Raw genomic sequence first — 144,179 nt, 5'->3', positions numbered from 1 at the left:
TTCCACGTAACTGAACAAGGTACCACATGAGTAAGAGCGAGAGAATTGAAGAATGAAATTATCTGTGATTTCCGGCGTGTAAGAAGTGATGCTACAGAAGAAAGATGTTCTACATATTCAGAGTGCACAAAGAAGCACTGTAAAATGCCAGCGGTCCCCAGTGTGTATCTACAGGTTCTTAAAGAAATGACTCTCAAGACTCTGATCACTTCCATTTGAGTTTTTGTTTAAAGAATATTACTCTTTTCACATAGCCACATCTGAGTTAAAAAGGCAAAAATGTGTCCAATTACATTTACATATAATGGAAGGTCAGATTATCTTCCAGTTTCCAGTACAGTGTGATTTCCCATTCGAATACTTAAGGGAACTGTTTTCTTCAATTGTTAGTTAACAGAAGGAAGATTCCTTTCAGGACCTAAGAGTGACCTGTGATGGTTTGAATATGCCCAGACCAGGGAATAGCACAATTAGTAGGTGTGGCCCTGTTGGAGTGGGTGTGTCACTGTGGACATGGGCTTTAAGACCCTCATTGTAGCTTCCTGGAAGCCAGTATTCTGAGAGCAGCCTTCAGATGAAGATGTAGAACTTTAAGCTCCTCCTGCACTATGCCTGCCTGGATGCTGCTACAATCCTGCCTTGATGATAATGGACTGAACCTCTGAAACTGTAAGCCAGCCACAAATAAATGGTGTCCTTATAAGAGTTGTCCTGGTCATGATGCGTGTTGACAGCAGTAAAACCCTAACTGAGACATGACCCAACTCTGACATGGAGCATCCTATTTACTCTCTATTATGTGGCCACAGAGCTTTCTCTTCTAACTTCAGAACTCTTTCATTGTTTCCTTTGGGCCGACAATGAAGGATAACGTGCTAACTTTACTTGAGCTTTTAAGGTTTAAAGTGTTCAAATCGTATTGGATGATTAAAGGGACAGTGGCCTTCCTTATTCTTTTCCTCCTTCCTTTCAGTTTTTATTGTCAGCGCATCTTTTCACAGGCAGGGCGCATGGTTAGCAGTGAGCAAACAAAAGCACATGAAACATACCCTTTGACTTGACCCATTGATTTAATAGCCTAACCGAAGAGACAGAGGAAGGACACAACAAACACAGTGCAGAGTAATAAGTGCGGTGGAGGCAAGGCATGCTGGGTGCAGTGGAGGAATCCGATTGGAACTCAATAATGTCTCATTGAGCGCAGGCTCCGCCTACTAAAGACACAAGTGGGCTCACTGAATACGAGGAATTCGTATTATAAAGTGAGGTGGGGATTAAAGTGTAATTCATTATGATAAGCAGAATCATAAGGAAATGCACAGGCTATTCTGAATCTGAAAGCACGGATGATCCTGGGAGTAAGGAAAAACCAGATAGTTTCCTGGGAAAAGAAGCAACAGAAATGGATCATGAGTGATGAGATATCCAAACAAAAAAGGTCAAAGGTGCAAGGTACAGGAAAAGTTTAAGAAGTAGAAGAAGCATAAAACTTTGGGAGAACTGAGCCCCCGACAGAGGCTGGGGACAGTTCTGAGTGGAGAAGATCATGGATGAGTAGGAGAACAGTAGAGACAGAACTCTAGGTCATCAGGCAAGGTGAGGGGTGGGGGAGAGTGTGTGTGTCTGTGCATGAGTCTAAAGCAAACAGCTGATGCACTTGCTTTGGTTGTTGTACACATAATAACATTCGTCTGAAGAGCAGTGTAGAAGAGAAAGATAAAAGAAGATAAATCAAGGATGAAGGGAAAGAGATGAAGAGAGAAGGCAGAGTCTTAGCGTGGGTCGCTAGACTGGTAGATGGTGCTTGTAACTGGGAATGTGGGGTCAGGAAGGAATGAGGTGGTAAGCATATTTCAGATTCATTGAATGTGAAGTGCCTATGTCACTCCTAGGAGAAACTCGTCACAGTCCATTAGAAAGTTGGACATGCAAAGGGGTCTAGGAAAGTTATTAGATTTGATAGTCTCAAGACTAGAGAACATCAGGGAAAAAAAGACTCTGATGAATTCATGAGTCATTAGGATATGCGAGTATAGTCATAGACCCCAGACATAAAATTCAATGAGATGTGTGCTTGTGAGACTAGAAATCTATATGTGGATAGAATTTCTCTCAGATTATGAGTTATGATTAATAACACGCTTAAATCTACCCAGGTGCTCAAGAAATATGCAAAAGAATGAAGGAGGCACAGGAGAAAGATTAATAGAGAGCTGAACATCCATTTATTAGACTTTGAGAAAGTGGCTAAGGAAATGGCCAAGAATCCTAGGGAACATGAACTCAGGATATGGTTTCCGAAATGGCTATGTGTCTAATTACCACTTTTCTGGGGCTGCCAAGCAATGGTTTGCACTGGTTGAGGGGTCCTCAGTGGCTTGTGTTCTTGGATCCACGTTGTGAAGTTAGGAGAAGGACAGAACTCTTTGAGCCAAGAATGTTATACTGGTTGCAGTGCTTGAGTCTGTCGCTTTACAATGTACCAGCAGGGACCTTTTTGTACTAGTTCATGTGTAAATTGAAACAGTGGGAAACTGAGTGAGCAAGTGGCTGGAGAGGAACCTAGGTGGATTCAGACTTGAACTGTGGCTACTGACCAGAATCATGTCACCTGAGAGTCCCTAGAAGAGTGTATGAGGGAGGCCCACCCTTAAGACATTATAACATAAATTGCTGTAACTGGGGCCCAGGCTCGGCTCTGTTTTAAGAGCCTCTTGGGTGCCTTTTATTGTGCAGACAAAATTGAGATCCTGGTTAAAAAGCAAGGGAATGTCCATTTTGCCAAAGCCAAGTCACGTAGAGGAAATTAAACAAAAGAGGAATGTGTTCACCATGCGGTCACATGCTGAGGGGCCAACAGGGGATGAAGGAGCAAAGTCCTGGGAAAGCAGCAAAAAAAAAAAAAAAAAAAAAAAAAAAAAAAACCAAACAAAAAAAAAAAAAAAAAAAAACCCAGCAGTTCTCTTTTGAGACCATAATTACAATTCTCCCTTCCCTTTCATCCCTCGAAACACTTCTGATATATCCCCCTCCTCTTTTTAACATTCATGGTCTCTTCTATATCAATTGTTATATTGCATGCGTATTATTATGTCTATATATGTGTGGACAGTATATATAGATATGTACATGTATATGTACGTATATATGTGTGTGTGCATATATATTTTTCTTAATATAACCTAAATATAATGGTATAATGTGAACTGAATGTATGTTTTCAGGGATGATTGTTTGGCACTAGACACCAGTAGGTGTGCTCCCCCCCTGAAGAAGAACACTTGTCCTGTTCCCAGCTTTTCTTGGTTGCTACAGTTCTTTGTATAGGCCTAGTAAACTGTTGCTGTTACCCCTGTTCAGATCACCTTGGCAGGCATGTTGTTGAGACTTTATGGTAAGACCTCTGGTTCTCAAGCTGCTGTAATCTTTCTGCCCCTTCTTCTCAGACTGTTTTGTTGATGTAGTCACTGGAACTGAGCCCCATAGCAATGTACTTTGATTACTCATGGTTTTCTGGAGTTGTCTCCTTTGAAGACTACTCTTATTTGTGGGCATAGAACAAGTATTTGTAGATTTTAAAAAAGTGATTATGCTGGTTTAGTAAATTAGTGGTTGCAGATTATCTTCTAATAATCATGATTTCACTAGCACTGAGGAATTAATGAGGTTGCCAGTACCAAGCATGGCTTCCCTCTTAAGTCCAATTAGAGAGATTTTGTTTACAAGGTATGTGTGCTGTACTGCACGCACCGCTTACAGTTGTTAATGAAATTCGTAGACAGCAGTGCTGGGTAGAACTGTTGGATGCTTTTCTTTGCATGGCGCCTTCTGGTGCTGTGAAGCTAGTTTAGGGACCGGGCATTCCGGACAGTTCCAGCTCAGGGGTTTCAGGGTCTTGTTTTCTTTGTTGTATTTTGTCATTAAAGAAGCCTGTGGCAGAGTAAACAACTGAGTGAACAAATAGGCAGTGTAAGAATCCATCAGTCTTCAGGCAGCAAGATGGGGACATCCTGGGACTAGAGCAGAGGCAGTCTGGAGCCCTCACCCCAACTCCACAGGCTACCTTTCACCTACCTTGGGGTTTCTGTCTCTTGTCTGTTTTCTGTGTCTCTACTTGGCTTTTTATCTTTCTACACACTCTCAAGACTCAAATTTCTATGCACCCCAAGACTTCTAAGCACTTATCCTTACTAAATATTCTACTTTGGGCATATTATTATAATTCCTCTAGTTTCTCTTCCTCATCATCTGTGTGTATGTTTGTAGTGAGACTTAAGTTAGATACTGTACCTAAGATATTTATCCTAGTGTTAATAAGTCATTGGAAAGATTAGCATTATGTTTTAGGGTACCAGGAAGTGAAAGGGAACCTAGGATTTTGTGCATGTTTGGCAAGGGTTCTACCACTGACTATATATTATTTTGAGATTCAATTCAATACTTCAAATAAATTCATTGATTATTCAGCATTTATTTTACATAGATTTGTACCTGATAAAAATATGCCTGTTAAGGTATCATAGTGTATCCGATGATTTAATATAATGAAGAGATTTTAAAAGGACATAAAATAGTGCTTTGTTTTAGCTGATTCTTCGAAACTTACATAGAGTTTATTTCAATACAAACTTATTCCACTTACTCATATCTATCACTTTTACTATTTTGTAAATGAGTTATTAATTAACTACTTTGTTATTAATTCAGAATACTCCCCCACAAGCACATATACCTGATGCTGAGAAAGAGTTGTTCCAGCAGATCTGATGCTCTTGTCATGTGTCTTCTTGGTTCCAGAGAACCATGAGCTATAGTAGCCATGTGATGGAATTATTGCCAACAGCTCCATGAAGAATTGACTCTGCAGTCAGAGAAAAGGCTGAAAATGGGGCACCTTCCACACAGAGTACATCAATCAGCCAGCCCTTTGCAAGTGTTTGTTTACCTCCGTAATACATAGTAAATACATATTTTAGGAATGAGTGTGTGTGTGTGTGTGTGTGTGTGTGTGTGTGTGTGTGTGTGTGTGAATCAGTTGGTAGGGTGATTGTCTGAATGCACAAAGCCCTGGTTTTGGACCTCAGCACTGTGTAAACCTGAAGTCTTGGTGAACAGATAGGCTATAACTTACCTCTGGGAGGTGGATGCAGAAGAATTGGAAGTTCAAGGTCATCCTCAAGTGTATGACAGTATTTAAGGCCAGCGGGAATGAAGGAGACCTCATCTCACAATAAAAATCCAAACGTGTTTTGAAACTGGTTGAATTGGCTCACGCTTAGAATCCTAATACATTAGAAGCTGTGGCAGGAGGATTGCTCAGAGTTCAAGGCTACATAGTGAGTTTGAGATCAACCTAGGCTACCATGTAACTCTATCTCCAAAATAAAGCAAAGAAACAAATTGCTTGAAGCTTTCACCGAAAGGGAGACTTTGTATTCAGATCTGGCACCATGCTATATGATTGATTTATAAAAATTCATATTTCCTTCCTTCAGTGATAATAGAATCTATACAATTGTAAACCATGTTCAGAGATAAGTAGGCAGTTTCCCATTCAGGCTTCTTGGCATTTAACCTTCTCAGAGCTAAGGGGACTATAACACAGGACAGATGAGTGGACTGTCAGGCTGAACAGTGAATGCCTTACTCTGCAAATCTGTTATCGGGATGTTCAATCCGTTCTACCATTAGTTTGAACAGTAAACAGGCTAGCTGCATCAAAGGCTCTATCAACCTGTCAACTGGAGGAGAAAAAGTTTACTTCATTCTTTTTCTGTTTACAAATGACAAAGGAAAAAAAACCAACAATAACAACAACAAAAAGACAGGACAAGGGTAGAGTCTAGTGACTGTGCACTGATGAATGATTGTCATCAATTCTCTGTCACCGTTGTCAAACAAATTCTTATAGGAATATAATATGAAACCACAATAATGATACTCAACATTGGTGCTAATGTGTCCAAGGCCCTAGGGGCAAGCAGGAGGCTGGATGTTTTGTGGTTTACTGGCCATTCATTGGCTTTGTGTTTCATGTCCTGCTCAGGCCTTGATACCCCACTGACAGGAGACAGAGGCGTCATCAAACTTCAAAAAGGTTTGTGTAAATTTAAAAGCATATATTAAAGCATAGCCTGAGCACCGCTCTCTGACATCTCATTTTTAAAAGAGGTAAAACAACAAGAAATGCTCTTCTGATTTCAAGCATGTTGTGTTCTCCCTGTGAGAACAGCTGATGCTTCCACACTGCAGTTGGTCCATAAACCAGGTCTGAGTCACACTGTGACAATTCTCCAACAAACTACAAGTGTCTCGCTCATGCTAAGGTGTGACACGGTGCTCTGCAGCTTGTCTAGTGAGAGAGAAGTGAATAGAAAGATAACTAGAAATGCTGGGTAACGTGCACATCAAAGTGGTAGGAGAGAAAATGAGTGTTATTTTATTCATTACAGGAAGATTTAATTACCTCCTACTTATAAGTTAGTCTCCCAGACACTGGAAGATAATCTCTGCTGATACAGATATGGCCCTTTAACTACACACTAGTCAAATGGCCAAGCACACTGTACATTTCAGGCTGAGATACATGTTAAAAAAAAAAAAAAAAAAAACACATACTATGGCATCACAAAGGTAAACAATCATGGTATGTGATGTAGACTGATGGACCTGAAATTTGAACTAAGATGTGATGGCTAAAGGATGTGAAACTAGAACGCTTACTTCAGACCAAGGTTGTAGGTGGCAATATAGGTACAGGAGAGCCAGATGAGAAGAAATAGCTTCTGTTTCGGGTGGAGGTGGGGTGTTGGGTTTTAGTAGGAACCTCAAATTTTGTAATGAGATAGAAAGCCACAGAAAGAGTCTATGTAAGGAATAGGATGATTTATTGTATACTTTGGGAGTAAGAATCTGGTTCTCATATGGAGAATAGATGGCAAAGTTTAAAAACTATATAAACAGGGAGGCCAGTTAGGAGGCTCCTTTGTCTTTGCAGGCATGATGGGCTGAAACTTAGACATGACAGGGCTAGAAACAAAGGAAGGAGGAAAACATGGTGTATCACTGTGTAGCAAAATATAAAGAGTAAAACTTAAGCCAGAACCTAAAGGGAAAACATGACCAGGAAGGAAGAGCAGTTCTGAGGATGCCATGGCTGATAGGACTCTTTGAGACTTTAACTGAAAGGCTACACTCATCCTATAAGGAAGTGCAAGTAGAAGATTTTGATGAGAGGAATTGAATACCAACCCAAAGAAAGGAAGGGCAGTCCTTAGACAATATATAACAAGACCCACTTGAATGGGCAGCGATGGTCCAGGGAGATGCTATTTGCAGTGGGAGGCATTTTTTCTTTATTATTATACACTGAGTATCAAGAGCTGTGCTTGGGAATCTGATGTCCTACTGGGTATATTTTATAATATTTTATTTTCTTCATTCTTCCTGCAAGTAGTATCTCCTGAGAATTCTAATTTGGGGAGTAAATAGAAATTTCTGCCTAAACTGTTACCAAAGCATTCAGAAGCTCAGTTTGCACCTAGCTATTCTCTTTTAGCTAAGCTTGACACCTAAGGCTGTTTAAGATTCAGGCTTTTGTTTTCCTGCTTAGAGAGGTGAGATCAATTTGGTTCTCTAAAGAGAAATATTTTCACTCAAATTTAGATGCTGTGAATTTGAAACTGTTGTTCTGCTCTTAGAATTTTTGTGGGAAATATGACAAGTTTATCTGTTCTGGTTATACAAATACATTTCTAGTATCAGAATACTTATTTTTAAATTTTTGCTCTATTTGAGTTACAACAGCGAATTTACTAAGCCATAGACATTCTGTCAAAAAATGACTTCTTTAGAATTTTATAGTGTATTATAATAATTTCACTCCTCCCCTAATGTCTCCCAGATCCATTCTCCCCACCCTCACCTCCCTATGCACTCAATGTATTGGGTTTTCTACCTATAATTCGTTGTAGTGCTGGGTTTGTAGTCATATATTATGTAAATTTAATTTTGTCCTGGACTATCTTGGTCTCTCCATCTATGGTGTTTGAGAGTTTTGCTGGTTATAGCAGCTTGGGCTGACATTTGTGTTCTCTTAGGGTCTGCATGATGTCTGTCCAGAATCTTCTAGCTTTCACAGTCTCTGTTGAGAAGTCAGGTGTGATTCTGATTGGTCTGCCTTTATATGTTACATGACCGTTTTTCCTTACTGCTTTTAGTATTCTTAATTTGCTTTGGGCACTTGGCGATTTGGCTCTTATGTGTTGGGAGGAATTTCTTTTCTGGTCCACTCTATTTGGAGTTCTGTAGTCTTCTTTTATGCTCATGGTCATCTCATTCTTAAGGGTAGGAAAGTTTTCTACAATTTTCTTGAAGATATTTCCTGTACCTCTTAGTTGATATTCTTTGCCCTCTTCTATTATCCTTAGGTTTGATCTTCTCATTGTGTCCTGGATCTCCTGAATATTTTGGTTAGGAGCTTTTTGGCTTTTGCATCTTCTCTGACTGTTTTGTCTATGTTTTCCATGTTGTCTTTGGCCCCTAAGATTCCCTCTTCCATCTCTTGTAGTCTGTTGGTGATGCTTGCATCTGTGACTACTGATTTATTTTTTTAGGTTTTCTACCTCTAGGGTTGCCTCTTTTAGTGTTTTCTTTATTGTTTCCATTTCCATTTTAAATTCCTTCTTCAATTCCTTTATCTCTTTGGTTCTGTTTTCCTCTAGTTCTTTAATTTCTTTGAGTGTTTTTCTTGTTTCCTCTTTAAAAGCTTCTATTTCTTTATGCCTTTCCTCCTGTTCTAGTTTAAGGATCTCTATCACCATCTTGAGGTATGATTTTGAGTCTGAGTCTTCTTTTTCTGGAGTGTTTGGCATTCTGCTGTTTGCTGTGACAGGAGAGCTGGGTTCTGATGTTGCCAGGTTGTCTTGGTTTCCATTGGCTAAGTTTTTTCGCTTTCCTCTTGCCACTTGTCTGTGATTATCTGTGGTCTTGTTGTCAGTAATTGGTTCCTGTCTCTCCAGTGTACCTTGCCTGTGTCCCTGGATCTCTGCTGTTCCTGGTGGCAGATTGCCTGAGAGTTTGGTCCATATGCACGGGCCCTTCGGGAAGAAACCAAGTCCCTATGGCAGAGTTCCTGTTCCCCTGAACCTATGGGGGGCACTTTTCGAGCACTTGGCCCAGACCTCTTTGTGCCCTGGCTACTCGCAGCGCAGTCTCACCAGGCCTGTGTGTCTCCCTATAACATATTTAGCCACAAGTTCTTGACTCATTAATAGTGCCAGATATGTGCTGTGTCTTATGGGTCAGTTTTTTGATCCACACAAAAAATGGTTAGTACTCTTCTAACATTTGTCATAGCTAATCATAGACAACAAGAATAGGACCTCTACTTCCTGTGCCTATATACGACAAATGTAAACCATCACCTCTGCTCTATCCTCTGCCTATAGCCAATTCAGTAGACAATAGCATCTGCTGGGTTGCCATACATCAGGCAACACAAAGTTACTAATCCAATGTTTCCTGAATCTAACTCTTTTAAAGCTAGATCTAAAGTAGGAATTTACTTCTTATCACCTAAATATGCTCCCAATTCAAGCCTTCACAGTCTCTCTGTTGATAACTGACATTTGTACAATACCCTAACTGCTATGATTATTTCTTTCTCTTTACAGTGGATCAAAGGGTACTCTCTAAGGTTCAAAGCCACTCTGAAGCTCAAAGTGTGATCCATTTGTAATTGTAATTAGAGTAATCATTAAGATAAGATACTTCTGGAAAGGGATAGTTCCTAAATATACCATGAAAATCTGTATAAGAGACATAAAGAGGCTGGAAAGATGGGTCAGCAATTAAGGGCTTTGACTTCTCCGGAGGACCATTTCCAGCACCTACATTGTGGTCATAACAGTCTATGGCCTATACCTCCAGTCCCGTGGAATCTGATGCCCTCTTCTGGCCTCTGAAGGCACCAGTCATACATGTGGCATACATGCAGGCAAACACATCCATAACACATAAAATAAACAAATATTTAGAAAGAGAAACAGAAAAGACATCCATGCACTGAGGATTTCTAATAATGGAGATAGACATTGGAGGGAGGCAGCTTCAAGGTAGTAGGCTAAACCCTGCCAATAAGAGGTGAGTCTCCACACCCCCCCCCGCAACACACACACATAAACCCCTGCAAGGATCTTCAGAATATACCAGCACTGTCCATAGCCCAATGCCAGATTTCAGATGAACGTTTGTACTTTGAAACTACTTGACTTATGACAATGGTCGAAGGAAGTTGAGAAGAGTTCCACAGTCATTATGGTCCATTCTCATTTTCTTCTGTTCCCCTCTCTGTTCCCTTAGCTTTGTCCCCACTGGCCTGTTTCCTGTTCCTTGAACAATCAGACTGGATTCCTCTCTCACTTTGCACTAAAATTTCTCTCGTGATCCTATTTTCTCATCAGACGTGCCTGTGGCGCACTGCTTTCCTCAGAGATGCTCCATGCTTCTGCTTTTCCCTAATAACTCCTTTCAAATTGCACACTTTCCAATTCCTACTCAACCATGCCACTTTTTCAGGACTTGCTACTGCTCTCCTCGGGACTTAGCACTCTCAAGAAAGTATTTTACTTTGTCTATGTTTATGTGGCTTCTTCGATATTTTGCAATAGCACATGCATAAAGAGTTTACTGTTTTGTTCACAATATCATCCCCAGTACCTGCAACAATATGTGTCACTCTTTGCACAGGCATAGATGAATAAGTGTGTTAGCTAAAGAATTTTCTTCTACTTCAAATATATGTTCCTTTTAGTATCTTTACTTGCTTAATCATGTGTCTGTGTGTGTGTGTTGGAGGAGGTGAGTGTAGGCTTGCATATGGTGGAGACCAGTTGTCTAGGAGTCCAGAAGGTCAGACGATACCCAAGAGCCAGAGTTGCTGGCTTTTCTGAGCCACCATAACTGAGTGATATGGGTGCTGGGAACTGAACTTGGGTTCTTTGCAAAAACATTAAGTGCTCTTAACTGCTAAGCCATCTCTCCAGATCCTAAATGTATATTTTCTGATTAATGCATTCATCCATTCATGAAATATTTACAAAGTGACTAACCTCAGTGTTTTGTTGAATATCACACAACTGAAAATGTGGTACTTACTTCCTGGGAATTTACAAGGCTAAATGATATAGTCGAAGACAGTAAGTGAGATGATGGAGAGGACTCAGAAGTGAGGCTCCCACAGTTCTCATTCTACGTGATTTTTAAATTATGTTAACACCTAAAAATAAATTTGTGATGTTTGACCAGTATTTACAATCTCCTTATAAAACTAAGAGGAGAGAAGCCACTTGAGGGTAAACGTGTTCAGGAAAGATTCCTTAAGGAGGTGTTATGCAATGTCTTCTACAAAGAGCTTTTGCTGTTTTGGCCATGCTGCTTGCAAGATGTACTGTCTGTGCAAAGCTTAGTGCTGGGGGCGGGGTATCAGTTTTGGGTTGCTGGAGATTATCAGCACATATTCCACAGAAAGCAAACAATATCACTGACCAGGCTGGTGTTCTCTGTCCAGCCTTAGGGGAACACTAAAGTATCCTGACCACTCTGCTGAGCTTACGTTCCCAGGAAATGCCAGGAAGAAATATGAGAAGTATCCATGTGATGCTGAAATATTTGAATGACTGCACATTTTAGTTTTTCTCTGAAAAATTCAATACATTGTTTGTTTCTTAACTATGTAAGTATTTTTAGCATAAGCTTGACGTTCAGCCCAGGACTCCAGCAAGGATCTCATCTTAGGTGTCAATTGACAGAATGGATGGATAACAAGAATAATAGAAACTAGTTTGCCCTTTTGGTTTGCATCAAGGTAACAGTTGGCTCTCTCTCTTGAGTTCTGTATGCAAATATAAAAGCAATCACATCTGTACTGAACCTGTACAGATGTCCTTTCTCCTTCACACAGTTCCCTAAACAACAAAGGATAACAACTATTTAAATAGTGTTTACAACTCACTAGTCCATTTAAAGTACACCTGTAGATGTGTGAAGTTTTTATGTCATGGACATTTGAAAGGGCAGAGTTGGGTGTCTGTTGCGAATAGATTGGGGATCCTGCAACTAATTTGCCAAAGATCCTGAAGAACAGCTGTACCAAGTAGGAAAGACTTATATGTTCTCATTTCCTGCTTGTTTGTGGCATTTTTCTTCTCTAATAAGACATCCATTTGTTATCTCATGTCTCATGTGAATTCTTCCTTCCCATCACCCCTTTCTTATCAGTAGGTTACCCACAGAGCAGTAGATAGAGGTTTATTTGGGATGGAGCCTTATTGTTGAATTATTTTTTTTCCTGTGCCCTCTGCCCATCAGTTACTGAGCTTGGCCTTAGTGTTCCTTGATGTTTCATTAAATCACAGACCCCAGGAAAGGACAGGCACAAGATCAGCACGTGATTATTGAGTATGAAATCAGCATGAAGCTTTAAACTTTCACCATGCGCTAAACTGCATGGGTCTGTGACTATTTGTCCATGCGTGTTTGTTCTGTATGTTCATATGTCTATATGTGTGCCTGTTGTGTAAGAGCATATTTGTGTGTATGCCCATGTATGTTTTGTGTGTGTATGTGTATACATCTGTGTACATGTGTTTGTATATTTGTTTGTATGTGTAATATGTATGTATGCATCCATGTAGGGGAATGCATACATGTGTGCATGCATGTGTGTGTGTGTGTGTGTATGTGTGTGTGTGTGTGTGTGTGTGTGTGTGTGTGTGTGTATGTTTAAAGCAAACATCTAGTGTTCCTGGTACTCACATTTCTCCCTTATCAGATGAGAGTGATATTTACCATATCCACAACACATTTAGAAAACGCTGAGTTAGCTATGTAGGATTTAAAAGCATCCCTGCTCTCCCTGTGTCACTACCCTGGGGGACAGAATACTCCCACTGGGAGTCTACCATTACACCTCAATACCGAATCTCACTGCAAAACCCACTCCCTCTCAGAACCTTTTTGTGGATGGTGCTTTACTCAACCTCCTCATTCATCTTGTTTTTCGTGCTCTTCTTTTCATTGTTTTCCTCACCCAGCCATGCCCAGGCTTACTGACTGCTCCTTCAAAACATATTTCATATTTGTCCACCTAAAAGGGAGGGCTTATTTCAACCTTACACCTCGTCTTCTAAGTGGAATGTCCTGTCAGTGTCCTTTACAACTCCAAGGCATCACCAAGCTGATTAGAAACAAAAACCGTATATTTGTTCTCTGCTGTGCCTCTTGTATGCATAACCGTTCCTTCGATTTGGTAATAAACCACCTTAAAATGCCTGTTTCCTGCTCAGGTTGTGTACAGGATTCTAGGCATGAGCAGAGAGAAACGCAATGCCAAGGGAGCTCTGAAGCTGCCATTGGATTTCTATGTTCTTTGTCTATCCTGCATGGCAAAGCTTATTTTTTGCACCCCTATAGCACAATGCCACTCTAGTCCCTGCTGGAGTTCTGGCTTCCACGAACAGCATATTACTCTCGTTTTAACTTTAAACTATTATTGTCCATTCTTTTCCCCAGCCCAGAGTGTCTTTCATCTGTTAAAGAATCATACTGACCACCTTGTGCAGGACACTATTATCTATGTCCTTCATTGTCTAATGACCAACATACCTGTACCAGTTATTTCAGCCTGAATCCCTAATGCCTTCCTGGGAACCACAGGGAAAGATGGGGTGGGGAACTGAGTTACTTATTGCTTGTGGCTTTGGTTGGTAGTGGTGGATCTTACATTATGACTGTAAACTCCAGAAGTGAAGTGTCATTGCCAATTGCCTATCTACTTCATTCCCCTTCCTACCACATGACAACTCCAGGAAACACATTGTGGATTCTTTTAAAATAAAGTGGAGAATTGGAGAACCAGATACTAGCCCAAAGCCCTTCGTTCACCATGATAAAATAACCTACTGATGTGTGTTCTGCTAAAGATTAGTTTTGTCAGAAACTTGTGTCCTCCCCCCCACCCCAAAAAAAGAGTTTCTGGATTCAAATACATTTGAAAAAAATAATATATCAAATTGAGCCAATTTGAGTGCAGAATAATTTTTTAGTTCCCCTGTATTTAATATACTAAAAACACTGATTTCCCCCCCCCCAAAGGGAACAATGATTTTCTGAAGCTATTAACTTAGAAACTCAACATTCATCTTGTGTCACTTTCTAAAATGCAGTGGTCAATAATCACACCTCTGTAACTGCAAATAGAAGCACAAAGTCTGCCTGTAGGTCAGTTTCTGATTTGTCGTGTACTCAGTGTGACATATGGCTTCGTTCCATTTTAGTCCTTCATTATTTTTATGGCAGACCCTTCAGGCATTCTCAAGAACAAAAACAATAGAAAGACAAAAATATCATTATCAATGCATTATAAATAAGTTCACTTATCACTTGGAAGGGACAATGATGGTTCCATATATTTAAGTTGTGGAGTCTGCCTCATAGATTGGGTAAAAACTAACAGGCTAAGCAAAGCTGATGCGCAGAGAATTTAGGATACCTTAGTCTCATGCCTGGATTTTCCCTAAATGCCCTAAGACTTGAATGGGGAAATTAATGTGTCTGGATTGTTGGTCTAGTCCTTACCCATATATAAAATAAAATACCTATCAGGTATGCTGTTTTTAATACAGATTCTTTACATTTTAAGAAATCCATGAAATATGCCTAAGGGTATAAGCACAGTAAGTGCTTAGCAATCAATGGAAAGGTGTGTGTGGATGACTGGTTCCTGTCTGTCTTCTCTATGTGTGCTTGTTCCCCAGAGCTAACAAGCTCAGCCTATTGGTTTTAACTGTCATTTTAATTACTCCTTCTGAAATAAAGAAGTCAGAACTATTTAGGGAGTTTTAATATGAAGTGTGGAAGTGAATCATCACTAACATGTCATAATGTGACTTTTTTAATGTTTTTTTTCCCCCTGCATTTATGACCAGCTCATTTTGGGCCTTCCCTGTAGTCGTGCCAAATCACAAGAATAAATGTGTTTCCCCACAGCTGACTAGGAAATTTTGAATATGCTCTAATTCACCTAATTTGTGAATTAACACAATTTTCAACTCTCCAACGGAGAAAAGTGAGGAAAAGTTTGTCTATTACAAAGATAAAAAGTTAATAATAAAACAGGCAAGGTACTAAATATGTTTTCAAGTTCTGACTTGCATTGGTAACATGCTGCTTACAGGAGGCGAAACACTAGACCATGTTCTGCCTTTACTGTCTGGCATGTTTGTTTTAATACTCCCCAAGCTGGTTTCTTCTTGGGTAAATACCTTGGAAGGTCAAGTAACTCCACACAATCAAGGTTTACTCAGTGGCTTGTACACATATGTGAAGGGCATATTGATTTTTCAGGAGTGACCCAGTTATTCCAGATGGAGTGATTGTGAGTCACAGTAGAGCCTTCTGGTGGGGCTACAGTTTCTATAATCCAACTCTATATTTTATGAAGAACCATCAATAGGTGGTAGCTATTTATTGACTCTTAGCAACAACTACAAGTAAAATACCACAGCAAGGGGTATTTCTTGTACCAACATATTCATAAACAAAATGCAACTATCATTATATAGTTTAGGTGATATTTGACAATAATGCAAAGTGTATCAAGCTTGTTTAATACCATTTTAACCTTAGTGAAGTATCACATATTTTTTTATATTTAACATAATTCTGGTTTCTCTACAAAACTGGACACAGAACTTGCTTCTTTTGCTTGTTTCTCAGCTCATTCAAGAATATATAAAGTGCCACTCCCTCCTGGGGGGTTGGGTATTATGGCATGACCTAACTTTGTGGATATGATGAAATCAGTGGTGTCTCCAAGAAGTAATTAGACTGCAAAGGAATCTTTGCTCTATAGAAGTGAGCTAAAGTCAGGTCAGGGAACATGCGTGGGGGTTGGGAGCTAGCGGAAGAATGATGATAAGGATATCAGGTCAGATGAGGTATTCTCTTTTTCAAGAACCTCGAGCAGTAGAAATGTGAAGGGAAAAAAAGATGCAGCAAATGACATGGCAGCAGCATCTGGCAGGCCACTGCAGAGTAGAGAGACTGGGCAATGCCGTGAAGGAGAGCAGACTTGAGCTCATACCGCAGGGGTAAACAGGGGTGGATCAGGTCATTACGGGGAACAAATGCATCAGTAAATGCGCATCCAGGAAAAATGTAATCAGAGAGTGGAGAGTGTAATGCAAGTGGAAACTTGTTCCCTATGAAGTGTTTGTAAAGCTATAGCTGGAGTGACAGGCCACAGGGTGGAGAGCCTCCCCTCGCCCGTGCCTGTATCTCGAAGTGTTTCGCCTACATTTTCTTCTTGCTGTTTCACATCTCCCATTAAGGTTTCTGATCCGTTTTGAACTAATTCTTGCTGAGAGTAAGAGCTATGGATCTACCCTATTTTTATGCCAGGAGACATCCAGTTTTTCTGATGTCATGTATCAAAATGTTGGATGTTTCCAATGTATTTTGTCACCTCTGTTTAAACAAAACAAATAAACAAAAAAACAAACAAAAAAATTAAAAAAGCAAATAGGTATGAGTTTATGTTTGACTATATTTTACATGCTACAGTCAAGTCTCTAAATCACATGGTCTTTATTCCTTTGTAAGTCAGATTCTATTTCAGTTTCTTCTAGTTAAATAGTGGGTTGGGCAACACTGTTGATTAAATAAGCCACCCTCTGAAAACTGAACACACCTTTATCAAAGGCTATGTTCTGGATTCTGGGCTCAGTCTGTGGATTCTCAGCTGTGTTTGTTTGATCAGTTTTACTTTCCCGTGGCGTCTTGTTTTATTAGTGGCTTTTCACTATCTAATATGTGAGGCTCCTCCCTTTACAGTCTTATCTAACTTTTCTCTATGTCTTATTTTATATGAATGCCAGCACCATTTGGTCCAAATAAAAGTTTTTTAGTTGATTTCTAATTAGAATTAAGTTACTTAATATATAAAGTAACTTTGAGATCAATGATACCTTTCTCATGTTTCCTGTCTTATTAACCTGAATGATCTTTAGGTGTAGCTAGAGAGAAGATCAGAGACTTAGAAGGTTTAGTGAGTGCTTCAAGGTGCTGAGGCATGGATTAGAGTAAGTTACAGCTTAATAACAAAGACCAGTGCATGGACTCAAAGGAAATGCTTTGACAGGCTGGACAGATACTGGATTCAAGTCTGTGACATGAGAGAAATGGGACATAGTAAACGTGTTCAAATGCAGGGAGAAGGAGCCCAGGATTGGCCACATTGCCATCTGAAGTACCTAATGAGTGGACTGAACTCAGAGCTTGAAAGAGAATTCTGCTCTAAGCATAATACAGAAATCAGAACATTGTCACAGAGATCACAGAGGTGAGAGCAAAGTGGTGTGTGTTCCTGTATCTGTTTGTGTGTGAAGGAGACCAGGGAAGGCACACACTCATAGAGGGGGGGGAGACAGCGAAAGAGACAGAGAGACAAAGTGAGACAGTGAGACAGAGAGGCAAAGATAGGGGGAGGAAGTAAGGAGGGGAGGGAGAGGCTGATATTCCCAAGAAGACCTTATGAAACAAAAGATAAATATTCATCAAATCAACAGTCTCAAGTCCTTTTTAAAACACCCCATTCAATGCTCAACAAAGAGGCAATAGCTATTTCTATTAGTAAAGAGGCCAGGTGGAAGGCAAATCTTCACTTTGTTCTACCAAAATAGCTAGAAAAGGCAGAGCCCAGTTAGCCCTAAAAATTATTCTGCTCGATGCTGGCAAGAATAAATACTTGTTTTGTTCATGAAGTTGAGAAAGACTCATCTTTAGGTTTGGCAGTTAAGAGAAAATGCGTACCGTCTCTATTGCTTGATGGAAAGGAGACTTTGTGCAGCATGCACATTCATTCACGTGCACACAAACGCACACAGACACTTTGAAGAGGCTCCCTTTGATTTCTTCATGTTGTTTATGCTTTCTGGTGGGCTGCCATGTTTGTTTCTAATGATGAGTTTCCTTGGGGAATGTGTCTCTTCACCTCCAGTGATAATATTATCAGTACAGTCACATAGAGGTCCTGGATGGGGACCACTTTGTTAAATGACATTTGGCAACTGAATGGTAAGGTTTAGCCAACTGCCATGCCAGATATTTAGTGACATAATGTATCATGGGTTAGATGCCAATGGTTCTTGGACCATTTCCCCTCTCTGATTACGTGTGATGGACCCAGGGGGTGACTAACAAAGTGGCACACTCTATTCATCTGTGAATAACGGCATGTGCAAATGAAGCCTGGGAATTAGAGCACTCCTCCTCTGCTGGAGAAGAGAGAATGTTCTGGTGGCTCAGCCTCAATTCTTCCTTGGCTTCTAGGCTTTATCCATATTGATGACCCCCACATTTCCATACAGCTATTTGAATCAAAATGTGAAATCTCTCATTTTAATAGTTACAGGCATCCAAATTTTAAACAATTCAGGATGAGCATAAGAAAGCAGTTGCTTTCAATTAATTACACTGAATCGAGAAAATGAAAATCCTTTCTCCAAATTTAGTCATTTAAAAAATTATTACAAAACAACAACCACAACAAAACAATTGCTGTGCTTTATTCTCAGTATACTACATATTTTATTGTATGTGGCATACTTCTTATTTCCGAATTTGCCTAGTAAAACTTCGCTGGGGGCGTGTTTTGTATGTTGCACTCACTGTCTGCAATGTCTTTCTCTGCTGCTCTCATCAGTGTCCCTTTTCCATCATACAACTTTTCCTCTACTCTCTGGAAGAGTGACATCACTTCTCTTTCAATATTAACTCTATGTTCTTTTCATGAACTTGTCGTAAATTATTTCATTCATGAGCAACCTCAAGTCAGTGTAGTTTTGGAGTTTTTAGGCTGTTTAGCATTTATCGTTATTTCTGTATCAGCTTTTTAATCGTCACCGGTTCTCCTTGGCTCATCCACCTCTGACTTCTTTTCTAGACTTAAGTGAATGAAGCAAACGTTGGTTATCAATTTTCATTTTAGAGAACAGGAAAGAAAACAATCAGCATTTTAATGAGTCAGGTTAACAGAGATTCTTCTTTTGCGTTTGTTATTCATATCCATGTTCTCCAAGGATGTTTTGGGATCTAAGTGTGAAATCAAAGCTCAGTTTCACTACTGGCTTGCCAAATGACTGAAGTGGCTGTAGACGCAGAAGAAGTAACTGGATGAAGATTACAGGTAACTTTAGTCTAACTATCCAAAATGAATCCATCCACTGAAGCTTAATGGCATAGGAAGAGATTTTTTTCTATGGGATTGAGTCCAGTCTTTTTCTATGATGTAGCAAGGTAACTTGTGTTGTTCTCATGGTAATATTTGATAAACAGTTTCTCATCCAGGCAACTGGGATTCCCTGCAATCTTATCTTCCAAACATATGATGATGTATTACTAAAACACATAGGTATGGAACTTCTTTCTCATAATGAATCATACTCTCTAGACAAATGACATATTGTACATTCTTCTTCTCAAAGGTAGACAGTGTTTACTAATTTAACATTTAAATCATAGGAAAACACAGTTTCTTGTTCTTTTCCTGTTGTGTTTTTTGCCATTACATAACACACAGTAACCAGAGATGCCACTGAGAGTCCGGATGCCAGTGAATAGCTACACTAAGCATGGCATCCCTGCCAATTTGTAACCTCCCCCGCCATCCTATCCTGTCGCCATCCAAGGCTAATACTACAGGGAAAAATTCAAAATAATGTGACTTCTTAGAAGTAGTTATGATCTCAGAAAGCTTTGGTTTTATGCTAGGAAATATTTTCAAAGACAGATTAAAATGGATTCAAGATAAATACATGAACTGGCCTCTATTCAGTGTGCCAGAAAGTAAATCAGACCCCGAGTCTACACTATTCCATTTATTCTCCTAACAGTCTAACATGGAAATAATATTATTATTTCTTTTCACAAGTAGGGAAATAGAGTCAGAAACATTAACAAACTGTCTGGCTATTGGAATCTGAACAATAATTGGAAGTATTAAATCGAAATCTAAACACAGGAAGCTTGACAGAGTATGAAGCTAACTCTCCTAGTTAGTGTTCAATAAGGCCAACTTCTAACAATCATCCTTACCTTGTTAAAACATGTCACCAGCAGCCTGAAATGCTGACTATGTCTACTTACTGACCTTTAGACAATCAGCTAGGTCTCATAGTTACAACTGAAGAGAGACAACACTCATTTCTGGTTGTTCCATATGGACGATAAGTAATTCAGTTCCTTAAGACCCCAAGGAATGTGGCCATCTTTCTTTTCCTTTTCTGGTCTCTTGTTTGTCATCTCTCCTCATGGAACTTTGCTCCATCTGAAGGAGCTGATACTGATACTGTCAACCTCTCATTTCATCAGTCTCTGTTCTATTCTGATCTCCATCCTTAGAGTTTAGAACTGTACCTCAGAAATGTGGACACGTAACAAGTTGCTGTTCTGTGGTTGATGGAAAACACACAGAAGCAGCGAGTAGCTTTCATGAACTTTCCATCTCTGCTCTTGTATCTTGTAGGGACAATGACATTTGTATTTGTATTATTTCTTCTGACAACTTGAGCTTTGAGCGGGGCATTCTGTTTCACACCTGTATGTACCTTGGAAGAATTTTCTCCAGTTTTGTTTTTGCCTGAGCCCTGCCTAGAAGAGGCAGTGATCACAGTTCAGAAGTAAGGTAGCTCTGAAATCCTGTCTGTGAAGTCCTCTCCACCCTCTTTCCCATTAGCTGAGTGACAGAAAGAAGTCCTTGCCGTTGAGACTTACAACTTAGATCTGGAATTGGTGCCAAGTTAACAATATTCCATCAATTTCCCTTCCAGGACACAGGTTGAGTTTCTTGGCTTAATTTTCATCCTCAGCATTGTATTGCCAGTGAAAACGTGTCCAGGGAACTTTAACTGCCCCAGGCAACAGTATTGCCCTTTCCTTACTCCACCACTCTCCCTAGTGTGGCCGAATTCTGAATTCTGGCCTTCAGCGTCACTAATCTATATTACCAAATTGATTTTGACCCCATAATTATTTGTTATGATTAAATTGAATGTCTTATGCAGTGCTTCCTGAAATTGAATCCTTAAGTATTGCTTCATCTTCGTCTTTGTGGCCCAGTGGAACTATCTGTAATTCCTCCGTGCCAACTATCCTGCCTCGACTCCCACCTCTTATTCAGGGTGTTTACCATGCCTGAAGTGTTCACAGAACCTCTCCTGGATACCTAATCAATGCCTCAGCTTCCTTGTCATCTTCATCAACACTCTACTGCTCTTCTTCAGTGTGTGGTCCATTTTTAGGGCACCTCATACTTGTAGTTTATCAACAAAGTGCTTGCAGTGCCATACATGGAGAAACAGGTTTGTTATGAGGGATGTTCTGACATCTCTGTAAATGAGCTTTCATGAAAACGATGCTAAAGTTAATATTTTAACTTAAGTAAATTACTCAAAGATTTATGAGTTGCTTAATCAGGAAATAGGCAATATATTACAGCAGAAAAAATATGAAGTATCTGTTCATTTCTTGATATAAACCTCATTCATTTGCAAATTGAAATTGTTTAACTGTAGTCTTTATAGGAAACAGAGAGAATAGAAAGAACTGAGTATTCAACATCTTTATTGCAAAGGAAGTTACTGCTAATGTTACCAGAAAAGAAAGTTTAGTAACCAAGTGCTCCCTACAACTCCCATCACCACCAGCATCAAAGCAAGTTCTGGGCTAAAAGCATGGACCTGTCCTTTCCTACACTCACTTCTGTATCCCACCCCAAAGAAACCCATTACACATACTCTGAGGCCTCACCTTGAGCCATGACTATAGGTAGACTGAGGGTGGCCTGAGCCACATGCGACTATTCTCACGACATGGGTTTTTGAATTAACAGAGACAAATAACTCCTCCCTAGTGGGTTTCTTACATTGTTCCCTGGTAATTCCATCCATTGTTGTTACAAGAATCCAGAAGGATTCATGGATATTTGGGGAAGAAATATCTGATGAGCATTGCCAAGGTACCATGTACAGATATTTCTATTGGTCACTTAACTTTTGTTTCATGATTGTCAAAATATACCTCTGTTGCTTGGACAATTACCATCTTTGAGTGTTTATTCATCTTCCTATCCTCAATACCTAAATTTCTCTTTAGCTTCAATTCAGTCATGCAAAAGCAGCATGAAGCCTAAACTCATCTGATCACAATAACAAATAGCATTCACAGAACTAGGGTGCTTAGATGCATTCTTTATTTTTATGGATTTAGAGAAAAATAGAATAAATCTCCCCATTTACCGTAATTTTACCATGTGAGTTAAATCATTACAGCACTGAAGAATGTACACTTTGTCGAGGAAGACAAGAATGGTACGATGAGATGAGAAAGGAAAAGAGGGTCCATGCATTCAGAATCCAACAGCATGCTGGTCACCTGGGTACCAGGATGCAACCGGTGATAAATGAGACCTTGTTTCTAGAAATCATTGACAGGAAAACTGGCTCTTCTATAAGAAACAAAGGCAGAACCTCTGCAGTCTAGTGTACTGACTGAGCACCCTGAGCCTGTGGAGACTTGAATTCTGTGGAAGGTTTGCACATAAAATCTGGAAGGGTTTGGAAGAGATGCGTGATGCAGAATGGGGACGAGCTATCCTCGTTGGAAGTCACTGGACAAAAGAAAAGAGCATGCAGTTTGTCTATTCAGGAAATCTACTATATGTTCTCTTGACTGCAGTTAAGGGTCACTACATTTAACCGTAGGTATTAACTTCTGTTTGCTGTTTATTTTAATGTCTTAAACTTCTTAAAACATAGATTCATATTGTCAAGTGTACTTTCTCAATTTTTTGTGATATAATCAAAACCTAGCTCTTCCACAAATTTCATTAAGAAGAAAATGTGTTTTTTTAGTATTTTCTTGATATGATGGACTAGCATCCCCCTACTCCAGTCTCTCTCGTTTGGTACTCTGTGTAGCTCTTATTGTTGCTTGTTGACTCTAGTTTATAAAAAGAACAAAACATACGTAAATATGAATCACATCAGACAAGGAAAATTTCTACAGAGTAAAATTTCTACAGAGGTCACTGTGATGTGTGAAGTCCCCAGAGCTGTCTATGTACTATACAATTTTTAGAATGAGTGTTTATATAATTTTTTTTAACTTACAAACCAATTTAAGGTTGAGGAGATTCCATGGTGTTGGTAAGCAATGTCTTTTAATTATACGTGTCATGACTGTAATTGTATTTCTCCTTCTGCTTCCTTCTAGGATTAGCATTTAGGCATCTTGTGGTCCACAATACCCAACCCTAACCTCCACCTCTCACCTCTTTAACACGTTTAAAGAGAATTTTTCCCCCTCCAAAGTAAACCATCTTGCTTGTGGTAACTAGTTTTGATTAGTGTTATATAGAGTTGCCTGGGAAGAGAGACTCAATGTAGTCTCATCTAGATTAGATTGGCCGGTGAGCATGCTCGCATGAGAACTTTTTAGTCTGGTTAACTGAGGTAGGAGAGGCACCATTTCATAGAGAGATCCTGGTCTGACTGAAAAGAAGAAATGAGCTGATCACTAGCATGCATGGATTAACTTATTTTTCTGCTCTTGACTAGGAGTGTAATATGACTAGTCTCTTCAAGTTCCTGCTACATTGACTCTCCTGCAATGACAGACTACAGCCCGGGACTGTGAGCCAAATACTTTCTCCCTTAACTTGCTTTTGTCAGGGTGCTTTCTCACATCAACTAGAAAGGAAATTAAGACAAGCCGGGATCTAGATTCTAACCCAGTTCAAATTTTCTATTCCCATTTCTCTTCTATACTTACTTTCTGAAAACAAAAATAATTGAGGACCACGTGCTCTCAATACTTTCCAAGCTAGAATTTAAAACCAAGCAAACACAGTTTCCCTTTAAGTTTTCTCTGTCGGGGCACTGAATCACAGCAACAAGAATGGAAATGAAGGCACATATCTGTACCCGTACATGGGACCAGTGCTGTGGCAAAGTGACCATGGGAATGTTAGGCCTTTGAAAGTGTGTTATAGAGGACAGATGGGTGAGTTTGTATCTTTGAGCTAGAGAAGCTATCAGATACTGTAAGCAAAGCATCATGAGCTACTCCAATTGAGCCTTAGGAGTCAAGAATTCTGAGAGAAATGTGACAGACAGAAATCTAGGTCATTTGGGTTCAGGTGAGAACAGGAAACTACCAGCACCTGGGCTAAAGACCATTTCTGTCATACATTGTCCTGCATTTTTTCCATGTGTTGGGAACTTTAGTAAAAAGTAAATTTAAAAATAATAGACTAACTTGTTTGTTGTGGCTGGGAAGATGTGTGTGCAAGGCTAAGGTTTTGGACAAAGAAAATAAGAGCAGTAAAACAGCTGTAATGCTTAAAGAGATTAAAGAGAAACCTAGCACTCCCACCGGGACAACAGGGAAGTATCTCCTAAAAGTCACTACACAGAAGCTGGTTCCAAGGGACCTGGGCTGCATCACTAGCTACTGGAAGAACTTGACAGTGACATCCACGCTGTACAACTTTTGAAGGAAAAGAAAAAAGCAAGGTTAAGGGGGTTGAGAGAGGGGGAGGGGAGAAGAGGGGGAGCAAGGAGGAAGAGAAAGGGGGAGGGGGAGAGAGGGAAGGAAGAAAGGGAGGCTGGGAGGGAGGGAGGGAGGGAAAGGAGAGAATGGTAGAACTGGTGTACTGTGGAAAGTCCCTGAAAGGCCACTGTGTGAGGCTTTGAAGGTGAGTCCTAGCTGCATTAGAGATCCCACAATAGTAGAGATGTCAGGACCATGGAACTTCATCAAGGAGTGGGAACGAAGAGGAGGGAGAAGCCTTATCCCATGAGAAACGTTGTCTCTGCTACACTTGGCAGATGGAAACGTGGGGGTTACTCAAGTACTTTAGACCTCATCTGATTTCAATCTGAACCCCCCCTACGCTGGGCATAAATCAGCAGGATTTCCTGTTTTTAGAGTTGAAACTGGGATTTTAGTCAGTTACTCATTGCTGTGCCTGAGTCTTTTTTTTTGATATGACTATATAACTCAGTTTTAAAATTTAATTTTATAGAAAATTGCAACGAAAAGTTTTGGGACTTTTAAAGTGTTGCAATTTATAGACTATGAGGTCTTTTACATTGGTCCATATTTTACATTATGAGGTGAACAGGAGACTGAAGGCACAAAGGATTACAGCTTAAAGTAAGGTATACGTGTGTGTGTGTGTGTGTGTGTGTGTGTGTGTGTGTGTCTGTGTGAAGTTGACAAGAGGTGTGGTTGTAATGTTTAGTTTTGATAGTTGCTTTGACAGGATGTAAAATTATCTTAGAAGGGAGGCGTCGTCTGGAACAGGCTGACTTGTGGACATACAGGTGAGGGACTGACTGTCTTAATGACTCACCCTGAACAGAGGTGGCATTATTCCACAGGCAGGGTTCTGGAAGGAATAAAAGGGAGAGAGGAAACTGAACACTAGCCTGCCTCCTTAACACATTGCCCTCTGTTTTTCACTGAGTGTGCAAATTGACAGCTGCTTCCAGTTGCTGCTGCTGAGACTATACTGCAAGATGGACCATAATCTGGAATTATCAGCCAAGTAAACCCTTTCTCCCTTAAGATATTTTGCTGGGATATTTTATCACAGGACCAGGAAATAAAGCTAAGACTTTAGCCAACTTGCAAGTTTTCTTTCTTAGCTCCCTTACTGTTCCTCAACTTCCTACAGCGTATGAACTTCACTCTTCCAGGAAGAGCGTGGCAGCATAGAGAGAGGCGATGCATTAGTCTTTGTATCTTGGCGTTCTAGGTTCAGATTTGACTCTGACACTCGGGCAATTCGATGAACACTGTGAAGCTATAAAGAAGACAGTGCTGGCAGAAGCCAACTGGGTCACACAAGGCTTTGCATTGTCTCCCACTACTCTTAAGCAGCTTCTGTTTTGTTCCAGGCAACATGCTTATTCCTGGGGAAAAGAAATCCCATGTGTAGTTTTAGTAAATGAAGAACCTTAAAGCTACAAATAATTATGATCTTACACCTCAAGCCGTGTCAATCCCATCTAGCACAGGCTCTTATTTTTTCTTTGGTTCATTGTCCTTCAAATAAAGTTGATCTTCACAAGGTTCCTACATGCTCACATACATGCTCATCTTTCTACTTTGTCCACTGTGGTTCGATTATTCTAGAAAGTCTTTCTCTTTCTCTTTTGTTTCTTGTCAAGTGTTTGCTGGTTCCCTTGAAGTCACTATATATACATCACCTTAGACAAGAATTCTTTTCCTCTGAAATCTTGTACTTGTAGTCATCAATACAGAGGAAGGCAAAAACTATGGAGGGGTTCTTTTCAAATGGTGTCCTGGGCTTCATTCTACAAACTAAGCTATACCTCTGTACTGGTGGTTTTCAACCTTCCTAATGCTAAGACCCTTTAATTCTGACACCTCCTTTTGTGGTAACCCTCAATCATAGAATCATTTTGTTGCTATTACATAACTGCAATTTTGGTACTATTAAGAAGCTTAATGTAACTATTTGATATGCAGAATATCTGAACCCTGTGAAAGGGTGGTTCAACCAGGGTTGAAATCTGTCGCTCTGTTCTGTATAACCTTGAGGTCAAAGTTCAGAGTTTGAAAAAACACTGCATGTTTTGATGAACACTGAATTTAAATGCCTCTAGAAAATGTTTATCTGTTTATTGGGAATGGTATATTTGGTGACTGGTTGATATTAGAACACAACCTAATATCCCTAAACACGGTAACAATTATACTACAGCTTACAAGATTGGGAGAAAGTTCCCAAGTCACTGGGGTCGTACTGTGCATCCATGGGGTGAAATTCTTCTATAAACACAGTGGGTAGAAGTTGATTTCAACATCACTACCTGTCAAGACCTCTGACATCTAAGGTGCAGCAGGAGACCAAGCACCTGCCACTCCTGTATCCTTAACAGGAAGCTAAAAATACTGCAACAACTGGTTCCAGCTGCCTGCCTGTTTGGACATTTGACAATGCAGTCTTTGTTTCTGGCAGTAGCATCTAAGGCTAAAAGCACCTCCCCAGTGGCCTTTTGCTTGATTTCTAAGTGTCGGTTTTGTTGATAACTGGGTGAGGACAGAAGGCAGTGGAAGGGAAAAAATGAAATCTACCCTTGTCTACAATTGGCTCAGCTAGCCATTGTTCTTGGCAAAACTCTGAATTTGACATCCTCTATCCTTTGTGAATCAGGAGCCAAGGTCTATTTATTTTGCTTAACGTAGTATGCCCTTCACCCAGGCCTTCACAGTACACCCAATCCTGCCCCACCATTAGGACCCTCGCCTGAATTGGGCTTGAATTCATGTTTAAAGGTTAGAAATGGTGATGCTAGGTTTGGATATTGACCTTTCCCCATTTTGATCCATTTGTAATCTGGCTCCTTCCCATGGGCCTCTCCCTGCAGGACCGGCCATACGGCTCACAGAATTACAATAGCTCATAATTGAAATAGCTGGTAAGCTTCTTATTGTTAGGCAGTTGCTCTACAGCAAACTATAATCAGGTCATTGGATATTGTCCTAGTCAATGTTTCTATTCCTGCACAAAACATTATGACCAAGAAGCAAGTTGGGGAGAAAAGGGTTTACTCAGCTTATACGTCCACATTGCTGTTCATCACCAGAGGAAGTCAGGACTGGAACCCAAGCAGGTCAGGAAGCAGGAGTGATGCAGAGGCCATAGAGGAATGTCACTTACTGGCTTGCTTCCCCAGGTTTTACCAGCCTGCTTTCTTATAGAACCCAAGACTACCAATCCAGGAATGGTACCACCCACAATGGGCTGGGCCCTCCCACCTTGATCACTAATTAAAAAAATGCCTTACAGCTGGTTTTCATGGAGGCATTTCTCTGTGATAACTTCAGCTTGTGTCAAGTTGACACACAAAACCACCAATATAGATGTATATTTGTTTATTCAAAAATAAAAAAGGGGTTATTGGAAGGATTGCCCTGTCATGGTTTATATTTCCAAGACAGTTTCTGTTAAATCACAAAGCTAAATATTACAGTCACGAAAAGAACCCAAAAAACTACCAATTTTCAGAACTATGTGTCACTAAGATTTTAAAGGGAACCTTAATGAATTAAAAAATAATGCGTTTAAAATATAAAATGCTGGGAAATTATTAATTATAGTGACATTTGGTACTGAAGTACAAGAGGTAGGTTTTAGAAAGTTAATGAGAAAAATTATTTGCTCTTGACTAACATACATATCAAAACTTATCATTCCATTATGCCAATTTACCATCCATTATGTAAATGTGTTACTGTTGGAATATTCATCATTCTAAAAATAGTAATGCCCAGGGTGTAGTTATTATTTTGATGTAAAGATTATGAGAATATAATAATTATGAAGCCAACCAGGCGTGCCATTTTCATGTTTTGTTTGACAAAGAATATTGAAACGTGACTTAGAACAGGTACTTAGCATGTTATTATACAGATGAAAAGGGTTATTAGTGTAGCCATAAAACAGAAAACTTGAAAGGGGAGTTCATCAGTCTCCAAGAGACTTAAGTGGAGAAACAATTCAAATTAGTCACTACCCAGAAAAGATGCTCTTTTGTAACAGTTCACTGTGAAACAAATTCCTAGAACTTTCTCTTCCTCTGTTGCTTCTTTATTTCTCTTGTGGTGTAAAGCAACACAGCTGTGATCTCATGGTATCCTGACACATAATTTGTTATTAATTGTCATAAAATATAATTAAAAATCCATAAATAGCTCTCTAGTAATTTTCAACCTTGTTACTAAAATTGCAATTCTTTTTTAAACGTGTTTGTATGGCTGTGCCTACACAGCCTGAAACTTGAGTGCAAACAATGCTTACTTACTCTTGCACAGCTTTAGAAATCCATGAGAGTAAATAGTGACTCACAGACGAAGCAACATTGTGAACAGGAGAAATATGAAGCATTCGCTTTGGAGAGGAGTAGAGGAGACATAGGCTGTACATCCTCCATGCCAGCCATTTTGGTTTTCTTGGGTTCATCGAACCACATGATAGCTTTTTATTTTCCTTGGGAATTCACCAAGTGGATCTCATGAATATCATCTTTTCAACTCTTTCTGAGTATAAAGTATGCATTTTATCTCCTCCCCTGCTGTGATTTTTGTAGTCTCATTAGACGTTTCTTTATATATATATATGTATGTATATGGTTTAAACTTTGTGAATGTTTTAATAAATAATCTTTTGAGCTCTAAAATTATATAACCTCCATATGCAGTAATCATTTTACATTTGGACCCCTGGTTGTCATGTCACTTACATTGAAGAACATCTGATTGTACTTACCTCCAAACCAGCTGAGCTCTTGGGAAGCAAGATCCAATTGATTTTTAAGAGTACGATGGTGCCTAGTGAAAATCAAGGAAACTGGGTGAGAGAAATACCTGGGAAACAAGTCTGTTGGCCCCTTCTCTCTTATCGTGATTCCCTTCTGTATACAGACCACATTTTGCCACAAGCCTCTCTGGCAAAGCACAGATGCTGAAATATGTCTGGAGATGACATTCGCATGCCTCAAGAATCTAGACCAACTGTGTTTGAAGCCAAGTTACAAACACCATTGTGGAGCTTCCCACGAAGTCAGCTTGGATTATGCCTCACTTGGAACCAGTACAAGGGTCGTGGTTATCCAAAGTACCTATGTGTGAATAAAAGAGAGAGGGAAGAAAAGGCAGGTTCCAGGGACAAGGAGTCAGAGAGGCAGACCATAAAAGGTCTACTACAGTAGATCAAGTTTATCGTATTTCAGAAATAAAATTGCTATGCTTGGGAACTCATGATTTGTTGAGGCAAAGAACAAAGAAGCCAGAGTGTGGTTAGAATTGAGGTATAAAGTCCTGTTCTGATTCAGGTTTGTAACTGAGGCAAGAAACCAAATAGCTTCCAAATCTCAAATTCTCTTTATTGAATTTCGCCTCTTTTTGTTTTTCACATTTTCAATAAATTTTTCACTGGATCATTATTGGTTGATGTTGGTCATAGGTACCACAGTAGAGAGAAAGCTCACCAGGATGCTAAGCCTTCGTTTCCAGAAAAAGCAGAAGGGTTCAGCTTTCTCAGAAAAGATTGACGCCACACGGCTAGCTCACTCCAGTTATTTTATTCGATTATCACACACGGTTAATTGGGGCTTAGAAAGGTTTTTACTACCAAGGTTATCTTACTTTTGCTGCCTGAGTGAGCAGACAACACAGACAAATCTCAGTCCCTTCTGACCATGGTTAGCTATAATCAAAAGGACTCTGGGTTTTCCAGGAATGTCTTAGGAGGAAGGTTTGTGTGCTATAATCTCTCAAGTTGCCCCAAGTGCAGACTTTCCAGGAAGACGTTTCTTCAGGGTTCAAACAGGCTCAAAACAATTTGTCAGCATCTACTGATTAACACAAGCATTTCACTGGAATCCAGAACCAAAGGCGTCACTATAAATATCAGTCCACACCATCTTGAGACACACGTCATATTACGCCATGGTCATCCTCCATGGGAAAGCATCAGAGGCCTCCCTGAGCCCTGAAGGCGTTCTTTCCTCTCTCTCTTTGCACATGCTTCCAGACACAGTGGCCTCCCATGTTACCTCAGGGCTATTGCACCTGCTCTTCTGACTAAAGCAATCTTTGCTTCCTCGGATCTTTTTTAAATGCAACGTTGATGATGACATCTGGCTTAATCACTTCTTTAAATTCTTTGTTTTTCAAAGGTAGAGTATTTGTCTATCCTTTTTAAGTTTCTGGATTTAATGTTTAAATAAAAGGGACACCCTTGAATAATTGCCCTTCTCCCATTTTAATTTCCTTTGGTAAATTCCGCTTATAAATAGTGTGGGAGTATAATTTTTGCTCATGACTTTCTTCTGCCATCAGAGTAGGGATCCTTGAAGATTAGGGGCTTTATTTTCCTTTGTTTTCTACTATACATAGGTATATATGTTTTATATATATACCTATGGCATTGCCAGGAACAAGAAAGGGTTTCAGTAAACACAAGTTGTTTAAACAACTATCTAAGATCAAGCCACTAAAAATGATTTTACTATATCTCCCAGTTACAAACATGGAGGCCCTTCCCCCCCCAAAAAAATTAGTTTTCTATGCACTTGGAACCAAATCCACTATGAGTGATCAAGTTCTAGCTTCCATTTCTGCCTAATATGAAGATTATAACTGGACTGGATAAGACCTTCCAATACTTCACTGCATCTGATTCTATACACACACCCCAAATCTATACCACATATAGTAGATATAAGAATAGAGATTGAATAATCACACAAATTTCCAATAAATTATTATATGAAATGTGAGTGTGACAAAAGTTCCAAAAATCTAAAAGCCATGGTGAGACCTACTTTCTCAGTCAGCTGGTTTTTGTTTTTTAATAATCTCTGAAACATTTGTGTCTACAAATAAAATAATCAAGGTTTATTAAACATAAATGGAGAAAGTGTATTTATAAGTAAATTAAATTAAATAAGCTCTTAGTCTATAATTAAGTGGCTTTATAATTTATCACAAAGTATTTTTATCCTGCATGACACTATTTAAGCACATATCTGTATCAACAGCAATTAATAATGTCCTGTTGTGCTTAAATACATTCATTAGCAAGAAGTTGAGTCAAATTCACTTACTTTGCTCGATATATCCTTCCTAACATAGCTTAACACTTTAAGACAGAGTGGAAATAATGAACTGTGAAACCCCAGAATCTGGCCTGAATGTTGAAGATGGACCAAAAAGGATGTAAAATAAATATTTAGGATCAAAGTAGACAGAAATGATCCAAAACTCTTTTGTACCATGTTAGTTTCTGACACACATCACTCTCTCTTTTTTTTTTTTTATTAATTTTGCATTTTGAAGGTAAAGATAAGAATTGTCTATTTTAGGGACTAGAGAGATGGATCAGTGATTAATACTACTTTCTGTTCTTTCAGAGAATCCAAGTTCAGTTACTACCACAATCATGTTGGGTGGCTCACAATGGTCTATAATTCCTGGTCCAGAGAGGCCTTCTCTTGTTTGCTGTGAGTATCGATGCTTATACACACACATACACAGAGAGAGGGGGGTGAGGAAGGGAGTAAGGGAGAGAGGAATATATATATATATACTTTCTCTAGGAGGCATCAATAACTTTGTTTTGAAAGGTTAATGTGTTTAACAAATGCAGGAGGCTGGAGAGCTTTAAACAGAGCTTTCTGCAAAAAGACTATTTATCAGTCATAATATGCCTGTCTCAGTCACTATCCAGCTGATATCAATTGATTCCAGTGATAATCATTTTCCTGCTTTGCAGTCACAAGATATTCCCCAGGGCTTTCGTGTTCCTCTCCTGTTTGGGAGAGTCCAAGATATTCTAGAGCTGTGCTTTATTGAGGTTAAGCCTTGTTGCACCAGATCTTGAGTGTTCAGAGTGTGTTTTGTTAATTACTATAGCAGTGTTTTAGTTTCCAGAAAGGTCTGTGGGTCTGGTTTAATAATAACCAGGAACAGCTATCTTCCAGTCTCATTTGGAACATCTAAGTTGTGCTTGAACATGAAGAAAGGGGAAGGATCACATTGCCTCCTGTTCAGGGCGAAGGCCTCATTTATTGATTAACAGACATAAATTTTGATGTACCACTTGCAAATATAAAGAGGCAGATACAACCTAAACAATAGTAATGGAAACATTAACTTCAGGGAACAAAATAAAACATAGAGAATTCCATAGAGATCTGTATAAGACATCACAAAAACAAAACAAAAACCATTAATGGCCAAAAAAAAAAAAAAAAAAATGGAAAAAAAAAAAACAAATCCTCTTACCAGTTGTTAAGTCTGTGGTGAGACAGTCATAATGAGGTTGGTATCTAATTAATGGCCTGATCCCCATATATGATTCTCTAGTTCTATAAATAACTCATGCCACATGACCTGTTTATAATGACACTTTCCAAAAACAGTTGAAATTTGCTTAAATTTTCAATAAAACAGTCAGTTAAAGCAATGTCAGTCCATCAATATCTGAAGCTGCCCAATCCTCAACTGCCACTCAGAAGTATCTATTCTTGGCTCTAAGATAAGACAAGCTGAAGCCTATGCTCCTGGAGTGTATGAGCATCTATGTTTTAGAAAGAGCTTTGCCCATGATCTTCCTTGATTATTTTTCCCAGATGGTCCAGGAAAATAATTCAATGACAGGAATCACCCCTGATACAAATGTAAAAGGCACATTTAACAAGGTCAAACTAGAGAAGTTTCCTTGGAGGAAAAACAAGTTTAGAGATATCTGAAGACTCCCAGGATTAGACTGGGCAGATGCTGATTATACCAGATACTGATGCAGTAATGATTCAGTTGATATTTAAGAGCTCTGAGATTCTGACAGGTGTTGAATGTCTTATTTGACCTTTGACCCACTTTTTCAGTAGTGAGACAAAATCAGGAGGCAGGGAGTAAAAGAAATAAAAGAACCATTCATTATTTTCTGACCTCAAATCATGACTCCTCTGTTCTTTAAACAGTGGGGCTGTCTACATATTCTTCCAATTCTAGTCTTTAATGTTCAAGAAATGCAAAATTCTAATCTATTTCCTTCTTTAAATTGCCATAGGATGAACAGAAGTTGAGAAGGAAGTAAAAATAAAATAAAATAAACTTTACAAGACATCTTACATTTGTGAGTGTCAAAACTCTGACTTTCCCCCTGGTGTCAGCAGGCAAGGAGTTGTTCTTTCTTGTGACAGGGTCTCACTGTGTATCCCAGACTGGCATTAAGCTTGGAGTGATTCTTTGGATTTATCCTTCTGAGTGTTGAGATTAGGTAATCCGGTCACTGAACCCACTAAGGAGGGCTAGTCCCTAGAAACTCGGCATAGCAAGCTGTAGCATAGAATGCTGTGTAACACTGGACTCCGGGCTTGCATGTCATCGAACAGAGAGCTAAAGAAAGAGTGTCTTGGGTAAATGATGTGTACTGTTTCATCAGTGAATAAGACACACACTGTAAACAGTGAAGTAGGAAATTTGTGGCTTCTGTTTAATTCATAATTCTGATTACGTGTGGTTCCCCCATCCATATCCAAACAATATTTTTTTCCTCAATATTGGAACCAATGATCTTCCCCAAAAGGAAGATTTTAACCATTTGAAAACAGTGATGTTTATTTTAATATTGAATTTAAAGAAATGTAAAGTAATTGAGTTAGCACTCTGAAAATGTCTAATTAAAAATATTTGTTTCTATTATCCGTGTTTGGGAAATTTGCCTGCATGAATATCTATGAATCATGCACATGCATTGCCTTCAGAAATTAAAAGAGGGTGTCAGATTGCCCATATTAACTATTTTTTACCAAGCCACACAATGAGGCACAGCGTGACTGGCTTAAAAAAGTGATCAATATCTTCTAAATTAATATGTAGATTGCTTAAGTAACAATGCCTTCCTCTCAAAGTACAGGTAGTAATAAAAATCAACCTAATTAATACATACAGAGTCATTACTACAGCTGAAAATCTAGAGAATATCACAGGCTTTAGTTACCAGTGCACATACAGCCACTTTAAGAACGCTCTACAAACTTTCAGCCCCAAATAAACACATTTTGCATATATTTTCTGAGTGCCATTACCAATGACATTTCGGTAAGAGTATGTTTTCATTAAATATAAAGTTGAGAATGATCAAAGTAAGGTTCAGGAACTGTACTAAAAGGTATGACTTTTACACATGATTAAGTAGGTACAGGGAAATGCCAGCCACTTTGGTACAAGCTCTTCCAGAGAAAAAATTCTTTAGCATCCCCCCAAAACATGTACTTTGAGCCTTACATGTAGAAAAGCTGCCAATCTGAAGGTAAAGAGGTTATTCATAGAAGTTCTGTCTTTGATCCCCACAGTACTGGAAAACCATTGGAATAATGTCACTACTCTTTCTAGTGAGAGTTCACACACAAAAAATAATCTACTTCCAAGCTTCTTTATACAGAACAAAGTCTTGGAAACTATCCCTTATGACAATGAGAAGTTCCAGTTAGACAATGGGAGAACCCCCTTTGGAGTCCAAGGAGCCATGGCTAGGATTTCATATTCCCCAACTATAATTGTCTAGGGTTCCTTATTCTCTGTGCAACAGTGAAAACTGTAATGAGAAGCAAGTATGCCCATCATATGGTACACATTATGCAAGCTTCTGGATGACATGGCTGACTTCTATTCATACGTGTTGCTGTTTGCACCCCTTTGGTTTATAGCAAGTACAAGAATTATTTTTCCAAAATGAGGGTTTTTCTCCCTCATACCTGTGCGTCAGCCTGGTTTTCTCTTTGTTATTAACTTAACAACTTTCCAATCATAACAGTAGAGTGGAAGTTAGCCTTGGAGTGATCTGGAAGAGAGAAAACATGAACATGTGATACTTATAATAGCTATGATAAGAAATAGTTAATCTTTTAACAGGATGGGAACAAAAATGATTCACTAAGAGGGCAGAAAGCAAGAGTAATTGTAGTCTTGGTCCCTCTTCAGAATCTGGAATGTAGACTTTCTACCCTATTGACTTATAATGTAACAAAGGCCTCTAACTCTTTCTACACTGAGAAAACACATTGCCAGACTTATTAAAGCATATGAAAATGAGTTGTACACAAGAAAGGCATTTTACTTTACAAGTTTATGCAGACTTTTAAAAGTTTGAAATTGTTCATAGAGGTTCTATAGCTTTATGAAAATGTCAAAACATTATAGAAATGCTTTCTCCAAAATAGCTGCACCAGAGTTCACATTTTCCCCATTTATGAAGACAGACTAAACAAATAACTCTATAAATAGATTTACCAATGACCTATGTCTGAAATCTAATAAGGATCAGATATTAAAGCATTGCACAATAATTTTTAGCCCTGTGATTCAAAGGCCTGGCTTTTCAGTGGATTCAGCTGAGTAGTAGTTTCTGTTTTCATGTAAGCCAAGAGCAAGTAACACTGCTAATTTTTGTATATTTTGAAAAACATCTTATTTGCATAATGATAGTTTTAGATTAATTTAGTATTTTCAGTTCCTCAAATGTCCCCTATGTCATTCTGTCTTGACGATCTCAACACTGGTTGCACAATGAAAATACCCAGGAGACTTATTATTTTAATTCTTGCTTACTTAGTGTCAAGACTCCCCTGGAAAATCCTAATTTAGCTGGCAGGGATGAATCTGAACATTGATAGCAACCGCCTCATCTTAGTGGTATTGCTCTGTTCTACAGTCTAACAACTGGCTGTTCTTTGTGTCTCTATTTTCTCTTAATATTACCCATTGAGCTCATTCTCTTTCCCCATAGCATAGTGCTTACTTCCTATTTCCTGAGAACTCCAGGCATACAAATAAATATTCATCTCAGACACACCTAAATAAGGGAGCTACCCTCATCAAAGGCTGTGAGACAGGAGGAAAAAAAACCTTCAGGGATCGGATGTTAAAGTGTGGTGCTTGGATTGTGCTATGAAATTGTAAGGCCTTGTGTCTGGAGGGATGTTAGCTTCTGTGTTGTTTATTTCTTCCATTTTCCCCATAATAAAATAAAAGTGTGAAGACGTAGGAGGCCAGAATTAGTCATTGTAGAGCTCAGATGAGAACCAAGCCTGTGGTTCTTCCAGAAATTCTCTATCTATTACCATCAGAGAAAAGATGAGTCCAGATAGAGAAAATTCATTGAATTCAGTATAGGTAGGTCTGCCTCCACACATGCCTTTCAAACGCAATAGGTTTATCAGGCGTCATTTTAACTATCAACTTGACACAACCTAGTCATCTGGGAAGAAAAAAATATCTCAGTTGAAAGATACCCTGTATCAGATTTACCTATGTCCATGTTGATGAAGGATTGACTTGATTGGTGGTTGGAGAGTCCAGCTGATTGTGTTTTGGTACCGTTCCTAGGCATGCGATTTGGGGCTGTATAAGAAAGCTGGAAGGGAGAAAGCCAGCAAACAGCATTCCTTCATGATTTCTTCTTCAAGTTCCTTCCCTGCTTGAATTCCTACCTAGACTTCCATCAGTGATGGACTGCCACTATCAGAGAATGTGTGAGTGTCTTCTATTCAGAATAGGGGATTCATTTGTGGTCTTTAATCACAATACCATGCCTGACAAGTATAGGCAAAATAAATCCTCTTGTTTAAGATACTTTTAGTCACTGTTGCTTTTAACACAGAAAGAGAAAGTGAACTAGATTAAAACCAAGCATCTTTCTTTAAATTTTTTATTGAATATTCTCTGTACTTACATTTCAGATGTTATCCTCTTTCTCCCAATCCCATCCTCCCTCCCCTTACCTCCATGAAGGAGCTCCCTCTCCTAACCACCCTCTTCCATCTCAGTACCTTGGCATTCCCCTACACTGGGAAAGCAAACCTTCACTGAACCAAAGGATTCTCCTCCCATTGATGCCAGAGAATGCTATCCTATGCTGCATATGCACCTGGAGCCATGGGTCTCTCTGTGTGAACTCATTGATTGGTGTTTTAGTCCCTGGGAGCTATGGAAAGTTTGGTTGCTTGATAATGTTGTTCTTCCCATGGGGTTGCAGACCCTTTCAGATCCTTCAGTCCTTTCTCCAGCTCCTTCATTGGGGTCCCCGTGTTCAATCCAATGGTTAGGTGCAAGCATCCCTATCTGTATCAGTAAGACTCTGGAAGAGCCTCTGAGGAGGCATCCATATCATATTCCTGCCAGTAAGCACTACTTGTAATCAGCAATAGTGCTTGGGTTTAGTGGCTGCATATGGGATTGATCCCCAGATGAGGCAGACTCTAGATGATCTTTTCTCCAGTCCCTGCTTCTCTATTTGTCCCTTTATTTCCTCCCATGAGTGTTTTGTTTTCCCTTCTAAGAAAAACTGAGGCATCTACCTTTTGGCCTTTTTTCTCTTTAAGCTTTATAAGTACTGTGAATTGTTTCTTGGGTATTCCGAGCTTTCGGGGCTAGTATCTGTTTATCAGTGAGTATATATTGTGAGTGTTTTTCCATGACTGGGTTACATCACTTAGGATGATAGCTTCAAGTTTTATCCATTTGCCTAGAAATTTCATGAACTCATTGCTTTTAATAGCTGTATAGTACTCCATTATGTAAATGTACTACAATTTCTGTATCCATTCCTCTGTTGAAGGACATCTGGGTTCTTTCCAGCTTCTGGCTATTATAAATAAGGATGCTATGAATGTAGTGGAGCATGTGTCCTTGTTAGATGTAGGAGCTTCTTTTGGGTATATGCCCAGGAGTGGTATAGCTGGGTCCTCAGGTAGTATTATGTACAGTTTTCTGAGTAACTGCCAGACTGATTTGCAGTGCAGTTGTACCAGCTTACAATCCCACCAACAATGGAGGAATGTTCCTCTTTCTCCACATCCTTGACAGCATCTGCTGTCACCTGAGTGTTTGATATTAACCATTCCAACTGGTGTGAGGTAAAATCTCAGGGTCATTTTGATTTGCATTTCTCTGATGACTACAGATGTTGAGCATTTCTTTAGGTGCTTCTTAGCCATTCAATATTTCTCACTTGAGAATTTTTTGTTTAGCTCTTTACCCCATTTTTAATAGGATGATTTGATTCTCTAGAGTCTAACTTCTTGAGTTCTTTGTATATATTGGATATTAGCCTTCTATAGGATGTAGGATTAGTAAAAATCCTTTCCCATTCTGTTGGTTGCCCTTTTATCCTTTTGACAGTGTCCTTTGCCTTACAGAAGCTTTGCAATTTCATTACATTTGTTGATTCTTGATCTTAGAGCATAAGCCATTAGTGTTCTGTTCAGGAAAATTTCTCCTGTGCCTATGTGTTTTAAGCTCTTCCCCACTTTCTATCTATTAGTTTCAGTGTACCTGAAAACCAAACATTTTTATCAGAAGCAATAATCCAGACTATGAATTTTCATCATTTTGAGACAAGCTTTTATCCCATAGAAGATAAGAAATATTCTAATAAATTATGGTTACTTTGTCCTAAGAACATAGATTCTTGTTACCCCAAATTCCACATTCCAATGTCATATCAATTCTATTGATTTTTATAGAAACAGAAAAGAAAGCTATAAATCAAGACCTTTTTTAAAAACACTGAACTCTCAGGCAGGTCACAGCCTTCAGAGAATGTTTTTGCTTTCACTTAAGATCCTGTTTGATGACATTCTTAGATTTTGGGTTGGTAAAAGTTGAGAGAGTTGGTTTGCACATTCCAAAATAGATTTTGCCAGATAATCAGTAAGGATATTATATTAAACACAGACAAAACATGGGGCAGTACATGTGTATTTAGGAAGCTAAAGGTAGCCCAAGATAATTGGCTCTGCACTTGCAATATTCCAGCTCTCAGAATCACAGAGCTTATGGTCAGCCCTTGGTAAGGACAGAAAGAGAGAAGGCATCCCATTCAGCATAAGTGGCTCAACTTGCATGTATGCTGTTCAAATAAAATAGAACATGAATGGCAGCAGTAGTAACTTTCCAGAGAAAAAATTAGAAGGAGAATGGGCCTCACCCAGGCTCAAGGCTTCCAAGCTGCAAGCTCTCAGGCTAATTGCTATTGCTTATTTATAATTTTATCATTTAAAAATTATGCCATTCAGTATTAATATAGTTTAGCCCAAGCTTTATCAATTCCAACAATATGTATTTATTGAGTTAATTATTTAACTTTAAAGGATTATAAAAATATTAAAATCACTGGTGGGATAGAGATGAAGGCAAAGATCAATTTCTTCATTTATCAGAGCTTCATTTTAATCATGACTGGGTCATTTTTGAGAAGAATATTTGCTACTGTATTTTTTCAGGACTTTTAACCTATAAGTAAAAAAAAATTGCCATTATTGGGTAGCTTTTACCTGATGCAATTTCTTATTTTAGACTGTGAACAGATTTGATAATGGAAAGGAAACATTCTAGAGACTGGAACTATGGCTCAGTGGTTAAGAGTGCTTGCTTGGCCATCATGATCCCAGCAACCATGTAACAAGCTATACACAATACTCTTAAATTACATGTTATTAAAGTTTTAAAAATTACAATTTATCTGTGGTTTCGTGTTTTTCAATGTGTGTGCAAGTGTGTATGTGGCAAGGACGTGTGTATGTCTGTCTTTGTGTGTGGTATGTGGGGGGCAGAAGGAAGGACTAGCTCAGAAGAAAACATGTAGGAATTAGTTACTTCTTCCCACCAGAGATTGTACTAAAGTTGTCTAACAAAAATTGTTCACCAGCCGAGCCATCTCACTAGCACTAGACTAAGGACTATTTAAAGATAAAATAATGATTCATTCACTTTTGGATGCGTATCTGTTGATGGTGATAGAACCTTTGGAGAAATATATGTTTGACTATATAGTTTTGGTTGATTTAATTTACCAACAAAGACAGAAAATGTCTTCTTTTCTAACTTAATGAGAAATTTTTCCCCTTCTGATGAAAAGAGACATAAATAAATCAACTAGGATTTTCTTCATTCTTAAGAGATCCATTGAAATCTAGTGCATTAACTTCACAGACCATGAAATGCACCTCTATAGAAAGTATTGAGTATGGTTCCCCTAGGGGATGATATGCAGATGTCTTTCAACTCAATATATATTGTATTACACAGGATTTAAGCATTAAAGCAACAATTTATGGTTATGTAGAACTTCTGTTTCTTGTTTTCTTCTAATACAAATACATACTTGAAATATAAATAGGATAAATTATAGAGGATTGTTTTGCAGTGTAATGATGACTTTCCCTCTGTTGAAATACAACTTGGACAAATAACTGGAGAATGAACTAATGAGGGTCTTCTTCTTCTTCTTCTTCTTCTTCTTCTTCTTCTTCTTCTTCTTCTTCTTCTTCTTCTTCTTCTTCTTCTTCTTCATCATCATCTTCTTCTTCTTCTTCTTCTTCTTCTTCTTCTTCTTCTTCTTCTTCTTCTTCTTCTTCTTCATCATCTTCTTCTTCATCTTCTTCTTCTTCTTCTTCTTCTTCTTCTTCTTCTTCTTCTTCTTCTTCTTCTTCTTCTTCTTCTTCTTCTTCTTCTTCTTCTTTGCTTGTTTGTTTTTGAGGTGTTGGGAATGAAACCCCAGCTCCTATCAATGCTTATCCTACCCTCTGTCACTGAATTATATCCCTAGCTTGTATACTTTTATTATATGCAAGAAAATGTCATAACCTAGTTTCCCTTCAATAACCTATTCCCCCACTGTCTTTGGCAGCCATACAACCTTTGTTGTGGCCCATAGTACAATCTGCTGAATCTTTTGTGAATGAACTTTATGTCTTTCCCCCATGTATTGCCACTAAAAGTCATATTATATTGAACAAAATCATATGTACTCCATATCTATCTATTTAACCCTTCCCTCAAGATACTTCTATTTCAAATAGGAACTGTAGATTCATCCGTAAAAGACTATATACTCTGGAAACCATACATTTTGAGATCGCAGAGAAGGTTTTTTTCAAACAGTGCATTATAACCCTCCACGCTGTGTTTTTACTCACCCACACTGCATACTTAATAAAGATTGTATGAAACTTTTGTATGAAATAAAGATTGTATTGAAATCAAGTATAAAACTGGTTTACATCAATAATTACCACTGAAACGTGGTCTTCCCCTCTCTTCGAAACTTGACAAACCTTTCATCAATGTATACTTGTTCACCGCCTTACCTATGACACCTACATGTATAATATCCAGCCTCACTGCTGTGAATCTGAACCTGTTGTCCCTGAAGCAAGACTTCCCAAATCTGTCAAGTGAATTTCTAATTTTTAGCTGTAGGTTTTCAACTTTTATTCACTAGATCTCACTAGCACATGCTCTACCACACACTTGTGACAACCAACTAATGCTCAAACTATCACTAAGTCCTCTGAAAAAGAGCTTGTGCTTGTTTCTTTGAAGATTACACTCTTAGAATTTGGAGTATCTTATGGTGTTCCAAACATGTAGAAAATGCACACTCATTTTATAGTAATGGTGGTCACATTTTGCTCTCCTAGCTTCAAATCATCTTCTTGGATGTCTCGTGAGTAGTTGCGAACTAGTAGGAATGATATTTGATTTGGGCCTTGAAATCTAAAGTAGATGGGACAGTTTATGGCCTCTTCTAAGACAATAAGTGTCATGTGAATTAAGATGAGACATTCTCAGGCTCCTCTTGAGAAAGATATGTGATTGTGAGATTCTATCAACTGTAACACCTGTACTCCCATCAGTAGATTGACCACAGATGTAAAGCCAAAGATCAATGTTACTCAAAGTTCAAGGAAGTCAGGAGTCATCTAAGCTCTCAGAATCCTCTGTGTTGTTTCTGGATAATCATTATAGAAATTTTATTTTCCTTTCCAGCATTAGGGAAAGTGCACAAAAAATTACCAACCTGAACAAGGTGCTATTTTGTCTCTTGTTCCTTTGCTTTGGAAGACTGAGGTTTGTTGACATGTAGATGTTGTCACTGTCCCCTTCTTACTGTTGTTCTTTGCTTTCTGACTCAGGCCTTGCTCTTATATCACTTAAGTGATAACTCATTATTCAATATCTTCCCCATGGGACTAGCTGAAGAATATTGTTATACCCAAACTGGATTCTTTTTGTTTTGACAGAATTAGTACCTCCATGTTTCTTTTCCTTTCTGAACAAACTCATCACCTCTGTACTCTTATGAAAGAATTTTAAATTTCTAGTTCTTTTGGTGCTCAACCTTCTGTACTTTCTTTAACTGCTGTGACAGTTTTCTTATTTGCACATTTATACTTTTATTGTTATATTCATGGAATATAGTACAAAAGAGAGTTTAAATGTGTAGACTCATGTGGAACCCAAGACAAGCAGAAGACACCCCTAGGACAAAAGGTGAGGTGACATCTTCCTAGGCTGTGATCACTTTCTGAGCCTTTTCATTAGGTTCCTTAAAATAACAAAGAAAGATGGGTCAAGGACTGTGCATTGTCCAACATCACTCCATCTTTGTTGATAGGATACATGATGATTTGAAAAATTGATACTAATAGTTAAAGAATATTGGTGGTATCAAAGAAAATCACTATTTCTCTTTCTTGGTCCTTTGTTTAGCATGCTATTCATTCATTTATGCAGTTAGTATTTACTGAATATTCATGTTCTTTTTAGCACTGGAGCTAATTAAACTAAGTAAAACTGGAAATAGAATTTCTTCCTTCATGAGCATATATCTCCTGAGGGAAAGGGACAATACAGTGAGCAGATAGGCAACATGGCTTCGTAAAGCAACTGTGTCTATGACAAACACAAGTCACGTGAGAACAGCATGTAGGGGCTAGAGAAGGTATTTTATTTTATTACCTTTGTAATTAAAATATAATTACATCAATTACATCATTTCTCCCATCCATTTCCTCTCTCCCAAGTCCTTCCAATACCTTTCATGTCTTCCAACTCTCGAATTAATAGCCTGTCCTACTATGATTATTAGTGTTACACATCTGTATGTCTGTTTACACAAGTATGTACAACTTTCTGAGTCAGTGTTTATTTGTGTGCATATGATCCCGGGGCTGACAACTTTGTATCAAGCAATGATGGGGGCTCATCCCTGGGGAAGGTTTTCTCCCTGTCTCAGCAGCCAGCAGTTTCCTGTAGTTCCTTATCCAGAAATGTGGCCCCAGTGGGATCCCTTCCTACATTGTTAGCATGTCTCTTGATATAGCTACGTTTCAGATCTTATTTTGCAGCAGTTTCTGTAAAAAAAAAAAAAGTGCTTCAAATCAGATTTCTAGTATTCTGTCTCTTATAATCTTTCCACCCTGTTTCTACAATTTTCCCTGAGTCATAGATGCAAGAGTTGAGTGTTAGAAGTGTCCACTGGGGGTGGGATCCCTATGAGCCAGCATTTCTGAATTGTGTCTGTTGTGGCTTTATATGATGGACTCCATTTACTGTAGAGAAGCGTCTGAGGGGTGAGGGCTACACTTATTTTGGAAAGAAAGATAAGATTTAGAGTATAGTTGGGAATTATGATTATCTAACAAAGTGGTGATAGATTCTCATCTAAGGTCCAAGGCAGGCCCCAGGAAGTTTGCTGTGTTTCTAGTACCAGGAACGGGTTCATTCATATTGAGTTGTTAGACAGATGTTGGTTTCGACCCTGTGAGTACCACTGACTACAACTTTAGATATACCTTATCGTGTTGGTCATTGTTGTGGTTCATAGATACAGCTAGGTACAACAATTAATTGATTCCCTCCCTTGGCAGCTTGCCTATCATCTTTACTTACCATAGAAACCAGGTTGTGGGACAGTGGAGAGGTGGGCGGGAAAGTCAAGGAAAGTGAAAGAGGAGGAGAGAAGGAGGAGATTCAAGGAGAAAAAGAGATGGAAGCAGATGTTTGCATTTCTCTGGGTACATCTCTGGCTTGATGAGGTTGTTATTATTATTTTTAAGAGTTTCTATGGGTCTTTTTATCTCCTATAGGACAGTTTGTATCTTTGTCCATTGACTGTAATCTTACTGTTAAGAGGATTTGTAGATTGAGAGTTTAATACATAAACCTGCTTGATGAGCTACTGGGCTTTGGAGTCATGTTCGAGCCAGGCGGTGAAGGAAAGCAACATGCCAGGTTGGTTGTATCCACCTGGGACAGAAGCAACAGGGCAGACGGCATGACATGAATCGCCTTGGAAGGGAACCATGTGGAGAGGGTGGCTTGTGTGTGGGCTGTGTGACAGAGTCTGTGCGCAGGGCTCCACACTGGAGGAGCTCCCACAGAGTAAAACTGTGGGGGCCGATAGCAACAGAATCATTTTATTATTTACTGCAACACCAGGTAGCAGGAAGGAGGCTTTAAGGTCAGCTAGAAAGTGTTATTTTAGGTAGGCAATCAGGGATCTGGAGATGAGTTCTGAATCACAAGAAAGGAGTGAGCTATGTAAAGCTTGGGGGGAAAGTCTATCAAAGAAAGAAGGGGTGTAAATCCTGATCAGAGAAAGAAAATCAAGAAGTACATTGTGATCAGAGGAGAACGTAGAGGAAGGAAAGTCTCAAATGTTATGTGAACGATGTGAGCCCCTTGGATTGTTGTCTCTAACTGCATATAATGAGAGGCATTTAGGAGAAGTTTTTTGGCTGCTGTTCAGAGAAAAATGAAAGGAGTGAAACTAGCAAGTAAACAACTGTCATGGCACGGCAAGAAATGAAGGATACATGGTGTTCATCAGGAGCAGCAGACACAGAAGCACAGAGCGCATCGAGGATGTATCTCCAGCTAACCCTGTTACTGAAATAGCTAGAAAGCTAAAGAGAAACCACTCAGGGCTGCTTTCTTAGCTTTGATATTTAAGTCACTGGGTGAATGAAACCACTCGGAGAGATGATCATATATTTAATTACGACAGTGTTGAGGGTTCATTGAGTTATTGGGAATGAGTCAGGTAATTATTTGTGGGAAGGGCAAAGAGAAAATTTATTTGGTGAAAGCTAATGACAAACATTATCCAAAAAAAAAAAAAAAAAAAAAAAAAAAAAAAAAAAAGAGTAGAGTTAAAGAGCTGTGATCAGAGGGCTAGGAGACTTTTTGGACTACAGACAGATCTCAAAGAGGACAACACACAGGCTTGGGCTATGAAAATATCACAGCCATCCAGCATTTTCCAGATAAGCTCTTCATAGTTGATACAACCACCATTGTCCTCGCGTCTTGCTAACAGTATCTTAACTTACTTCTCTGTTGTCTTCCCACCTAGACTGACAGTGATACCATAGGTTTCAGGCTCCATGTTGTTAATAGCCTTGCCAACCACCCAAAGGCCTTTAACACACTCCTCACTAAAATTCCTGGTCCTTGTTCTTGGCCACAGTCTAAAGCATGGGTAGGAAGTGTTCAAAGTCCAGCACCTCTGCATTCAACTCATCGCCCTTGGGGTTCCCTGTAGGATTAGTACCCCTCTTCTAGCCCATTGTCCAAAGGTAAGAGAGAACATGTGGTAAATAGGACAAGGGAGTGTGGAACTGTTTAGAAGTAGTTCTTTAGCAGCAATTCTGATCTCTATCAGGATACCAGCAGTCCATTTCAGTAGTGTCAGGATACTAAATACAAATCAGTAGTGGTGGCATGATCCAGCAGAAACAGCCAGGCCTCTGCTGAATTGGAACAAGTCAGTGGGAGCGACCAGAACAAGCTGGGAAGCCAGCAGAAGTTCTTTGCTATGCCTCTATCAGCAAAGTGAAGATCAATGAAGATGTGAGACCAAGGAAGCTGTGCAAGGCTAGCTATGCAAGCATGATGTCACTGTCCATTGAGTCTTATTTATACTCTTTCCAAACATCATGTGTCCTCCCATTGGTCTTACCTCAGCAAAACATCACGTGAGTTTGTATCATATGACATATCTACAACTTCTACTTCAGTTCCCTAGGACCCTGAGTACCTGGGCATTGGTACGGTTCTGACACAAGGCCCTCATCATATCCTCATATCCACTCTATAAGATTCTGATGTCACCTGTTTAGTCAAAAAGCCTGAAAAAGTCTTTAATTCTGAAGTTGGGCCCTTGGTGAAGTCACGAATGTTGACCTTTCATATCTTTGGGACATTTTCCTGCAGTAATCAGAGAATTGGTTCTGGTACTAAAATCCACAATTTGGAAGAGGTTTGGATCTTTGGAAGTGATTGTATTAAACCATCATGAAGGATTGATGTACCCAGTCATGATGGGCAAGATGTCTTAGATACCTGTGCTGTTGCTTTGACAAATGCTCTGACAAAAGCAACTGAAGGGAGAAAGGGCTGTTTATCTCACAGGTGCAGGTTTATCACGGCAATGCAGTCATCACACCAGTGGGAGCTGGTCCCACTAAATTCTATCAGCAGTGAGCAATGAGGATGTGTGTGCCACTTCTCAGTTTGCTTTTGTCTAACTATACAGTCCAGGATCCCATACTTAGAGAGAGATACTTCCCATAGTATGGCAGGTATTTCCATCTTGAATAATACAGTCAAGATAACCCCTATAGATATGCTAATAGGCTTATGTCCTATGTGATTTCAGAGTTTGTTAAGCTGACAATTCACACTAATTGTCACAGCAAGCAATGAGTCCTAATTATATACCCCTCTTCTTATTCAGTATCCCCTGGGCTCTTCCTATTTAAAATGAGCTCAGCACCATGGATGGCCTGAGGGCCTGTTAGAAATGGAGAGACATGGATCTCACCACTGTCTAACCGAATCAGCATCTGTGCTTTACTGAGCCTCCCCAGGAGATGATAATGTCAGTTAAAGTAGACGGTGAGGAGGGAGTCACTCAGTCATGAAGAAAGATCAGATAAAGTCAAACTGGAAGACAGATGACAGGGTATGAAAGGAAAGTCTCCCAAACTGTCAAGATTGTAAGAGTTAAGGGAGGAATGGAGATTAGTTCATTAAAGTAAAATAAGAGGCATATTAACCAAATGCAACTCTATCCTACCTGAGAAGTGCATCTTACCATGCTAAATGAAATACCTGGTCAAACGTGAATGGATCCCTGGATGAAGGAGATACATTATACATACATACATACATATATATATATATATACATATATATGTATATATATGTATGTATGTATGTATATACACACACAATGGCATATATATATATATATATATATATATATATATATATATATATGGAAGACCTTTTATTAAAAGCATGTTTGAAATGTCATAGGCAAATGGTTTCTTTTTTTTTAGTTTTTGCTGTTATTTGCTGAGAACAGACTGAAAGAAGGTGTCAAGAGTTCCCTCCATCCAAGTGCATGTTGAGGCTCCTTGCATCTTCAGCTAGCAGGTAATCCTCTATCTAGGATCTGTAGGCACTCTGCACAAGCCCCCTTCATACACTGCTGTAAATGGCATCCCAGGCAAGGAGATACATGTCAGAGTGATAACCAGAGAAAACTCATGGGTAAGATTCACAGCAATATTTAGTTCCAGGTAAGCCTGAAACTCTGTCAAAATATAGCTCCCAGCCAGACATTTTACAATTCATTTGGTTTCTATTTATGATTGTTTAATGTTACAGATTTTATAGTGGCCTTTTTTGTGCTTAAATAATTAGTTTCTTTATATTTAAAGTTGATACACTTAGTGACCTTCAGTACTAAGGTCACTTCATGGACTCTATACTTCATGCCTGTAGTCTCGGGAAAGTACGACACACAGACTGAAAGTTAAGGCCAGCCTTGGCTATTGGGGACTTTCAAGGCCAACCAAGGCGATGAATAAGACCCTGACCAAGTCTTGCATATAACTCAGAGGTAGTGGATTAGTTACTCTTATCACTGCTGAAAGTGAAGAGGATATAAATTTGTGTGTGAGAGTGTCTGTCTGTGTGTGTGTGTGTGTGTGTGTGTGTGTGTGTGTGTGTGTGTATGTGTATGTGCATGTGTGCATATGCATATGCATGTGATTTCGGATGCAAGGGATTTTACCTCAGGTATTTTTTTCAATTAAAAGAGTAAATAACTGTTACATATTAATAGAGGTGAATAACATCTCAAGGCGAATTGTCCCATATGAAGTAAAGGTTTCTAAACTGAAGGTGAGGTTTAGAGATATTGGATCTCATGTTGAGGAATAACATTGTTTCAGAGACATATTTAATGATACTTCTTTAGAAATGTCACAATTTAGAATCGTGAATGCATGGACTCAATAAGCAGACCCTACTCTGTGAAAATGATGTCCTTATCATTCTTAAGCCGACACAGAAAATCAGATCTTCCAATCTGAAAATATTAAATTGAAAAGCCTAGGAACAAAAAAAAAAAAAAATCATTGCTTCAAATAACTTTTGATATGTCACATTTTTATATTTTTTCTGATTTTTCATTCTACCTAATTTTTTAAAAAAAGAGTTTCAAAATTTCCAATGAACTTTTAACTTCAAATGGTAAGAACAAGAGCTTTTAGCTTAACTTTATAAATTCAATCTGGCGTATGAGATAAACCCTTGAAAAACATGACATTTGAAAACTTTTCCCTATCAACAGTTGAATATGCATGAAAAATAATACAATGATTAAAAGGTAATTCGTATTTAATGCAAAATCTCCACGGAGTAGGCTTTCTCTTAGTTTATGTGTATTGGAGTTTGTCTGCATGTACATGTGTGTGTACCTGGTGATTCAGAGGCCAGAATATGGAGTTGGATTTCCTGGAACTAGAGTTACAGAAAGTTGTGAGCCACAGCATGGATACTGATACCTAAAACCATGTCCTTATAAAAAGCAGCCAGTAGTCATAGCAACCAGTGACCCATCTCTCCCTCCCCAGCTCTACTGGTTTGACTAGACATCACCACTTAAGAAAAGTTTAAGGAAAGTTTAAGATCAAATTCTTAAACTACTTGAATTTTTCTTTCTCTTCCCTAAGATTTTCAAAATGTATTTAAATAGGTTAATTTAACATATAAATAATCACAATTTTGATTGAATTCAGAATGATTTTAGAAAAATAAAACAGGAAATCATATTTTGGTTGGCTTGAGAGAAAGTATTGTGTGTGTGTGTCTGTGTCTGTGTGTGTGTGTGTGTAGATATTCTTAAAGGATACTTTGCTTAATTATTTTGATTTTAAAGACTTCAGATAACTATATTTGTATGGCGGGAAGTCTATGTAGGAGTCAGCTGCTTGCAACCTGAAGTATCCACAGGGGTCTCAGAATAGAACTCATCTCCAACACATGCAGAGACTTGGGTCCATGTGTTCATTCTGCCGAGCCACTCCAGGGGTGAGCATCTCACTCCAATGTCCCACCACATCACATGATGCCACTGAATGGTGTATTCAGTCCACTCGACTGGCCTATGAGCAGTGGGACTTGCTTCAAAGCAAGAAGCACTTTGTTGCTTTTTTAGTTCTTGTTTTGATGCCCACGGTCTGTGTTCTTTAGAGAGTGGCAGTGTTTGGAACACACTGACAGCCGGTACAAACAACATCTTCAGCTTTGGGTCAAGGACTGAAAACCGGCCGCTACCGGCCACTAGTTTTATTATCTGCTCAATCAACACAACACTTCTGTGCTCCTAGTATGAGGACGCCTGGAGAGGCCCAGAGCTCTTGTGTGTGGCTTATGGTGTGCACAGCGGGATGATTATCAGAAGACCAGTCTCTTCATATCCCCTTCTCTGCTCTTCACTTTGATTTCAAGTACATACAGACATAAAAGGCTCAAGTGAAAAATCTAAAAATTACAACATAATTCTCTTTTCATTTATATTTTAAAAGCTTAAATTTATGATTCAAAGATTATTTTTAAAGAAAATTCTGTGAATGGAAATGATCCAAATCATTATATGGCCCCGGTGTCTTTTTTTTTTTTTTCCATAGTCAGTCACTTGAAGCGTCAGTGTGACTTGGGCATGGAGAAGTTCCTAGTAGTTGGGCTGCATTTGTCTGGGCCCTGAAGGTAAAGAACCCGTTTGCGCCACTCTTGTCAAAGAACGGAGGACTTACAAGGGAGTTACCAGTGGCTGTTGAAGGTAATTTTTAAAAACAAAAAACAAAGCTCCTTGAACTAATTCTATTTGGCTTTTTAGTTTGTTTGCACGCTGTTTGTTGCCCGCAAATCCGTCTCTACAGAGTGTGTGCTCGGTGTCTCCTGAGGCCAGAGGAGGGAGGTGGCTTTTCTGAAACTGGAGCAGCAGTTGTGAGCATCCGTGATGAGGCTAGGGATGGAGCCAGAGCTTTTCTGCCCTGATTCCATTTGTTTCTGCAAAAAAAAAAAAAAAAAAAAAAAAAATCCCCCATCCCAACTATTCCTAAATTTGTCTACTAAATACTACTAAAAGCTATTGGTGACTCTCATTTTTAGGAAATAAGACATAAGAAACATAATCTCTAAAAGTGAAGTGAGGATACACACCTAAAGTTTAAGAAGAAACACATACACACACACACACACACACACACACACACACACACACATACACACGCATGGCTTAAAATATGTATACAAAAAATTACTGAAAGAAATTGTAGTAACAAAATGCATACTGTGTGATTCCATTCATTGGGTATTTATTCAAAGACAAAGGTATAGGAACAGGCTTGGGTGAGAGAACATGCAAGAATCGTGTGGACCGATCAACGTGGTTTTTATCCTGATGGTACTGACTAAATGGTTATATTTGTTCACCAAAATTTGCAACACCAAAATTGGAAGTGATAAAATTGTGGCATTTTAATTACATCTTTTAAAGGAAAAAAATCGTACTTAGGACCTTTTGGGAGAGGCAATGCATGTATAGGAGCCTGTGAATGAGATACTGTGAAATCTATCCTTAGCCAGAAGTTTTCATTCTGTGGAAAGTGGGCCCTAGAGTGACCAGGGTGTCAAAGGGGCAAGCCTGAGAGTTAAACCTCTCCAAGCGCTTGGGGCACTACAGGAGTGACCACAATAACTGAGCTCATACCACTGAGCCCAAACTTTGACAACAGCCATTCCCTTGTTGACCCTGCTGCACCCTTCTGCTGGGAAGGAGGCCCACAGTGTTAATGCTGAGTGCACGTAGGTGGTGAGCCCTCTGTGTGTCACTGGGCATAAAGAATGCCCAATGCTGAAGAGGTTTCTTCACTTCTCCCTATAATCTGTTTGCTCATTGAGGAATGAAAAATGAGACAGACCTTCTGTGCTGCCTCCAGTTACCTAGTAGAGACGGAAGTAAAAGGCAAATCAAAATGGAGTATGCCTTGCTAAGTACTGAGCATCACAATAAACCTTCATGTGCCTCGTTTCACAGTGAGATATTCATCGGGGATAGGAATTGTACCCATTCACCACAGTCTGTCACAGAGAGATCTGTCAAAAAAATGTTAAGAAAACAGGGGCAAGGAGGCAGAGTCAAGTGTGTTTACTAAGGCTGGAGAATGGTGTGGTCAGACATGGAATTAGAGCTGTCATATCCTGACACCTGAGTCCCTCACCTCTGAAAAACCAGCACAGTGCTGGGTGGAGTGGGGTCTATTTGACAGACATTGACTCTGTGAGCATGCTGCCTTAACCCACTGTATAACCGCATTTCAAGGCATGTGGTCTGTTTCAAATGAGAGAAAGATTACTTACTGAACTAAATCTTCTATTGTTAGGATAATAAACATCCAACAGATAGGCAGATGGTAAATATTTTAGGCCTATAGATTATGTGGCAACTATTTTGTTAGTACATTCAACTTTTTCTCTATAGCAAGAGTGAGCAAGAGTCGAGCTTCTTATTTATAAACTGCTTTTATTTAATAAAACCGACCTTTAAGATTACTTCTTCTTTATACATAGTATATACTGAAGATTAGGATTATAAAATTTAGTCCCTTGGATCCCTGGGGAGTCCAGTTAGTTGATATTGTTATTCTTTCTATTGGGTTGCAATCCCTTTCAGCTTCTTAAGCTCTACCCCTAACTCCTCCATTGGAGTCCTTGTGCTCAGTCTGGTGATTGGCTGCAAGCATCCACATCTGTATTGGTTAGGCTCTGGCAGAGCATTTCAGAGACTCCTGTCAGAAAACACTTCTTGGTATCAGCAAAAGTGACTGATTTTGGTGTCTGCAGATGAGATGGGTTCCAAGGAGGAGCAGTCCCTAGATGGCCTTTTCTTCAGTCTCAGCACTTTTTTTTTTTTTTTTTTTTTTTTTTGGACAGGAACAATTCTGGGTTAAAATTTTGGAGATGGGTAGGTGGCCACATCCCTCATCTGGAGGTCATGTCTATCTAGTAAGGTGACCTTTACAGGTTCTCCCTCCCCTTTGTTGGTCATTTCAACTAATGTCATCCCTGTTGGGTCCTGGGAGCCCCCAGGGACTGAACCACGAACCAAAGAGTATACATGGATGGGTCCATGGCTCCAGCTACAAATATAGCAGAGGATGGCCCTATCTGGCATCTATGAGAGGGGAGGCCCTTGGTTCTATGCAGGCTTGATGCCCCAACATAGGGGGATCCTAGATCAGTTAGACAGTGGGTGATTAGGTGGGTGAGCAAAGGAGAGGGAACTTGGATGAGGTGCTTGTGGAGGGGAGACTGGGAAGGGGAACAACATTCAAAATTTAAAAAAATTAAAAAACTAATAAAAACGAATTATAAATTTTTTTAACTCAGATAACAAAAATATAAACCAATAAGGAGGATTTCTGAGGAAGTGTGTCTTGGTGTGTGTGTGTATGTGTGTGTGTGTGTGTGTGTGTGTGTGTGTGTGTGTGTGTGTGTGTAGAGCATCATTTTACTACTTAGAACGTGAGAACATTATTCTAAACATACTAAACTCTAATGGTGATTTTATCTTAGTTCACTACACAGTATCTTATATAAATTCTCCTACTCACTCTTTCCTTCTTTCTTTTTCTCTTAAAAAACAGTTGTGTGCTAGAGAAATCGCTCAGTTGGTAGAGTACAACCATGAACATGTGAGTTTGATAAATAATGCCCAAGTAATGAGTTGGGCATGGTGGCTCACACACACACACACACACACACACACACACAGTCTTAAAGAACTAACTGGATACACTTAATTGGTAAGTTACACAGATCCCCTCACTAAAGTTATGAAAAAGATCATGCTTGCTAGGTGTATAATGAAATACAACTTCCCAACAATGGAGTGCTATTAACACAATAACCAAAAGATAATAATATCATCTAAAACCAAGCCCATCTTTTTAGTAGACTTACAGTAACACTTAACTTGAATAGCCACTTTTAAATCTGTGACTCCACCCTGCAAATATTTTATATTGGAAGACACTGAAGTTGAGAAAGTTTGAATGTTTGTGAGTGTTTTTTCTGAGTTAAGATTTATTTTCTTATTTGGCTCTGTGTGTTGTGTGTGTAAACTCACACCGAGTGTGTACAGTTGCCCTCAGAGGTAAGAGGATCATTGAGTTGGAGGTGCAGTGATTGTGAACCAGGCAGCATGAGTGAGAACCAAGCTTGGGTCCTTCTCTTAACACTGAGCTCCAGCCCCAAGATTTTCCTTAATCACCCCCTTCTTACGTCTCCCACCCTACATAAGGCCTTTGTAGACCTTTTTCTTCAATTTTATTTTCTTACTACAGCTTAGCAGACTAATTTCTTTGTGTATTATATTATTACTGTTTCCCAAGGAAGCTGGATAAGATAATGACATCTTTACATTTAATTTTCAGAAAGAAATCCTGCCCCCCAGGGGCAATGGTACTTAGTTAAATATGTGTGGATTATACCCACTTCAGATTTTCTTTCCTGGGTACTACACTAATGCCAACAGAAATTTAGAAATACCATTATTTTGTTGAGGGAACAACATAAACCTCTTTGTGGAGAATAATACAGTGGTTTAAACATGATCAGAAATAGGGTGTTCTATAAAGTCAGAGGCATGCATCAGACTTCTCAGTTTCGTGATACCAGCTTCCTACACTGGTTCCTATGTAGTACATGGGTAACCTTAACAAAGAAGACATTATGGCCACTTCCTGAGCAACCTTGGGGTAACTCATTTTCGAGTCCTCTTGCCTCAGAATGTGATCTCGTAAGTTCTTTGCTCTGACATCACTTTCTTGATTAAGTCAAAGTTCATGAGCACCAGTTTGCCAAAAGCTTATTTCCCATTGAACTCACTTGATTTTTCTTCACGATTAACACCATTTCTCAGAGCTGATGGTAATTTGCAAAACAGCCCCAGGCACTCCCATAAGTATTTACTATAAGAACATTCCTCTAGTCAACTCAGGGCGAGCAGAAAGCCTCATTCTGAGCATAAAAAAATTTTCCCTTCAGTTCTAATCCTGTGGATGAATTAAGGTTTCTCTTGAGCAATTCATTTGTTTGTCTTTACCACGACACAGTGAATGAATCATGTTTCATGTATGAAGTGTGGCTGTTAGAGAAGGCCGCTCTACTAGCCCAGTCTCCACTTTATCTTTTCCTTTATCCTTTTCCTTCCTCGTCTCATTTGAATATGATTTTGTTGTTATCTTGCATTTTAAGGCGAAAGACCACAAAGTAGACAAGTGTATGCAAACCGTAAAGCTGGATGAATGGCACAAAAGAAACACAACGAAATACCAAACAGATGAGGAAGAAGCATTTTTAGAAACCCTTGTGACACTTCTCAGTCATGGTCTAAATAGCAGGATAACCACTGTCTTGATTTGTAATGTTATGGATTAGATCTGCTCCATTCTAACATTCTTAAGTATCAAACCCCACAGAATAAATTATTGTGCTTGAATTGAGTTATTCAGAATTATGCCAATGCAGTTCACTAACTTCATTGCAGAGTTTATTCTTGCTGCTGAATAAAATCCTATTTTGTGAACATATATTATTTTTAATTGTATTCTTAATGGACACAAGGAGAAGTTTTAAATCTGTGGTTGAGAGGCAGATGTCATAAATGACTTCTGCTAGGCTTATTGCAAAGCTCTAGGCATCCTGCACATCCATTTAGAACAGAGTCTATCTAGTTGGGGACAGTTTTCTAAAATATTCAAACCTAAATTTACAACCCTACTAGCAGGAAATAATTATTTCTCTTATTTTATATCCTCAACAACCGCTGGCTATACCCCATGACATGTGCATAGGCTAGGTGTTTTCTTTTGCATTTTCTGATAATTGCTAATAGTGATCACTGTTCCCTATTAACTGGGTCTTTGGATTTTTGTTTTGTTTTTGGTTTTTTGGGGTTTTTTTCCTGTTATATAAAATGTTCACTCTGTTATTCCTTAGAATTATCGGGCTTACTTTTTATGCTATTTTACTATCACCAAAAAATTTAATGTTTTTCTATAACAAAATGGCCCCCAATAAAAGAGAAAATGTAAAAGTAAAACCAGATGCCAAAGGCCAAATTTACCATAAACCAAACCCTCTTTGGACAGAGGAGTTCAGAGTTTACTGCCAAGAAACCATAGTTGAGACTCACAGGGTTAACCTTGAGGGTTATTAGTCACACCATTTTCATTCGGGAATGACACTCTGTCTGTCCTGACCCCAATATGAATGTAAATTCTCAGAGATCACTTGTGCTGAGCAAGATTTAAATTATCACTGAAGAGCCAGTCCATTCAAAACAAGAAGCCTTACACGAAAAATGAAAAAAGTAGCAGCCTGCTTATGTCCAATGCCCAACAAAACAAGATATTCCACAGAGAGAATTTTACTAAGAGTACTAAACACCATAATATTCACTAAAACAAAATTCACTAGGGGTGGTGGCACATGCCCACGATCCCAGTGTTTTGAGAGGGGGAGGCAGGATTGGCAATCCCCAGCATGGCTATGGGGACAGCCTCTCTACAGAATGATTTCCCACTTAAGAGAAATATTGTCATCATGGATATAAACATCAAAACTTAATTCAGCTCTTAAAATTTTATATAGATGAAAAAACATCATAATGAGCTAATCAAAGTACAAATGTAACAACTCCTGTCTTGCAGTTGTATATAATTATAATCTTCGCCAATGAGACAAGAACGTGAAGTTGAATTTTCAAGGATACAGTATTGAAGTGTTTGGCTGCTGTGATATTATTATTAATTCACCAGATGAATCAAGGTGTCCATAAACATTTTTAAGTTTTGTTTAAGTGTTTGCTTGTTAGGATCGAGAACCTGTTTGTGGTCTTCAACTGATATATTGACTATAGTTTAGTTATGCATAACACATAAATTCAAATTCGTGAATGTCTACATTTCCTGTCTCTATACCGGAAGGTATGGTCACAGCTTCTCTGGAGTTACTGAGAATTGGGTACTGTGATTGATCTATCTGTGCCGCCCTGATCGTTGGGGGTCACTAGGAGACCTGAAATGCTCTCTGAACCCCCTAGGGCCAAGTTGAGAGTAAAAAAACCTGCCTCAAATCATACAAGACACAAAATCATATGGCTAAGGGCTAATTGAACTATTTACAGTATTTCACAAGCCTTTATTTGAACATTTTAAATTCAGTGAATATGTGTTTGAACCGAAAAAAAAAAAATAAGTGAGGGATTAGCTTAGATAAAGTTATACTTTAAATAGTAAAAACTTGTTGATCATTATTAAAAACAAAAACGGTTTAGCAAATATTTTATTTTTTATTTCTAAATCTAAAATGAATGTTTCAAGGAAAATTTCATCTTGACAGTGGTAGTCTCAAAAAAAAAAAAAGAAATGTTTAAAAAAAGTGTCAGTATGTATGTATGAGTGTTCGCATGTGTTGTTACTCTTCATAAATGGGTTTCAGGCTGGTATTGAACTTGTAGAGCCTTCCTCAAGCCTCACTCTCCTGAGTGCTAGGATTACAGCCACTGTGCCTGGCTGTTGTAAAAAAACATCCACAGTTAGTTGGAGAAAACGGATTCCAAACAATGATGACAACTGAGAACACAGTGGTGGGGGAAAATCAAGTATGTGCTGTTTCTGACTGTTATAAACCTACTTTTGTTACTAAAGATTTAGGCCAACATTGTGTATCCAAGAAGACCCAAGGCCTTTTGTGGTTACTTCTTCACATGTCAAACTGTAGGAAAGGAAGAGGCTAATATGTTAATTTAACTGTGCCATTACATCATAAAGAAATACCATGAAGGCTTCAAGGCTCCATGGCTGATTTTCATGGAGAAAATGCACACATTGCATTTTTATGTAGTGTCTAAAATCAAATTGGCTAAACCAAGACACAGACTAGATAAGCACCTACACATATGACTATCAAATGTGTCATTGCAGAAGCTGATATAGGACAGTATTTAATTTGTATGCAGAGTATTGTCATAGTGACTGTCTTAGGGTTACTACTGCTAGAATGAAGCACCATGACCATAGCAAGTCTGGGAGGAAAGGGCTTATTTAGCGTCCACTTCTACATCGAGGTCCGTCACTGAAAGGCACAACAGGAAGTCAAGCAATGCTAGAACACAGTAGCAGAAGCTGCCGTAGGGGCCATGGAGGTGTGCTGTATATTGGCTTGCTCATTCTGCCTTTCCCAGCTTATTTTTTATAGAACCCAGGATCACCAGCCTAGGGCTGGACCCTCTCCCATTAATCACTAATAAGAGAATGCTCTACAGTCTTGCAAATAGCCCAATCTATGGAGACATTTTCTTAATTTTGTCCTCTCAGGTGACTTTAGTTTGTGTCAAGTTGACATAAAACTAGCAAACATAGTGACATAAAAAAAGCCATATTTTCCTAGATGTTTAATTCTTTTAAAACATAACTTCCTTCTATTTACCACGTTGTCATGGTTATTGAAATGACTAAACAATGTCTTCTTGTAATTGTGTCCATGGTTAAACATGTCAGAGCCCACTTATACGGCGACTTCTTAGAAATCAGAGTATTCTGAGATTCAAGTTGAATGCAAATGTTCTACACAAAACAGAGCCATCTTTGAAGTATATTCCTTTAACATAGGAAAAAAGAATCCAACATAAATTACAATAAGCTCCAAATTAGGTTTCCTCATTTTCACATTCTAAGAAAGTGAGGCAAAATGAGATTAGAAGTTACCATAAGGTCATAGCCCATGGATGGCTCAGATTCAATTGTAACTGCGTGCCCAGTGTGGAAAACATGGCTAAAATAGTTTCCTGACCTTCACAATCAGATCACCCTGCTCTCTAAAGTTCTAAGCATGCATATGTCTGGAAGTTACATCCTAAGCAGTAGGTAGGATAACCAGCATAGCCTGGGAGTCCAGTCTTGTGACTGGTTAGTCATGCTGTGCAGTTTCCTCCAACTGGGGAGGAGCTGATTTTATTTGTGATTAGGCAGACTCCATATGAACTAGCAATCAGAAGAAGGTGGAGGCACACCCTTCTGCCTGCCCAGAAAACCCTACCTTCCCTGTCATTCATTGCAGGATTAGGGTGATCTGGAAACCCTGAAGTTCAACAGCATGGGGTCTAAGCCAGAAGAACTTGTGAAGAGGATTTTAAAGACTCAGAGTCAGTATTAAGCCTGTAAAGTCTGTGGCTCATACCACAAAGGGCATGAGAGAAGAAATCTAAAGTACTTGTTGCTTAAATCTGTCTGTCTGCCTGTCCGTCCATCCATCCATCCATCCATTCATCTATCCATCCATCCATCTATCCATCCATCCATCCATCCATCCATCCATCCATTCATCCATCCATCCATTCACCTACCTATCTACCTGTTCTTGAGCTGAGGGTTGTACCACACATGCATGGTCTCATTAACCAGTAGGTAGAGGTAGGAGGAATATTGTATTTGTCTGAAAATAATCTAAAACAAGAAGACAAAAGTGAGAACAGGACTTGGTAGAGAGTGAGGAGGATAGTCAGAGGGGATCAAGGGGAGGGCATATCTAGAATTAATTATATATGTATATTACATTGACAAAAAATAAGTTCAGTAAAAATTAATTGAGGAAAAAAAAAAACTCCTTAAAAGGAATGGAAAACAGACTTAGTTAAGAGCACCTCCCACTTAGGGTAGCTAACCACACCCTGTAATTCAAGCTCCCAGGGGCTCTGATATCTTTTACTGCCCTCTGCTGACATGAGCACACATACACGCATGTGTGTACACACACATGTGCACATGTACAAACACACACACACACACACACACACACACACACACACACACACACAGGGATGCTGCTAATGTATCTACAGGTTGTCCCCCATCAATCATGGGCTCTACTCCACAGGTAAATATGTGATTCACTTCATGTTTCATGGTTCTGTTTCATATTGTTAAATGGCTTGTTAGCCTACTAATTATTATTCAGCCATCTTACACAACACTCACTAACTCTATGTGATCATAACTGAGATGCACTTAGCTTGCTTACACATACACCTACCCAGTATCTCCCTCACCCCACCTCCCACATGGACTTTTAGTGCAGTTTGGTTCGTGTGTGTGTGTGTGTGTGTGTGTGTGTGTGTGTGTGTGTGTGTGTGTATGTGTGTGTGTGTGTGTGTGTGTGTGTGTGAATATTATACTGATTATATTCATAACAGAACAAAACAGAATTCTGTCTTGTATGTCCCTTCACATACTACTTTGTTTTGTTTTTCCTGGAGTTTTTAATGTACTTTTAAATGTTATCCAGTACTTTGTACAACATACTCAGTTACTCAAAATTGCTTTCCAATTGTGTCAGCCAGAATAGTCTCTAGTTGCCATAACAGCCCTTAAAATTCTAATATGATCATACAAGTTTTCTTCTTGTTCATGTCATAGTTTAAAAGTGGTGGCTGGGATTCTGGCCCTTTGGTCATAGCTTTTCTTCCTCTAGAAAGGTTACCATCTTGTAAGATTTCAATGTGCTTCCTCCTTTACTGTATCTGAGTGCTATTGGGGGCAGGAGGGAGCCAAGGAGGTATGTGTAAGAGGAAAAGGGGTTTTCACAGGATGTAGCCTAGCACGGATGCCTAGCATATCTACCAAAGCCCCTTGGCTGGAACTCTACTGAATGTGTCCTAACATGCATGAATGAAATCTAGAGGAATGCTCGAGAAGACAGGGGTGCTATGGAGAGCGCCTGGGTGAACCGCATGGCTCACTGCCATCTTTCCTTTGATGGGAGATGGACCTAATGCAAGCCTTCTTCCTGCCTGTCCCCTGGCCAGTTTTCTGAAAACTCTTCTAGAGAACTCTAATTTCTCTCTCATGTTAGATGTGGGTTTTCTGCTCTTCCTCTTTCTTGATATATCAGCTTGTTTCAGGGAGACTGTTTTTCAGATTCTATATAAATGAATGAAGAATTTTAAGTGCCCAAAAGCATGAAAATGCTAACAATTATTGGCTACTAATAAAGGCTAATAATAGCTAATATGTGGCTAACAGTGAATTTGTATATGCAATTCTAGAGTCAAAGTAAATTCATTTTAAAATGTAAGAGCCTTCAAAGAAATACCTAGATTTTCTATTACTCTTGTGAAATTTTCAGCACATTTTTTCCTATTTAAATGACTTGCCTTGCAGCTCTGGAAAACATTTTAAATATTTGTGAGTTACTATTATCTCAGAATGGTGTATATATAATTAATGAGTAAATTTAAAGTGAGAACTTTGATCTCATATGTTCATAGTCTTTACTTGTGGAATTGTTGGAACCTTATTTCTTTTCAATTGATTGCTTTTCCATCCCTTTCTGCATATAAAGAACTCTTATCTGGCATTTTCTGGTATTGTTTTTGGTCCCTTTTTTCTATAACATTTTAGGTATCGGTTTTGGTCCCGATTTGCTCAGGATTTTCAGCTTCTGACACAACTATCAGTCTTGAGCATCTTTAATATTTTCAATCTGGAGGGGTTTTGCATTGCTGCCGTCTTGTATATAAATTTCTTTGTTATTTATTCTCCTTGGAAGCAGAGTCAAAGGGCCTGTGTTGAACTCATAGTCAGCCAACCATGAGACTTATTTTCATTCTCCAGAACAGTGCCCTGGTCTTCCTGGGGCTGGAGGAAGCAGATAAGGGAACTCGGTTGATAACATGACAGTGGAGAGGAAACATCAGATGGAAGAATTCTGTGTACATGCCTCTGACCAAGCCCCACACTGCGCTGCCTGTCACTAGTCTGCACCAGTATTTCTGCCCTGTAAAGTCTTAGCCTGCTGGGTTTTGCAGGGAGAAGTGCTGCTAATTGCTTGTCCACGGCTCCATCCACAGACAGGCACCGTGCAAAGTGCTTCATTAATCAGCACCTGCCTCCAACTGGTTGAACTTCTTTCTAAAATACATCACAATTTATTGTTCCTGGTGATGCCTCTTGTCTCTTTTATTTCCTTTTATGGTTTAAAGATACTTTTAGAAGTTCTAAGTGGATTTATTTTTGTGTTCAAGGAGTTTAAGGAGGGTAAAATGCAGGTGATGAATTTGACACTTTCTCTAGAAGGTTCCCAATTATGACGTCTGTATACATATCAGACCTGATTTGTTCAATGAGGCAGAAACTTTAACTTTTTGTGTCACACGAGCCCCAGGTACAAAAGAACCTTTAAAATTATAAACTTTGCATACTTCTTTCTCTGTTAGAAGAACCAAACCAATTTTTACGAGTCATATGATACTGTGCTGGAGAGTTGACTCAGTGTTTAAGAGCACTTGATGCTCTTTCTGAAGACAGGGGCAGGCTTTGGTTCCCAGCACCCACATGTCCAGTTTCAGGACAGCTGATTCCTCTTGAACACCAGAAGCACTTACAGTGCACACACACACATACACATACACACACACACACATGCATATATACCTTCATATATACATAAAGTCAAAACATTCATATATATATATATATATATATATATATATATATATAATAAAATAAATACGTTAAGACGTTTTATAAATCAGATAGTACCTTGGGAGGTTAGGGTAGGTTAAATACACTGAAATAGTAAGTGTAGCCAATGCTTCTATAGAATTACCTGCCAGGCACTGTTCTAGACTACCTACTTGAATTAACTGTACTGATCCTCACCTCCAACACCAACCTTATCTCTTTTTTTTGACTTTGAGACTGCAGTCTAGGCTGACTAGAAGCTAACATTGTAACCCTGACTGGTCCTATTATTTTAGCTTCAAGGAGGACACATCTTTGTGTTTGGGATATGATTTGGGCCTTCCACAAAAAAATGTCTCCCTAGCAGATCTTACCAGTGCTTTAAACTCGAAAGCACCAGGCCAGCGATGAATTAAGCAATTAAAATTTAAATTATCAAAAAATATATAAGTCGCTATCTGCCGAGCTCTAAGGTAAATGCAAACAACAGATTTGGACTATTTTCTTTGGGAAGGAACATGTCAAGTGCGTTTATGTAATATCCAAAGGCTACCCAGGATCTTTACTTCCTGGGAAAATTCAAAGTGTTAAGTGTAGGACTTGCCACATACTGTGAACTTAATACATACGTGTTCGGTAGCCTTGTATTTTATTTTGTTTAGCAGAAACTCGCTGATTCTGGATTGGCTTTTAGCGAGTAAGGATTCCATCGGCGTAGACTGATTCTTATGTCTGTGACCGACCGAACTTCAGAAATGCAGCTTCTTTCTAATACCCAGTCTAATCAGACGCTTCCCTCTGCTCCCTACCTGGAAGCCAGCGAGCTGTGTGTGAGAGCTGGTCTCCCCACACTGCCCAGGGTTCTTTGAAAGAGATGTCAGTGCAAAGCCAGGAAAATAAGTCAATGAAAATGAGCCTGCCACTAAGGCATGCACTCCCTCAGCGTGGAGAATCCACCAGCAGCCAAGTGTGTTTCTTGTTGCAGGGTTGAGTCACCAGCCAGACTGGCCCGAGGTGAGCCAGGCACATCCGCGTTAGGACTCAGAGGCACGCCTTCTTCTCACACAAACCTTCCTGATCCCAGCCGCCTAGGCGGACTCCCGGGTGGCGCTACCAGCCTTGCCACTTGCAGTCTTGACCCGCAGAGGTTGGGAACTGCCAGGCCTTGCACCGATCGGGAGCTACAGGTTGCAGACGCAGAGATCCGCCCGTGCCCATGACTGTGACTCTGTGAGGCTGGCTGCTGGCGCGCGGTGGTTGCTGGCGGGTCCCCGGAGCTGGGGAAGACCGGAGCGGGCCCGAAACCTGACACCAGCGCCCTCGCTGCCGCCGTTCCGCGGGCTGGTGAGTTGGGGAAGGCCGGCTGGAAGCTGGAATGCGGTTCCACCCACTCGGGGTGTCTGCGCGGCTGTGGGGAAGTGGGGACAGGGAGGGCACAGGCCCCGCGCGCGGCAGCTGAAGACCCCCGGCAAGCATATCTGGCGAGCATAACCTGGGGGTCGTGCCTGTTCAGATGGCCCCCTGCAAACTCGATCTATATGCACCCTGCTTTGGTGTGTGCCTATCTTACAGCTGATCAGAGCCAAAGCAAAGCAAAACAAAAACGCTGGATAGAGGGACGCGCATCCATATTCCCAAAAACAAGCTGATTAACAGCAGCAAGAAGGAGAGTGGCACTGGGGAGAAAGAACCAGGCAAGAGAGAGGACTTGTCTTAGTACTTCCTGGAGATGATTCAGCCACAGAAAGTGAAGAGTGCTTTCTGTGGTCCAGTGTTTGCAGTATTACTTTAGAATTCTGATCAAAGTTTCGCATCTTAGGGATTGAGAGCGGAAAGTGAGTGCTATTCCAAGTGATCCCAACACATTCGCTACTAAGATCCACCCCCCCCCCCCCAGCTGCAACCTCATTGTCTTACTAAGTCTCCTGAAAACATTGTCTCAGTGTTTGGTTAATGCCCGAACACCTCGCCAGCTTGTGTGTGTGTGTGTGTGTGTGTGTGTGTGTGTGTGTGTGTGTGTGTGTGTGACTAATACATCTAAAACTAATACTGTGAGACTCCAGTTTAAATGGATTGTGTATAGCATCAGGGTTAATAGCGAAGACATATGTTTTGAGTTGCATCTGCTTAGGAGAATGCCCATAGTTCTCAATATTTAGTTACAGGTATACGTATTCGCATATACATAATGGACTGGTTAGTGGTTATAACTCGTGAAAAGTAGACAGACTATTTAGCTATATTCATACTCATTTGCAGATGCATGTAATGTACTAGTTAGTTGTTATAACTTTCGAAAGTGACGATCAGTTTGAAGTTATAAAACAAGAGAAGTGCTTTTCTAAGGTCACCCTGCCCACCCCCATAGCGGCTCTTCATAGTTTCCAAGGGTAGTTCCTTACCCGCCTGGGTTCACTAGTCTTACAGGCAGAAATGTCTATGGACCATCTCAAGGTATACACTTGCCTGAGACTCAACAGTAAGGGGACTTCCCTGGGTAAGGGCTGGCTCCGAACTACCATGCCCCTTACTATCATTGGTCTTCAATGGGAAAAAAATTTCAGATAAAACTGGATAAACCTGTTCTCACCTTTGCCAAATGGCAGTGCAAAGAATCTGTCAAATGCAAGGGAAGCACAGCTCTCCCACCTCGAAGAGGTGTGTGTGACCTGATACAGAAGGTAACCTTGGAGAAGAGATCCTTTTAACTCGTGACGTCCCACATGATACTGCCACCTCTCTTCCAGTTTCAGGATGGGTGTTCATTAAGGTAACTATTCCTCCAGAAACATGGATGCCCCAGTCCCAGGTGGACCAAGCTGGCACCTGCTGACCCCCTGACCCCATTCTTAGAAAGTTAGGACTAGGCTTTCAGCCTCGGTGCCCAGTAGAGAACGGACGGCACACTGACCGCTCTCATGATGTTCATCTTGAAACGCTGCACGTCCAGTTTCTTCCGCTGATTCACTGAGGCTAGCTTACCAATAGTTCAGCTCTGAGGCAATTACTTGGTATGCTGAGATGCCAGAGACCAAATCCAATAAAAAAAAGACAGGGTAAACCAGATGTTTACCATGTATTATGTGTAGAGATGACTGCCAAAGGGGAGTGACTAGCTTTCTTTATGGTTAGGTAAATAAGGTATAGGGTGAATGTTCTATAATACAGGACATAGTGACATTACAAGAAGGACCAGTTTTTAAATTTTTTTTATTATTTTATTGGATATTCTAGGTATTTACATTTCAAATGTTATCACCTTCTTTCTCCTCCTATGTCCCCTTTCCCCTCCCCTTGCTTCCATGAAGATGCTCCCTCTCCCAACAACCCACTTCCACCTCATCGCCCTGGCATTCCCCTGCACTGGGAAAACGAGCTTTCACTGAACCAAAGGTTTCTTCTTTCATTGATGCCAGTCAAGGCCATCCTCTGCTACATATGCAGCTGGAGTCATGGGTCTCTCCATGTGCACTCATTGTTTAGTGTCCCTGGGAACTCTGGGGGATTTGGTTGGTTGATAATGTTGTTCTTCCCATGGAGTTGCAAACCTTTTCCTTTAGTTCTTTCTCTAACTTCTCTATTGGGGTCCCCGTGTTCAGTCCAGTGGTTAGCTGTAAGCATCCTCCTCTGTATCAATAAGGCTGAGGAGGCATCTATAACAGGCTCCGGCCAGTAAGCATTTATCTGGGGACAAAAAGCTAACAAGATGAACAGGTTAGATCTATGACATATGACTCACAGGTGCTAAAGTGTATGGGGCAGGAGAGAGTTATTCCATAAGTTTCGGTAGTGTGGGGGTGGGGCCGCCAAAGTATCAGGTTGCAGATTAAGTACCAGGGTGAGCCCTACTAAGAGGCTATTTCAATGTTGATCTGGAGCAATTCAGGGTGTAAACCTTGGGAGACTATGCTAGACTGGACAACCAGACAGCTAGGATTTGCCAGTCCTGTTTCCTGGTACTACTAGGGCCAGGCCATAGAGGGCTCTGAAGGTATAGATAAGAAGTTGGTTTAGAGTTTTCACTTTGGGTAGTAGGTTATACTAAATAGCATGTAAAATATTTTCAACACATACTTGTCTAGCGTATAATTAACAATAATCTTCTAAGCAACATGGATAAGAGGAGCTAATAAGACAGAAGGACATTGCTATATACACATTATGTCCTAGAGTGTGTGTTGGGGAAAGAGGGCAAACAAATAAATAATCCTGCAAGGTTTAATATTAAGAAAAGCATTGTAAAGAGTAAAAATAATGACATTGGTCAGTTACCGCTGGCTCTCTTTGTGAGCAAGTTCAACCATCTTTAAATAAAAACATTGCAAGCTAAATCTTCATCTGTATGAAGCATGTCCATGACCTTTCTTATCATGATTTCCTGAACAATCTACTATACAAGCTATTTATGCAGCCTTTCTACTAAATTGGGTCTGACTATTACACAGATGGTTTAAGACATAGATTTAAAATATGTTTTAATATTTATATAATATATTTAATATTTGATATATTTTAATAATATAAAATACATAATACTTGAGCGGGTTGTGTGGAAAGTACTGTGCATCTGTATATATAGGCTGATGCTTCAATGCATGCAGATATCCTTAGGAACCTTGAAATCAGCCCCCTGCATAAGCTGAGGATACTATGCATTGTGCACTAATAAAATAGAAGTGTTGCTGTGCTCATTACTTTAAAATTTTACTATGACTTTGTTCTGAAAACATAATACATCTAATGGGTTAATGTTTTTAAAAGCTCTCTCTCTGGCTTCCTTGCAGACAGTGGATTGTAATATGACCACTGCTGAAGAAAGATGAAGCTACTGACCATCGAAGGCAACAGTATAGATTAGCACTGGAGCTGTGGCATCAGATGAAAGTAGATTCATTCAGAGAGTATTTAGAATCAGAGCTGATAGGGATTACTAATAACCCAGGTAAAAGTAGGGATAGTGGAAAGAAAGATAGAACGTGGTCATCCAAATGCTTAAAGAACAACCAGTTAGATGATATGGCTGTATCTTAAGAATGGGAAGGATGGGGAAGGGAAAGACTCAGGAGGGAAGCGCAGACTCTGTTACCAAGTGTTGGAAGAATTTTCAAGCTTCTGGGTGGAAACAGCCAGTTAGGCTTCTCTTTTTGTAGAATTCAATATCTAGTGTAAGCCAACACATGGCTAGACCCAAGGTCTTCAAGACATCAACTGGAAAGACTAAGATCTAGATCTGAGAACTGACCTCTGGCTGGATATGAAATAGACAGATCTCGACCCAGGAAGCATCAGAAAACTAGTCAAGTGATAGGGCAGTTATCAGATAACACTGCCATTATGAACCCAAGACAGAAATTTTTGCAGAACACCCAGTGGTGCCAGATGTTGCTAAGATAAAGACTTATCTTGAGCTGAGAAGTGTGTAATCATGTCGTGTCAGATGGGAAATTTTGACAAGAGATGGACCTCTCAAAATCACATATTCAGAAAAACTAGTATAAAATTTTGTAAGTAACTTTTCATTTGATCCCAAGAAAAATAGAAATTTGAGGACATCAGAAAAATTTACATTACATTCAGACTCCAATAAAATTAATTTTTAAATGTGCTCATAGAACAATAAGGTCAGAAATACTTAGAAAAGTGTTGTGTGAATTCTCAGTGTACTTTGAGGAAGAACAAAGCAGTCAGTGAGGGAGTGTCTCACATCATTGAATCAATGTGAGAAAAAGTTAAGTTCATCTCTCTGTCCTCCTCACAGTCTGATGCTGGAGACTGAGCCCGGGGCCTATGGTGTGCTTGAGCTAATACTGAGTTCCATCCCTGGCCTCCTGTCATACACAGCTCAGCATGCTGCCTACACTTGCCTCCCACTTCATGCAACTCAGGGTTCGCATTCTTCTTTCTGAATAAAGGAAAAGAGTATTCTAACGGAAAGCATTGGACTGAAAGAAAGACTGCTAACATTCATCACTAGGGAAAGAAAAGGAGGAGGGGGAGATAATGTGAGCAGGAGATTTTTGTGCAGACCCAGAATGGAAGTTGAGACCTAATGACCTTGATATGTTCAAGAACCTGAGAGAAGAGACTGGGGAGTAGAAATCAGGGGACACTGGGAGCACAGCTGAGCTTGGCGTGCACTGATGGGAAGCCATTGCTGAGACTGGATAAAATCAAGAAAGATGACACACAAGAATTTCTTACCAGAGGTGTTACAGACATGACCCCCACTGAGATATTTAAAGCTGTGATCAAATGTGTCTGAGAACATAGCATTACAATAGTTGGTAGATAGTCGAGATAAAAATGTAGAAGTGATGGCCAAAATCTTAGTTATGAGATATAAAACAAATAAAAGAATATTAGGTTGGCCCAGTCTTATACAATTGTTTAATATTCAAATGTGCACAACTATTTTATGTAGGTAAAGCTGTTTCATTGAAGGCAGATATAGGAGCACGCCTTGGTGGTTTTTAGCAAACAGCTAAGTTTACCCGGTCATTAAGCAAACCTTGCCAGGACTGTGTAGTGTGTGTAGCTTAAGGACGTGACAATCCTTCTCAAGACTATGACTCTTCTGTGCAGAATGAAGGGGGATGCTGATTGTTCAAATGCTCTACACCACTGCTCTGGACCTGGGGAGGCTACATGTCTTGCTCCATGTTTATTTTCTTCTATCTTTCCTCTTCTTCCACAATTCCTTCTCCGTATCTATCCATCTAAGGTATAGACAATGTATGTGTAAGGTAAAAAGAATGGGAGGAGAGTCCAGGAAAGGAGAAGCTCTATAAAGGGGAAATCATTTTAGTAGGTTAAGCCACAGGTCTTTGTTTAACCTTTCTCTGTAGCACATGCACTTGGTCTCCAATTATAGCGACTCAGGGTCAGCACAACCTTCACTTGTTTGAGCTTACTTAGAGACCTGGATACTGTATTACATCCAGTCAAAGAGACACACCAAAAAAAAAAAAAAAAAAAAAAAAAAAAGCTGATTCATATCACATTTCTCCACTCTTACTTAGACGAGGTAGTCAGGGCCCAAGAAGCTTATTAGAAGAGTTGCTCGGTACTTTACCATTTCTTGGAGTACATTATTTTCATTAGGAAAACAGGGTAGATAAACATTCATGGCCACATCAAAATACATAAAATATAGAATGAAATTAGCCTTTTTTTTTTTCAGTGAAAAGAGTGAGAATTAAAAGTTGGGTCCCCCATTCTTCTTGAACAGCCTCTTGGTCTGGAGCTCATTCAAGCTGATCTTGAGCTCTTAAACACTTCTGATTCAACCTCAGTACTGGCTTACAGGCATGTGCCACCGTGTCCCATTAAAATGAGTATCTCCAAGTGTTTAAAATAGACTATTTCTGATATACAGACTGGATACATCTTGAGTTGGCTGCCTCCTTGGTTTGATTTAAGCTTCTGATTTTCTAAAGTTTCCCTCCCCCGAAGGCCACAAATGCAGGAGCAACACCATCTTACTAACTTTGTAAAACATGAGGCTGCTGAAACTCCCTATATGTAAAGTGTTGTCCTCAGTCTCAAGCCCTTGGCTTGTCCCCTCCATGTTTGATTTTAATCTTTCCAGGGATAGTAGTACATGCCGTACCCTCAAATGTTGCTGGTCAGTGTTGGGATATGAAAGCTTTATTTGACACAGCACAGAAAAATGACTATAATGAAAATATCCTCACGTGTGTGTGTGTGTGTGTGTGTGTGTGTGTGTGTGTGTGTGTGTGAGAGAGAGAGAGAGAGAGAGAGAGAGAGAGAGAGAGAGAGAGAGAGGAGGGAGGGAGGGACAGGGAGAGAGAGAGAGAGAGAGAGAGAGAGAGAGAGAGAGAGAGAGAGAGAGAGAGGAGGGAGAGAGAGGGACGGAGAGAGAGAGAGAGAGAGAGAGAGAGAGAGAGAGAGAGAGAGAGAGAGAGAGGAGAGAGAGAGAGAGAGAGATTGAGAAAAACACAGGATGAAACAGTGAGTCACAGAAGCTAGACTTTCTTTGTAATCTTCCGTTGGAAATAAATTCTCACCGACTAACGCCACTCAGTAGTTATCTCTTGAGGGTGCCACTTAAAGATTCATTTTTGGCTAAGGATTTCTTGAAAATAATACTGGGTGCTTCTTCCTTCGAAATTACCCTATACCATCTCCACACACCTCCTTGTTTAATTTCAGTTTCTCACTTAGCCAAGTGAACCAAGGGAGGGTGTGTGACTCAACAATAGTTCCTGTTACCCTTAATTTAGATGCTGTCCTTGTCACTGTCAATGCTGGGGACTGACAGGCTTGATGAGAATTCATCCCATTAAGATTATGAAGAGTGGAAACAAAGATTTCCTGTCCTTCAGTGGGTAGAGTCATAACCGCCTGCAGATGTGGCTCTCTCTGCAGACCTGAGAAGCCCTGGGCTGCATGTTTCCTGTGTCACTGAATCCAGTGGTGTGGTTTCTCTGTGAAAGACCACAGGATGGTAACTGTTGCTCCAACGAGGACTCTCACTCTGCTATAATGCTCTCTCTGGCTCCCAACAGTGATTTTAACATGTCTCAAAGGTGGGCATCTTTGCAGCACCCACCCTTTCAAAATCCTCTTTATCCCCTAAGTAGAGCTGTATCTGAGACCAAGGAAGCAGTTCCCGGAAGGATATTCAGTCTTGATACCTACATGGCCCAAGTAGACTATAGAACTGAGGTGGGTTCTAAAGTCAATCAGGAAGACATTCATGTAACTAAAGATACCAACTTTTCACTTTGAGAATAACATAGAAGGAAAATTCTAGAACCATTCAAACTTGTATGTGTTGAGTTCAAATAACTCTTGATTCAATTTCCTATTTTACCTCCCACTATATAACTATATAGTTATTCCCTGTATAACTTTGGATGTTTCATTTATCTTAAATATTGAGGCACTTATTTGTAAAAGAGTTGGTTGGCTGTGAATACCAAAGACACATTTTCTTCTAATATAGATAGACACTCAACAGACTAGTTAGCTTGCGACCGAATGAATCGTCATTCTTTCTATTAATAGCTTAGAGGAATATCCATTTCTCTATGAATCTATCTCTCTATCTCTTTATCTCTCTATCTCCCTATCTCTCTATCTCTCTATCTCCTTATCTCCTTATCTATCTTTATCTCTATCTCTATTTCTAGCTCTATATCACCCCTCTTAAAGACACAGTTTTTTTGTGCAGCCCTGGCTGCCCTGAAACTTGCTTTGTAGACCAGGCTGTCCTCAACCCCTAGAAATCTGTCTGATTCTGCCTCCCATGTGCAGGGATAAAAGACATCCACCAGGCCCATTTCTCTTTTGAAATGCTAATATTAACAGAAATTAGGACAGATAGATGAAGGGTTCTTTTATTACGCACTCTCAAAAATATAAAATCTTCAAGATCAAAGAAAACACTGCCGAATCTGTTTTTTTCTTCAGCTCTTTAAGGCAATCCAATCTTATATTTAAAATCTTAACATGTGAACCACCAAGAAGCAGGGAGAAAGCGGTAGGGGAAAGAGATGACTTAGAAGGAAATATGGTATGTATATGAAATACCACATTGAGACCCATTATTTTATTTGCTAATTAAAAATTAATAGAATGTACATTTAAAAACATTTACTAGGACTCATGAATGTTGGCTATGTACCCATAAGATGTACTACTTGTGAAGCAATATTTTACAACCAGTAGAAACATTTTTATATTACTATTCTTCCAGGAATCCCATTTAAAAAAATAAAAAGTAGAATGTGAGGGCTAAAAATGTCTCAAAGCTGCTTTCAAGTTGATTTTTTCCCCATATTAAAGATATGCTGGGCACAGCCACCAGAGCCAAAGGAGGAACACAACTCAAGAAACTGAAGAATTATTGACACTTGTTGGGTGGTACATGTCCTGACTGGGATACCACGGTGTAAATTGTAAGGAAAATCTTGTTAGTTAAATTGAACAGTGCCATGTATTATGACAAGAAATTGGCTGCCTGTTGATTCAGGAACCTCCTCAGATGAATGCAAACCTTTGATTTCCCCACCCCGAAACATCTGCGAATAAAGGAACAACACATGTAGTTCAGTGATTTCCTAATTCCAGAGTGCACTAATGGTACGTAAGCAATCCACTACATGGGAACTAAAAACTATTAGCCGCCATCCGAGTGCCTGCCCCACCCCTTCAAGTATTGCATTTTTACCACCTTAAGCCTGACAGTGGCAACTTAGTCTTCAATATAATGTAGTTCCTCTTAAACAACATAGTAAGTACCTTTTGTGTGGTCGGTGCTGTGTTTGTGACTTTCCCTGTAAAATGAACAGTTCAAGTCTCTTCCCTCAGAGGACGTGGAACCTGTAAGGTCCTGTGAGCAGGTAACTGTAACCTAGTGGATAAGATATGCATTTACCAAATTCATCCTTAGAAGGCAGTGCTATACTCATAAAGAACAGAGGCAAACACATGAGATTTGAGGTGTACAAAGGCTTGTCTGTGAGCAATGGAAATGAAAAGATCTTGGCTTAGTGATTAGAAAATTATGGAAGGGACCAGATAAGCTTGGGGGTGGGAAGAGGGAAAGAACTCAATGCCCCCATCTTAATAAAGAATTTGGTGGATTAATAATGTATGTTGCACAAAACTCAAATCCAGAAAAAAAGATGAAACAAATGGGAGAGAAGATGTAACTCCATTTGGGGTGCCCATGGTCATTTAATTAGAACTATTCAGAAAAAATACCAGTGGAGATATAGGCCTCCCTGGAGAATTTATAGTGGTATAAATTAAAAATAATGGCAGACAGAGGGTAGTCACTAGCATCCATGAGACCAGATATCATTCCTCAGGATGGCCCCAAACTGTAGGGAGAACAAGCAACCCTATGGAAATGATGGGAGAAGACAGCGTACGTGATTCTATGTGCTTATCACCATTGTGGAAGTATAATATTAAATACACAGGCAGCTCCTCATTTATGAGCATAGCACCATCATTCTGTCTACTGTGACTCATCTCCGTGACTCTGCCTCCCAGGCACCTTGTGAAATAGGACAAGTCACAGCTCAGATGATTGGAACATGCAGTACCTCGTGGGATCCTCAGAGACGTCTAAAGTGATTGAATAAGTCCATTTGGTTTGATTAATATTATGTTTTAATAATAGATACCAAGCCACTATTAATTTCAGCCCAAATTAGCTTTCTTACATTTTCCCAATAGCTTTATCCTATCACTTTCAGGACTAAATGTAATACATTTTTATTGGTTATTATATTTATTTACATTTCAAATGTTATCCCCTTCCCAGTTTCCTATTCACCAACCCCCTTTCTACTCCTCCTCCTTCCCCTGCTTCTATGAGGGAGCTCCCCCACACACCTCAGTCCCCTAGCATTCCCCTATGATGGGTCATCAAGCCTCCATGGGACCAAGGGCCTCTCCTCCCAACCATGCCAGATGAGGCCATCCTCTGCTACGTAGGCAGCTGGAGCCATGGGCCCTGCCATGTGTACTCTTTAGTACATTTTAAACAGAAGAACAGTCTACCAATGCATAATAAAATTCATCTTAATGCTCTGAAAGAACTAAGGAATAGTTCTCAGGTAATAATTATTTAATAGGTTTTAGTAATATATAAAATTCTGCTCATTGATTGACATAAAAATTCAAGTGATCTGACTACATTTAGGGAAGTTACTCTCTCTGGCCTTCTCTCCTCCTCCTTGTGTTAAATATCAATCTCGAGTTCTTTGTAAAAGCTTAGAAACTGCCTGTGTAGAATCATCTGGCTGCCTTTCATTCTCCATATGTGTTTTTTGGTTATTAAACAAGTTAGAGAATATACTGGTTTTCTCCTTAGGTGACCCACTTGTCCCCGGCTGCCAGTCTCCTTCACCCAGATGTGCAAAGCTTTCTTTGATATGAATTTGTTATGTGAAACTTAGAACTCTGACCATGTGTGTTTTTGTAAAATCTCCTGGCAATTTATCAGTAGCCCCCTTGTTCTGATTATTATAGACAGAAAACAAAATCCTAAGAAAATATTGACTGTACATGCATCTTAGTGAGACATGTAATCTATGCTTGTACATTTCTCTGTGTGATTAGAACAGTGTTGATCATGATTTTTCCCCTGATGCATTTTGTGACTTACATTATTCACTAAGATGTGATCCAAATGCAAATATTCTAAATTTTACCAGTTTGTAAATTCATCAGTCTTTCATATTCTCTTAGGTAGGATCAATGTGATTTGTTTCTGATTAGTTTTGGCTATATGTAAGGTAACCATACAGCTAGCAATCTCTTCTTTGCAATCAATAGAGTTGATTATAGGATAAAAACATGAAGAAAAGGCATAAATAAATACTCTTCCTAGTGGGAAAACAAGTTCTTCTTTAAAAAACGTACAATTATTTTATAAGTCAGTTTAAGTTCCATTGTTTGATCTGGCTGTCAAGGGCCAAAGCATACACTGCCATTAAACCATTGATTATGAACTGCCGATCACTTCTGGCTTGGCATTTGTGGCTCTCCCAAGAAAGTGTACTTTCTTGTTAATATGAAGGAAAATTCCAAAGTTAAAAACAGATTTGTAGGAACCATTTGGGGGTGGGGGAAGAAGCTTAAAGTCGTAGTGTCTGTGTGGCTGGTATCAGAATAGCTTTAGATCTGCCTTCATTCCAACCTCTATTACATGAAAGAAGTTCGACCCCATGATCTAACATGTGCTCACTCATAGAAAAGGCATTGACTCCCATGGCAATGGAAAAGAGCAATCTTTAAGACAGAAGTTGCTCTTAGTGTTTGAGTCTTTGCCTCCACAGTACACGGGTGGCGAGGTATTTGCAATAAGATACCGGAGAGTGTTCTTAGCACTTGTAAGCTAACAGGTGCTGTGCGTATCCTTTAGGCTGAAATAGTAGGAACTGGCCAGGCAGTCATGTATTCTATCAAGAAGAGTGACTGTTTTCTCAGAGACAACCTCAGCTATCTACTAAAACATGAGGTAGGCTGATAAATACCAATAGGCTCTCCGAGTAGGCCCACAGTCGCAAACCAAACAGCCAACCTCATGCACATACAGTAAAAAGGTTCTTAGATGACTAAGCTTTGGGGGGTTTGCAGCAGTCTGAGAGTGATTTTTGACCTCTATTTGTTATCCTTTGCTTCCTTTAGAAATAGAAGCCAGTGTACTATTCAATTCAATTTATAGGCCGCCAGCCTAGACAAACAGACGCCTTGCACAGAATGGAGGATTAAAATTGAGACATTGCAAAGAGGCAACACTTGCCTTTCCTTAACGACAAATTCATACCTTATTAATTACAGGGAGCAAAATGACATCTGGCATTGTCACACTAACATGTTAGAGAATGTTGTGAACTGTTGAGTAAGATCAAATGTCTTGCATATCTAACTAATAGACTGAAAGCAAACTTAATTGATTCATCACGGGAAATGCTGTTTCTGGTTCTTCTTAAGGTTTATTTGGTCCTGATTTCCTGCATGTATTGCCTTTACCCTCAGTAATAATCTTTTTCAAAACAGTGAGGTTTATAATGACAATGATGCAATGTTTGCCTCGCTGTTTGTAAGGGTGAATGGGAGAGGGAGACCTGATGGGAACACGGGGTTGAAGTTTGGATGCCAGCACCGGCCTAGCCAAAAACATAGAACTCTGGATTCAGTGAGAGACTCTGCCTCAAAGGAAAAGGGCAGACAGTGACAGATGAGGCCTTCCCTTGGCTTCTACAAAGAAAACAAGTGTGCGTACCTGCAAACACACTTGAATATATACAACAAACATGTAAATACACTTGCACATGCACACACAGCATGGATGAACAAGGGGGGCGGGATCTAAGTAGTTTTTTGTGTTATTGCATCAAGATAAGAGCCTGGGTCTCCGATCACTATTAAAATTCTCAGATTGTATGCTGTTGCAGTAAATATTAAAAATAAAAAGGATTTATCTCTCTATTGGCCCTGAGGTCTCACTCCTCAGGCCCGATTAGAGGAACTGTGCTCTCCTCTGGCACCTGGTCCGAGCCGCCAACCCGGCCCAACTTGACATGCAACTCCCTTCTCTGGTGGTTTTCTACCACCTACTCTCTGCCTCTGTCCCGGGGTGTTTCTCTACCCCAAAATCCCACAAACACAACTCTACAGCCCCATAGCTTTTCATACAGGTTTATATATCCAACTCTCAATCCACAAGCCCTCTACACAACAAGATTACATCAAATAGATAAAGATACAAACTGCCCTTCTATAAGATACTAGACCTGGAAAATCCTTAATGTTCATAGCTATTTAATACCAATAAATCCCACCTGGGTCTAGTTGGTTTTGAGGAAGCTTCATGTTGCAACGACCTTCCCCCTCCATCCTCTCACCACCTCTGACTTCTTGCCCTCTGACCTCTTGCCCTCTGACCTCTTACACCTCATTTCTCTGCTCCTCCCTTAACCCCGCCCAGTCACTGGCTTTCTTTTATTTTACTAATTAAAATGGGAAGGTTTAGTTGGAGTCCTGACTAGGCAGCCCTTCTTGAGAAAGTGGAATTAACATTAAAATATATACAGCTTCAGGACAATCTACAGTATGCTAGTTTCTTTGCTAGACTACTAGGACACTTAAGCATCCTGACATAATTTACAGTCTCATTTCATGGCATGCAGTTAAGTTTTTTCCAAAAAGGTCCCTGTAAAGTTGTGTGCTTAAAGAAAGTTTGTGCAGATATTTTTAATCAATCCTGAACCATAACAAAGGTTTGCAGAACACCTTCAAGTACCTATCAGTATGATAGAAGGCAATATTTTTCCAGTGGGTCTTGGTAGAAATCAAACACTGACTAAAATATTGATAGTTGTTGCTACCAGAAGTTAACTGACTCCACTCTTCAGAACCAACCATATTTAAACAAATAATTACTATTGGTTTGCAAGGGACTCTGCGACTGATAATCTTGTCCCAGCTTTGCTAGTTTCAAGCAAAAAAAAATTGTTCAAAATATCTTAAATTTACATATTTTTTGAAATGAATAATTCCAAAAAATGCCAGGGCCTATCCTTCAAATTTATCTGAGAAGTTAATATAGGGCATTATGTCATCAAGAGACATTACCCAAATGAAGTTGACAGTAAAAGTCTGTCTGCTGATTGAAGTTCTGGAAGGCATAGAGATAAAATGGTGCCCTATAAAGCTGACACTTATTAAAGGCTAGTGGTAATGACAAACTTACAACTCTAGATTTTCAATAAAATCCCTTCTTTGATTAATGGTGGTAAACTCCTCTCTACTGAAAAGATGCTGGATGCTTCCAACTCAGTTTTTAAAATAACTTACCTTGAAGCTGTTTGTTAAGTAATATTAGGAATGGTTTTCACTTTTCCCCCCTTTTTTTCTTTCCTAGTTCTATAGAAACTGAGATAGTCTTAAACACACTGGACAAGTAGCATGGCATGTGAAAATCAATTAAAATAATGGGAACAGTTAAGCCACCCTGGTGTGGACCTGCTGCGTATCAGCAGAGTCAGGAGATCAATGTCAACATATTATGAAAGAAAGTAGAGCAAACTGACTTATGGGGAAACCAGACAAAGCCTAACCTTTAGCTGAGTCGGCTTGATTCTAACACTTTCAAGTACCAGACAGTAAAAAAGAGACTGTGTTCTTCTAAAATATAACATTAATGCTAGATTTTGTTTTTACAATAGTTGCTCAAGTTTGACTGAACTGGAGTTACTCATTATTCCTTCTTTCAGATTACAAAGTACAGAATATTTAATTTTTACAAAGCACAAACTTGGACTAATCACCCCTTACAGGCTGTCATCATAGGTCGATCATCATATGGATAGGCTTAGTCAATGCTCTGTACACAGTACAGGAAGGATAAGAGCCAAAGAATGGAAAAAAGTCATTCTATAACCAAGCTAGGGCTTGTTGTATGGCAATGTTCCTGGGGAATCATGAAAAAAAAATGTGTATTTACCCTAGATAGGAAAGTTGTAACAGACCAAAGTAACATTATTACCAAATTCCACCTTGCTGAGCCAATTAATTTAGTAAGGTTATTTATAGAAATATGGACAGGATTATTTTTTGAAATGGTGTGTACAATTCACCAATAACTGTATCAAGAATAGACCATTCCAGAATGGGAATGTCTGGATGAATGTCTGGAAAACTTGTAAGTAGCTCCAATTGTTAGGGTTCAATATTTGTTGAATGTGTAACTTTGGGGAGGAAGATGGGGCCTTGTGCACATGATAAGTTTCAGGAACTTCCTGCAAATTATAAAATTACTTCCCGAATCTTGTTTCAGCTCCAAGGAAATACCTGCACAAAATGGCTATAGGAAAGATACATAAATTCCTTAATAATTGAGGTGGGATCTAACATTTAAAAAAAAGCTGTACAACGGTACGAAATCATGTCAAATTCATATATAAAGCAGACCATATAATTATGTTTTATGCATGCAGAAGATACTGGGTTAATTATTGGCCATAACAAATGACCATCAGTTAAAACACCAGTACTTTGAGAATGTGAATAATCGCCCAAATTCATTGGATGAATGATCTGCAAGTTTTAGTTAGTGCTGGAGAAAAGTCCAGGACAGAAAAAACCAGTGAATACTCATTTTATGAGATAGTGTTAATTTAGAGTTTCAGCTCATGTAGTTGGTCCCTGTGACTCTTTCTCACTTTACCTTGAAGGAGTGGGCTGACACATTTATCATTCATTTTGCCTCTTTATCAGTTTTTACTTTTTTAAATCTTTATGTTGACATCAATGTGAACAGGGAGTTATGGTGGGGACCAGAATGCAGCTGATATTATATTGAATGTCTTTACATCATTGTATTAGAAAGCTAATCTTGTAATAGAAATTGTTATGTTTATTTTTTTAATTGGATCAAAACTCATTATAATTTCACTGAGGAAGCTCAGCACCATGATGACTGGTCATATAGCAAGATACATTGTCTACATTAAAACTGGGGAAATGTTTATGAAGAAAAAATTTCTCCTGGATTCTAGCCCAGCAAGAATTGTTCTAATAAAATTCTCACTTGAAAAGACAATTAAATTGTGAAGTTAGTTAATATTGTTTTCCACTTAACTTTTTTTAAAAATTATGTTCTGCAGTGTTCTAGATAAAGTTATTTCATGGGAAATATCTAGGGACCTGGGCACCCAAGACTCATCTTGCTGTTTTCTTGGGTCTGCACCTTGTCTAGTTTTTGGACTTTCTCATGCCCCTACAAGGGCTGCAAAATATACATGTCTCCAGTTCATTCTTACCTGTCTTCCCTTCGACTTGTTAATCTGGCCTTTGAAACACTGACAGTTATAAACACTAATAGTTAAAGTATGAAAATGTTAATTTCAGAGACTATATGAATGATTGATAAGGCTTCATTTTAGATTTTGTCTACTGAATAAAATTTACTTCTAACATCTAAATCAATATTTAAGAAACCCTTTTTAGACTTTCACAAAGAGGAATTTTTTGAGTTATCCAACTTAAAAATTCTGGTTTCTGCCAAACAACTTGATATAATTCAGTTTTTCTATCTATTTATTTATTTATTCATTCATTCATTCATTTATTCATTCATTCATTTCTTTGTTTGTTCACATGGCTTCCCATGCCACAGCACATGTATGAAGGTCAGCGTTTGACTCTGTCTAGCACATTTTCTCCTTCCACCTACCCATGGGTACTGAGCATCTACGTCAGTCACCAGAATAACACAGAAGGTACCTTTACACACTAAATCATCCTGCCAGTACGGATGTGTTAACTCTGCTGATATAAAGAAATGTCTTCCAAGGACTATTGAACATAATATTGTTCAGAAGTAGGTATTTTTAGAAAATAGCTTCTCTGTTTAAAGTAGCTATCATACAGTTCTGAAACATTGTTAAGTGTTCAAGAAATCAGTAAAGTGCCTTTGAGGAAAAAAAATACAGTAGACAGACGTTATTCAGGACAGTATATAAAGCCTATATATCAAGTCTAGTATAAATGAGTCAATAATACATATTTAACAAGGTGTCTTTAAGCAAAACACAGAGGATGAGGGGGGATACACATTATCTCACAGCAACAGGCCTCTCCCCCTCCCCCCCCCCCGCAGAAGGGCTTGTTATTATCTAATTTTGAGGTTGAAACAAGTTTATAGACCCCAGTCACTCTGAATATCAAGAATCAACTGCATTTACTTCCTTCCACCAGAGGATCTGCAACAGTTTAGAAATAAAACTGCCATCAGCTGCCTAAAGGAAGAAGGAAAGCAGGTCCTTGTGCGCGTTTTTAAACACACAAAGAGCAAGGCCTCTGACTGTTATTTTGTAAATGAAATGAGAAATATCTGGTAGAACCTTTTTCAACAGTTACAGAGCCTGTGGCAGTGATACTAAACAGTATCACTTGTTATGTAAGGCGATTTTTGCAAGGTTTTAAAGCTATGGAACTCTGATACAAACTTAGATCTGTCCCCCACTGTTTAGCATCTATATACTCTTCTAGGAGCCCTGGAAGAAATAACACTCATCATATAAATACTCTATTCTCTGGCAACAGATTTAAATACGGCTATTTTCATTTACTTAGTTTTAAATTTATGAGAGTGTTTTGCCTGCCCATATGTATATGCAAAGTTTGCATGCCTGGTGTATGTGAAGGCCATCGAGGAGACTGGATTCCTTGGAACTGGAGTTATTGCAGATGGTTGTGAGCAGTCATATGAGTACTGGGAACTGAACCGCAGTTGGTTCTCTGGAATAGCAGCCAGCACTCTTAAACGCTGGGTCTTCTCTGTTTCTAATGTAAACCACTGTAAGAGGAGAACAGCTGCATTTAACCTATAGAGTCCTCATTGCAGTCATGACATGAGAGGCAGGCGGAGTCTCTAACTCACCACAGACACTCCCAGGAGGAAATTGATGTTAATCAAAACTATCTTGTTAATCATGAGGCAAGGTGTTCTTGAAACTTCCTCCTTTTAAATCTTCAACTGTTTTTTATTTATAATTCATCCTAGCATTGATTCTAAGAAGACTCTGGCATAATATGTAGGAAAGTACAAATTATAAGCTCAAATAATATGAAAAATTAAGGACAAAACAAGATTGAATTAAGACTTATCAATTCATTTAAATCTTCCTGTGTCGATTACCCAAATTTGTGAACATAATTGCTCAGATTCCTGACATGTAATTATTGAACCCACTATTGTAGGCAATAATAAAAATAGATACTTGTCCTATTAACCATTTTTTGTAATTTTTACATTGAACATGCATTTATACAAATGCAATATAAAATTGAGAAAACTCATGGAATTTTTTCATAAATAGATAGACATCTTTCTTCAATATTTGAAAAAGAAGCCTTCAAGTGAAAACAAAATGCTGATCCATTGGAATCAAGGTGGGGAAAGAGGGCTTCCTAACAGGGAGGGAAAAATGTCAAACAATTAAGGTCATGAAGCCAATTTTAATCCAACACCCTTCTTTTTCAAATTGCCAAAATAAACAAAAACTTGACTCAAATAAATATAGTAAATACAATTATTTTGAAATATATTTGACTTATTGAAAATGACATAATTTCAGTATAGGCTCTGAAGTGTTAACGTGTAACAGGAGAAAATACACAACTCGGCCATGGGCTAGTCAAGGTTGCCTCAACCTTACTGTGTTCTACTTTGGTTCAAAATCAACTACATATGACTGTGACACCTGCTTAAGTATCCATTCATGGTATGTTACTGATTAGCCATTCAGAGAGTCAACTGATATCTTCTTGATGAAGTAATACCTTTGGACAAACTGTTTATAAAACTGCTTGAAAGAGTTCTCCCTACTAGTTTTCGATGGCCATATTCATGAGGTAGTGCTTGCTTCTTGCTTCCTACAACTACTGACAATTCAGAAGTCAGACCCCAAGGATATGGAGAATGTACACTTTAGAAGACAGACCCTGGGATATAGAAAGTGTACATGGCAGAAGATAGATTTCTGACAACGTAGAGTACAGAAAGTAGATGTGAATGAAATATTTATAAAACCATTAATAGCAGAAAACTTAATGACATCAAGCATGTTCCTAGTTTTGATAAGCTATGGAAACAATGCTGGCCTGGTAAGCTACGTGGCATTTTGTTTCTATCTAGCAAATATTGACTCATACTTTTCAAATAATAATTAGCTAAAGGTAGGCTGAAGGATGTTTAGTCTCAGTCATTAAATATTCTATAATTTATCAAAATGTCTTCCCATAAAAACCAGGAATTGCTTTTGTATCAATTCATTTAACTTTGAAGGATAATTAACAAACTTCTAGACTATTTACTTTTGTGCCATATTTGAACCGGGGTCAGTCTCCCTATTGAAAAGAGCAGAACTTTCTGAAAGACAAATTCCTGAACAAAATATGGTACATTTGCAAAACTTTTGTTCATATGTTGCTTTCCTGGAACAAAGACAGTGCACAGGGTATAATTGTGAATTTGCTTTAAAAAGCTAGGAAGAAGAGAGAAAGAAGGGAAGGAAAGAACAAGCAGAAGGAGAAAGGACAGAAAAAGGACAGAGAGGGAGGGAGGGAGGGAGAGAGGGAGGGAGGGAGGGAGGAAGGGAGGGAGAGGGAGGGAGGGAGGAAGGAAAGGAGGGAGAGGAGAAGGGAAGAAGGGAGGAAAGGAGGGAGGGAGGGAGAGGAGAAGGAAAGAAGGGAGGGAGGAAAGGAGGGGGGAGATAGGGAGTGTGGATTTGCTTGCATGTCGTATCCCACAGGAAGCACTGCTGACATGTGAAGGTGTTTACTCATCACCTTTCCTTCTGTATGGATCTGCACACCCAGCATTCTGAGTTGAGAAACCCATGCTCTGCAAGACACTAAAGTGTCCAGTTGTATTTGGAAGGAATAGGCTGGAGACTGTGAAAGGTTTGGATTCAAATACCAGGCCTGACTTTAGCTATATGGTCTAGGGCAAAAAAATCTTACCTTTTTTTCAGTTTCAGTCTTTTGCTTTGCAAAATCCCAATCATTCTTCTGAGAATTGAATTAATTAATAGATGTAAAGAGCTAAGCATAATAACAATTCAGTGAGAGGTTGTTGATATTAATTTTCACTGCATTCTGGCAACTCAACAAGTAGTTATCAGTACTAATTCTGTTTACATATAATGCTGTAAAATCAGGGTACAATAAAAGCAAGTACTGAATAATTCCTGTTAGGTTTTTATATTCTTTTTCTCTTCAATTAAAGTACAATTACAACTCAATATTTTAATTCTTTTCTCCAGTGGTCTCCATGTGTTGCAGAGATAGATGTGCTGAAGCAGTCAAGGGGAAGACCACAAGGGTCAACCCTACACAAAGGAATCTATTAGCAAGTAAGGAATGCTGACAGTAAAGAAAATAGCCTCTCCTTGGGAAGAACAGAGCAATTGGTTATCCAGCACCGAATTGTCATCCCTAAAAATATGTCTGTGAGTAACATTACACAGACTGAGCAAATGTGTTTAGGAATACATGCATGTATATACATATACCAGACATATACATAAAACTACAATTAATGGGAAAAGAGGATCTAAATTTGAAAGAGAAGAAGGTAAGGTATGCATGTGGGAGAGTTTGGAAAGGGAAGAGGAAAATGATGTAATTATGTTATAATTTCAAGAATAAAAGAAATTAATCTACATATATATGATGTAATCATATATATGTATAATTACATCATTGGTCTTAGAGCATAAGCCATTTGTGCTCTGGTGAGGAAGTTTTCCCTGTGCCCATCTGTTTGAGGCTCTTCCCTGCTTTTTCTTTTAGTTTCAGTGTATCTGGTTTTATGTGGAACTTGTTAATCCACTTGGACTTGAGCTGTGTACAAGGAGATGAGAATGGATCGATGTGCATTCTTTTATATTTGAACTGCCAGTTGAACCAGCACTATTTGTTGGAATGCTGTCTTTTTTCCCACTAGATAGTTTTATATCCTTTGTCAAAGATCAAGTGAGCATAGGTGTGTCATTCCTGGGTCTTCAATTCTGTTCCCTAGATCTACCTGCCTGTCGTATACCAATATCATGCAGTTTTATCATGACTGCTCTGTAATTACAGCTTGAGGTCAGGAATGATCATTCCCCCAGTTCTTTTATTGTTGAGACTAGTTTTTGATATCCTGGGTTTTTGGTTACTCCAAATAAATTTGCAAATTGCTCTAACTCTATAAAAAACTGAGTTGGAATTTTGTTATAGATTGCTTTTGACAAGATGGCCATTTTACTATATTACTCCTGCCAATTCATTATCACGGGAGATCTTTCCATCTTCTGAGAACTTCTTCAATTTCTTTCTTCAGAGACTTGAAGTTCTTGTCATACAGATCTTTCTCTTGCTTGGTGAGAGTCACGCTAATGGCTTATGCTCTAAGATCAAGAATCAACAAATGGGTCCACATAAAACTGCAAAGCTTCTGTAAGGCAAAGGGCACTTTCAATAGCACAAAACGGCAACCCACAGATTGGGAAAGGATCTTTACCAATCCTACATCCTATAGAGGGCTAATAATATCCAATATATACAAAGAACTCAAGAAGCTAGATTCCAGAAAATCAAATAATCCTATTTAAAAGAATGGGGGACAGAGCTAAACAAAGAATTCTCAACTGAGGAATATTGAAAGACCAGGAAGCACCTAAAGAAACGTCCAGCATCCTTTGTCATTAGGGAAATGCAAATAAAAATAACCCTGAGATTCCACCTCACAACAGTCAGAATGGATAAAATAAAAAATTCAGGTGACAACAGATGCTGGTGAGGATGTGGTGAAAGAGGAACACTCCTCCATTGTTGGTGGGATTGCAAGCTGGTACAACCACTCTGGAATCAGTCTGGTGGTGCTCCAGAAAATTGGACATAGTACTACCTGAGGACCCAGCTATACCATTCCTGGGCATATAACCAAAAGAAGCTCCAACATATAACAAGCACACATGCTCTACTACATTCATACAGCCTTATTTATAATAGCCAGAAACTGGAAAGAACCCAGATGTCCTTCAACAGATTAATGGATACAGAAAATGTGGTATATTTATACAATGAAGTACTATTCAGCTATTAAAAACAATGACTTTCTGACATTCACAGGCAAACGGATAAAATTAGAAAATATCATTCTGGGTGAGGTAACCTAGTCACAAAAGTACACACATGGTATGTACTCATTGATAAGTGGATTTTGGCTCAAAAGCTTGGAAAACCCAAGATACAATTCACAGACCACAGGAAACCCAAGAAGAAGAAAGATCAAAGTGTGGATGTTTCAGACCTTCTTGGGGTGGGGGGCCAAAATACTCACAGGAGGAAATACAGAGACAAAGTATGGCACAGAGACTGAAGAAAAGGTTATCCAGAGACTGTCCCATCTGGGAATCCATCCCATATACAGTTCCCAAACCCTGAAAATATTGCAGATACATGCTGACAGGAGCCTGTTATAGCTGTCTCCTGAGAGGGTCTGCCAGACCTGACAGATACAGAGGTGGAGGCACTCACTGCCAACCACTGGATTAGAGCATAGGTACCTCAATGGAGGAACTAGAGAAAGGACTGAAGGAGCTGCAGGTGTTTACAACCCTATAGGCAGAACAGTATCAACCAACCAGACCCCCATCCCAGAGCTCCCAGGGACTAAACAACCAACCAAAGAGTACACATGGAGGGACCAATGGCTTCAGCCACATATGTAGCAGAGGATGGCCTTATTAGGCATTAACGGGAAGAAAGGTCCTTAGTACTGTGAAAGCTTGATGCCCCATTGTAGAGGAATGCTAGGGCGATGAGGTGGGAGGAAGTAGGCAGGGGGGTGGGGGAGCACCCTTATAGAGGCAGGGGGAGGGAGGATGCGATAGGGCGATTGCAGAGGAAAAACTGGAAAAGGGAATAACATTTGAAATGTAAATAAAGAAAATATCTAATAAAATATACATCATTTTGCCTCCCTCTGCTACCCCTTCCGTGTTCTCCTTCCCTCCTAAGCTCATATACTCCTCTTCTTTGATTGTTGTTACATCTACATAAAAATAACTAATATGTAAGTACAACCTGCCAGACCTGTCAGTGTTATCTGGATGCGTATGTTTCTAGGTCTGACCATGTGACGTTGGATAACCAATCAAGGGGCTCATCACTAGGGAATGCAAATTCTTCCTCTCCCAGTAGCTGGTCACTGCGTGTAGCACTTTGTATAGAGCCCATGAGACCCTCTCTCATTCATATTGGGATCTGCATTATGAGTTGGTTTTATCTTCAGACCTCAACTCTTAGCTTCTTTTAGAAATCACATATGCATTGTTATTCGTTTTAAAATATGTATCATTTTTTGTCATTCAGAAATTAAAAGACAGAATAATTTTACAGCAAGGGTGGCTTTTCCTAGACTGCGTAGATCCATCCATTACTCTTGTTTTGTGCATGAATTAGCAAACTATGTGGGGATGCCAAGGGATATATAGGCAATCCAATTAACTTTTTCTTACTCTATACATGGTGTTTTAGATTATATTCAAATACAACTGTATTTTCTGATTCTTAATTGCTAAATCTGACATCGTTGCATTGCTGATTGTATTAGATCACCCAGAATAGTCTACAACTCCTCACACATGCCAGATCATTTTACCAGACCCTCTGAAGGCTGCCATTTTATGACTTTCTTTTGAAATTATGGGGAGTTTTACCTAAGAAGTGACTCACACTTGTCCACATGTACCCACACCCACACGTAAATGTACTCACTTCAAGTTTCTGGTTCAGTTAGTTTTAATAAACAACATATACCTATTTTTACTAGTATATTTTCACCAACCCCTCAAAACTAAGTCATTCTTTTTTTCACAGGACATGAACATTCTGCAAATATCCCTTACATGTGCACTCACCTAACCTAAAGGCTCTTTACTGATCGCTTCAACTACATGGAAGTTTAATGTACAAAGGAAGAACCATTATTAATGATTATTTGCTGTTGTGAAACTTACACAAACTTGTGTAGCAAAGGAAAAGTACAAAAATTGCAAAGAAAAATCTGGTGAAGTATTTTATACAAAGAGCTCAGCCCTACCTACTGAATTCTTACTCTCTGCTGGGCCTCTGTTCACTGTTGTGGCTTGTTCTTGCCTATCATGAATGTACAAAGGAATCTAAAACCAAGGCTGAAGAAAGTGCTCAAGTAGCTAGTAACTAGGCTAGATATGATTCAAACTACAATGGGAACCCAAAGCCTTTATAAAGTTCTGTCTCAGTCTGCTGCCATTTTGACATTCCTCCTTTCTGAACCTGACTGACAGACTCCAACTTTTAACGTGGGCAATGAGTGCAGTGCTTTCTTTGTCCCCGCTGACAAAATACCTTCTGGAAAGAATCAGCCAATCCAAACCAAACAAATAAAATTCTGGCTCAGTTTTCTCTCATTTCTATGAAAGCCTTTTACAAGGTGGAACTGGATTTTATATTTGTTGGTTCACCTGCCTGGGATCACCTGAGCATGAAAAGCTAATGATGCAGGGTTGAAAGGACATAATTATTACAGGTGATGATTTAGGGGAAAGGAAATTGGTTCTTCCACTAAAGAACTTTACCAGTCCCTTTAAATTGTGTGAATGTCATACCCTTGTCACTACATGAGGATGCAATAAAAAAAAAAAAAACTTAATTAAAATGCTGGGCATTGATATCTTGTTCCTGTGTGCTCTGAGCATCTTCCTTTTCCTTTATACATGTGTTCTTTCTTTTTGGCATGGGCAGTGTGAGACAAGCCACAAAACCATGGGAGTTTCTACAACAGAGAACACAATGGAAGCCTGTGTTTCCAAGTCATTTCCTGATAATGTCTTCCAGTGAGCTTGAGTCATAAATTCAGAGAGGAGAGAAGTAACTGACTGAGCTAGGTTCAGTTGTCTCCAAATCTACAGCAATTCTGGGATCCTCTTGCAAATAATTGGTGTTTGGTAAATGTGTGTTGAATTTCTTGAACTATTTTGATACAGTCTTAGGAAACTGAAACTCTTCTGTATTCTGGGTTACTTAGGAAAACTAGTACCATGTTGATGGTTGTTCAAGTGTTCAGGGACTGCAAAGCCAAAACTGAATCTTGATTTATCTTGATATCAACAATCTTAGTTTACTTGGAAAACACCCTGAGAAGGGCAACTGCAATTCAAAAAAACGAAAGTCAACATTCAGCATAAAAGCAGATGGGAATACAGTGGAGGCTCCAGGAACATCATCACACTGAGAAAGTTTGGGATGCCTGGCAGTCTGTGGCAAGCTGTGGACTGGCTTTTACCAGAACACAAGAAACCACAGTTTGAATGATTCTAGTAATTAGGGATTGAGTGTGAGCCCAGAAGTCATGGAATAATGCTGCTACAGCAACAAAGGAACTTAAGCACCGTTGACAGCAGAGGTCTGCAAAGAAGGTTCAGTTTTGGAGCTTGTGCCTCTCTGACTTCTCCAGAAAAGGTGTTGGTTTTGTGTGCTATCCCTCCTGTATGGTCTCACGCCGGTCACTGCTGCTCTCCTTTCTTTTGGTCAAAAGATGAAATGTCACAGGCTCTTGGAGGGACGCATAATTCTCATCAGGACTCTACCCTCCCCCATGCTTGGTCTCCCTCAGACCTTTAGGTGTCTGACCCCCATCCCCAGCTTTCATTCCATGCTCTCCTCTTCTGTTGGATTTTATTTCTTGTAGCCTTTTCTTTGTCGCCTTCTTCCTATGACTTCCTCCACATGGAGAACCCAGTAAGGCTTGCATGTGTCTGGATAATCCCCCTTCGCCCAGCATCAAGTTACTGCATCATGGTTTGAACTTACGCTATCAGCAAAAGTCTAGATTGTTACAGGTTCATTTAAGTGGCACCAGTGAAGACAGGACTATTTACAAGCCCCTTTTGCATCTGAAGAGCTCAACAAATATGGGGTGAGGTCAGCTACTGCACAGACAGTTCGAATTTACCATAACTTGCCCTTAACTTAAAGCACAGTTTTGGGGGGGGGTATGGGAGCTGGATTTTGGAACTCCTCTTACAATTTTTTAAGTGTCCCTTCAGGTGTCAACCCCCCTTATTCTAATTAATGCTAATTTCTCTTCAACTTTGTCACTTGGGAACTTGTATCTTAGATGACAGTTTTCCCACTCAAACCCTTTCCTGTTCTTTGCTACGCCATGAACAAAAACTTCCTAGCCCTTGTGACTCGGAATACTATTGATCCAGGTGGTCTTGTGAGTCTTGGATGATCATGGGAGGCGGTAAGTTTAATGACCTAATCAAGAGGAAGAGAAAGTGGTTAGTATATTCCATCCACAGTGGCTTCTTGCTCTGACAGTGTTCGAGTTGCTTTTGTCCTCTAGACTTGTTAGCAATGCCTATTTCCCATGAGGACTTCAGACTGAGTGGCTCCACTCATGCTCAGGGCCAGGCAGGATTTCCAGTATATTCATAAACTGTCCACGAAGATCAGTGCTATGGTCAGAGAATATGTTTAAAAATAAGATATTTCTGCCAGCCTGACTTTGTCACATATATAACCTCATTTTTGAAATATATGGTGATTGGATCATAAATCATGTGAATTAAGTACCAAGTCTATTGTGGAATCTTTGTAATAGGAGTCACAGCAATTCAGTGTAGTTGAAATCTGGCCTTGAATCCAGTTCCCTAGAGATAAATCAGATTATCCGCTGCCAGAGTTAAGCACAACGTAAAAGCAATGACATCGACTCCTCCATTGTGCTAAGAGGAAGGAGTTCCTTAAGATTTCCTCTCTTGCCATGTTTGGACATTGGAAGCAAGACTTTTGGTTTCGTTTGAACTGTGGGTCACTTGTATTATTTATTACTAATATTTGATGTCCAACATAATGATGACTTCATTAGCAACTTTACATGTAGCTAGAAGACGGGGTGGAGCCAACATCCCTCTCTAGTGGGCGTTCTCTTTCTAATAACCTTACTCTGCAGCATTTGAACCCCCCAGACACCCTAGCATTCTGCCATCCCAACACATTGTTACTTGGTAAGGAACCTAAGGAAGCAGAAGTATAATCTGTGTGCTGCCTCACCAGGGCCCTTTCTGATGGAGGATTAAGCTATAAGGACCTCATGATGGGATTGTTATCCCCGTTTCTTCTATGAGTTTGATATACATGGTGAATTTGAGGGCAAAGATACTCTTTCTCATGTCAAAATTTCAGGTTTAATTATTATACAAGATGAACCTCTCTAGGATCCATACGTTTACTACACAAACCAGAACTAGCAGGACATATGTTATGCTCATCAGACATTAGTTGAGTACCTATTTATTCCTCTCTGAGTCTGAGCTCCTCATGAAAAGGGGAGTGATAATATGTAAAAAGACAGTTATTGGCCAGGTACCAGTTCTATGCGGTAACTTGAAATAGAGAGAGTCATTAACCAGTTTTAGATACAGATGGATGTCCACCGGATCATTCTGAGAAAGATCTTCTGTAGCTGAGAAATAAGTGATCATTAGTAGAGAGTGAAATGCAGAGATGTAAGCATTCGGACCATGAGACAGGATGGGACTTGCCTCTTTTAAGTAGGACAGTAAGTGTAGAAACCTAGTGGGGAACATGTTGGGGCCAGATCACGGAACACTCTGTGGGCCAGACAGGTCTTTCGGTTCTGTCCTGTTCTCAGTTTAATGGGGAGCAAGAGGACAAATTAAGAGGCTTCTGTTGGTTGCACAAACCTTACAACTTTTGCAAGTGAAGACCCACTTGAGGTTGGAAATGGACTATGAATGAAGAGCTGGAAACTCAGCCTCTGCTGAACATCTGTGGTTTGTGGCATAGAGATGGGGGTTGGGGGTGGGGCTTATATGCCCATTTCCCCAGTACAGTGGATGCTCAATGTTTATGTGTTTGGTGAGTGAATCTAGGGGCTTATTTTCCTTGCTTTATTTATTTATTTATTTATTTATTTATTTATTTATTTATTTATTTATTTTTAAATACCTGTTTTATTTATGTGTATCGTATTATATGTCTGTGGTGCCCTACCCTCCTCTGTCTGTCCGCCTCTTTCTGTCTCTCTTTCTCTGTCTCTGCCTCTGTCTGCCCTCCCTCTCTGCCTCCCTCCCTCCCTCCCTCCCTTCCCCTCTCTCTTTCTCTGTGTGCGTGTTTAGTGTTGTATGTTCTACATATATACAGGTTCCAAGGAGGCCAGAAAAGAGCATTAGATCCACTGGTGCTGGAGTTACAGTGTTTAAGAGTCTCATAGGGTGAGTTCAGAGAACTCACGTGTAAGCACAGCAAGCCACTGTTAACAGCAGAACCGTCCACAGGCCCCAGGCACTTGTTTTATAAATGGAGTTGGGCTAATGTATTGTGGAGTAGGATTCTCATCACATGACCCACACACAGGGTTAAGTTCATTTTTTTTCCTTTTTTTTTCTTTCTCTTAATTTTCTGAGACAATATTTCACAATGTAATCTAGATTGACATGGATCTTGGTATTTAACTCAGACTGGCCTTGAACTGATAGCTATCCTTTTGCCTTGGCCTCCTGATTGCTGGATTTACAGGCCCAAGCTAATATACCTTGTTTGTTAATTAACCCTTTATGAGAATTAGTTTTAAAACTGTTAAAACCACTTTTCTTTCTACCTTTTTCTTTATTTCCTCTCTTCTGACTTTAGTGTTAGACACAGATCGATTTTTTGGCTGTTGATTATGCTCATTGCATCTAAGGTGGGGTAAGGAAGAGCCTTAGGGGTCTGTGGTCAGGCAGCTCCGGTATCTTTCCTTCGCAGCATCCACTGTCACAGCTGATGCTGAGCCCCAGGGTCTCCAAGTGGGCAACCTGGCAGGGTTCATTGCACAAGGTAGTGGTACGTTTGTCCAACCTGTGTCCTAACACACACAGTGTCCAGTCTGTCCTCCTCTGAGCATTTGCAGTACTGCTTTACTTCCACAGAAGGCGACTTAGGAAGAACCTGCATAGCGTCCTATCTGACCACATACCTTTATATCTCATCTAAGCATGGTGGTACGTCTGTAACACCAGAGCCCAAGAAGTAAGGCAGAAAAACTATGATAAGGCCATTCTCTGCCACATAGGTAGATCATGTCTCAAAATAATAATAATCATATGAAGATTTTTTTCACACTTCTGGTTTAAGTCATAGATATAGAAAAAAATTCCATTTAATATTTTTTAAAATTTGTGTGGTAAGTTAAATACATTTCTGAGTTATTCCTTAAACTTTCAAAGCAGAAAAGATCAAACAAATGGTACACTGGGTTTTAGGGACTGCACATTAATCTGGTAGTGGTTCAGCTGTGTGCGAGCACATGCATGTTCCGGTGCTAGTGTGTTTGCATGCGTGCATATGTGTGAGATATTGTTGCTGTGCAGGTGAGCCTACATCAGCACTCCCAAGGATACTGTGTGCCTTTTTCAGCAAGTGCATGCATAGCCTAGTCTATACTGTTTGCATGAAAGCAGATATTTGAACCAGCATCTCCATCATTGCTTCTCGTAGTTAACTTTTTTTCATCCGAGTAGTACTCGGAAATGTCAAATCTACTGTGAGACAATGCATGCTGTTTGCTGACACCTGCGATTCTTTTACCAAACGTTTAATTTTTAATTAAACTTAGAAGGCTAGTTTCTGCTCTAGAAACTAGACAAAAACCATCTCCTTCAGATCATGTTTAAAGATTTTTAAGGTGTGTGCGATCAGGCCTACCCTCCTCCCAGTTTACCTAATGTCAGTCTTTAATTTTAAATACAAACGAGATGGTTAGCCACTGAGTGACATTATCAGAGAAGGGCAGTGGCAATCTTACGTAAAAATATAAAACTCTCCATTAGTCACACACAACACCGTGCTCACTTTACTGTATCCTCAGAAATATGAAGAGAGACTTGTGACATTCTGGTCTCCTGTTCTATGCAATTGAGATGTATGCTACTGGAGTTTAATAGCTTTAGCCTTCATAACCTAGAGCATCTCTTTCTGGTACTATCATCTATTAAGACAACTTTCAGCAGCAGGATCATGCTTTTGTCTGGAAGGAATGTTCCAAGTACAGTTGAGGTTACTGGAGACTGGTAAAGGGGGAAGGGGAAAGGCAGATGTGTATTTTCCTTTGTGAAACGTGAGGATGTGCAGGAAGATTGTTCCCACTGAGAGCCAGAGAGTTCTTTGAGATGCAGATGATCAGTAAAAAAAAAAAAAAAAAAAAAAAACTGTCAGCTGAAGAGTGTGTACTCTTAGTGACTACCTACTGCAATTGTTCCCCAGCCATTTACCTTAACTTTTCAGTGATTCACTTAGAGTGCTGAGTTTATTCATTGTTTTCCTTTAATGTCTCAGAAATTAATAATTCAGTCTTTATTTATTGATTTAGGGGCTGAAAAGTGGGAAGGAGATACACATCCTTGTGTATGGAAGACAGATAGACAGAGAGAGAGAGAGACAGAGACAGAGACAGAGACAGAGAGACAAAGACAAAGACAGAGACAGACACATACAGAGAAAGATAAAAACAGAGAGAGGAGAGAGAGAGAGAGAGAGAGAGAGAGAGAGAGAGAGAGAGAGAGAGAGAGAGAGAGAGAGAGAGAGATACACAGAGGACAGCTATTGTCCTTAGCACATTGGTCCTGGACATTGAAGTTGGGTCATCAAGCTTGGCAATAAAGACTTTTAGTCACTTTGATATCCTATAGGCCACAAAGGCTTATTTGTTTTCTTTTATTAATTAAAGATTTTATTGCTCTTATTTTACACACACACACACACACACACACACACACACACACACACACACGTGTGTGTGTATGTTTTCTGAATTTTTGTAAGTATACTGTGTGCATTCTTGGTGCCTGCAGTGGCCAGAAAAGGGCCTGATATTGGAGTTGCAAGTGTCCACATGATGCTTGGAACTTTGAACCAAACCCAAGTCCTCTGGAAACGCAGCACATGCTCTTAACCAATGAGCCACCTCTCTAGCTCTGATTGCTTCCAGAACTGTTTTGGAACACTCTTGCACTTAACTACACGTTAGTTCCTGGTTTTGCTTTTCCTGATTTTGATCTTCTCGAAGAAGAATCATGATGTTTATGAGCAGTGGAGAGAATTGAAACATGGCTTTTCAGTTTTGAGAAGAACTAAGCAAAAGTACAACCCGAGGTTCCATTAGAAGGGTCTTCACAGATGTAATTTAAGCATACTGCACTTGGCAGACCCACACCATCATCATCTGAAAGCAAACACTGAGAGTATTAGAATTGGTGAGAGGGAAATTGGGTTTTATCTCAGGCCCAGAACCTTGAGAATATGAGGAGAAACTACTGTTTTCCACACAAAGAGCATTCTAGGGAACTCAGGCACAGAGATATGCTTTCCTTCACAGGAAGTAAAGGTGCAAAGGAACTGCTATGCAAGAAAACTCTCTGCTAAGTGAGGGCTTTCTTACCTGTGGCTGTTTCTTTTTCTTTTCCTACAAAGGTGACAGAGGGTCTTCATTTTCTGTTCTTAGTCCCCAACATTCTTAAGATGAACAGGATGCATTCTTTTCTTGAAAAGCTGACACCATTCTACCATCGATTAGAAAGCCGCGAGCCATGCTCTCTGAAGATCTTTGGGTGTTTTAGGTTATGAAGGCTGAAGAACAGTTCTCAGTAAGGAGGTCTTGGGACCACTGTTTACCTAGTTCATTTTGTTGCAAGAGTTGACTCCAAAAGTTAGGGCCTTGTTCCTTCAAAGGCATTTATGTTTGAAATTTGTGATGCTGGGGACAGGAGAAGATAAAGATGAAGCTAAGAAATATGCTACTAAACCAAAAGAAACAAGACCTTTACCCCAACAGTGGCCTTGCTGCTGTACCGAAAACACTTTAAAACATTTCATGAAGTCTAAGCCAAAACTGTCAGTAGCCAACTTAATGTGGTTGAGCTGAGAATTACACTGTCTTTTTAGAATGCCAGAACCTTGGCAGGCTCTGAATGGGATGGCTTCACTCCAATTAAACTTTATTTATTTATTTATTTAGTTAGTTAGTTAGTTAGTTATTAATAATTATTTACTTTCTATCACAATCACAGCTTCCCCTTTCTCCTCTCCTGCCAGTCCCATTCTCCCCCATCCCATCCCTCCCTCCCTTTAAAAGGCACCAAACAGAAGGTCAGAACCATGTTTCTGAATGTTAATGAGAGTTTACCCCACCAGGAGCAGCTGGTGCTGAAAGGTGACAAAAAATGTATTATAAATGTTTTATATGGGAAGGTGTTAGGTGAGTGTAAGGCTTGCTTTGTGGATTGGATTATTACCAAGAAGTAAAGAATGGTTTCATTAACCCTGTCCTTAGTCAATCAGTACATAGTTGTCTTGAGTCAGAGCTCCATCAGGGCCCTGAGTACCTGAAATAATCTTGTGCTTCCTTAATAGAAGCCAAAGCAACTGTTTGAAATGCAGCTTATGTCTTTTTTTTGGGGGGGGGGTGTTCTACATTACCTTTGTTCTGAGAAATTTGTTGGCCTTATTTTAGGTTCAAATATAAAACAAAATATTAGGTTCATGTTCTAAAATTATTATGGCTTCCAGTTTCTTGGGAAGTCAGGAGTGGAAAGAAATCCAGAATGCCTAATTATCTAGATATGCATTTTACATGCCTCAAACTACAGATTTTAGAACAAAACAATCTTTTGAACAAAGGGCTAAGTGATTCTCCATGTATGTAGAAAATGTCAACAGTAATATTTCTAAACCTTAAGATATGCCCACTAATGCCGGCCTCATATTAGAGCAAAAAAGTCAGCACTTAAATTCTGGATATCCAACTTCATCAACCAAGGCCACCAGAACCCTTCATACATCAAAACCAAGTCTCCCACGCTGAGTTCACCCTATGCCTATTCTCAGCCCAACGTGCTTTGTCTCCTTTCTGTCCTCAAACTCCAGCTCTCATCCCACCCTTTGAGAAAGTATTCAATCTGTTCCCACCTTGTTCCCCGTGAGTGTTCCTCTCCTTTGGATTCTGACCAGTCTCACAGCTCCCAGACAAGGATTCCCCCCGACCCAGAAGTAGAGTGCAGACTCCGTACTTTCCTTTAACCAAAGACCCCAAACTGTGAGGTGTCTTCTCTTCTTCTCTGCTTTAACTCCATTCCCTGAGGATATACTCTCTCTATCCCCAGCACTTGTCACTCACAAAATACTTATGAAATATCAGCTAAAACAATAACCAATAAATACTACCTCCCTGAACCATCCTGGAAATTTATACCTTTCTTAACCATAGAATGTCATGATTTCAGGAGCGTTTCTAAAATTATGCTGGAATGGAAATTCGTAAATTTCCATTTATCTTCTTTTCATAGATACCTGCCTATGAAGCCATAGGTGCTATCTGGTTATATTTTGCATACCACAGAGGTGGTGTTTATGATAGATACTTTGACTAACATGCCATTTTGCAGATAATTAAGCAAATCAGAAGTCTGACATGACTTTCTCGATGTAGCAGCCTGCTGGATAATGATCCCAGTCTTCAACATTAATACACTGACATTTGAAAAGTCAGTCAAGGATTTTATAACCACATAGGATTTTATCTTCCATATAAAGTGAAGGTCCCAGGAAGATTTTGGTCACAATAAACAACTGTTTAAGAGAAATGTTTAAGAAAACTATTGTGTAACATGGTTGTTGTGATTACTAATAACATATTTTATTTTAATTTATTTTATGTGTATGGGTGCTTTCTTTGAGAGTATGTCCATGTACTAGGTGAAAGGGCTTTAGTAGGCCCACGAATGGCAAACATGGCTCTAATAAGGCTAGGTCATGCTAAAACTTTGAGGTTACATCCCCCAAATTAGCCAACAAGGTCTATTCCCTTATTTGGCCACTTCTTCCCAAGGCTGACTACCAAGGTCCAACTATCAAAGTATTGAAGTCTAGCAATCAAAAGCCCCCTTTGTCTCGCCTAATAAATGTGCCCAATAAAATTAAACATCTCCCTGGGGATACTACATTCCAGGTTTCTGAAATGTCCTAGAGATGTAACCACCCACCATTTCCCTTCAGTCTTCCAGCCCTCTCTCCTTTGTTCTCCCTACACCAGCTTCTCCCCTCCACATTCCTTTTCCCATACCCTCTCCCACCCTTATCCCTCCCTCCATTCACCTCCCATGTCTATTTAATTTCCCCTTCCTCATGAGATTCAATTATCCTTCCTTGGGACCTCCTTGGTACTTAGCTTCTTTCAGTCTGCAGATTGTACCATGGGTGTCCTGTACTTTATGGCTAATATCCACTTGTAAGTGAGTATATGCCACCCATGTCCTTTTAGGTCTCCTTTATGTCACTCAAGATGATATCCTCTCATTTCAGTCATTGGCATGCAAATTACATGATGTTTATAAGGGTAACACTAACTGAGACTCCTAGCAATAGGAAATATGGAGCCTGAAGTAGCCAGGCAGGACTCCCAGTGGAGGGATAAGTACACCAACCCAGCACAAAACTTTAGACCCATAATTTATCCTGCCTACAAGATGGAGCAGAGACAGAAGGATTGGGCAGCCAATAACTGACCCAACTTGAGATCCATCCCATGGGTAAGAACCAATCCCTGAGACTATAAATGATACTCTGTTAAGCTTGCAGACAAAAACTTAGCGTACCTGTCCTCTGAGAAGCTTCATCCAGCAACCAATGGAAAGAGATGTATAGTCCCACAGCCAAACATTAGAGGGAGTTTGGATAGTCTAAGGAAAGAGTTTTAGGAAGGACCGAGAAACCCGGAGGAGAAGGGGACTCCACAAGCAAACCAACAGAATCAACTAACCTGGACTCTTGAAAATGCCCAAAGATTGAACCATTAACCATAGAAAGTAAACGAAGTGGAGCTATGCCCCCTTCCTCACATATATGTAGCAATTGTATAGCTTGGTCTTCATGCAGGTCCCCCAACAACTGGAGCAGGGGCTGACCCTGAGTCTGTTGTCTGCCTGTGGATCCTATTCTCCTATCTGGGCTGTCTAGTCTGGCCTCAGTGGAAAAGGATGTTCTGCAGTGACTTGATCTGCAGAATGGGTTGGTACTCAGTGGGGACTTCCCCTCACTTCTCAGACATAAAAGGGAGTGGGGAGGAAAGGAGGGGTCTTGTGAGGAGGTGACTGGGAGGACAGGAGAGGATGCAATCTGGATGTAAAGTGAAGAAATAAATTAATGGAGAAAATTTAAAGTTAAAATGTCAAATGAATAAATAAATAAAATTAAACACCTCATCCTAACACAGGAGTTCCTCTTTTTCCTTTATAAGTTCATTTTCCTATTGGCTGTGTCTGTCTCTACCCTCTCCAGAGGCATCTATCTGCCCTGGACTCTTGGAGGCTCCCAAAGACTGAACTACCAACCAAGGAGCATACAAGGGCTGACCCTATGCCCCATCCCCTGCATATATGAAGCCTCTGGAGCAAATTCCCCTTCTTTCTCTCCCTTGTTTACACCCTCTTCTCCTTCATTCATCCTCATTTCCCTATCTTTGTCTCTTATTCCCTGCCCTTTGTTCATCTGGAGCAAATGAATCCCCTCTGTGCTGAGTCTTGGGTATCTTCTGGTGATACCTGGTCTTTCACTTGCCTGCTGCCCAAGGAGACCAGAAAGGGGCATCGGATCCATTGGACTGGAATTACAGACACTTGTGAGCTTCCATGTGGGTAATAGAAACTAAAACTGGGTTCGAGAAAGAGCACCCAGTGTTCTTAACCATTGAGCCGTCCCTCCAGCTCCACATCTTTAACAGTTGCTAAAGGTGAATTTTAAACATTCTTATTAGAAAGATAATTTTATGAGTTGATACATAGTTAATTAGCTCCATGTAGTCATTTTACAATGTGCACATATTTCAAAATGTGTTGCACGTAATAATTCCTTAAAAATTTTGTCAACTTAAAAATAAAACACGTAGTACTGACTTCAGAAGACCCTGGAGAAGCACTCAGCTAGTATTTATGAAGCCTGAGTTCAATTCTCAGCAAGAAATAACTGCTTAAAAGCAAAAAACATGTTTAATTTGAAGCTGCATTTTTATATTTCCTATGTAACGATATTCCAAAAGTAGAAGTTTCACTTTACAATATAAATTTAATATCTTTTCATTTATCAGATGACTCAGCAACGAAGAAAGACGGGTTATCTGGTTCATAGTGGGCACCATTTTCTTACCAGGATGCAGATTTATTTGCTCAACGGAGGCCATGTCACCCTGGGCACAAAGGATTTCTTTAAAAACATAGGAGATCTACTAAGCAGGGAACCAATTTTCTGGTCTGTAACTGACTCAAGGGGGCACTGGCTCCCTACATACTTACAGCTGTTTCTACAATGATTAATCCTCTCCCAATATCTTTGATATTTTCTCAGTTTCAAAAGAACTATAATGGGAGAAATTCTTTGTAAATTCTGAGGAATTTACTCCTTTTTATTTTATTTTTATTGACTCTAACAGAAGTTCTAATTTAAAGAACCCAGTAGAGCTTTTCTTTCCTACTTTTTCTTAAAATATGACTTCTTTAGAGTAAATGAGTCATGCAGCCCATTAACCAGGCAAGCAGAAAAGCTTCCTAGGTCTAATATGCTAAATGTTCCAAAAGTCCTGGAATCTTGGTTTGTTAAATTGAGAGCTTTATGAGACGTCTTCTGTGCATATATTTTTGAATGAGTAGTTTATACGGTTTCAAGAGATTGCCAAGGAAAAGAAGCTTAGGCTATCAGAGAGCAAACCCTGCACAGCTGGGCTCCATGTTAAGGAGTGGGAACAATAGTTCTCTAGAAGAAGTCATCAGCCATTGCTTATGGCCAAGATCAGGGATCATTAACAACCAGAGGAAACTGTTTCAAACCCTAACAGGATCAAGTTAGATAAACAGACTCCTTTCTTTTCACTGGATTGTCTACAGTGGGTCCGGTGCCTGAAGGAATCATGGGTTGTCAACCTATAAACCTTTATCACATCATCGACATCTGGCTCAAGGTGAATTGCACTGATGAGGAAGGATACACCCATCTTGGCTGCCTTCTGTCTTACCCTAGCCGAGCATTAAATGCTGAGTACCGGAACCTACTTATGGAGCTTCTGGTCAGCCCCTCAAGGCTTGGATATTTGAATCTGTGAATTCCCCAGAGGATACGGGCAATCAGACTCACTATGAACATACAAGCACCTCGATGCTCAGTTTGCTTTCTAGTGTTACTTGATGATGCTCAGATACCAACCCACCACCTCTGTCTCAGACTCTCAGTGTCCTGACTTCTGCATTTGTTCACACAGTGGACTGCTTGTGAAGGTTCTGCCAAATAAGAACTAGTTTATGAAATGGAAGCATGTTGGCTTGTGATCATCATATAGAGAGTAGATATTCTGCAGAAAATGTACATTGGGTTTAATCCGATACTTTTCTTTGATTATACATGAAAATTACTGGCAAATTATTGTGTTGCAAGCAAAGATTCATTAATTTAACTAGTTAAAACATTTCTTGAAAAATACAATAATATTTACTCTATTAGAAACCTTTTGTGTTTCTAATAAATGGTTTTATTGAGATATATACAATAGAATAAATCTTTGAGGGCATTTAGTGCAATGGCTTTAGTATCTTCATCAAGTTCCAATGTCACTTTCTAAATCTGAGACATTGTCACAGAAGTCCATACTCAATATTCACCATTCATTACTTTTTCTTCACTTAGCTCCTGATAAACTGTCTCTATGCATTTACCTTTTCAATGTCTTTTATATAAATGCAATTGTAAACTATGTGGCCTTTTACTGCTGGCTTCTTTCACGTAATATTTTCAAGCCATATGGACGATGATGGCATGCGTTCATACTGCCATTGCTTTTTCTGGCTAAATAGGATTCCACTGTGGACATGCCTATGCACATATACAACAGGTGACCATTTGGTTTATGTCCAATTTGGAATTATTTAGAATAATTATGCCATGATTATGCATTTCTGTATACCTAAGTTTTTATTTCCCTTAAGTATACAACTAAAAATAGATGCAGAGTCATGTACTATGTCTATTCTCAGCCTTTCAAGGAAGTACTAAACTGATTTCCAGTGTGTATGAGCACTTTCATTTAACCCAGAAATAATGCAGACTCCCTCTGCATTTTCACTGGCCATGTTTGCCCACGCTCCTGGTACATTAGCCTTGGGGATGTGAATCCATCACTGAGGTTAAGATCTCTCTTATGATCGTGATCTTCCTGTCTTTTTATGTCATCTTTGAAGAAATATATGTGCAAGTCATGACCCTATTTAAGAATCTTGCTTTCATTTTAATTGTTTGGTTGCAAAGTTGTAAATATGTAGAAAGATTTTGTGTCTGGGGAGGGTGGAAGGGAGAAGGAGGAGAATTCCTTCCTCATATATGATTTGCAAAGATTTTTCTTCCATCTGGGTGATGTGCTTTCATTTCCATTGTATCTTTTGAAACAAAAGAATATTTTTTTACCTATTTCTTGTTTATTATGAATAATTCTGGTGTCATATCTAAGTAGTAATGGTGGCTCTTTATACTTCAAATAATTTAATCAATTAATTAAATTAATTTTTAATTAAAAATTCTGTTACAGTTGTACCCAACTGCTTGGGTTTTAGTTAATTCCAGATCTGATTACGTTGACAACCAAGAATAGCCATTACACAGTGACTGTGATGGAATTTAGTAGATATTGAAGAAGTCATGTTAACTGCAAGTTCATAATCTACTCAAATTAACTAAATGAAAAAGACCAGTAAATTTTAAGCTAAAAATGCAGCAATAAGGGTCCAACATCCCTGGTTGCCTTTAATTTTTATATAAAGCTGTGTTACAGCTCTAAGGGGAAAGACTTCCCCAATGGGGTGTTGTAGTTCTGAGGAAGGAGGTTTCCTCAATGAAGGTATCACAGCTCCATTCTGAGGGGGCAGGATTCCTCAGGGCGAGTGTTACTGCTCTGAAGGGAAAGGGTTCCTGGCAGTTGAGAACCAAGAATTACCATAAAATCACACTGTAGAACAAACCTCACACAAGAGATTCATTGGGGTACACACACACAGACACACACACACACACACACACACACACACACACACACATGCATGCATGCATGCAAGCAACAGTGACTGCCTCTGCTTGGGCCAAGAGCAGCAGGCACCTGAGCGGGAGATAGGCTTATAGGAGGTTTGTTGGGAGTAGGCATTTTCCAGGGCGAGCATTAGTGAGAATTCAGTCCAAGTCTAGGGAGTAGTGAGATTTCATACTCAGGGAGTGGTGGGTTCAGGCAGGGATTGGTGGGTTTGGGCAAGTTTCTTTGTTTTGTTTTTGTTTTACACCCAGAACTGGGTTTAGATATGTCATCCTAGAAGACCTACTATGCAATAAAATTTTTCCTGGGAAAATGCAATATACGGCTCTATTCACCCAGATAGGACACTTACAACAGAGGAATGCACAGATCCCACAAAAGTCCAACTTGGTGAGCCACTAAGTCTTAATAGGGGTGAGGGGTTACTTACAGGGGCAGAAATGAATCAAAGACAACTTCCTCACCAAGACGCGCCTTAACACATGACATTTCACCACGCTGGGAACCTGGAGCATACTATACAGTCTATAGGAGGCTCAACAGATTGGAGACTGTCCTTTACAGTTACCTCAGATTGTCTTAGCCTCATCTGGACAGTTTGGTCTCAGAGACTTGCTGGTAACTCAGCCTCACTCCATCTCAGAGGGACTCTAAACTTTTACTGTTTCCCCTGGCAGCCAACTGAACCTGGTCAATTTCAGGGACTTCCTGAAGCTCTGTTAAATTCTTTATCTTCCTGCTGAAGGAGCTTCCCTGTAGGAAAGAATGTTTCCATCTCAGAGGAGATTGTCTTGCAATATAACAAAAGTTGCTATCTTAAGTAACAAAAGCAGTAAAAATTCGAATGCTCAGACTTGAGGTGCCTGAGGATGTGTTATTTGGTTTTAGGAAAGTTACATAGCATAAAAATGTCAAGAAAAAAAAAAAAAAAAACACACAGCAGAGGATGGGAGGATAACACAGATAGATAATGTCTTATAGACACTGTATTCTTTAAAATTTCTGGAAGATATCTGTGTCCATATCAGTGTACATCAGAGAGCAAGCCAGAACTTAACCCAATTCTGAATGGGAATTTACATGGTAGAGATGGCGTTTCAAATCACTGGTAAGGAGATGGTTCACTAGTAAGTTAGACTGTGATGGTTTATTTGGATTAAATTCTCGACAGTACTAGAATAGAGTCTACGTGAGTTGGAGGTATAAATGTAAAATGGCAACTGTATGAAGACCACAGGAATACCAGAGAATTCTGATTTAAGCTTGAGGAGGAAGAGTTTTCTGATGACTGGGAACTTGACTTATACACCCTAAGCAACAGCAGGAACAACAATAACAGCAAGTCTTCTGTGTGACATACAGAAGCAGACAGACAATCAACATGCTTTCCAGTCACAAAAGAGAAAAAGATGTTACGATATATCACATCTGCTTTCTGACAGCCTGATTAAATTGGATTTTAAGATAGAGGAAATAAGACCAGCCCTGTATCACGGTTGTAGAAGTTGGGGGACGGTGTATGAGGAACATTATGTCCTGTAGTCCCTCAAATTCCTATGTGTGAAATCTCCTATAACATGGTGTCATAAAGTCGGTGTGTGTGGTCTCAAGACCCGCTCTTTCTGTTGTTATGTCGAGCACCTTGTCTGAAAGCAGCTTAGGAAGAAAAAGCTTTATTTTTATCTTATGCCCAATCGCAGAGGGGAGTCAGGGCAGGGGATGGAAGCTTGAACCTGGAGACAAGAGCTGATGCAGAAACCATTGCTGTCCATGCTTGCTCACCGTGCATACATTCAAATGACACCCAGTACCATGGGACCAGGGATAGCATCTTCCACAGTGCACTGGACCATTCAATATTAAGCATTAATCAAGAAAGTGTTCAACTCATGGGACCACAGTTTGATACAGGTAATTCTTCGAAAACTGTTTTTTCTTCTTGGAAGACTCTAATGTAGTTTGTTTTAAGTTGACAAACCAAACCAACACAATAAATTAATAAAATTAAACCAAACTAAAACAGCACTTTAGAGGAAAAATAGTTTACAGAGTTAAAAAAATGACCTAGAAATAAATTTAATATGTACAAATAATAATAATGTCAATATAAATGTATTCTTGTTAAGCCTCTCTGTTGAAATTTCTAGCCTTTACTACTAGTGCAAACCAAGTTTCGGGGATCAATGAATTATTAGTTGGTAATATTATAACCCTTGATCTCAAAAAAACAGGAAGAAAAACGAACATTTACTTTTTTCAAGTAGACGAATTCACCCCTCTTAGAATAATTTGGTGTAGTTTATTTAAGTTGACAGACACATATTTTTAGTCTGAACCTTTGGCATCAGCTCCCATTCATTAATCCTCAGTAGTTTTAGAGCTGAAGTGAAATTGAATTGTGATAAACCTCTGCAGCAGTAAAACAGTGCTATAGAAATCTACTAAATATATATGTGTATATATGTATATATGTATATATATGTATATATACATATTCATATACATATACATACACACACACGCGCGTGCGCACACACACACACACACACACACACACATATATATATATATATATATATATATATATATATATATATATATATACCTTTTAGAAGAGACTTTGACCTCGAAAGAAAATGTGATCCATTAATTTGTAGACTAAATGCCAACTTGTTGGGCTGTTTATAATTTTACTCTGGCATTCTGGACACTGGTGTTGTTATGGAAATGGATAGTTCAAGGTCAATTATGTAGAACCCCTCTCGGCCTATCATGCAGGCCACAAAGCACAGTCTATGGGTTTCACAAGTCAGCATATTTCTGCTGGAGCCCAACATAGCCAATCAAATACACGCTAGTGAGGAAAAAGTAAACAGCTGTTCGTTTTGGCAGCCTTATTTTGAAATGATCTACACTTGGCAGAAATAATATCATGAAGGCTTTGCTGTTTTCCAATGTCCAAAGCACCTTAAGAGTATTTAATTTTTCTTTATTAACTTAGCGAGTTCACACCACAAGGTCATAGTTTATCAGAGACTGTTATTTGGGGGACTGGCCAGTGATTTTACCCATACACTCCCCTTGAGTCTAGCCACTGTAGAAACACAAGGAGAGCATTGTCAGCAGCGTGAGAACAAGAGGTGCCAGTGAGTACGTGCTAGACGATGGGTTCTCAGAGCTATGCAAACATGCACAGAACATGTGTGTTAGAAGAACAAATAAACGCTCCTCGAGAGGAGACTTTTCTCCAAGCCCCAGCCCATTTAGGACAACCTGGTAAGCTCTATGTGAGCACAAATTATATCTTCAAACTATGCAGTTCTCCAGGGTTTTGTCTTTTCCAAGGTTCTCGGGACAGTTTTTTTTAAGACATAATGCTCAGTTTGAGGAAGATTTATCATGGGGAAGTTTCCTCCTAGAGTGGATGAGAACAAATGCAGAGACACACAGCTGGACAGTGTACAGAGAGGGACCTTGAAGCACTCAGTCCTAAACGGTGCATCTCCACTGGGACTGGGCTCCACAACCCTGCATTGTGAATGGTTTGTGTTCCTGGTGTGGTCTGTCTGTAGGAAAGATAAGTTTCCTTGATGATGGGGGAAGACTACACTTATCTCCCAGTCTGTTTCTAATATAGTACATGCAGGGAAGACATGGTATTTTGTTCAGTTAGAAACTAGTAGTCTCTCCTGAAAGCCCACATCCTCAGAGGAGTGTGCTCACATCTGGACATCGAGGTCCATGTGCACTTACTGCTCCCCCCAGACTCAGCAGAAGCCGTGGGTATGACAATAGTTTACATCTTTCTTCTCCTCTTCCTTCCCCGTTGCTGTCCCATGAGCTGTTCCAGACACAGTACCCAACCCTCTGTGCTTCTCTCTGTCCTCCTGGCCCTGTGACATAGTTGTGACACCGTGAGAAAGTCCAAATATCAGTCTCAGAAACATTATCGGCTTTTGGCTTTTTCTCCTTTTAGACCTGTAGAACCAAAAAAAAAAAAAAAAAAAAAAAGATTATCAATCTTAGAACAGAAATAAGCAATGTTTCTTAAACTTGTCAGCTACTTAATCCTTTCCAGATAAATTTCTATCCCACTTTTTTAGAGAAGAAAATTTTATCCAGGCGTTCTTTCCCTTTCTGTCTCTGTGTTTACCATGACAGAGAAAGAACAGCTACATCAATCATTTTAGGACTCAGAAAATAACGTAGTAATAAAAAGAGAAGTGAACCAAACACATTTTAGTTAGACAGATACACATGCATATAAATAAATGTCAGCAAGAAAGAGCAGATTATTAATGCTTTCAAGAGAAACTTAAACCATGCAAGTCCTATTTTAATAGGTCAAGCAGCTCACTGGCAGCACTAAACTACCCCCCCCCACAGGCCAGACTTTGTATTCATTTTCTGTGGTATCTGTGTCAAATGTCACAGTGTGTCCATCACTGTTCGTTCAGGGAGCAGAGGCAATGTGGGCCACAGAAAAACTATTCCCTGGTAGCCGATACTGCTCACTCTGGATTCGGTGCTGACTTGGAGGCAGCCTTGTTGGCCCAGACAGGTTGTATGCAATGAATAAAGGGCGAATTGGTTGCCAGTCAGGGACATGTTAGGTCATGTACTTGGCAAGTTGTTAATGGGTTCATACTGTAAGTGGGAAGGAAGGTCTCATGCAGCGGTTCCCTGGTTCTCACCTAGTCTGGAATCTTGCTGAGCTGTAAGATTGCATGTGAGTTCATCTTTCTCTAAGTCTCACTGAACATCATCATAGCTCATAAACACGACTACTTTGGATTCCAAGCACCACAATCATTCCACTCATTTATCACTCATATTCTGCTCTGGACATTTATGCTATATTCTCCTCGTGGGTGTTTTATTTTAAGTTCTTTTTTTTTTTCTAGAAACAGAATCTTTTCTATCCCAGGCTGGTCTCAAACTCACTCCATAGCCTAAGATGGTCTTGAACTTCCAATCCTTCTAAATTGAGCTCCCAGTGCTAAGCTTGTGAGCCTGCACCACCACACCCTATTCTATGCAGGGCTTGAGGTTGAACCCAGACTTTCGTTCATCTAAGGCAAGCATTTGACCAAGGGAGCTGCATCCCCAGCTCTCCTTGAACTCATGCTCACCTACTAAGTAGATGCAGGCTTCGCTAGAAACTAGATCTTTGTGGGGCTTCACCTTCATGCTCAGCACCCCTACTCTGATGGACTTCCCTGGATTTGTTAGAGACTTAGTCTCTCTTATGATTGCCAGCAATAGAGTAAAGAAGGGACCTGGAAGAAAATCAGATTGTACCAACACACCCTTTAGAGTAGCATCAACCTTTTTGGTTTTCCAAAGAACCATAACACGTTCCAGTATTACCTTCTATTTAGGGAGCCAGTAGCCCAGTTTGTTTCCTCGGTGGCAGTACTGATATTAGAATAAATTTAGGTCCTCCCTTTCCCAGAGAAAATTAGCAGTCTGATAGTAAACTGATACTCCCAGAGAAGATAGAGAGGTGGTAAGGCAGGCCTCCAGTAGACAGCATCATTCTATTTGGGCACCACTGTGGCTCAATGACCGGGTGCAGCAACAGACTCAATTATAGACCTCTGGTAAAATATTTAGAGTCAGCCAGTGTAGGACTAGATATATGTAGGCAGTCACTTACGGCAGACATGTTTAAGAGGAACCCTGAATCCATGGTTATCTGGGGCTTCTCAGTGAGGAAGTCTAGCTGCTGGGAGCTGTACATGCTTCCTAAGATGTGATCATACTTCGTCTAGATGGCGTAAAAAAGAAAACAGACTTTTACAATCAGCAAGACTTTACCCTGAGAGTTCTACGCTATGACAAAGGTAAATTACTAGGGAGGAAAAATTTAAGGGCAACAATATGAGTTGTTTTATCTCAAAATTTTTTTGATTAAAAAAAAACACATATTAACAACCAATTTCATCCTATTTAGCAAAAGCAATATAGTTAAAATTTGAGCAATTAGTTCTATTTAAATATATAAATCTCCAAAGCAATTTCATTTTTATTCATTATTATTTGATAAGTAATTAATTATTTGATACGTAGCTCATTATCTTCATTAACTTTTTTACCCAAGGACATAATGTCTTTTATCTTGAGCCACTATCCAAAATGACACAGTAACATCATTTTGGATTAAGTTTATTTACACATAAATCATGTGTATTCTCTTCTCAGTTGTTCAGTAGTGGGGGGATGGAACCCAGTTTCTCCCACATGCATGCATGTGTTGTGCTACTGAACTGCATTCCTATTTCTTTTCTTACTTTGTGACATGATCAGGTGGAGTTACTCAGAAGGAAACACTGCCTCGGCCTCCCAAACAGGATTTGTAGACCTGTGCCATCAGGCTATTTTCATATTTGAAGACAATTACCAGAGTATTTTAGTTCATGTTATAGGCTGTTATTGAAATGTAATTTTAACCATTGCAGAATAGGCTGTCTCAAATAATAAAATGTCTCCTGCATGTTCATAGATAGGAAAATATGTTTTTGTCACATATAAGCCAGTTTTCCATGTTAACAAAGTCTTTGTGGGCCTCCATCTTTGTTCTAGGATGGGGGGGGGGGCATACATTTCTATGATGGATGAATCAGAGAGTTGTGGCAAATCTCAGATTGTTGTGTGAACTTCCCCAGCAATAGAAGATGATGTTATTCAGATGAGTGTGCTGTTCGCCTTGGAATGACAGCTGCAGATGCATTTGCACTGGCTTTGGCTTGGTCCATAATCACAGTCAGCATAGACACAGAGAAGGGGGGCTACTGCCCTGAAATAATAAGGTGCCCATGCAGATAGGAGGCATATTACTGGAATGGCCAAAACTACCCCTTACAATAGTTCCTCTTCTCTGTGACACAGACATTGAGAGGCCTGGAATTTGCTACTGTGTAGCTCAGCACAGACTCATGTGGAAAGAGCCTGCTGGTTTCAGGAGGGAAGAGATCTAATAATATCTACGGCAGCATTTCAAATCAGTGTTTCCAAAGGGCCTCGTACACAGTTGATAAATTCTTAATACCAAAAAGGAAGATTTTGTGTGAACATGACTGGCACTTCCTTCATTATTAAATGCAAAAGTCTCCAACCTGATCGTTCTGCATGCAATTGAGATCACTCTGTACCTTTCCTGCCTCACTTCCCAGAGGGATTTCTGTGCTTGAACACCCCCCTCCCCCGCCTACCAGCATACCTCTCATCCTACTGAGCCTTGGCTTCTTAACTTCTTTTACTGTAGTGCCAATGTCCAGGTTGCAAATGCTTGATATGACATGACATTATTTAAAGTAACAACATGACAGGCAGACCCTCATGCACAAAGCTGCTTTGGCCAAGTTATTTCAGCATTTTGGCAAAATGGAGGCTTTTGATGTTGATGCCATTAATTAGATGTATGTTATATTCTGGACGCAGGCAGAGGGAATCAACCTTAACCATATCATACCTGTTCTTCTATGCAGACCCGCCAAGACCATCACTATGACTGATGGAGACTATGATTACCTGATTAAACTCCTGGCCCTGGGAGACTCGGGAGTGGGGAAGACAACATTTCTGTACAGATACACAGACAATAAATTCAATCCCAAATTCATCACTACAGTAGGAATAGATTTTCGGGAAAAACGTGTGGTAAGTTTTTAAGTACACTATTAACCTTACTAATTAGTCTTTTACACAAAATAAGAATTGACAAGCTATGTTGATTGCATTTTAAAACGTCTGGCTTTCCTATTAACCATATGAAACTCATAACCTCAGAGTGTTCCTTCTTACTTTTTCAACTAACTACCAATAACCTTTTGATAGAAAAATATTGAGTGACACATCTCCTGTCTTCAAAAAGTACACAAGGAATCACAATGATTATTTTTTAACTTGTGGATTATGTGTTTTCTAAGATTTCTTAAGGAATCTCTCAGATTTTGACTTATTAAAGTACTAGATGCATTAACTCATTGGTCCAAAGTAAATTCTTTAGACGTTGAAGGGCCCACTTCTGTTCTCCTAACAAAGAAGTTAAAAGTATGATTGGCAAATAGCTGGAGCATGAGATTTGTATGTTCTTGCTGCCTTTTTATTTCTGTGTAGCCTCAGCCATCAATCACCGGCTTGTTAGGAACAGAATGTGAGAGCCATCCGTGCTCTTTTCCATGATAAGGGAGCTTGAGTGAGAATCACAACACCACTTCCTCCTCCTATGCTAGACACTAATGACAGCAGGAAGTATATTGTGACATGTGAGGCGTGTAGCATAGGCACATAAGTGTAGCCAGATTTCCTGCCACCCATGGTATTATTGACTGCCAAGATGGCTGTGCCTTCCAGTTGATGTCAAAAATCCCACAGGAAATGCTTGGTGGAAAGCCACTGCATGAAAAGTTGAATGCTTTCCTATACCTTATCTGAGAGCCAATGGGTTCTGGGCATCTCTATTTCCAGCACTCCCATGATTCCTCTGACTTCTTTCCTTAGCAGCACCTACCAATCTAGGTACAAATCTTGTTCTAAAACCAAAAAAGGCATCCGTAAAAAAAATTTGCACTAATCTATAAATGTGATCCACAAAGACCCTCAAAAGAAGAGGGTGAAAGACAGAGGTTGAAGTGTCTCAGCTCAACCCATGAAGAAATTCTGTGTATGTTTTCTACCTAAGTCATTTTGAAAGTCAATCCTATGCTAAACACTACACAGGTCCTTGTAAAACAAATTTTGTGTAAAATGTTTTTTTCTGATTTGCAATTTCATTTAAGTCTATCACAGCTATTGAATAAAACAATCGTGGCCTCAATTTGCTGGTAAAATAAAGAATACTCAAAGTTTCAATGAAAAGTTGGTGTTTGAACCTCATGCAGGAGCTCTAAACTGATGCCTGCTGCCTCCATGAGGAAATGACAGAAGGTGTCTAATTTAAGCCTGCAGTATGCCCAAACTGTGTTGAAAATCATATGTGCTTGACATTTAAAAGTGAGATATATGTGATACTTCAGGGTAAAATAAAGCAAATATTTATTCTGCACTATGAACTTTGATTATCGTCATCAACAAAAACATGCTGAGTGAACCCGGAGAACTAGAACGCTGACAGACTCCAAAACCATATTAACTCAGAGGCATTGTGTTTTCCAGGTTTATGACACACAAGGAACAGATGGATCTTCAGGGAAAGCGTTTAAGGTACATCTGCAGCTTTGGGACACTGCTGGACAAGAGCGGTAACAGGAAATTACTTTATTTCTAGCTACCTATACCTTAGAGAACATTGAAATATGAGCCTCAAAAATAAATGATGTCCAACTTTTCTACCAATTTCAAAATAGATACCTATTCCCAGTATGAGAGTTCATTCCTATAACAATAGGAGGCTGAGGAAGGAGGATTGCTTTTAGTCTGGGGCCAGTCTTTGTTATCAAATGAGAGAAACTCTGTCTCAAAAAACTAAACAAATGAATAGAACAAACAACTAACGGACATTTGTATCAGGAAATAAAAGTCAGTGACTTCTAGTTCACTACCTATACTAGAAGTACATACTTAATGCCCATCACAGCAATCAGATTTACATAAATCTTCATATCTCCTACTGGGGGAAATCTTCTCCAGATTTCCTCTGGTGAAGATGGGGAATAGTGCTGTTGCAAATGTTGATCACAGTGTAGAAGAAAAGAAAGGTGTTAGCATCCTTTCTGTCTTTCTATTCTTCCACCCAGAATCTTTGTCACCGGCTTGGTGACTGCCTTTTCTCCATCAGACTTGGGTCACACCATTGCCTGATATCTAGAATATTTTTTTGAACTCCATATATGTCTGTGTATGATGTGTGCATGTTCACATGCATTATGTATGATGTGTTTATGTATGTAACCGTAAACATGCATGTGCCTAACAGGCCTGGGAAGGCTAACCTTGGATGTAAAAATGTAGGTCTTCCGATTCTACATTGCTTGAGACAAGGTCTCCTGCCTGTTATTTGCTGGAGATTACATGCCAGGCCAGCTGGCCCATAGGCTTCCTGGAGTCCTCCAGTCCCTATGTCCCATTTCATTAAAAGAACACCAAAATTAAAGACGCCCTCTACTATGTCTGGCTTTGAGCTCTGAGGATTCAAAATGGAGTCTGTTCGTGTGTCAAGCACATTACCCACTGAGCCATCTCCTCAGCCCTAGGCCCTTAACATCTTTCCCATCTTCCCCCACATCTGTCCACCAGCCTTGGCTCAAATTCCACCTTCCAGTGACGCCAGTAAGCAACCCCCGTTCTCTTTTGAAAACTAGTGACAGCCATGTTAGTAAATGAATGCAATGCCACTCTTTAATAAAGTAAAGTTTCCCTTTTCTTTTTTTTTTTAATTTTTGACTTCTTTTTATTGACTTTCTTGTGGCCATCTCATCTCAACAAGGCTGTGAACTGCATAAAGCCAGAATCCCTCCTAGTCTTTCAGCATCATCTCTGCTGTCCTACGCAAAACAACAAACAAGACACAGTACTGTGGGTTGCTTGGAGCTTGCAGTGATATCCCATTATTCAATGAAAACATGTTTCTTTGGAACCCACAGTTTCCAAGTGTTAAAGACCCTAATTCAATAAAACCTTCGGCTATCAGATTAAGTAAAAGTGACAACAGAATGACAGCAAAGATATGCAGATGACATCCTGCCCCTGCTTTGTATGTCTTAGAATGCTGATGCTTGGAAACACCCCTACTTTTGAAATGCATCCAAAATGTTCTCGCTTTCAGTGAGTGTAAACGCCAGGAGAGGTGCTGGGCCTCTCTGTTAGCTTTTTTGACTGTGAATTCCATTTACACACCCTTCAACACTGCTGGTTCTTCTGAAGTCATTCCTCAGAAGAGTCTCCTTTCATGTGTCAGCTTTGTTGTCAGGAAGATGTATGTTTTATAGACTGATTTAATTCATTTTTGAAGAAGCAATATAAAAAAAATGTGCTTCCCATATGTCCTCGCACATGAGATGTCAGCCTTACATGATAGCAGGCTGCTCTCATCTGTCCCCTTAATACAGCTGCATTGTGGGGCAACGGGGGGGGGGGGGTGATGGGAGGGGCTGTCTTAGTAACTCTTGGCTTATTCATCCCTTGAGAATTCTGTGTGCTGTGGATATAAGGTGTGGCTACGCAACAGTGTAAACAATACCACAGACCTCAGAGAATAATCCAGGTAAGGGTAATGGTCATTGATAAAAGTCAATCCTGGGAAAGCAAGAAACTACATAATCTTACTTGAGTGGAAAGGTTCCAGCCTTTATGCCTCTCAGGGGAGAAAGAATAAGATGTCTGAATTGGGGATCTATTGTGATCTGTGCTCTTAACTTTTCCCACCCTGCTGAGTCACTGACTAAATGAGATGGGAGAGAAGGGCGTGTGGCTGGATATCAGTTGCACAAATCTTCCAGGGAGTAATGGAAGAAAGGGTAACAAAAGATATATGGTCCAGGATGTTATCCTGAACCACAGCAACAGTGTTCTGTCTGTGCTGCTGTTAGTGAAGAAACTTTTGTTTCAGACAGATGACTACAAGAAGTATGCTTTTTAATTGGTATGTGCTCTGGGCAATAAGGAAAACAGCCCTCAGTTGTCTTCCAAACATACATGTACACACATCAAAGAAAAATACACATGAGTTTGTTCTACACACCACACACACACACATACACACACACACCAAAAATCAGTTTTCTCAGGCACAAAAGTATAATGAATAAGAAAGAATCCTATGGGCTCAGCTTTTCTGTGGAGAGCAGTATCACAGCATCCCTGTGATCTCTAAGAACTCCCAGGCAATGGCAGAGAAACACCTACGTGGATAAAAATGAGGAATGCTTCAGACTTAAAATCTACACCTTTTGGCATTGTGGTAATGCTTCGCAATAGAAATGAGCGCTTTATCTCCCTATATTTCAAAGTAGTTCCCTTTTGATGTTACATAAAATTGGTAAGAATATTGAATCTTGTACCATAGTCTGTCTTTTCCTTATTTTCTTCAATATCAAAATTACTTTATTATTAACTAGCATGTTCTGGGCACTGAAAATGGATGTGTTCTAAACTGGAAACACTACTCCTCCTTCCTTGGAGATTACAGATTAGTGTTGACAGCAGGCAATCTCAGCATGGCCCCAGGACAACAGTAGGAAGAGAGAAGTTGTAGGCGAGCCCTCTAGGAAGAGGCAGTTCCTATAAGGCTCCAGGAAGAAGCAGGGATTCAGCTGGTACGTTATATTTATACTCATACACAATACATGAGGGAGTATAATCCAGGCTCAAGGATAGAGAAAGAGGAAACACTAGTGTGAGGCAACCCACAGAACAGCCAGCAAGGGAGAGAGCCCAGGGGGACAAGTGAACTTTCTCAGAACTAAGCGAAGATTAGCATGCTTGTGGGTAGGCAGGAAATGAGGCCTAAGGAGATATAAAAAACTTTTTTTTGGCTTAGCGAGGTGTTTTGGGGCTATCCTAAGAGCCATATGCAGTCATTAAAAATGTTGTTAGTAAAAAAAAAAAAATCACAGAATCAACAAGAAGAAATAAGGGCTCCCCAAAGCTGGTCACAGGAGGCTTTCTAAGATGGTGCTTGAGGTTGAGAGATGATGCGTGTGAAACAGGCACACGTGGTGATGACATGTATAGATTGTGAGGAGGGAAGGGACAAGGACCTTCCGGCAGGACGTGGACTCCTTGGCCTGCAAAAGCAGGCAGGAAGGAGAGTAGTTTAGTTCATGATGTGTGATGCTAGAAACGCCTGGGTTTTGTCTATGTGGGAAAATCTCCGAAGCACACATGCAAAGAGCAGCAAGACGCTAAGTGTATACATCTTGGGCTGTTCAATGTACAAGCTACAGCACATCCAAGGAGATAAATTACTCCTCCAGTGTGTGTGCATCCGATGAGAAGGCTCCGGGACAGAGCTCTGAGAGCACCAACCTGAAATATTTTTAAAGCAGAATAGAGATAGCAGAAATCCGGAAACCACTGAGGAGAGCAGATCTGTGCTTCTTTATTTCAAAGCTATCTATAGTCCCAAACTTCTACTGTCAACTCCAAACCTTCGCTGGTCCCAGTGTGCGTCCTCCAGTCCTGCCCTGTGCTGACGTCATTGTGGCTTTCAGTCCTTTTTCATCTTCACTAAAGAAGTCAGGGCAGGGCCGGGGAAAGGGCCCATGAGAGTGAGTCTTAGCATTTGCACAAGAGTTTACTTTCAGTCCTCCTCTGCCGTGGATGGATAGTCTCACTTCCTCCCTCAATCTTCTGAGGTTTTTTTTTTTTAATCCTTCTTTTAGTTCACCCCCACCACTTCCAGATCCTCTTCCTCTTCCTCAGGACATTCACAAACCCACTTAAGAGATACTTTCACCCCCAAGAAGTCCTTTAAAGAGAGTTCACTATCCTTTCTGGTTGCTGAGCTGGGGCTGCCACTCTCAAGCTAATTATGTGTCTGCTTCTGTGCACAGACAAGAAAGTCTGAAAATCCTAAGGTAAAATCCACTATAAATAAGATAGGATGTTAATTGTGGACCAGAGGCTGCCGTAAGGCGAAATGAAAACAATTCCAGGAGGTTGCTATGGCCAGTTGGTGATTAAACGTAACTCTGTATTAGTGTCATGCCACCATAAAGTCCGAAAGAGGTCTTTAAAAAACATCTGCAAGCAAATCTTCCATCCCTGCCCTATAGTCATTTCTGGCCTAGTCTCACGTGTCCATCAAGTATGGTAAGGGCTCACCGTATAAATGGTGCGTATGTTTGTCCTTGATTGTCGGTCTGCGAACTGAGAAACAGTCATTGTGCTTCATCGACAGGTTCCGGAGTCTCACCACCGCCTTCTTCAGAGATGCCATGGGCTTCTTACTAATGTTTGACCTCACCAGTCAACAGAGTTTCTTGAATGTCAGAAACTGGATGAGTAAGTGGGTTGGGCAATACACTTGGGCAGCTTCTTTGGAACTCAGCAACTCTATTGGCTTGTTTGCTTTGTGGGTTGCAGCCACAAGTGAAGTCTGAAAGACACAGGCATAGCATAGCCTGTATCATCCCCTGAGGGGTGACTTGTGCCAATTAACAACATGTGTTAGAATACTGTTTTCCTTTGACATCCTTCTTAGAGGAAACCTATGTGGCTATCTCACGATTAAAGTCTTTAGTGTTCTAGTTAAGCAAGTACTGATTTCATTTGTCTAGTAAGTCTTAAAGATTTTTTACAAAGTAAAAGATGATACATATGGTACTAGGCTTGATTAGGTAAGACACAGAGAACACCCCAGATGTTTCTTGGGAGGGAATGCTAGCCCCTAAAAATGCTCAAGGATAAAAGGGTTAACTAGACTAAGAACTACTCCGGAGAGTAGTCAGCCATGTTGATAAGGCATGGTGCGGGAATCACACAGGTCATGCTAGGTTTTACTTGAACGAAATGTTGTTAAAGGGTGGTGAATAGGATGCTTTATCAGTAGAATGCTTGCTGAATAAGCATGAGGACTTGTGCTCAGGACGCCATGTTATACACCTCTACTTCCTAGACAACCATTCAATCCACGAGATAAATAAGTAGACACACAACACCTAAAGAATAGCATGATAGTGAATTCTGGTCCCGAAAAGCAAGGCCAGCATGTATGTGTGTGTGTGTGTGTGTGTGTGTGTGTGTGTGTGAGTGTGTGTGTGTGTACATGCTCGTGTGTGCACGTATGCACACTCACAAAAATAAACTCATTCCAGCTTCCAGCTCCTTCTTTTCCCAAGAACACTCGGAGTTTATAACTTTATATTTAACTTGGAATAAAAGCCAAAGTCCTTGAGCCACATCATGAACACTGAAGCCTGGCCATTGTCTTTGTTCCTTCTTTCTGAGACTAATCACTGCCCCTAGCTGTGCAGACTCCCAGGGCAGCAAAGTCCACTCCTGTCTTCTCCTCTGGCCTGGGTTTCACTTTTGCAACTGACAGCCCCACGCTACTTGCTTTGTCCCCATGATTTTGCCTAAACCTATTTTCCTCCTTTGAGAGGACTTTCCTGATCCACTGCTCCAGCTAATGGAGGACTTGTCTTCACTGTGTGTCTCAGCAACACCAAACACTCCATTTGGACACTGTCACCATCCGACATCTTTACAGGGTCCTACATTTACTGGGAGTATTTACTACTGTCTAGAATTCGTGCCCCGGAAAAGAAGGGGCTCCTCCCCTTTGTTCCAATGCACCGTTGTGTTCCTGAGACTTTGTAGATGCCTGGCATCTATCTGTTATCATCTATGGTTATATTGATGCTCTCTACTTATTACAGTGTATTATAGAAAACTAATAATGCACTAAATATAGTGATAGGTAACATTTTATATGTGTTTTGAATGTGAACTCAGTAAGCAGTTGCAGTCAATAGGAAAAATATCAACGAAACCTGCATTTCTTAATTGCCTCTCCAAATTAATGTTTACCCTAGGATCTGCCTTTATTTCCTTTGAATGTTGTATGTCCTTATCCAAATTCTGGTACTATGATTAGATTCTGTTGAGACCAGGAAATAAAAAGATTATTAGATTCTTTCAGAGAATGGTTTGTTTGCTGTTTTTCGAGGCAGATGGTCCTCTCCCTTAAGTCTCCAGGAAGATCTTATTGGGATTTAAGATAATTAATTGTCCTGTCTACTAACTTCTGAGTTTCTAACACTCTGATCATTGATATTACCAGATAAATCTGTGAGCCTCTTTCAGTCTTGGCACATAACAGGCTATAATGAGGTGGAAAACACAGGTGGACTGGTCTCATTTTTCTTTTGTTTTCTTTTCTTACTTCCTGTGTTCCTTTCTCCTTCCTGCTTAATGCTTCTGTCATTCTTTTCTTTGTGACTTAGTCAGTCAGTCAGTCAGTCTGTCTGTCTGTCTGCCTGGCCCCTCCCCCCTCCCTCTCCCTTTCCCCGCTCTGTGTGTGTGTCTCTCTCTCTCTCCATTAATACACACACACACACACACACACACACACACACACACACACACACACAGTGGGGGGGCTGCGGATGCTAAAGAAAAGAGAGAACAATGTTAGGTTCAACTTCTTTCTACATGAATTTCTGGTTTTTCAAAGATTTCAGAGATGATCACTCTGATGTGGGGAGTGGGGAGGAGAGATGCCATGAAATGAAAGAACCAAATGAACGTACCTGAAAATCATGTTCTCCCATCTCCACTTCCATCCCAGGATCTGAGGGCAGGAAGCTACATAGGTCAGAGGGCACCTTCGCAGGTGTAGGAATATATGTTCAGGGTATTGGTTCAGGTATTTTCTGCGTACCTGTCTCTCTGTAACCTGTGAGGTATCAGCTCCATTTTATAGGTTAAAAAAAGAAAAACATGATTGAGGAGAGGAGGCGACAAATGATCGGTGCTCGTAGCCAACAAGGCTGCAGATGACCAACTGGGTTTAGGAATCTGGAGGACGAGCAAACTCTGGCATCAGTTGTTTTTTTCTAACTCGCTGCCCCTCTGCTTTCTTACCAAGGCCAACTGCAGGCAAATGCTTACTGTGAAAACCCCGACATAGTACTGATCGGCAACAAGGCAGACCTGCCGGACCAAAGGGAAGTCACTGAGCGGCAGGCACGGGAGCTGGCTGACAAATACGGGTAAGTCAGTTTCCCAAGACACACGAGTGAAGGGATGCTCTGGGAACGGAAACGGTGGGTGGTGAGATCAAAGAGACTCTCCACGCTGGGGAGACCATTCACTGGGCAGAGTGAGGACCTCCATTTGGGTCCCTAGCACCCATGTAAGAGCTGGCATGGCAGAGTATGTCTATAACCCCCGTTCTGAGAAAAGCTAGATCTTATCTAGAAAATTTGATGAGTGTCAGATTCAGTGAAGGACAATGAGACTCACAAGGAAGCATGCTTGCACATACATACATACATACATACATACATACATACATACATACATATATACATACATCACACACCCACAAACATACCTTGTAGAAGTCACATTAAAAACATCTAACATTTGTCGAGTCTTTGTTGTGCATTGGCAATCATTGCTAGTTTAAAGTTGCTTCCTTAAAGTATAGATCTCCTTGGAGCTGCTAATCCTGAATAAATGTAACTCACATTCCCATGAATATTATATTTAATATATGTGGCATATCAAGTTTCTAGGTGATTGGCTGCAGGAAAGTAAAATGTTAGTGGTCCTACCAACCCCTGGTTCAGGATTTCTCTTACTGCCTTAGTTAATTTCATTGTGTTAAAGCAATGGTGACATCTTGACTTCAGCTTCCTCATTACCTCCTGGGATGGCTTCCCATACAACAGGTACCAACAGTGTGACAGAAAGACTCACCAAATTTTTATTTAGTTAAAAACAAACAAACAAATGAACAAAAACAAGAAGGAAGGCTGGAGAGATGGCTCAGAAGTGAAGAGCACTGGCTGCTCTTCCAGGGGCCTGAGTTCAATTCCCAGCAACCACATGGTGGCTCCTAACCATCTATAATAAAATCTGGTGCCCTCTTCTGGCCAGCAGGCAAACATGCAGGCAGAATGCTGTGTGCATAATAAATAAATGTAAATAAATAAATGTTTCCAACTTACCCGCAAAAACTGGTCTTAGGATCTCTTTACCATCCAGTGTATGCCATTGCCTTCTTTGTACCGTATCACTCCTGGCCTCACAGACTTCTTCCTCTTCACAGGCCTCTGGCAACAGTTGGGTTTTTTCTAGGTACCTCTCCTGTTAACCACTGTACTAAATTTAAATGTATGCCAAAAATGTTTGTTCTTAAAAGAACAAAACCTTAACCTCTAAATTTTTATTTACATTCCCTTCCCTTATATAACTGCAACCTGCTGAGCTCATTTGGTGTTGCTTGTATGTATATTGGGGAAGTGTATATTGGGACTGGCCAGTTGGGACAACCCTTAGGGTGCTAATCTCTGGGGAAGACTAAGTCTTCCTCTCTTGGCAGTTTATTGGTCTATAGCTCTTTCTCTAGGGGTGTGACCCTGTGCAACTTCTCTATCCATGTTTGCTTTTCAAAGGGTGATATTATTTTCCAGCTTTTACTTAGGCATCTATATTGTTGAGCTGTCATGGGTATAGCTTCCCTGTCATTTCTAGGAGAGAGAATCTCGCAGCAGACTTCCTCACCCTCTTCTTAACTAACCTCAGTTCTGGGACTTAGTCATTAAGAACAATTGGCATTCTTTCAAAGGACCACATGAGTTTCCAATATCCATTTCAGACGGCTTATAACCACTTGTAACTCCAACTCTAGGGGACTTGACACCTTCTTTTGGCTTTCTTAGGCACATGTGTACACACACATGTGTATACACATACAGACTCACTTACACAGTCACACATATGTCTATACATTAATAAAAACAAAATATTTTTTTAAAAATGATCTTGTGTGAGACTATTACTATCTGTATTATTCAAAAGTAGAGTTAAGTTCAGAATGTCCCAATGTGCTGACTGTATTAATTGATGGTACCATTGTGTTCTTGAGGAATGACAGCGTTTAGATAGTAATAAAACAGGATAAGCTCACAAAGTAATAATCCATTTTCTAATTAGCTAGAGCTAATCTCTCTGTGATAGACATGAACTTCAGAAGAATTTACTATATGTGATTCATAGATATCATTTTACAGGGGAGTTTGAAAACAATCTGTTTCTTGTTTCTTCATGCTAGCATTCCATACTTCGAAACAAGTGCAGCAACTGGGCAGAATGTAGAGAAGTCGGTGGAGACGCTTCTGGACTTAATTATGAAGCGAATGGAAAAGTGCGTAGAGAAGACACAGGTTCTGGACACTGTCAATGGTGGGAATTCTGGAAAGCTGAATGGGGAAAAGCCAGCAGAAAAGAAATGTGCCTGCTAGACACTCAGAGAAAGCAGCGATGGAGAGCTCGCCCAAACCCCACATCCTGAAACAATGACAAACCACAGCGTTGCTGCTGAGTAGTAGCTCATGAGCAATGGCATGCCTTTCTCCCCAACCGCGATCTATTTTAATAAAGCAGAATAGTCAGTAGTGTTAAAAGAACTGTACTGTTATTCCCGAGTCCCTTCCAAACTCGAAGTTGTCCTAAGGTGATCTCACCACTGTGGATGATCAGTTGTATTTTTATAAGGTTGTGTATATGGGGGAAAAAGTATCGGTGAGTTTTAAATAAAAGCACATATATTACTGTCAGCCTGGAGAAAGAAAGAGGCTAACTAAAAAGAGATTATAAAGGAATGATTTTTGTTTTCATCTACTTATGTGGAGTATGACTCATATTTCTTCTATATTTGCACTGGGGAAGACATATTCCTATAAATGGATACATAATGAATTCTCTGTGGGTTATTAAGAATGATTGTGTCTACCCAGTAAGTTGTACCGAGTTACTGACAAGGTCGTGGGTGGGTGAATGGAAGGCTTCTGTAGGAAATTGTGTAATAATGCCATTTTTATATTTCTAATAAACGTACAGGACCTTCGATGAAAAGGTCTGAGGGAAATTCCCTGGCAGAAATTGAAACATGGGAATATGGTGTTTGAGCAAGTTAAATGGAATGGATCTTTGAGATAAGTCTGAGAGAGAATTACTTAGACAAATGTCACTGAGGCACATTAGAAGCTAATATCACCAATTGTGATTGGTAATGCCTTCAGCAGCTCCTATTTTAAATAAATTCAGACCTTTAGCATTGTTTCTGATGGTGCCCATGTATACATTTTATTTTTATTTTTTTATTGAATTGATAGTCACAAGAAAAAAATAAAGCCTTTTTATTGTATATATACATATATCTTACTAGCAAAGAAAACTTAAGATTTAGTCTTACAGTTCCTAAGTATAAAATTTGTTGTTGAGAGAAAACAGAGTGAGTATTAATTGTGGCTTCTACTTCACTTAGAAAAGCAATGGGAATTCTAATTTTATTTTTCCTCTAGCCCACACTTACACCTGCCTTGAAGCTGTTATAGAAATGTAGGTGTGATCACATCAATACCATCAAAGTGATTATGGGTCAATAACTACAGTCACTCTGAATTTTCATGCCATCAGTCACCAAATATTGATGCTGCGTTCTCTGTTTTAATGTTTCTCACTTTGCCAGGAGGAAGAATAGCTATAATTGATATGCACTTTTAAAAAATAACAGGAATGGAGCCCGGTTTCAACTCATCAAAACTATACTCAGTGTTTTGTTTTTCTGAAAGCTATCCTTTCTTTCTAAAATTAATCACAGAATATTCTTAACATTGTGAAAACTCACATCGTATTTCTTTTTATTAATTGAAATCTGGGGTACACATAAGCCAATCTTAACAAAGCAGTATTTAAAACTGTCAATCAACTTTACCAATAACAAAGACAATAATTTACTGGTAACAAAGACAAACCACTTTGAGTTTTTGGTTTTCACACTGAGCTTACAACTTGGGACAGGATAGTTTCTCGTCCTTTGAAACCTTGTCAGTCTCAAAGTTTTGCATGCCTTGTCTTTTTTAACAGTGACAAACATTGCAAAATAAAATCCAGGGCCATATTCAACTTCTTCCTGGTAATTTCTATCAGCCGCTGAGTCAGACAGATCCAAGGACGTGTTTACATAAAATCTTTTAAGACAAGTTAGATCCAGAACTGTGCCACTAAGTAACACAATTTGGAGGCATGGATGGGGTTTGCCCTTAGTACAATTCTCAGTGTCAACATCTCAGCACTCCAGCTTGTACAATTCATTCTCCATTAAAATTTCCTTCAATTCTCACTGGCAGGGATGTTTTTCATGGTCTCAATGTCTATGTCATAAGGGTAGAAAAGTAACTGTCAGTTGTTGTGGTAAAATTAAATGGATGGCTTAACTTTTTATCAGCCCCTGCGGTCTCACTCCACAGATGCCGCTCTAGTGTGAAGCGTAGCGCAGGGACTCTGTCACACGGTTCTCTTCCCAGGCGGTTCACTCAGCCCACCCTGTTGCTTCTGTCCTGGGTGGATAGGACAGCCCCGACATATTCCTCTCCTCCACCTCCCAAAATAACCATGGTTCCAAAGCTCAGTAGCTTATCAAGCAGGTTTATATATTAAATTCTCAATCCACAAACCCACCACACAATAAGCTTACATTCAATGGACAAAGATACAAACTGCCCTTCTCTATGAGATAAAAAGACCTATAGAAACGCTTAAAATACTAATATCTACCACAAAAACTAAAAAAACAAAACAAAACAAAAACCTAAAAAACAATTATATCTACCTATTGCCAATTAAGACCACCTGGATCTAGATCCTCCTTCTCCAGCTCCATCTTGATTCCTCCTTCATCTCCCTTTCTCTTATCCTCTTCTGTTTTCTCAGCCCCCCTCCCCGCCTACCTCTCCACTGCCAAATCATGTATTACTTTAACATCAACCCACAGACAATTTTTGCTGCATGTCTTTTGGAAGCAAAGTGGAAAGAAATGAGAGTAGTTATAGCAAAATCCGGTGAATGCTGTGAGCTGAATAACCTGTGGTTTTGACTCTAGTTGTATCAGTGTTTCCTTAACAGGGACTGAGGAGTCCCATGATGGTGAATAGATTTCATCTCTCCATCTCTCTGTTTACCATTGTGCTCCAATTACATAATCAATTACATAACTGGCTTACTTATACAAGGCAGAAAAATTCATTGTCAGAGTATTTTCTATGACCTGTTTGAAGAACATCGTTGCTAACTAGCCTGAAGCAGAGGGCCATGATGCCTGTAAAAATGGAAATGTACCTTTTAGAGAAACAGGTATTGGGTAATAAACTCAAGAGGGTCGACAGAGCATTGACATTTCAAACTGCCAAAAATGGAAACATTCTAGTTATTAAACACTTGGTCTGGAAAGACTTCTGTCTGGAAATGCTGACATCTGACCTCCAAATCTATTTGGTCATGGTTAAAACGTTATTCTCCGGTGGTTTTAGGATTCTAGCTCTATCTACTTCATTATATAACTTTCAGTTGATCTGGTGCCATGAAAAGAACTATGTATCTCTTTTATCCCACCACAACATGTATCTGTAGCTAAGATATCTTCTCTTGACAAGTAACTCCCAAATGCTTTTAGTAAACCAACTGTATCTTTGAGTGTCTAATATATATGATACTTCTTTCTGATACAGCGCCCAAGTCTAGAGTGTTTACATTGGCTGATGTTTACACAGCCTGAACTCAGTGCCTCAAACTCCTCTGTGACCTGTTTTGTCACCAACCACATAACTCATTTTCTCTAGTTGGATGTCTCTGAAAAGCCTCACAGAGACAGTAATATGGCTGAGCACATCTGATATTGTTAGCAAAGGATGCAAAACCATTCTTAGGTTCTGGAGATCATTGCTGCCTTTTCCTAATGTGTCACAGATTAGTAATTGCTTGAAAGTTAGCTACAAATTGATACTATCTTATTTCAATCTTATGCAAGGACAGTCCTCTGAAAAACAGTGGTGAGAACATAGTGCTGGTCTTCTCCCAATTGTGGTCACTAGCTGTGACCAAGTAGAGAAAATGCTGTGTGTTGGAAAATTAATTTGTACCTCTCCATAATGGTTTCAACTTTTACTACTTTAGCCAATTAACTAATAATTTACTGCAAAAAAACCCACAGAACTAGAATTTCCTAAAGTATCTAATCTATTAATTTTTAACGGGATAAGGCATTTTATGCATCTGTGTGTGTCTTTGTTTTACTGTATTGTTTGCTAACCTGTGCAGATATGACAGGGCAAGAGCTCTTCAAATCGATGATTAATTGTCTTTTGTATCAAAACAAAAACAAAAACTTGCCCATAAATAAAGGCACGACAACATTAAAAATCTGTAACAACAGCCTCATTCCAAAGACATTTATGCTCCAGATTGAGTTTACTGGGAATCAGCAGATTTTATTAACCTGGGGCATTTTCTCAATTAGTGCCCAAGGGCAACAGGTAGAGGCATCTTTCCGTAAAGATGCAGTGTGTTCCTAGTGAAGATGAACAACGCCTGTGAAAGGAACCACTCGCTCTTCTGTACCTCACTTCTCTTAGGGGAAAATGCCTTCCTTGCTGTGTCTCACACCCAATATTTAGGGACATGTTGTCAATCAGGGGATGTTAAAGTTATATTCCAACATTCATCCTATAAAGAAGTAGCATTTCTAATCTTCGGTTTCTTGAGAATAGTAGTAATAAGTCTGGAGATGTGCAAGCTAAGATGTAGGGCCACTGAGTAGTATATTTGAGAACTTGAGTTTGGTCCTCGGGTAACAGAGAGGTGGAGGGGAGAGGAGGAGCTAATTTTAGCCAAAGTGATAGAAAACCTGATTTTCATCTTCTGCTACCAAACTTGACAGCATTGAAAGTGGCCTAGTAGCTCTGAGTATTTTAAAGAAAGCTTTATAAGTTGCTCAAAGATGTCAAGAAACAAGCTATAGTTGCCTAAGAATTTAATCTATTGTATTTTCTTCTTAATATTCTACCATGGTGATGTCAGCTCATTTCTGAGGTGTCTGAGACCTGACATTAAGTAGGGAGTAGTAACTGGGTGTTATCTCAGGGTCTGTCTCATAGTATAGAAATAACAAGCAATGCTGGGTATGGAGAAAACGTTCTCAAAATGGTCATTGAATTCTTGAATGGTGTCCAACCACAATGACATTGTTGATCAAAAGTTATGAACAGATATAAGAGTGACGAGCTAGCTTTTCAATAGAGGGGGAAATTAAGATGGTGATAGGTTGACTTAGGTGTAGGAAGAAAAGATTTATCATTTTTAAACTAAATCCATGGAAATATTTTCTCATTATTCTTATCTGCTTATGGAGTCTTTTGCCCTTATCACTGGGTAAAGAAAATATATGACTACCAAATATTTAGGATACTTAGAAATATTTTATTTACTACATATGAATCTGATACTTAGTAAAGTATTACTAAAAACTTTTCAGCAGTAGCATTTAGAGATTCATGATAGAAGCTTTCACTGCGCCAGCTGGTTATGGCTGAGGCTTTGTAATTTCGTATGTGGAAAGATCACTAGTAAAAGAATAAAGAAGAACTAAGGTAAAAGAGTCCTGAAACTATGGAACTATTTAAAAGAATTCCAACTCTTAGAGAACACCCATGGTTTAAATGTACTCTTCTGCCTCCTTTCCTTTCTGAGAGGTCCTGACCATGGTGACTAGCTGACTTGGTCTTTCAGGATCCTTAGTAGGTCCTACAGGAGCCAGTTTATCTGGCTTTAACTGGAAGGATCTCCTGTTTAACCAGCAACTCCTGTCCTCAGGCCAAACACTGTATGTGAAGGGACTCGGTCATACATGCTTATTGTTTTGTTGCGTGTGATCCTTGTTCCTCCATGCTCTTTAACAAAGACTCTGTCATAGAAAGGAAAACAGCTAGAAATAAGAACTTCAGGTCATGTGGCTTTGCGTATGCTGGGCTTAACAAACTTTGAGTAACTCATAAGGTTCAAGGTACATTCAAAACAAAGGCACAACAGAAACTTTCTTTAATAAACACCATTATCATAAACTAAGAATAATATATTTGCTCCTATCCTGGGTCACATGTCACAGTAATTGTAAACAGCTAAAGGACAGTCAGTCATTTTGAGGTCACTGTATTTGATTAAAAATGTATAATATATCTTATTGTTGAAAAAATATAAACTGTTTTAATTAATGTGTCATATTGTATTTCTTTCAAGGAAACCAATTAGATTCAATATAGGATATTTCAAGTTGGTTGAAATCCCATGTACAAATAAAATTTTATGTCTAGAAGATTCTTCTATTTGAACTTAAGAAAAATAAGCTATCCTGCTTTACTTTATGTGCAGAAATGAGGTGTTATAACAATATTGAAATGCTTCATGGTATCTCAAGAATCTCTTGTAATTTTATGCACCGTTTTAACCTGAGCATGTTTGTTTTGTCTGCTTTCTGTACAAATCTCAGTTTTGTCTAAGGATTTATATGTGACCCAAGACTTTAAGTGTGGATTATTTAATGTGCTCCTGAAGAGGTTCTGGTTCCTGACTAATGCTGCCAGGTCCTTATCTATTGTACCAAATTCCAGTGGCTTCAGAAATCACAGCATCCCGTGATCCTCTGGAATCTGGGTTTGCGTAGTGTTATTGACGACCGTACTTAGTGATTGCTCCCGCACACTTTTCAAATAAAAACACATTTTTACCAAGTATTCTGTGTGTGCAAATCAACTTTGTGTGAGTGCCGATGTTGGATGCACAGTGAGTAGAGAACAAGGTAACAAACGACACCAGCTTGAAGTGTTCGCAACGCTAAAAAATGAAATCCTTGGAGCAAGGTAAACATTATTTGAGTCCAGCCAAGTGACTCTTATTAATCTCACTAAATGTTCTTATTCATTATTTAAAAGTTGAGCTTTTCGGTTGAGATGATCTAATAGTTTTGAACCAAACATTCATTAAAACCAGAAGTGTGTGTGTTGATGTAGTAGTTCTGTGGTCCATAAGCACGTCCATGTTTCTTGTCCATAACAGAATCCTGCATCGTAATGGGCTCCACCTTGGCCACAGACCTGGCCGGAGCCTGGCAGTTCAAATCCCATTCTCAGCCACAGCCAACTTACATGTCTATTTGCCCACATTTCCTTGTTCCCGAAGCAGATCTCTTCCCATATGCTGCTTAGAAAGGCTTTGCCAAGACAATGATGAGATTTTAGTTTAAAGATCAACAAAGCTCGCTGTGTAAGCAAGTAAATCCTTGGCCTTACTCTTCTAACATTACTGCTCAGTATTGCATTTGCATTAAAGCAGAATCTTTACCTTCTGGTCTCCCTCTATATCAGTAAATACAAATCTCTCACGTTTTGGTTTCCAAATGTTTTGTCGAATTACTGTAAAGGTATGTACCATGTTGAGAGGGAAAAACCAGAGCATCCTAATATTTGTTGTTTATAATTATAGGACTACTGTGTTTAAACTGTATTTGTGAGATTTTGTATTATCCACAGATCTCTATCCTAAGAGAAAAGGTACTTTTAAGTGTTGGGGCTTCACACACCAAGGTTTAGAGGCCAATACTCTGATTTCACTAAGCCAGTCTGCTTCCTGGAAGGGGATTGTTATGTTAATTGTATTTTTATTTTTTGCAATTATCTTTGCTTTGGTCCATTTTCATGAGTCTTTGAAAGATGAAGGACTCTTTTACACCAAGTGTCTGAAGACAAAAGAAAGGCAGCAACAGCTGTAAAGTTATAGCAGACCTCCTCGGTGTGTTTGATTTATAAAAGAAACTAGACTAGGCATGTGTATTCACTGTGGGAAGTAACCCATACAGAGCAAAGAGAGCCCTGGCATGTAACATATTGAACATACATGTATACACCTTAATCCCACCCAGGAACCTAAGCCCTTTCTCGTCTCATTACTACTAAGCTTGGTTTATTATTGAAGTCATTGGTGCAGTATAACACAAAACCACTTAAAGGAGCCATTTAGGCAGTTTGCACTCACACCATGATCCCTTCCAAAGAAAACTGACAGAGGAGGGGGAACGTGCAGGCTCCTAAAAATCCTTAGCTTCTTCATCTCAGAACCCAAAGCAATAGTTGCAATGCAGATACAAGAAAAGGCTTTCATGAAAGAAATACTTAAGTGTGTAAGTACGGAAGGGGATTTGTGTGTGGAAGATGATAGAATTTATTGTTTGGTCTCTAGATCATGACTACACCTATCCTTTCCTTCCTTGGAAACTAGAGGGTTAGCCTGAGAACCAGAATGAACCCCTCTCTGGTCTAGCCTGCTCCCCTCACTTTCTTGTCTTTCCGTTTCTGCTTCAATATACTTCCAGAGAAAAGTTTGTTGTTTTATTTGGCTGTCAAATAATTGCCCTCTTTCAATCACCAATGTGTGGTTACCACTAGACCCCTGCATCTAACAGGGTGATACTGTCTCAGCAGCTGCTTGTCCCTGTAGACAGCTTCATGTTTTCTTCACCGGCCATCTTTGATATTATCTTTCTTGTCCACCAAATGTGTGCTGTTCACAGTCCTGGGGGGGTGAAACTGTAGGCCTCAAGCATGAAAGGCAAGTGCTTTACCACGAGCCACACTTCCAACCTGTTAGATATTTCTTAGGAAAACAGAGATATTTATTTTTCTATCTTCCCTGAGTCTATTTCTCCACCCTCTTGTCACTCTGGGAACTAAAACTGGGTCTGACCACCAAGAGACCTTTAACAATATTTCCTGTTCCCTAAAGACATGACTGGGTAAAATAGTTATCTGTGGCTCATTTTTTTCCTCGTCTTCCTCCTCCTTCTTCTTCCCTCTCCTCCATAATTTTTTTCCCGTATTTAATGCCTTATTGGAGTAAATATGTATGAAATGCATTGTATCATCATGAAGATATTGTACTCTTGATGTTTCTCTGTGCCTATATTCAACTTCTGAGTCTCTATTGATACCAATATGTCACTAGGAGATCATAAAGCATGCTTTTATTTTATGCAAGGCTTCTTTTACTTGCATCATAATTTCAGATTATATTAGGCGTATGTAATTGTTTGTTGGTGGCTTGGCTCTTTGGTGTTGTACAGTCGAGTGTGTATTTCTGTCACAGTTTCTTGATTGATCTGCCAGTGAACATTTGTTTGTTTTGATTTTAGCTTTTGACTCTTATTATGTGATTGAAAAATAAGATAAAAATCTACCTGTAGACATAAAAAATGCCTCAGTGTCCCTTTGTTAAAAAAACAAAACAAAAAAACTAGATTGAATGGCTAAACCATATAGCAAACATATGTAGAAATGCTTAAGAAATTACCAGGTTTCTTTCTGTTTGTTTGTTTGTTTGTTTGTTTGTTTTTAAAAAACAAAGATAAATGTACAGGTTTTAAGCATTTTTGAATAAAAGTGTACGAATACATTTTTGTCAGTACTAGGTTATTTTAAAGGTTTGATAATGTGCATTAAGATCTTCCTAGTTACAATGAGCATAAAGTACATGTAAAACAAGATGTAACCTGGAATAATTCAAAGTTTTCTTGGTGTGTAAGATTAAGCATAATGGTTTTTCATTTTCTTTTCTTTATCTTTTACTTTTCTTTTTTTTTCCCTGAACTTCATATAGTCTGTGAGTTGTTTCTGGGGTGTTAAGAGCTTTCTGAGATTAGTATCCAATTATCACTGACTGCATATTATGTCTTTTCTTTTGTGACTGGGTTATCTCACTCAGGATGATATTCTCTAGATGCATCCATTTTCTTAAGAATTTCATAAGGTCATTGTTTCTGATAGCTGAGTAGTACTCCATTGTATAAATATACCACAATTTTTGTATCCATTCATTGACTGAAAAGCATCTGGGTTCTTTCCAGCTTCTGGCTATTATAAATGGGGCTGCTATGAACTTTGTGATGCATGTGTCTTTGTTGTATGTTGGAGCATCTCTGGGGTATATGCCCAGAAGTGGAATGACAGGGTCTTCAGGTAGTACTATGTCCAATTTTCTGAGGAACCACCAGACTGATTTCCAGAGTGGTTGTACTAGTTTACAACCCCACCAACAGTGAAGAAGTGTTCCTCTTTCTCCACATCTTCGACACCATCTTCTGTCATCTGAATTTTTGATCTTAGTCATTCTGACTGGTGTGAGGTGGAATCTCAGGGTTGTTTTGATTTGCATTTCCCTGATGGCTAATAATGTCCAACACTTCCTTAGATGCTTTCTCAACCATTCAATATTCCTCAATTGAGAACTTTTTGTTTAGCTCTATCCCCCATTTATTAATACGGTTGTTTGATTCTTTAGTGTATAGTTTATTGAGTTCTTTGTATACCTTGGATATTAGGCCTCTATCTGATGTGGGGTTTGTAAAGATCTTTTCCCACTCTGTATGCTGCCGTTTTGTTTTCTTGACAGTGTCCTTGGCCATACAGAAGCTTTGCAATCTCATGAAGTCCCATTTGACCTTAGAGCACAAGCCATTGGTATTCTGTTCAGGATATTTTCTCCTGTGCCTGTGTTCTAAGGTTTTCCCTGCTTTCTCTTCTAATAATTTCAGTGTACCTGGTTTGATGTGAAGATCTTTGATCCACTTGCACTTGAGCTTTGTACAAGAAGCTAAGAAAGGGTCTATTTTCATTCTTCTGCATGCTGAGTGCCAGTTGGACCAGCACCATTTGTAGAAGAGGCTGTCCTTTTTTCATTGAATGTTTACAGCTCCTTTGTCAAAAATCAAGTGACCATATATGTGAGGGCTCATTTCTGGATTTTCTATTCTATTCCATTGATCCACGTGCCAATTTCTGTACCAGTACCATGCAGTTTTCAGCACAGTTGCCTTGTAATATAGGTTGAGGTTAGGGATAGTGATTCCCGCAAATATTTTCTTGTTGTTGAGGATAAATTTCACTATTCTAGGTCTTTTGTTATTCCAGATGAAATTGCACATTGCTCTTTTCAACTCTATGAAGAATTGGGTTGGTATTTTAATGGGGATTGCATTGAATCTGTAGACTGCTTTTGGTAAGATGGCCATTTTTACAGTGTTGATCCTTCCAATCCAGGAGCATGGGAGGTCTTTCCATTTTTTGAGATCTTCCTCGAGACTTGCTTCTTTACAGGTTTGAGGTTCTTGTTATACAGGTCCTTCACTTGCTTAGTTAGAGTCACACCAAAGTATTTCATATTGTTTGTGACTGTTGTGAAGGGTATCTTTTCCCTAATTTCTTTCTCCACATGTTTGTCCTTTGAGTAGAGGAAGGCTACTTACTTGTTTGAGTTAATTTTATATCCGGTAACTTTGCTGAACTTGTTTATCAGCTGTAGAAGTTCTCTGGTGGAATTTGTGGGGTCACTTAAGTACACTATCATGTTCTGAAAACAGCAATGTTTTTACTTCTTCCTTTCTAATTTGTATCCATTTGATTTCCTTTTGCTGTCTAATTGCTCCAGCCAGTACTTCCAGTACTATGTTGAATAGGTAGGGGTAGAGTGGGCATCCTTGTTGAGTCCCTGATTTTAGTTGGATTGCTTCAAGTTTTCCACCATTAAGTTTTATGTTGGCTGTTGGTTTGCTCTATATTGCTTCTATTATGTTTAGATATGGGCCTTGGATTCCTGTTCTTTCCAAGACATTTAATATGAAGGAGTGTTGAATTTTGTCAAATGCTTTCTCAGCATCTAGTGAGATGACCATGTGGTTTTTTTCTTTGAGTTTGTTTATATGGTGGATTACATTGATGGATTTCCATATATTAAACCATCCCTTCATCCCAGAAATGAGGCTTACTTGATCATGGTGAGTGACCGTTTTGATGTGTTCTTGAATTCTGTTTGCAAGGAATATGTTAAGTATTTCTGCATCAATGTTAAGTGAGATTGGTCTGAAGTTCTCTTTTCTTGTAGGGTCTTTGTGTGGTTTAGGAACGAGGATTATTGTGACCTCAAAAAATGAGTTAGGTAGTGTTCCATCAGATTCTAATTTGTGGAATAGTTTGTAAAGTATTGGTATTAGGTCGTCAACAAGTGTCTGATAAAATTCTGGGTTGAACCAATTTGGACCTGGGCTTTTTTTTTTTTTTTTTTTTTTTTTTTTTGCTTGGAAGGCTTTTGATGACTGCTTCTATTTCTTCAGGTGTTATGAGATTTTTAGATGGTTTACCTGATTCTGATTTCACTTTGATATCTTGTATCTGTCTAGGAATTCATCCATTTCCTCCAGATTTTTTCAGCTTTATTGAGTGTAGGCTTTAGTAGTAGGATCTGATGATTTCTTGAATTTCCTCAGTTTCAGATATTGTGTCTCCACTTTCATTTCTGATTTTTTTTAATTTGGATACTCTCTCTTTGCCCTCTAGTTAGTCTGGCTAAGGGTTTATCAATCTTGTTAATTTACTCAAAGAACCAGCTCTTGGTTTTGTTGGTTCTTTGAATGGATCTTTTTGTTTCTATTTGGTCAATTTCTGCTCTGAGTTTGATTATTTTTTGCCATCTACTCCTCTTGGGTGTATCTGCTTCCTTTTGTTCTAGAGCTTTCAACTGTTCTGTCAAAATGCTTGTGTATGCTCTCTCCTGATTCTTTTTGTTGGAAGAACTCAGAGCTATGACTTTTTCTCTCAGTACTGCTTTCATTGCAACCCATAGGTTTGTGTATGTTGTGTTTTCATTTTCATTAAATTCTAATTTCTTTTCTTATTTCTTCTTTGACCCTGCTATCGTTTAATAGAGCATTGTTTAGTTTCCATGTGTATATGGGCATTTTGTTGCCTTTCTTGTTATTAAAGACCAGCCTTAGACCATGGTGATCTGAAAGGATGCATGGGAGTATTTCAATCTTCTCATATCTATTGAGACTTGTTTTGTGACCGATTAAATGGTTAATTTTGGAAAAGGTGCCGTGAGGTGCTGAGAAGAAGATGTATTCTTTTGTTTTAGGATGATATGTTCTGTAGATATCTACTAATTCCAATTGTTTCATAACCTCTGCTAGTTTTACTATGTCCTTGTTCAGTTTCTGTTTCCATGATTTGTCCTTTGGTAAGAGTGGGGTGTTGAGGTTTCCCATTATTTTTGTGTGGGGTGCAATGTATTTTTTGAGCTTTAGTGGGGTTTCTTTTATGAATGTGGGTGTTCTTATATTTGGAGCATATATGTTAAGGATTGAGAATTTCTCCTGACAGATTTCCCCTGTAACTAGTAAAAAGTGTCCTTACTTATCTTTTTTGATAACTTTTGGTTGAAAGTCTACTTTATTCAATATTAGAATGGACACTCCAGCTTGCTTCTTGGGGCCATTTGCTTGGAAGGTTTTTTCAACCTTTTACTCAGAGATGAGTTTCCTGCATGCAGCAAAATGCTGGGTTTTGTTTGTGTATCCAGTCTGATAGTCTTTATCTTTTTATCAGAGAATTTAGTCCATTTTTGTTAAGAGATATTAAGGAACAGTGGTTGTTCTTTCCTGCTATTTTTGCTTTTAGAGGTAGAATTGTGTCTATGTGTTATTCTTCTTTTGGTTTTCTTGCTTGGGTGTTTTCTTGCTTTTACTAGGATGTACTTTCCCTCCTTATATTGGGTTTTCCACCTGTAATTGATTGTAGTGTGGGTTTTGTGGTCAGATATTATGTACATTTAGTTTTGTCTTGAAATATCTCAGTCTCTCCATCTATGGTGATTGATAGTTTTGCTGGGTATAGCAGCTTGGGCTGGCACTTGTGCTCTCTTAGGGTCTGCATGATGTCTGTCCAGGCTCTTCTAGCTTTCATAGTCTCTGTTGAGAAATCAGGTGTGATTCTGATTGGTCTGCCTTTATATGTTACCTGACCTTTTTCCCTTACTGCTTTTAGTATTCTTTCTTTGCTTTGGGCACTTGGTGTTTTGACTATTATGTATTGGGAGAAATTTCTTTTCTTGTCCAACCTATTTGGAGTTCTGAAGGCTTCTTTTATGCTCGTGGTCATCTCATTCTTAAGGGTAGGGAAGTTTTCTTATACAATTTTGTTGAAGATATTTACTGTTTCTCTTAGTTGATATTTTTCACCCTCTTCTATTCCTATTATCCTTATGTTTGGTCTTTTCGTTGTGTCCTGGATCTCCTGGACATTTTGGATTAGGAGCTTTTTGGGTTTTGCATCTTCTCTGACTGTTTTGTCTATGTTTTCAATGTTGTCTTCAGCCCCTGAGATTCTCTCTTCCATCTCTTGTAGTCTGTTGGAGATTCTTGCATCTGTGACTCCTGATTTCTTTTTTAGGTTTTCTACCTCCAGGGTTTTCTCTTTTAGTGTTTTCTTTATTGTTTCCATTTTCATTTTAAATTACTTTTTCAATTCCTTCATCTCTTTGGTTCTGTTTTCATCTAGTTCTTTGAGTTCTTTGAGTGTTTTTCTTTTTTCCTCTTTAAAAGCTTCTATTTCTTTATGCTTTTCCTCCCATTCTTGTTTAAGGATCTCTATCATCATCTTGAGGTATGATTTCGTGTCTGAGTCTTCTTTTTCTGGAGTGTTTGGCATTCTGCTGTTTGCTATGATGGGAGAGCTGGGTTCTTATGTTGCCAGGTTGTCTTGGTTTCTCTGGGGTAAATTCTTTCGCTTTCCTCTTACCATCTTGTTGTCTGTGATTATATGAGGTCTTGTTGTTGTTAGTGCTTGGTTCTTATCTCTCCCTTGTATCTCACCTGTGTCTCTGGATCTCTGCTGTTCCTGGTGGCAGATGGCCTGAGCAACTCTTCTGCATGCACGGGCCACCGGCTGTAAACAAACACCCTAAGGTAGGGTTCCTGTTCCCCTGAACCAACTGGGGAGCAATTTCTGAGCACTCAGCACAGACCTCTCTGCTCCCCGGATACTTGTAGCACTGTCTCACCAGGCCTGTGTCCCTGGATCTCTAATTACCAGGTTTCAAATGTGGCTTTGCCACTTTTCTGGTTCTGTGTTGGCTGGTTTTGTGTGTCAACTTGACACAAAGTGGAGTTATCTCAAAGAAAAGAGCCTCAGTTTAGAAAATGACTCCATGAAATTCAGCTGTAAGAAATTTTCTCAATTAGTGTTCAAGGGTGTGAGGGCCCATTGTGGGTGGTGCCATTCCTGGATTGGTAGTCCTGGGTTCTAAAAGAAAGCAGGCTGAGCAAGTCTGGAGAAGCAAGCCATTTAAGTAATATCTCTCCATGGCCTTTGCATTAGCTCCTGCTTTCTGACCTGCTTGAGTTCCAGTCCTGACTTCCTTTGGTGATGAACAGCAATGTGGAATTATAAGCTGAATAAACCCTTTTCTCCCAAACTTGTTTCTTGGTCATGATGTTTTGTGCAAGTATAGAAACCCCGAATAAGAGAGGTCCTAAAAGAAATGCATGGATCCGTTCCATTGTTCCAAATCTTCAGTACTAGGCAGTCCTTGTGATTTTCTCATTCTAATAGTTATTGGGTGGTTTTGACTTGTAAATTTCTAACAGTTAATGTATTAAGCATCTATGGGCTAAAGAGGCTCAACCATTAAAGGCCAGGCTCACAACCAAACTACATGTTGATGTGTGATGATTAGCATTTGTGTATCTGTCCTTCATATGTCATATTTCATAAAGTAATTACATAATCATTTTTTCCCATTTCTATCACATTATTTACTTGTATTTTAATAACTAGGTAGTCTGGGCTTTAAAAAACAACTGTACACATTGTGGAAGGCTTCTGCAATTCCACAGCTCTGGTGGTTTAAATGAGAAATTGCCTATTCTGCCACCAGAGTCTCAGACATTTCGACACTTGTTCTCTGGTTAGTGGCTCTGTTTGGGAAGGTTGAATAGTGCAGCCTTCCTGAGGGAAGTCTGTAATAAGGGGGTGGACTTTGAGATTAAAATATCCCTGTGACTTCCAGTTCACTCCCTGCTTCCTGCTAAAAGTTCAAGCTATGCTGTCATCTTCTGGCTCCCAATATCATGCTGTTCCCACCTTTGTGGACTCTAACCATCTAGAACAAGTAAGCCAAGACAAAGCCCCTCTTCTGTAAGTTCCATTGGTCATGGTGCTTTATCACAATATAAAAGGAACTAATACAGTGGCCTCTTTGAATTCCTTTTCGGTGCCTTCCAAAGAACACAGATTTGCATTTTAAGGAACCAGGTAGAATTTTAGTCTCTTGTAGCTCTTACTTTTTGTGTGACACTGTAGAATCTTTCCTACTTTACTATCACAAAAACATTCCCCAACACTGCTTAACATTTAGACTATTGTGAATTTAAGTAGGGTCATCATATGGAACATGAAGTAATTATCAATATTTTCCCCGAATTCCTAGAATCTTTAGGAGCATTAAGTAAACTTTTCTTTTCTTCTAGAGAATACTATTTTATGCTTTTGTCAAAAATAAATGACATGTGAACCAGTTTAGGTTTCTCTTTTCCACTTACTGATATATTGCTTTTCATTTTTTTTAATTGAACAACTTTGTTTTAAAAAACAAAGATAAATGTACAGATTTTAAGCATTTATGCATGAAAGTATGTGAATACATTTTTGTCTGTACTTGATTTTTTTTAAAGGTTTGATAGTATGCATTAAAATCTTACTAGCTACAATGAGCATAAAGTACATATAAAACAAGATGTAACCTGGAAATAGTCAAAATTTTCTTGGTGTGTAAAGATTAAGCACAATGGTTTTTCATTTTCTTTTCTTTATCTTTTACTTTTCTTATTTTCTGGAACTTCATATAGTCTGTGAGTTGTTTCTAAGGTGCTCAGAGCTTTCTGGGGTTAGTATCCAATTATCAGTGACTGCATAGTATGTCTGTTCTATTATGACTGGGTTATCTCACTCAGGATGATATTCTCTAGATGCATCCATTTTCTTAAGAATTTCATAAAGTCATTATTTCTGATAGCTGAGTAGTACTCCATTGTGTAAATATACCACAATTTTTGGATCCATTCATCTACTGAAAAACATCTGGGTTCTTTCCAGCTTCTGGCTATGATAAATGGGGCTGCTATGAACAAAAACAAAAACAAAAAAAAAAAAAAAACAAAAAAAAAAAAAAACCCTGCAAAGGTATTTATACAATTCTTTTTTTTAAAGATTTATATTATGTATATGAGTATACTGTAGCTGTCTTCAGACACACCATAAGAGGGCACCAGATCCCATTACAGATGGTTGTCAGCCACATGTGGTTGCTGGGAATTGAACTCAGGAAGGACCTCTGGAAGAGCAGTCAAGGGTCTTAACTGCTGACCCATCTCTCCAGCCAAGAAAATACCTGCAAATCTATTTTAACTTTACATGATACAAGATACCTTCAGAAGCAAATGAACACATAAAAAAAAATGGTAAAGCTGTGAGCTTTAGGGTAGATTTGATGATGAACTATGAGATATGTAGGAACTAACCTCTTTGCTCAGATCTTTTCCTGAGTCATTGTGTCCCCAAGAAAGATAATCCCTTTCTTCTACGTAGAGGGAGGGCACCCCTCAAATGAGGGAGACATGGGGAAAGATCAGGAAAATCCTTGCTTGGCTCTGTTACTTGCTCAGGAGTATGAAGAGCAAAGGCAAAAGTGAGGCCCTGTTTCCGCAGTTTTGTTCAAATACCAGAGTGCCAAAGGTAGGATAGTGCATATTAGAGTTGATGTGACTGTAGACATTAGTAAAAAAATTCAACATGATTGTTTACATGATGAATGAAATGAGGGAGAGAAAGAAAGAAAGCAAGGGATAGGAGAAGTTAGGGGCTATGGAAAAAGGAGGAAGGAGAGGGAGGTCAACTACTATAATTTATTTTTGCTTCAAGTAATTTTTTTATTGGATTTTCTCTCTGTAGTTACATCTCGAATGTTATCCCCTTTCCCCCCACTACCATCCCCCCTCCACCTCCACTTGCTTCTTTGAAGTTGCTCCCTCTCCCAATAACCTTCTCCACCTCAGTGCCTTGGCCTCTCTACACTGGGAAAATGCACCTTTACTGGACCAAAGGCCTTTTCTCCCATTGATGCCAGACAATGCTATCCTCTGCTACATATGCAAAAGGAGCCATGAGTCTCTCCATTTCTTTAGGTAATTCTCAGCCTTTCAGTATTCTTCAGTTTAGAATTCTTTGTTTAGCTCTGTATCCCGTTTTTTAATAGAATTATTTGATTCTCTGGAATCTCATTTCTTGAGTTCTTTGTATATATCAGATATTAGCCCTCTATCAGATGTAGGGTTGGTAAAGCTCCTTTCCTAATCTGTTGGTTGCCATTTTGTCCTCTTGTCAGTGTCCTGAGCCTTACAGAAACTTTGCAATTTCATGAGGTTCTATTTGTTGATTCTTGAACTTAGAGCATAAGCCATTGATGTTCTATTCAGGAAAATGTCCCCTGTGGTATGTGTTCTAAGATCTTCCCCACTTTCTGTTCTGTTAGTTTCAGTGTATGTGGAGGTCTTTGATCCTCTTGGATTTGAGCTTTGTACTACGAGATAAGAAAGGATCAATTTGCATTCTTCTGCATGCTGAGTGCCAGTTGAACCAACACCATTTGTTGAAGAGGCTGTCCTTTTTTCATTGAATGTTTAGCTCCTTTGTCAAAGATCAGGTGACTATAGGTGTGTGGGTTCATTTCTGGGTCTTCAATTCTTTTCCATTGATCTACCTGCCTGTCTCTGTACCAACACTATGCAGTTTTTATCACGATTGATCTATAATACAGCTTAAAGTCAGGGACAGTGATTCCCCTGGAAGTACTTTTATTGTTGAGAGTAGTTTTCAATATCCTGGGGTTTTGTTGTTCCAAATAAATTTGCAAATTGCCCTTTCTAACTCTATGAAGAATTGAGTTAGAATTTTTATGGGGATTACATTGAATCTGTAGATTGCTTTTCGCAAGATGGCCATTTTTTTCCATGATGATTCTTCTAATCCATGAGCATAGGAGATATTTCCATCTTCTGAGATCTTCAATTTCCTTCTTCAGAGACTTGAGGTGCTTGTCATACAGATCCTTTACTTTCTTTGTTAGTGTCACACCAAGGTATTTTATATTCTTTGTGACTATTGTGAAGGGTGTCAAGTCTCTAATTTCTTTCTTAGCCTGTTTATCCTTTGAGTAGAGGAAGGAAGTTGATTTGTTTGAGTTAATTTTATATCCAGCCACTTTTCTGAAGTGGTTTATTAGCTGTAGGAGTTCTCTGATGAAATTTTGGGGTCACTTAAGTATACTATCATATCATCTGCAAATGGTGATACTTAAGTGACCCCAAAAATTTCACCAGAGAACTCCTACAGCTGAGAAACTACTATAATTGCTTGGGATAACTACTTGAGTATTGTTGAGAGTTTTAGATTTATTTGGAGGTTTGTTAAGAGGTAGTAATTTCAAATGAAGGAAATATAAAATAATGGGAAAGTACGTATGTTTCTCTGTCTATTGCAAACATTGTCTTTTAATTTAGAGTAATAATTTAATTTATTATTGGATGTCTAAATAAGTAGGAGAGCAAGACCCCAGGTTCAAACATCAATACTAGGAAAATCAGAACATAGTTGATTTTTCTCTTTTAATCTTAAAGTTGGAGTTGGGGTGGAGTCAGAGAAAATAAACAATAAGAACAAAAAGAAAAATTTGAGAAGCTATTTGAGTTTCTGTTAATTGACTTTTAAGAAATCCCTAAGTTATTGATATGTCACGAACAATAAAAACTTATTCACAAAACTTTCGATTTAAAAAAATCATATACTATAATATTAACTTTCTTAACATAAAAATATATAATTGGTTAAGCTTGGGCTCTAAACATACTTTAATACTTTGTAACTATTTCTGAGTTCATGGGGAAAAGGCAGATTACTAGGGAAACATGATTAGAAAAACACATACTCATGCAACTAGGAAACAAATCCCAGGTCAAAGAATGGATACCACCCAAGTTCAACTTGATGAACAAGTGACGTTTACTGGGGTTAACTGGGATTAACAGCATTATGAGTGAGGGGCTACTTAGAGGAGCATATATCACTCACAAACAGCTGCATTACCATAGCCCACCACAGAGCAGCACAGTTCATGAAACCTAGAACACACTGTGCAACTTACCAACATCTTGGTAACTTGGAAAGTGGGGCTATCAGGAGTCAGATTATGCAAGCCCATTCTGGGTGGCTTGGATGGTTCTATAGATCTGAGCCTCTGCTAGGCAATTGGGCTTGTCTGAGTGTATCTCTCAGTAATTCAGCCTGCTAATAAAGGTCTGTGGAAGGAGAGATTTGCAGGAACTGCTCAGTTTCTTGGATTTCCTAAAGCTGTTCAGTTGTTAAATTTCTGAAGTTAGGGAGAGCTTTGCAGAAAAGAATGTTTCACTTCCCCTTAGATCATCCTCTTTTGCATTATGCTTCTCTCTAAGACAGAAGGTTTTATCTCAGAGAAAATTGCTGTGCAACACAGACCTATACTGCATTTTATTTCCTGGCTATGCCTATGGGTTTATGGTTCATCTCAGACATTCCTATCCAAAATATTGATTAGTATTATTAGAGACATTTATTTAAACCACAAAAGAGCCGGTCCTTTTTGCCTCTATTTCCTTAGAAGATACTACTTGCATATCAATATATTGTGTTTCTCATTGTGATCTTTCATTATTCAGTAAAGTTTGCTTCTGAAAACATTTCAAATAATAAAAGCCAAAAACACAAAGTATATAAAATGAGCCACACATAAGAAATAAGCAACTGAGCTACAAAGATGAACTTGTATTTGAAGAATCTAGATGTTTTTGGACTCAGAATGGTTCATCATTTTAGTGTTTGTTCATTCAGGAAATCTAAATATATTTCTCAAATCAACCATGCATCACATGTGACTCTCTCACCTGTAAAATTGCCAAACTGAGTTTCAGATTAAATATCAGCATACCACAACCAATGCAAGAATTCAACGGTGTCTTTAGATAAATTATTCTCTAGTGTAAATTATTGAAATCATTGGGCTAATTAAATAAGATAATCCCAAAAATCTCAACTTTCTTGTAATCCAATGTTCAAAAGTGTAAATGAGTAGGTGAGCACCAATGAAAGACAGGTTCTCTTGCTAAATGATCGAACCAAAAAATCAGGTCCCAATCTCCTTACAAATATGTCCAAGATATACTACAAAGAAATTCTTCAGTATAGCATAAAGTCATGAATAGAAGAGTTTAAAGCAAGCAGATTCTTAGCAGATATATTTGTCCACACTGAGCTTTCAGGATTTTGTGGCCTAACAGGTGAATGGCCCGCTCACCTCAAGAAATACTGATATAATCAGCACGCTATCTTCCTGACCACCTTCTCCAGGCTAATGCCTACAGCCAGCCATCAAGAGAGCTGGTCTCCTTACTGTAGTAAGAAGAAAGACATCAGAGCTGAGCACTATTGTGCCATCAACTGAACAAGCAGAATCCACAGTCAAGTCAAAGGGTTCAAACCTATGTCTACTGTTGGGATTGGGTCAATATCATCATTGTTTTCATATCTTTTCCTTACAGAAACAGGGACAATAGTTTGAACCTCTGTTTGAACTTTTCAGTAAAAAATAAAAGAATTAATACTGTAAGGTGCTTAGAACTATCCTGGCATGATTATATATATAATTAAATATATTTTTACTTTAAAATCTATAAATAGGTTTGGAGAGATGGCTCAGTGGTTAAAAGAACGTGCTGTGTTCTTTTTTGCAAAGAAATGGGGTTCAACTCCTAGCACCCACATAGTGGCTTACAACCATCTGAAACTTCATTTCCTGGGGCTCCGATGACCTATTCTGAACTCCACTATCACCAGAAATGTATATGGTGCACATACATACCTGCAGCAAAACATTCATACACATAAAATAAAATGAATAAATCTAAAAATAATTTTAGTAAATGTAGCAAACAATACACATGTCAACCAAAACACTGTAAAAATTAGTTATGAAACATTTCCAAGATGGCAGTAAGTGCCTGGATGGATTTATAAATATACCAGTTTACCTCACCTGTACATGCCTTTAAATACTTAAAAGATAAGATATTTCACATGGGACATGCATAGATTGGAAGCATCTTTCCTGAGATGTTAACCAAAAGCCTAAGGGAAATTTTCCTTTTGTGTGACTGTACTTGCTAGTTTTATGTCAGCTTGACCCAAGCTAGAGTCATCAGGGAGGAGGAAGCCTCAATTAAGAAAATGCCTCCATAAGATCCATTGTCTCAATTAATGATGAATAGGAGAGAGCACAGAACATTGTAGGTGGGGCCATTCCTGATCTGGGGGTCCTGTAGTTAATAAGAAAGCAGGCGAAGCAAACCATGGAGAGTAGGTCAATAAGCAGCACCCTTCCATGGCTTCTGCATCAGCTCAAGTTTCCAGGTTCCAGCCCTGTTTGAGTTCTAGTCTTGACTTCCTGGAATAATGGAGTATGACCTGGAAGTGTAAGCCAAATAAACAACTTCCTCCCCAACTTGCTTTGGTCATGTTATTTCATCACAGCGATAGTAACCCAAACTAAGAGAATGACCAAGTCTTCCCCCCCTCCCTCTCCCTCTCCTGCTATCTCTCCCTCCCTCTCTTTCTTTCTTTCTCTCTCTCTCTCTCTCTCTCTCTCTCTTTCTCTCTCTTTCTCTGGCTCGTTCTCTCTTTGTTTATTCAACAGAAGCATGGACTGCTCTCCTGAGTGTCAGCGTGCCTGAGGTTAGAGTTCATTTTTACTCATGGAATCCACAAACCTCACCTTAAATGAAATCCGTATCTGAGCACACTTTTACAAAAGCACCTGACATAGCATTCCAGCTCATGATTGCTCCTAGCTTAGATAGCAGCCGTTCTTCCACTGTTTACATTATTATGAAGATATGTAATAATTTAATAATATCATCATGTTCTATTTTCTACAGAATTATTTTAGATACCATTAATATCAAGAGGAAAATAAGAGACGAAGCCAAATGTGCCACTTAAAGCCACGTGTTGATGTGGGTGGTTTTCCTCTGGAACATCTAGAAAACTGTAGCCTTCTAAAGTGGTGCCGGGCAACCAGGCAGCCATGATTTTCAGCCTCAGAGGGCTGTGTTT

General features: G+C 39.3%; 1 protein-coding gene across 2 annotated transcripts; it reads left to right on the top strand.

Moving 5' to 3' along the window:
* Positions 1 to 63,627: 63,627 nt before the first annotated feature.
* RAB27B (RAB27B, member RAS oncogene family) lies at positions 63,628 to 121,514 on the top strand (the record flags this gene model as incomplete). 2 transcript variants are annotated; one of them, XM_080919761.1, is made up of 6 exons in its annotated part: positions 63,628 to 63,737; positions 110,088 to 110,259; positions 111,757 to 111,842; positions 116,441 to 116,544; positions 119,132 to 119,255; positions 121,325 to 121,514. In XM_080919761.1, the coding sequence occupies exons 2-6, from the start codon at positions 110,107 to 110,109 to the stop codon at positions 121,512 to 121,514; spliced, it is 657 nt and encodes a 218-aa protein (XP_080775887.1). In that variant the 5' UTR covers positions 63,628 to 63,737; positions 110,088 to 110,106. The 2 variants fall into 2 exon arrangements, with proteins under 2 accessions (XP_080775887.1, XP_080775888.1); XM_080919762.1 differs by lacking the exon at positions 63,628 to 63,737 and having other exon boundaries at positions 110,206 to 110,259; positions 111,757 to 111,804.
* Positions 121,515 to 144,179: the final 22,665 nt, after the last annotated feature.

This window comes from Micromys minutus, assembly GCF_963924665.1.
Source record: "Micromys minutus genome assembly, chromosome: 8".
NCBI lineage: Eukaryota > Metazoa > Chordata > Mammalia > Rodentia > Muridae > Micromys > Micromys minutus.
Note: the sequence above shows the minus strand (reverse complement) of the source record. Positions and strands in the feature narration are given on the sequence as shown.